The 130,605-nt window shown below is 40.0% G+C and overlaps 5 protein-coding genes across 12 annotated transcripts; 1 reads left to right on the top strand and 4 right to left on the bottom strand.

The window, feature by feature from the left end:
• Positions 1 to 9,012: 9,012 nt before the first annotated feature.
• Positions 9,013 to 24,184, bottom strand: WBP11 (WW domain binding protein 11). 4 transcript variants are annotated; one of them, XM_086401916.1, is made up of 13 exons: positions 24,041 to 24,184; positions 23,285 to 23,431; positions 21,985 to 22,099; positions 21,441 to 21,472; positions 20,683 to 20,776; positions 17,353 to 17,549; positions 16,327 to 16,460; positions 15,915 to 16,114; positions 15,125 to 15,316; positions 12,975 to 13,079; positions 12,282 to 12,569; positions 11,176 to 11,358; positions 9,013 to 10,031 (listed from the first exon to the last, which is right to left on the bottom strand). In XM_086401916.1, the coding sequence occupies exons 3-13, from the start codon at positions 22,046 to 22,048 to the stop codon at positions 9,598 to 9,600; spliced, it is 1,923 nt and encodes a 640-aa protein (XP_086258042.1). In that variant the 5' UTR covers positions 22,049 to 22,099; positions 23,285 to 23,431; positions 24,041 to 24,184; the 3' UTR covers positions 9,013 to 9,597. The 4 variants fall into 4 exon arrangements, with proteins under 4 accessions (XP_086258042.1, XP_086258041.1, XP_086258044.1 ...); XM_086401915.1 differs by having other exon boundaries at positions 24,047 to 24,184; XM_086401918.1 differs by lacking the exon at positions 23,285 to 23,431.
• A 2,866-nt stretch (positions 24,185 to 27,050) lies between these two features.
• On the bottom strand, positions 27,051 to 28,376 carry SMCO3 (single-pass membrane protein with coiled-coil domains 3). The gene has a single exon (XM_086401923.1). The coding sequence runs from the start codon at positions 28,374 to 28,376 to the stop codon at positions 27,699 to 27,701; it is 678 nt and encodes a 225-aa protein (XP_086258049.1). The 3' UTR covers positions 27,051 to 27,698.
• Positions 27,051 to 59,150, bottom strand: ART4 (ADP-ribosyltransferase 4 (inactive) (Dombrock blood group)). 5 transcript variants are annotated; one of them, XR_015164224.1, is made up of 4 exons: positions 58,591 to 59,104; positions 53,936 to 54,644; positions 45,270 to 45,499; positions 27,051 to 28,391 (listed from the first exon to the last, which is right to left on the bottom strand). XR_015164224.1 is itself a non-coding variant. In XM_086401919.1 (3 exons), exons 1-3 carry the CDS (start codon positions 58,759 to 58,761, stop codon positions 45,408 to 45,410), a joined length of 972 nt encoding a protein of 323 aa, XP_086258045.1. In that variant the 5' UTR covers positions 58,762 to 59,104; the 3' UTR covers positions 44,573 to 45,407. The 5 variants fall into 5 exon arrangements, 3 of the variants coding, with proteins under 3 accessions (XP_086258045.1, XP_086258046.1, XP_086258047.1); XR_015164225.1 differs by lacking the exon at positions 27,051 to 28,391 and adding an exon at positions 47,275 to 47,627 and having other exon boundaries at positions 44,911 to 45,499; XM_086401919.1 differs by lacking the exon at positions 27,051 to 28,391 and having other exon boundaries at positions 44,573 to 45,499.
• C5H12orf60 (chromosome 5 C12orf60 homolog) lies at positions 40,739 to 41,806 on the top strand. The gene has a single exon (XM_086401922.1). It carries the CDS (start codon positions 40,905 to 40,907, stop codon positions 41,619 to 41,621), a length of 717 nt encoding a protein of 238 aa, XP_086258048.1. The 5' UTR covers positions 40,739 to 40,904; the 3' UTR covers positions 41,622 to 41,806.
• A 39,737-nt stretch (positions 59,151 to 98,887) lies between the features above and the next one.
• MGP (matrix Gla protein) lies at positions 98,888 to 102,439 on the bottom strand. Its single transcript, XM_086401910.1, has 4 exons — positions 102,317 to 102,439; positions 100,806 to 100,838; positions 99,871 to 99,946; positions 98,888 to 99,266 (listed from the first exon to the last, which is right to left on the bottom strand). Exons 1-4 carry the CDS (start codon positions 102,375 to 102,377, stop codon positions 99,125 to 99,127), a joined length of 312 nt encoding a protein of 103 aa, XP_086258036.1. The 5' UTR covers positions 102,378 to 102,439; the 3' UTR covers positions 98,888 to 99,124.
• Between the last annotated feature and the right edge of the window lie 28,166 nt (positions 102,440 to 130,605).

Below are 130,605 nucleotides of genomic sequence, written 5' to 3'. Positions count from 1 at the left end.
GTGGGTCCAGGCAGACAAAACTAAATAGAACAGTTCTCAGACACACAAAAACAAGAATGAAGAAGTCTTCATCCGATTTAGAAATGCTGACCCGAAGCAAAATTGGTCCGAAGGTCATGATCTGAGGAGAACTTCTGAACTCAGCCAGCCCTCAGAGGTTCAGCTCCAAAACAGACTTATTAAGCCTCTAACCCTATGGACTGTGCCTCTTACACACAACACTGATTATTAAGCAAGCTAACAATAATGAAAACAGGAAATAGAAGACTAAAAACAATTTTACTAAAGAACACTAATCAGTCAAATTCTAAGAGCTCTTATTCCCCGGTAAATAAAACAGACTCAACACTGCAGTGTTTCAGCAAACTATAGGAACTCACTTGCACATGAACTTATCAGCCCTGGCATCTCCTACAGAGGGAATCACAAGGTGTCCCAGATGTTCACAATATTGCTGAATTGAGGGTCCTGGTCCAACTATGAGCCCTTTAGCTGAGTCTGTATTTTTGTCTTTACCCTCCAGCCAAAGCCCACCAAGAACAAACCTGTATTTTAACAAGTTGGGTTTATTGCTCTTTGTAGCAGGGAGCACACATACTGGGAAGGTGTGAGGTGTTTCGTTAAAATATTGGAAAGAGTTATAGGGCTGGAGTTTGTGTATAGGTTATAGGGCTGGGACTTTGCCCAGGATTCCATACGGTCAGGAACAGAGGAGATAAGTCTTAGATTTGGTGTCTTAAAACAGCTAATCAGGTACAAGGAAGGAAATGAGGCTAAAGGTGTAATAGGTGAAGATGCTAATGCATATGGGCCTGCCAGGAGTCTCTGGTCATTTTGGGGGTTTGGACAATGCTCATGTTTTTGTGATTTGGACAATGCTCATGTTTTTGTGTGTGTGTGTGTGTGTGTGTGTATGTATGTATTCAGCTATGATACAGAGGGACTTCCCTGATGGCTCAGATGGTAAAGAATCCACCTGCAATGCAAGTGACCCAGGTTTGATCCCTGGGTGGGAAAGATCCCCTGGAGAAGGGAATGGCAACCCACTCCAGTATTCTTGCCTGGAGAATCCCATGAACACAGGAGCCTGGAGGGCTACAGTTTGTGGGGTCGCAGAGTCAGACACGACTGAATAACTAACACAAACATGATACAGAGAGAGGGCTTCCCTGATGGGCTTAGCAGTGAAGAGTCTGCCTGCAGGAGACGTAGGAAACTTGGGTTCTATCCCTGAGTCAGGAGGATCCCCTGGAGGAGGAGCTGGCAGCCCACTCCAGTATTCTTGCCTGGAGAATCTCATGGACAGAGGAGCCTGGCGGGCCACAGTCCATGGAGTCGCAGAGTCAGACACAACTGAGCGACAAAGCAACAGTGTGAATCAGAGAACTCTTGTTGTCATTTGAGTTTTTCATGGCAGAATGGCCATGTGTGGTGTTGGTGTGGTGTAAAATGGTTCTGTTCCACAGAATACCATGGCGCAGCTATGTCAGGCCAACTCCTAGCAACACCAAGATCTAGCCGATGGTCCAGGCCAGTTTCGAGCTGTGATGGGCTGCTTGCCCCTCTCTCAAAGCTGAAGAGGAAAAAAAACTGTGACCCAGAGAAGAGGGCTTGCCGACCAGTGGAAGCAGACAGAGACATCCAGGGTAGATGTTGGCAGTGTCCAAGCACCACTCAAAAGAGGGAACTACTGACTGCGTGTGTTTCAGTCCCATGTTTAAGTACTTTAAACTTTAAAAGTCCCGCTTTATGTACTTCAGATCCTCTGACACCATCCCCCTGTTTGTCAAGGAACTTTTTTCTTGAATTTATCTTTTTGTGTGTTCATATAGGGGACACAAGGTCCTGCTGTTTTTCACATGGTGATCCATGTACTTCTAACAATAAATTGTTTTCAATTTAAATTACATTTATATATACTTTATATACATAAAATTGTGCATAATTTTTCTGTATTGGGTTGGCCAAAAAATTCGTTCGGATTTTTCCATCAGATGGTACGAAAAACCTGAACAAACTTTCTTTGGCCAACCCAACGTTTAAATAAACATATAAAGTAAATACCATAACCGCTCACTTTTCTCCCCTCTTCCAATATCCTTCTTCCCATTTTCCAGCCCAAATAGAAACCAGTAAGTTATTTTCATTTGAACTCATGCCAGCAAAAAAAAAAAAAAAAAAAAAGCATTCACACCAGTAGAAATATAGGCATTTATTTATAAGCTTGCTAAGTCTTGGTTTTCTCATGTATAAAAGTGGAGTAAAACTCTGTCTTCCTTATCATAAGGCTTTTAGTGTCTAGTATGGTAAGAGCTCAATAAGTTATTGCTGTTGTTGTGTTAGCTTAGATTTTTCTCCTTCAATTTTTCCCTTCCCTTTTGTATTTATGGTGTATAACCCCCACCTGCCTCCTGAGCATCGCACTTCACCTGCCTACTTAAGATCACCACAGGTTATCTCCCTGGGGTTTCGTCCCCAGCTCTTCCACCCTAGACCAATTCCCGTCATTCCACACCGCCCTCCCCAGCCCACTGCTGAGGTCTGAGCTTCTGCTCCCTTAGTTGTGTAACCCCGAACAAGTTATCAAATCATTCTTTACCTCAGTGGGCACATCTGTAAAATGACAGTAGCTGCCTCACGGGGCTGTTGTAAGGATTAAATAAATGAATACAAGTAAAGCAGTTCCGAGCTTCCCAGGTGGCACTAGTGGTAAAGAGCCCACCTGCCAACGCAGGAGACAAGAGAGCCAGGTTTTATTTCTGGGCCAGGAAAATGCCCTGGAGGAAGGCATGCAACTCACTCCAGTATTCTTGCCTGGAAAATCTCATGGACAGAGGAGTCCGGCAGGCTACAGCCCATGGGGTCACAACGCATTGGATACGATTGAGCAACTAAGCACAGCAAACACTATTCTGAGAGTTTTATAACATTAGCACATTTGTTATCTGTATTCAATGACTTCTCTCTCTTGTATATTATTATTCAATACATCCTATATTTATTCAGATGCTAAGTCAGCCAGGATCCTGCCAGGAAACAGATGGCATGCCCAAATGTGGTGATTTGAGGACAATGTAATAAAAGGACTGCATACAGTGATATAAGCAGCATGCAAGGAAAGCACATGGAAGGAATGGTGACAGCTGGGCTCCGCTCTCACCCCGTGGCTGATGGAGTGAAGGGAATGGCCGACAGACCTGGCAGGAGTAGGTAGGAGTAGGTAGTGTGAGGGGCCTGAGTGACAGGGAGACTCAGGAAAAGTTAACCCATGGCAGCCATGCGGGGAGGGGCCAGGGGATTATCAATTCCATGACCTCATATTCCTCCCTCCCTCCCATACCCTGTTTATCCCCCAGCCTAAAAGGATGCCAAAAGCTAAGAAAACCCGTTGAGGCAGTCTCTACAGTTCAGCCTCCTGGGGACATAGAACACGGTGGAATTATGTAGACAGGGAATCTGGAGTGGCAGACCCTTATTTGTTCAAGTATAACGTGAGCCGGCACCCTCTGCCATGGGCAATGTCACCCGAGCTTTCAGGAGACAAAGGTTACCCGAAAGTTTAAACAAAACCCTTGATACACAGTGTTCTAGTAAGAGCAAACAGGATAGATTGAATTCCCGTGTTCCTGAAGTTTCCAGCATAAGTAGCCCTTAAATGAAGTCGATAACATTTATAGATGGCAGCCTGTTCTTCTGTTTTCATAGATATGCCAGTTGCCAGCCCTGCAGCAGTCCTTCCTGTCTCTTCCACCAGCACCGGGTTGGAGTACAGGGAACTCACACCCACCCTACTTTGCTTCAGCAAAGAACTAGTTCATGCTTAATCTCACCGCAAAGAAACCTGGAAAATGCAGAAGAGCACAGGAATTTTTTTAGTGCGTACCACTGTCTCTGTCAGAGTTTCTGAGTATTTATATTTTTTGCTTATTTCTCAGTTTTTAGCTTTGTTCTGTTTAACAACCCCCTAACAGAGTCGGCCAGTCAACTGCAGTTCTCTTGAGATTTTTTGAGAACAAAAATCACACACACACACACAGATTCTATCATTAGCTAATACCTGTAAGCTAATATGATTGCCAAGGGGTAAAGAGGGGGAGGGATAAATTTGGAGACTGGAATTGATGTATACACACTACTATATACATATAACAGATAAGTAATAAGGACCTGCTGTATAGCACAGGGAACTCTACTCAATACTCGGTAATGACCTATATGAGAAAAGAATCTAAAAAAGAATGGATATATGTATACCTATAACTGAAGCACTTTGCTGTACACCTGAAACTAACACAACATTGTAAATCAACTATACTCCAATAAATTTCTTTTAAAAAAGAACAAAAGTGACACACATAAATCTTATCATCAGCTAATACACCTACACTAGTGGCTAACTACCTGATAGAAAGAGCTGGAGCAATATTATATATATTTTCACGAAAGGAGGTTTGTGCTGACAATTTTATAACTAGGTTGTGATAGTGGAAGTAAAAAGATTGAGTTTTCTTTATGCTCTCCGTGCCAGTTTTATTTATTTATTTTTTTTTTTTCCGTGCCAGTTTTAAATGTATTGCCTCTGAGCCCCAAATTCCAATGTCAGTGTGGGCTCAGTAATAATAGTTGGTGTTCTTCTGGGCCAGTCTTCCTAACAGAAGCGCGATGCTAGGCTCTGTTGGAAGAGGGCACCGAGGGCCTTTGCAGGCGGGAAGGGTGACTCTCACTGGCTCAGGCTGCTGTGTGGTGCTGGTGGGTAAGCACTGAGGGGGAGAGGATATCCAATGGCCTCTGCTCCAGCCATGCGCCCAGAATGTACACTGTCTCCACAACCTGCAGCCCTGACTCGCCCTGGGGACCACCTTTCAAGACCCTGCCAACAGGAAAACTGAGCATGCTTGGCCTCCAGCCATCAGAGGTCCCCTGACTCCCTTGCAAGTCAACTTGCTCACGTTTCTCTCCTGGGTCCCTTTGTACGTGGCCATGGAGTACAACTGGTCACCTGCCTGTACTACAGGTTTCACACTGCAAAGGCAGGTTCGTGGCAGCAACTCTGTAGCTCCCGGAGCCCCAAATATCTATGGAAATTTTGCTGATCCCTGTTCTGCTTTATTGGTGGAAACAAAAATAAGAAGTAATAAACATAAAGCATCTTTTTAAACAACTCCTGTTGCTCTATTTGGTTTTTCTCTCCATAAAAGTGATATTTTCATGTCATACTTTACTTTCATATGTTACCCCTCAAGTTTTTTAAATGAACATGTATTTTATCAGTAAACTCAGTACAAATAAGGATTTAAAAGGACCTCCTTCTGTGATCTGGGTTACTCTGCAAGAAAAGTGGTCCTAGAAACAGATGTTGGGTTTGTTCTCTATACCTATATTTTAATTCCCTCCTCACATAAGGAAGTCAGTAGATATTATTTGAAGGTATGGGTTTGCTTTATAGTAAGTTCTTAAATATGGCAACCTTTATCAACTCATTGTAAAAAGCCAGGCCTTTGTGAAAATAATAAGCCCTTTTCATTTGTCGGTGGTATATTTCATGAAACCAGGCAAGATTTCAGAAATAAACTAAAATTCTTTTTTTCCCCTCAACCTGCCGTAACTTTGGCTGTCACCTTCCTTGTTCCTTTACCTCACTCCCCAGTTTATTGGGGCACGGTTGCCGGGTGCAGTGATAATGAATAGTGTAGTTAACTCTTCTTTTTTGGACTGTAATTTTTCCTGAGATTCAGTGAAGATAAACACTATACCATTCTATTTTTCCTTGCAAAATATTGTTACAAAAGATTCTTAAATCATTTTTTGCGTCTCACAGTATTTTTTTTTTTAATTAAAAACATTTTTTTTGGTCCGTTGAGATCTTAGGTTCCCCAACCAGGGATCAAACCAGCATCCTCAGCAGTGAATGTTTGGATCCTAACTACTGGAACTCCAGGGAATTCCCTCACAGCACTTTTATAGCGTTAACTCTCCTACATATCAGTTACTTATCTCCTGCACATGTGGTATGATTCTGTGGATTCATTATGGTAACAATAGAAAACACCTTATTTTTAGGCTTCAGATGGTTAACAAGGGAAAATACTCTGTATAAGATAACAGGTCAAAGAAAAACATGTATTTGGGGATCCATGGCTTTTTCTTTGAAAACTTTTAAGAAAAATGTTTTCTCTATTTGGTTGTAGCACCATGAAGGTAATCAGTTGATATTTAGTATTTTTAAACATTCAGAGAAACATTTTCAATAGCTTCTCTATAAAAAGGTAACATAAAAATCTTAAAGTTCTGATGAATATGTCTTTACCAGCACACAGCACACAGCCCTCAGATTATTTTTTTTCCAGATTGTTTATTAATGCAGGTTAAAAAAATAATTTTTTTAAAAAAATTGGCACTGGTAAATACCATATGGTATTTACTGTTTCATACTGTAGGCGTGACTCAGAAGCAGTATAGACATTTATCTCCTGAAATTTCTTGAAGGCCCATGATAGTAGAGACATTATCTGATTTTCTTACTACTTCTTTCCCAGCAAGTGCCTAGCTCCCAGCAGGTTCTCAGTAACAATATGGAACAGTTTGTACTCCTACGTGCCTCCCCAGACTCTTAGGTACCTCAAACTATCAATTATCCTCTCATTCGCCAACCTCTCTCTCTACTGGTTATTCATCCTTAGTAAAATGAACAGGTTGATTAAGGAAAACCCCTCTGCTCACCCAGGCCTGGCCACTTGTCCTGTCCTGACTTTTCCTTCACAGCCAAGTATAAGCCTGTGCATGCGTGTATTTTGTTAAGTCACTTGTCATGTCCAACTCTTTGTGACCCTATGGACTGAAGCCCGCCAGGCTCCTCTGTCCATGGGATTCTCCAGGCAAGAATACTGGATCAAACCTGTCTCCTGCAGCTCATGAACTGCAGGCAGATTATTTATCGCTGAGCCACCCGGGAAGCCAACTACAGGCCTTCTTGGAGATAAAAGACCTGGAGTAGGTAGTTACTTTGGTTTCACAGAAGTCCCAATTCCCATCTTCGCCAAAAGTCCTTATTATCCAGGAACATAAAGCTTCCCCACCTCACCCAGGACCTGGGAATGAAGTTATCCATAGCTCTGCTCAGGAACAGCTTTGAGCTCCACAAGTCCTGCCATCAGGTCTCTCCTCCAAACTGGTTCTGGCTGAGGAATACTGCCAGGTGATAGACCTGCTCATTTTAAGTTCAGGACAAAACAGAAACGTGCAGTTATCCATGGAGTGGTGACTGGGTATCTTCTGTGTCTGAAGAATTGCTTGAATGCAGCAAAAAATAGTTTAATAAAAGTCTCCCTGCTAAATAGGGAGATATTTTAATAAAGAGCACAAACTAGAATATACAAAATGAGAATTCAAAGAGAAACTTAGATGTCAACTCAGGCTTTATGCTGATTCCATGCCATGTGGTGATCCTTAATTCACACCTTACAGTACCTTAAAGGAACTTCAAAATGGTGTTAAGGAGCAATTAATGTGTAATAAAGTGACACTTTATGATAAAGAATCAATATTTATCCATATACCCGACTGAAAACTTGTATCAGACTTATGTTTCATAGCAGTGATTTAACTAGAGCAAACATTTTTAAAAAACCAGCAAAGTTGAGTCTTGCTCAGTTATGTCTGAGTGACCCCATGGACTGTAGCCCACCAGGCTCCTCTGTCCATGGCATTCTCCAGGCAAGAATACTGGAATGGGTAGCCATTCCCTTCTCCAGGGGATCTTCGTGACCCAGGGATCAAACCTGGGTCTCCATGATGTCAGTGACAAAAACCTACCCAGAATCGACCGATTTCTCCTTTCCTGCAGATGCAGCTAACATATGAAACGTGCCAGATTTCACCAACTGAAAGAATTTTCAGAAGGTAAAACTAGCATATTAGAAAATGACTTTTAAGATAAACCATATAGCTTCCTTAATGTGAAACAGAAATCTCACCCAGAAAAAATAGGAACTTCAAGCCAGGACAATAAAAATGTTGCAAACCAAATACAATTATTTACACTTAAAATATTGATCTGAGGATGTAACTGTGTTCTACCTTTGTACCTATACAAAGATTCACCTGTGGACCCACAATGATTATACTAAAAAATAATAATCCCAAAGTGCTTCTGTAGACTGCTCTGGCAGGATCTGCTTTAATTTGAAATAACAACTTCTCAGTCACATACAGAAAAGATCTCAGGACAAATATTTTAAATCTATCAAAGAACTCAGTTGTAAAAAGTCTTATTATTATTCTACCTTTTTTAGGATACAACCAATTTTTGATGAGATACACATGAAAGACATTTACGATACTATGCAAAGAATCAGGTATGCCTCGCCTAAACACAATGCGTACATTGTCTCACATGTGTATATATATGGCGTGTGTCTCCTTGTGTATAAGACACACTTCGAGTCTCTGGACATGAGTCCTTTAACACCAATACCTTCACCAGTAAAATGGGGAAAATATCCGTGGAAGTCATTTCCCAGTATTACTGGATAGATATTAGCACTTTGTAAAGAAAATACCAATGCAAATTAAAAGCATTAAGCATTCTTATTCATTTTCTGTGCTTTTAATAACAAAAGCTCACAGAAGTGACAAATTCAAAAACAGCAATAGCAGTAGCCTTTTCTAGCTATCTAATAGCTTAGAAATGATTTAAGAGAACTTTTTGCTATTCAAAAGATATCCATCCATTCACAGAGCTCTGGAAAAGTAAGTAATCTTTGAGAATAAGACTCCTCTTCTTAGCAATAAAACCTCTCAACTTCCTAAGCCAATATATAATAATCCTAAAGGAAAATAATTATCTCTTCTTTATCCTTTAAAGTTAAAGCTTAGTTCTAACCATTTTCAATAAAATTCTCTTTCCATATTCCATACCAGAAATGGCAGTTCCTTAAAACCCAAGTTTTAAACACTTGCTTTTCTGTCCATAAAAGTTATTATGTTTATACATTGTCAGTAAGACAGAAGATATCCTGGTGTGGAACATTTATTTATTTATTCCATGGAACACTCAAAGTTTAGATCAGTGGGAATTTTAATCAAAGAATTGTACATTTTCTTCCCACATATATCGCTTTGTATTAGGAAATGACATTGTGATCCATTTCACTACAATATTACAAAATATTTACAAGAAAATATTAAAAATAACTCAAACATGAAAGGCAAGATGGGGGTGAAATAAACTGGTTTTTCAAGAAATCTCTACTCCAGTGCCCACAGCACACAATAAGAGAGCCAAAACAAATAACAAGGTTCCCCTTGATCACAAGTTTCAAAGAATTGGAGTGGGGGAAGAAATCTGATGAAAATGATGGTATGAAAGGGGATGGATGTTATTAGCAGCACTGATTCAATAACCAATTTATTTTGCATGAAATACCCTCTCTTTTATATGCAGTAAATTCTGAACAAGGCTAAACTTTAAGATATTCCTTGAAATGAAATTAAAAATACCCTGACAGTGAAAGCAACTCTTCCACCTAAGCTGAGTAAGAGCCTCTTTCTCCATGAACCACTGATGTGAACAGAAGCCTGATCTAGCATCCAAAGCTGTCACAGCAGCCCTTCCATCTCTTTCATGAAAGCCTCATAGACATCGTCCTTAGTCTGCACCGACACAGGAACAGATGGGCCAGATTTGGGTGCTGTTTTGGCAAGAGGCACAGCAGAATCATCCTCCGACTTCCTCTGCGGAGCAGCAGCAGCCCCTTTATTCTCCCGACGCACCCGCAGTGCGGTCGGCACAAATCGTGTGATCTCTGCCTTGGGATTAGTGATCTGTGGCTTGGCACTGATGGTTGCCGTGGCTTTCTTCTCGATGGTGGCTGCGCTTGTGTCATCCGCCTTGGGTCTCTGGATCAAGTTGGGGGGAGCACTTAGAACACCAGGGTTGGGTAAGGGAGCTGGTGGGAAGAGCCCTGGTGGGGCAGGTCCAAGAGGAGGCACCAGAGGTGGGCGCATCATGCCAGGACGGGGTGGAGGGATACCTAGACAAAGGAGAACACAATAATAAAATTTAACTACTATTAAGGACTTTACAAACACAGGCTGACAATTTCTTGAAATGGACAATTTGTAGAAAATAAATCATACTGCCTGCTATCTGAAACTCAGGAATATATTTTGATAGTAAAGACTATTTTTTTGTAAAATAGTATTCACCTTCCATCTGTATCCCAATTCTTATGTTTTCCTCCTCTCTTAATAATGTACTACTTTAAACTATAAAGTAAAAGTAACAATACCAACTGTTTTCAAATATGATCTTAAGATGGCTGAATCTGTAATTTGACAACCTAAGATTCTATTCCATCTGTACAGTGCAGATGCTATCAAACCAAGGTTGGGATTTGATTCCCATGCGTTATTTACTGATTTACACAATACTCCTCCCCCTTAAAATGTAGCTGAATGGGCAGGAAATACAATTTTAATGCTGGAATGAGAAAATCCGACTAATCATAAAATGTCACCATTACTGGAAAAGAATTCATGTCTTACTAATGGTTTGGACATACCATTATTATTCACCAGGAAGTGCAGGTTAATTTTCTCCAAGTACCCCCTTTCAGACTGAGAATAAAATACCAAATTTCCTCAACCTAGGACACTATTGCTTATACACACTTGTAATTATTCCATATACCACTGAGAGAGAAAAAAATGTCCAAGAACAAGCTGAGGAGCTTAAAAGGAGACCTTTACATTAAATTAAGACAATCAATGTAGTAAACCAGAAATATACCTGCCACATATAAGATCAAAGGAAATTTGCCTATCTAACTTTGACACTGGGTAGAGAGAATGGAAGAAAAAAAACTTCCCCTTGTGACTGTAAACTTGATACCCATGCAGATGTATAGAATGACTTTACAACTCTAAGTGTAGTCCTAAAAAACTCTGAAATGAACAATTTAATCCAAAGTGTTCTCTGGCAAGGAAAAGTCCCCTCTGTGACAGCATCCAATTCAAATACCACTGGGAAGAACTCAACTTCTACCTAGGCCAAAAGCAGTTTAAAAACACCATTTTAAGATACCGCTTGATTTCAGGATACTGAAATGTGAAAATGTCTTAGGACAAATGAAATACATAGTAGACAGATTTTTGTCACAGAAAGCAAAGCTTCACCTGGAGGTGCCGGGGGAGGTAGCCGTGGTGGGGGTCCCCGAGGAGGAGGGCCAGGAGGCAGACCTGGGGGTGGGCCAGGAGGAGGGCCAGGGGGTCGACCGGGTGGTGGGCCTGGAGGTAAAAGGCGGGGCAGAGGCCCTCGGAGTCCTGGCATTCCAGGTGGTCTCAGGAACGGAGGAGCTCCTGAAACGAGAAAAGTGCGTAGTTAACATCAAACAAATATATCTGAAGTAGTAATTGTGGCGTAAGATAACTGAGATGTGATTTCACTTTAACTTAACATCAGATAACTTCAAAATTTATTATGGTCCATTTCTCTTTATTTCCCAGTCCTAACACAAAACATTTTAAACCACAGCTCTGCTGGGCTAGAGATACACAAAGATGACATGTCTTAAATGGCTCCAACATAAGCTGAAAATGCAGTATGAAAAGCATGGTGCTTTAAGGATCCTCTGAAACTCATTAAGATATACAAAGACCACTGAGAATGTCATAGGATATGTAATTTTGCTTTGCACTAGTCAGAGAATGAACTCAACTGAAGACTTAACTGGCAGATTATTGGACTAAAAGTCATAATTGGCCAGTAAGTTTTTTATATGTTGTTTCAAACTGTAAATTAACTTATTATACTTTTAAGCTGAAGACCTCATTAATACTGATGACTTCAGTCTCTAACTATACAGATTACACTAACATCCAATAACTCCCAACCAAAGAAGGACATGCAGTAGCATCTACTGTGCCCTAGTCATGTTCATAACCAACTAAGAACTGGGTCAACTCAGCATACTAAAGAGTAATTCTAAACAAACCCTCAGTTACATATTCCAGTTTCTGCTTGCTAAACTGTTAATATCAGAACTGATAAACTCTGAAAAAGAAGAGCTCTGAAGAAAGAGACAGCTGTCACAAGTTCTATGACTTACAAACAGTGTTGTTATGAATGAGCAAGTTGTGAATATCCTTGGAGAATCTTGATTTCTTAGAAAATTACACTAGCAGGAAACCAGAAATCATTACTACTAATGATGTCTACTTTCTGGAATAACTTCACTGTAACCACATTTAGGCTTATTTATTTACAGGATGTAAGTACTTGCCTGGAGGTGGTCCAGGAGGAAGGCCTGTAGGTGGTCCAGGTGGCCGTAAAGGTGGAGCAGGTGGCGGTCCAAGCGGAGGTGGTCCTGGCATGGGGGGTGCTTGTATCTGAGATGGAGGAACAGACTGTGGAGGGGCTTGCTGCTGGGAAGCTGCAGACGTGCCATCAGAGAGAGATTCCTCCTTATGCTGTTTCTGTGATTGCTTTTCTGCTTCAGAATCATCCGAATCTTCATCATCTTCCTCTGAAAATTCCTCCACTTCTCGTCCCTCCTCAGGGATTTCCTGACCTGAAAGAAATTTGAAACCAGACAAATGGAGCAGATTCATATTTTACAGCCTGTGAAAGAGCGATGCCTACAACACATAATCAATAAATGCTTTCTTAAAACTAACAACCAGTCTCCTTCAACAGAATATTCAGATATGCCAAGAATATAGTAGCATTCTTCTCATTCATACTAAGGCAGCAGAGTGCAAAGAGTCCAAGTTTTAGAACAAGACAGACCTGGACTTAAATGCCAGTCCAACTACTTACTGGCTGGCTAACTTTAGGCAGCTTACCTCAGTGTCGCCAAATCTTGACTTTTGAAAAACAAGAATTTAATACTTGATTGCTGAGATATTGAATAGAAAAATGTGTGTAAAGCAACTGGCAGGAGGAAATACCAATCACTGTTCTTTCCATGACTCACCTGCCATTCGAAGCATCATGGCTTGGAGAGGAGTCAGCTCCTTCATGTTCTTCTTCTTCTTCTTCCTAGATTTTCCAGGCATATCTGCAAACCGTACACTCAGACCTAAAGGATCAGAGAAGGGAAAGGATCAACAAAATTCAGTATTTGTTTACTATAAACAAATACACTAAACACTAGCTATAACTGCTTCCCACTACTTGGCAAAAAGACAAGAGCTATATTAAAGATAGTAAATCAAATGCCCACTGGTGGTAAATACATGCTACAGTGATTTTAAAGTTGAAAGTGAAAGTGTTAAGTCATTCAGTCGTGTCCAACTCTTTGAGACCCCATGGACTGTAGCCCACCAGGCTCCTCCGTCCATGGAATTCTCCAGACAAGAATACTGGAGTGGGTTGCCATTTCCTTCTCCAGGGGATCTTCCCAACCCTGGGACTGAACCCAGGTCTCCTGCATTGCAGGATTCTTTACCGACTGAGCCACTACTACTAAAAACTTTATGCCAATAAAACTGAACATGCAGATTAAAGTAATTGATAATTTTCTAGAAAAATGTTATTTACAACTGGCCAAAGGGGTGACAAGATCAGAACATAGAAATTAAAATGGTAGTCAAAGATCAAGTTCCTCAAAGGCACCTGGCCCAATAACTTTACAAGGAAATTCAGCCAAATGTTAAGTTACAGGAATTTCCTATAAAAGGGCACAGGAAAAGATGGAGTGCTATCCAGAACTTGAAGCTAGCATAACCCACATACCAAAACAAACCTGCTGGCCAACATAAAACATAAGCAAATTGAATTTGACAGTGTTTTAAAAGAAAATAACTTCATTAACATGTAGGGTTGGTCCCAGAAATGCAAAAATGATTTAACATTAGAAAAGCCATGAATGTAATTCATTACAATAAACAGCTTAAAGAAAGAAAAATCATTTACAATATCCCAAGAGATGATTAAAAAGTATTTATAATAAAACCTCTTAGCAAACTTAGACTAGAAGGGAACTCCTTAACCTGACAAAGGCTCTCTACCAGACACCTAAAGATGCTAAATGGTGTAGTATTAGGAACGTTCTTATTCTTAGATGGTAAACATTTACAGCAGGATAGAAGTTCTACGTAGGCAGGCTTTAGTTTTGTTTACTCCGCATTCTTAGTGTCTAGAAAAATACTTTGTACATAGTAAAAACTCAATTATTAGCTGAATGTCAAGTCATAGTTAGGATAACCATTTCCAACACATGTGCATCAGTGAATATATTAATATCCGTATTCATTATCATTCAATATATAAAGAAACCAGTTGGTCCAAAAAGAGGAAATTGAGGCAAATGACCACAGTCTAGAGAAAAAGGGAACTGGTGTGGCTCTAGCGACTTTCTGCTTTTCAGTACCACTTCTTACCTAAGTGTCTACCATTTTTCACTACCAGTTCTATCTACCTCTTTAAACTAGCTTTCTGGTTTGCAACCATGATTTAAGGAATATCTGGAAAAATTTTATCCTTATCAATACTGCAATATCAGTAATATATATAAATACTGTTTTGAAGACTTCAAATCAATTACAAAAGAAGCTCCAAGGCTACTGGAATATGACAGATGGTACATTTTATAAAATTTCCTTAATGAATGACATAGCAAAGTACATGTAGCTCAGTCTGAACTTAAACAGATAACATACATTTTAAGTATGACGTTTCCATTAAATCATGACTCCACTCACAGGTGTATCTTTAACTATGGTTCTTGTTCACTTAGGATTGCATGAACATAGAATAATATAAAGGACTCAAACATAGATATGTAAACAGACTCATTAGAAAACAATCAGGTGAATATGGTTTTCTTCCTACACATAATCACGTTAGGCCATCTTTTTGCTTTTTCCCCAAAAGTGGACTTTACTATGTAGACTTTTTTTTAAATCACATACACAGCTCAGCTTTTTTTTCCTCTCACAAATATCCACCAGGTACTTACTGTGTGTCAACAACGTTGAGACTTTGGAGCTACAAAGATGAATAGAGCACTGATCCTCCTTTCAAGGCACTCACAATTACTTTCATGGATCCACTAATATATCAAGACCTTTAGCTTGTGTGCTTTTTATTGCTTAATCCCATGAAACTTTCCTCTTCACATACCTGACTTTTTTTCTTCATTGTTTTCTCTCTCAGTGTCATCACGGTGCACAAATTCATCCCCTTCACTTTCTCCATCTGATCTGTCACTGTCGCTGTCATCAGTACTGTCGTCATGCTTATCCTGGTCCATGTCTTCAGGATAGCCATCATCTTCACTGGTGCTAGAAACATCATCGTCATGACCCCGCTGGGCTGGAAAGGGAGGAGGGAGCCAGGATCAAGTTACATAGCTGGATCCTATACGGCACCCCCAAATACAGAAAGCCAGGCTATTTGACTCAGAATAACCTGATTAAATTTTTTTCTGTATGAACTTAGCTATTCATATAGTCTAACAATATTTCCACTTGACAATAGTTTTAAATTTTCCTTTTTTATAATGTAAGATTTTTTTAAAGCTTCAAAATTGAAAACAAATTCCACTCAGAAAGCTCTATAAAGACATGCACATACACAATCAATTTAACTGTATATAAGGATGTTCTAGTCGAATGAAAATAAAGCTAAATGGGAAACAAGTATACAAGTTACCCAATTTTTAAGGTACTGATGTAAGAGTGGTATCTTCAAGGAAAGTCTAATTTAAAATACAACAGACATCTCTGTATTTCCTTATGCATGCTGTTTTCCTGAGTAGATCTATGATTTATTTATCCATCTGTTGGTATGTACAGGGTAGCCTCATTTATTTCCCAAGTTCTGAGGGTGGTGAACAAGATGCTATACAGCTAAATTAAAAGTGACAGTGGAAAGGTTCTAAGAGCAAAAGGAATAGTCAGTCACTCCTTACCAAGTTCAGGACTATATAACATGTCTTCATCTCGCCTACGAGTCGGAAGATCTAGGGCAAAGCCCACTTTGCGGCCATACATTTGTAAGACTTGAGGAGGAGGTGGGCCTGGGGGAGGACCTGGAGGTTTCCTGCCAGGGGGCAAACGTGGAACGCCATGTCCAAGAAGAGGAAGTATAGAAACTGCCCGAGTTGGAGGTCTGTAAAGAAAATTTACAGCGATCACATTACCAGTAATGAGATATACACTTCCTCTTCTAAACAGTTTTTAAAGGAGCTCTCAGGTCCTATCTAACCAAAGGAGAACTGCTTATATCCCCACTGTCCTTTACTTTCCACTGCAATAATCTGGCACGGACAGTCAAAAGGTGCTTTTACTATACTCTATTTGGTTCTGTTACCACTTCCTTACCCATAGGCTGAGGTCTTCTTAAGGATGGAGGGTGGCTGGGCCCCAGGAAGTGGAATGTCCTGGATCAAGATGTTGGAAGGAGCATGCGGCATATCTGGCAGAGGAATACTCTCCACTTCCACATGCTGGGCATTCTGAAAGAGAGAATCTTCCAGTCGGTAAGAGTAATCCCCCAACTCAACACCACAAACTCTACATCAGCTGTTTCATTACCTGGATTTGCTTTCCACCTAACATTAAGTATCTTAAGAAACAAAGATAGAAAGCCAAGTCAACATTTTTAAGATTGTCAGTAAGTTGAAACTTCAAGATAGTATGTATTCAGTGGTAGTACTTGGACTCTAAAATTAGCCTGCTGCTGTTGAATTTCTGTCACAAACAAGCTGTATGACAAAGTAAGTAACCTTAGCTTCCTTATCTGTAAAATGGGACCCATGCTACCTACTTTACCAAATTAAATCATTTTTTAAAAACATTTTTATCTTGAGGCAAAATTTACAATGAAATGTATAAATTCAGTGAATTTTGACAAATGCATATAATCTCATACTCCTTCCCAATCAATCCTTAACACTATCCCAAGGCTGCTGCTGATACAAATTTTTCCTCCATAAATTAGCTTTGCCTGGTATAGAATTTCAAATAAACGGAATCACAATCATGAAGAAAGGATAGTATGTTTTTGAGATTTAGCCATTAAAATTTTTACCTCATGTTTTTTGGATTATTAGCTGATCATTCCTTTTTATTACTGAGTAGCATTTAATTTTATGAAAATGTAACAGTTTATCTGTTATCTTATTAATGGGTAGCTGGGCTGTTTCCACTCCAGCTATTGCTGTAGTGGCAGGTAGATCAAGTTCTCTTGTATAAACACATAGGTTTAGATTTGCTGGCCAATGGGATAGATATATGTTTAGTCTGACAAGAGGAGGAGGTTCAACATCATCAAGTCTCCCATTATCAACTTTAAGAGTAAGTCTAACTATAAAATTTTAGTTTAGCTCTCAAAAGAAACGTGATTACCTTGACAGCATCAAAATACTGGCTAAGTTGAGCCCTCTTCTGTTCATATTCTACCTCTAACTTTCTCAATTCTTTGTAAATATCTGGATTCTCTTTCTCATAGAGTCGTAGAATACGTTCAAATGTTTCACGTAGCTTTTTACGCTTGTCTTTCAGCACTTTCTCATTTAACTGTGGCTGCTGCACTGGGTTAAACTCTGAGAGGAAAAAAAGCAGATTATGGCATTAAACACAAAAAAGTAACTTCAACAGATGACATCATTTATTAAAAATACACTTATATGTTAAAATTTTTCAAAAAGAGATTTAGACGCCAGATATATTCTTGTCAAAAAAGAACAGAACAGTTTATTGAAATTTCATCCCTTTAAAATGGCTATTAATTTTACTTCCTTTCCTAAGAAGTGTCACCTAATTGACTTTATTATCACTGTAATAAAAATCAATTTTCATTCCTTTATGCTAACAACCTGATACAGCTGTTAGTATATCAACAACTATAGGCCTGGGCTTACACACTACACTGGGTCTGTATTTAATTCTGAGATCCTGCGCACTTAAACTCTCTGATCTTCAGCTTCTTCATCTGGAAAATGGGGACATCAACTACTTCACAATCAAGCAAACATAAACTAGTATCTGGCTCACCACTCAACTATTATATGAGTTAGTGTTCCTTGTTGAGCTACTTAAACCTTTCTCTTCTGGTGTGTTCAACATGGAGCTTACTTTCACGTCTCCAAGAGGGACCAAAAGGGACTGGATTAGCACAGGACTCCCAGGTCTGCCTGGTCAACCATACCTGCCTCCCTCCATCTCCCTTGCCAGTGACTGACTCAGAGATCAACTGGCACATAAGCCATATTGGGACCAGATCCTTTTCTGAGACTTTAAATACGGGAGAGAAGCTCTCACAAGTAGAAATAAAATAAACCTACAGCTGTTTATGGCTTCATCTCTCAACCATCACTAATTCCACCACATATTCCACCTTCTATCTAAGAAATTCACTAGGTCAGACAGATGGACAGTCTTGCTCAAAATATTTGGGTTTTTGAGGCCCACTTCCCTCCAGGATTTCCCAATTATGGGAGTCAAGGAACACTTTTTTCTGTTTAAATTAGTTTATATTGAATTTTATAAATTATAATAGAGTTCTGATGACTAGTGTTCCTTCCTCCTTTTTCTTAAAGATTCACAAGCTTACTTATTGTCTTTCTTAAATCTTATTAACACTTTGATGATATATTCAAAATCAGAAGTGTGGTCTCAAACCACACTATTCCTAGTGTGATTCATGAAAGTGCTGTGTTTAACTTTAAATCCCAGCTGTGCCCCTTCCGAACAGTGTAACCTTGAGAAAGGTAATGTCTCTGTGCCTAAGCTTCCTCACCTGTAAAGGAGGGACAATACACCCACTCAAAAGAGCTGTCGGGAAAGTGAAGATTAAATGAAAATGTGGGAAAAAAAAAAAAAAAGAACCAACCCTGGCATGTAACAAGATAAGAGCTAAATAAACCTAAGTTATTAATACACAATTTGGGGTCATTTAATAGGTAAATATCCTGACATGCCAGGGAAAGCAACTGTCCCTACCAGTATTTAGACTAGAGGCAACAAGTGGAATCAGTTATAACTGAACTGGGAGAGATGTGAGATGATGCAGTCTGACCCAGAACTCTTGCCCAGGCTGGCTTCAGTATCTGCCACATTATTTGAGAAAGCTTTTAATACCACAACCCCACATAACTGGATTTTTTTGGAACCCCAGTTAATTCATCACTCAGAAGTTTCACTGCAGCTCTTTCACTCGCTATCTGTTTTCTGGGGCAAATCACGAAACCTGTATGGAAACCTTTGTAAACAAAACTTGTAAAGATTCTTTCAACATGCAATTAAAAAAAAAAATGCAGGGACAGAAGGCAGAATTGGCAAAAACTTGACAGCTGAAAACTATGGAGTTAATTAGACTATTTTTGGATGTTTGAAAACTACTAAAAAAAAGGAAAATTAAAAACCCCACTTGTTCTCAAGTTAACAGAATGGGTTGAATATGGAATCCATTTTGTGACTCGTCCTCTGTATTATTTATAACTACCTAGTCACTTTCCTGCATTGGAGAAGGAAATGGCAACCCACTCCAGTGCTCTTGCCTGGAGAATCCCAGGGACGGGGGAGCCTGATGGGCTGCCGTGTACGGGGTCGCACAGAGTCGGACACGACTGAAACGACTTAGCAGCAGCAGCAAAGTCACTCTATGCCATTCTGGACTCCTACTTTTAATTAATTGTAATCTGTTAAAAATACTTTCGAAAACTTTTTTCCTTTCATACCTGTAAGTATAAAGTATATAAATAAGGAAATAAGGGTTAAATAAATATGTTATACAATCTTTGGGACTTGGTAAAACTGCATTCTATTTTGAAGAGGTTTTTTAAACTAAAGGAACTTCTCTGTGAGTTAGAATAGAACTTCCAGTGGCAGCATCACAGATGATTCTCAAGCAACTCAGATACAAGAAAAGACAACATGCAGCTATTTCATATGGATTCCAGTAATGACAAAGCAGTGATACTGAAGATGCACGTGATGAGACTAGATAAAATTATCCTATATAAGGAATGATACTAAAGCTGAAATGGATTGAGGGCAGGAGGAAAAGGGGACGACAGAGGATGAGATGGCTGGATGGCATCATCAACTTGATGGACCCGAGTTTGAGTGAACTCCGGGAGATGGTTCACTCAGGGACGCCTGGCGTGCTGATTCATGGGGTCGCAGAGTCAGACACGACTGAGTGACTGAACTGAACTAAACGCAACAAAGGAAGAAATTCTAATAGGATATTTTTTTAAATGTGATTTTAAGTATTTTATTTCTTCTATATCCTTACTAAGTAGTCATTTATCTTTGGATCATCTATTGGAAAAGAGGGGCAACAGACACATTTATGGTGGCCCAATATTGAGATTTACATGGTAGCTGCCAACACTGAAACCCAAAACAAAAAAGCCCAAGGTGATTTCAAAAAGCAGACTTAGTCTTCTCTTAAAAAAATGAACTGGCCAAACTGGGCTTTTGTTATCTTATAAAGAACAATTAGCTAAAGCTAAATAATGGCTTCCCTCTTATTCTAGATGAGATTTCAAGTTGGTAACAGCCCTTCACTCCATTTTGTTTTTCTAACACTAAAACTAAATCCAAGCATCATGTGCTATCATGCTTTTTTCTGTAATTCTTGTATCTGTTCTGCTTCACTCATTAACTGCCTATCTCTATGTATCAGACTATTATCTCTGCTATAAAATCCATCCCTTTACAAAATCTTACCCATTTCATCCAATTTTTCCATGTCCCGGATAATTTGTTTGGGATCCTTCATCTTTAAAACTGCAGCTCGTACCATCATGCGCTGTTTTTTGTTCTTCAAAAAAAAGAAAAAAGAGCACAATTTGCAGAAGCTGAATACCCCTGAGTTTTCATGTCAATGTGTCTCAAAAATCCATTTAAACTGAAGTTGAACTTCTTCGTTTCTGATCACTTGTTTCAACCACCAGAAACAGGAGTAATATCATTTTTTTATTCCCCCAGATATTTCCAATTTAGACAAAAAGATATGTTTTGCAAAATTTAATGCCAGCAATAGAAACAAGAATGAACAGTTGAAAACTACTGAAAAGCTAGGTTCTCTCAGTGTGTTAAGGCATGATACTAAAATATAAATCCTTTTTTATTCTGGGGACACCTTTCCACAAATTTAACAAATCATCATCAGGAAAATTTAGTGTCACATTTACTTCCATTCACTAATTTAGTAGCTTCCAACAAAGCAGTTAAATGGCAAGAGAAGCATTTTTTAAAAGTATTTAAGTCACTGGGAATGGTAATCAAATAAAAAATGTTACAATAACTCATCATGAGCCTATCTACAAACTTAGTTCAGTCTCCCAGTACTGTGGCTTAGTAAATCTTATGAAAAGCATAAATCTTTTTCTGGCAAATAATTGGAAATGTTTCTAAATCCACTCATCTCAAATAAGAGGTGTCAAATTACACTTATGTCTAACAGGATGCTTCTGGAATCATACCTTCTTTAATTCTCTTTTCCGAGCTTCTTTTCCTTAAGAGAGGGAGAGAATATAAAACTTAAAGCCTTGAACATTAGCATTTTCTCCAATTTAATACAGGTAATTTTTTACTGTCAGAGGTTGCTCTGTGTGCTGTAGGATATTTAACACTATTCCTTGCCTCCACTAGATACCAATAGTAACCTTTTAATTATGGCAACCAAAACTGCCTCAAAACATTTTTAAGTTCCTTAAAAAAATAGCTATGAATCTGAAAAAAATGCCATTAAGTACTAAAAAAGCACGTACAAAGCAATTTGTTAAAAATGTCACATACAAAAAAGAAGGCTTTAAGCTAATTCTATTTTGCAAGTCAATCAAATTAGAAATATGGATACTATCTTTTGTTACATGTTTAAAGTTTTAATCATGTGCCCACTAGAACACTAGATAACTTTAATTACAAATACTACAGATCTTGCAATTAAGAAAATAATAAAATAGACTCCCTGAAGCAATTTTTACCACCCCTCTTCTTCATCATTCCACATTAATGGACACTTACTGGCTTGGTCTGTAGGGTTCATAAATTTTCCACTTTTGGTGGATGACGTGGATCTCCGCCCCATGTTGACAAGTTGTTTGATTTACTTGCTTCTTTAAAAAATAAAACCTAAAACCTGCGAAGACAAAAAGGCTTATTTTTCCTTAATTTACAAAATTTCTTCCTTTTTATATTTATAAAATTTTCTTCCTGACCATCTCTGAAAAGAAACTTCTTTTATTAAGGCCTTGTTCTTTCCTAGTTTTAACTTAATGCCCAGGAAAAACAGCTTCAACTTCTCCAACCACAAAAAATTAGATTCCTATTATTTATAAAGGTAATGAGTATGAAGATTACTACAAGATTACTACTATCATTAACTCATCAATTAACTTTCTTTTATGGATCACAGCATTGACCCATCAATTGGAAAAAATCATTGGAAAAAATCAATCATCAAAGAATGTTTCAGCAACACGACACACACTATGTACATGAGAGGGTCACTTGTTATTTTCTTATATTCTCCCTTTATTTATATGCAGGGTGAAAAAGGAGTAAACGGGAAATGGGGGTAATGATCTGGGCTCAAGGACAAATAGCTCACCCTTGTCTTTCTCCATGGTTTCTTGGCATGTATTCTCATCACCTCTAAGACAGTAAAAACTCCAATTTAAGCCTATTTATTAATTTAGATTTAGTTCCAATTCAGATATAATTCTTGACTGTTAAGCAGAAACTTAAAAACATAAAACCACAAATAGTCAAAATATTATATGAGCTTGTATAAACATCAAGATACAAATTTTTCTTACTAATGTCTACTTGACTCCCGACTTGTATTTTTTAAGGTAACTGAAAGAGGTAATTGTATATGAGGGAAAATATTTTGTAAGTCAAAACTTTAATTGACCTAAGAAATTATTATGGGTTCCCCAGGAGGCGCAGTGGTAAAGAAAGAGCCTGCCAGTGCAGGAGATGCAAGAGACTTGGGTTGATCCGTGGGTAAGGCAGATCCCCAGAAGAGGAAATGGCAACCCACCCCAGTACTATTGCCTGAAAAATCACCAGGACAGAGGAGCCTGGTGGGCTACAGTCCATTGGGTCGCCAAGAGTTGGACAAGACTGAGCACACACGCAGGAAGACACTATCATAATCATCTCTTCTAGTTACTCCCAATGGATGACAACTTTCTGATACTTTGCTCTTTCCAATAAGAAAGAGTAATACATATCCTTCCCTTTGAAAGCAGACACTTTTAAAGGGAGGGAAAGGGAAGATCATGAGGTAGATTTTTTTAAGCAGACCATAGAATTATACCTTCCCTTCACGAAGGTTTTGTCAGGCAAGTTTATTAGTTAATGCGTCTTCCAGAAAGTATCCAATTGCCTTGATTTCTGCTAAACGCTTCAAAGCTGTTCCAGTCGCAACTAATTTACCCTGTCAAGGGTTTGCTTCTCAGAAAAACTGGAATTGGGGAAGAAAGGAAGCGGAAACAAGCAAAATTAGCACAAATACAAGCACTCACATCTTTGATGGCCTGTATCTTTTTCGCTTCCCTCTCTCAATTACCCTCAGGCTCATTTTTTTTTTTTTAACTCTCTTCTCCCACAAATGAAACCTAGGATAGTTACAGAGGACACTGGAGCCTTAGTCTGCACTACTTGTCTTGTCTAAAACCTGATGAGATGGGTAAATCGGGTCACGAATCGCTTAGGGTAACTCTCAACAGTCAAAGAGGCTCCCAAGGGACGGAGCCCATGTCCAGCAAAGAAGCCAACAGCATTTGCAACTGCCGAAACCATAGCGACGGTTGACCCCCCGACTCGAGGTAGCAGCAAGCCTAAGGCAACCAACCGGTCAGCGTCAGGAGGCGGCGCTGACCGACCCAGGCGAAGACAGCCGCTTAACCGCTGGACGCAGCGCCGCCCCAAGAGACCCCCTAGTCCGCGATCGGGGAGACCCCAACGGCGGAGAAGAAGAGCGGGACTGATGAGCCTGGCGTTCCCGAGGCAACCGCGCGGGCCCCGGGAAGGGACGGGAAAGGTGAAGTAACGGAGTGGAACGATCCCGCACACTCACGCTTCTGCTGGGCTCCTGGGGCTGTGAGAAGTGGGGAGGGGACGATTCTCGGCCCGTTTGACTTCGTAAGGGCCTTCACCTCGGCCTTTCGGTCAACCACCCGACCACCGCCATCTTGAAACCTCGCGCCCCTCCGCCACCCCTACGTCACTTCCGAGCCGAAGATCTCCGCGTTTCTTCGCCCTGGAACCATAGAGAATAACAGAGAGCTGCAGGACCAGAGTCTCTTCCGCCCAATACAGTACCGAATTGGTCGGTTATCGGCTAAGAGCCCGCCTCCACCGCTCAGAACAACGGCTTCGTGCTGATTGACACTTGTCTAGCCCAATAAGAGTGTGAAAATGAAGCGGGTGGGCTGTATATTTGGCTGAGGCGCCTTCTGTTCTACTTCTTCGGCCACAGGCGTTCTGACTTAACATCGGAGGGTGTCTTTTAGTACAGGCCGATTCCAGATAGGGGACTATTTAGCGCTATTTGTGTCACCTGGAATTGTGTTTCTGCAGGTTTTTTTCTCGTTTATGACGTAAGCGGATGAGATCTTTCGGGAGTTTCTGTTTGAAAAGGAATCCCGAAGTAAGGCTTGCTGCCCTGCTTCATCGGAGAAGGCAATGGCACCCGACTCCAGTACTCTTGCCTGGAAAATCCCATGGGCGGAGGAGCCTGGTAGGCTGCAGTCCATGGGATCGCTAAGAGTCGGACACGACTGAACGACTTACCTTTCACTTTTCACTTTCATGCATTGGAGAAGGAAATGGCATCCCACTCCAGTGTTCTTGCCTGGAGAATCCCAGGGACGGGGGAGCCTGGTGGGCTGCCGTCTGTGGGGTCGCACAGAGTCGGACACGACTGAAGTGACTTAGCAGCAGCAGCAGCCGTGCTTCATACATTTAGCTAGCTTGGTTTGCCCCTGGAAGTTAAGTTGATATTTTCCCACAGAACATTTGTAGACCTGAGGAAATCAGTGTAAATGTTAGAGTCCCAGATTGCTAATCTACAGGATTCATTTTTTGAAGAGGAAATGTGAGGACACACGTATAGTCAATTTTAAATTTACGAGAGGAAGTTGGTTTATATTGTATCTTTTACCTACCAGTCTTTTCACTCACAAAATATCCTTTATGACGTCACCGTACAAAGGGGTTTGTTCCCTTAGGTCTAATCTTCGTCCTTTCCTTCTCTTTTGTCTGCTCTTTATCTAAGACTCCTCCCATATCTTTTCCCCTCAAAGGTGAGTTTAAACTTTCAAAAATAGTATCTCTTACAGGAAAGTATGTTAGATATGGGCTTCCCTCATAGCTCAGTTGGTAAAGAATCTGCCTGCAATGCAGGAGACCCCGGTTGGATTCCTGGGTGGGAAAGATCCTCTGGAGAAGGAAATGCAACCCACTCCAGTATTCTTGCCTGGAGAATCCCATGGACAGAGGAGTAGCTTGGCAGGCTACAGTCCATGGAGTCGCAAGAGTCGGATACAAATTAGCAACTAGAGAGAGAGATGTTAGATGTAGGTCAGTTCTTACTATCAGTTATAAATATTCCAAGATCTTGATGGAGATACATACTAATTTTTTAGAGAATATTTAAATGTGCGCTTAACCTGTAAGATTGGTCCCTTACCTGAAGCTTTGTTTTACAAGATTATTGATTCGGTTTTTGGCTGAATTCTGAGTCTCACAAGAGCAGTACGTTTTTAAGTTTTGGAATCATAATGCAGAATAAAAATTTTGAAGGTGAACTAAATTGTGATGTTTTGCAACTAATTTATAGAAGCAGTGTCAGAGGGAAAGAAAATGAAGACTAATTTTGAAAAGCTACAGTGTTTCCTCTAAATTTTTGAGATACGTTGTGCTTTTAAAATGTCAAGACGTTTCTTTTAATTGGATGCAAGAATCAGCTGTAACGAACATTCTTGCAGGAATTACTTTTAAAATAATTTTGTATGTACAACCCACAAGTCTCAATGGGGAGTTACTGGTCGTTGAAGGATTTAGAAAATAAACACTTGCTTCAGAAATTCAGCTGAACCGCTTGGCCTCTATAGCCTTGGGATTTTTCTGAAATTAGATAATTAATGTAATGGATCACCTGAGATTTTTTGTATAGCAGGGAAAGCTTCCTCCTTTTCGCTAGTATTGAAAATGAAATTTAGTTTTTCTTAAAACTCATAAAGCAATAAATTACAACTTTCCTTTAAACAACAAATTCTTAAAAGAGTAGTGTCTCTCCTACATGGCATCCGGTCCCACCACTTCATGGGAAATAGATGGGGAAACAGTGGAAACAGTGTCAGACTTTATTTTTCTGGGCTCCAAAATCACTACAAATGGTGGCTGCAGCCATGAAATTAAAAGACGCTTACTCCTTGGAAGGAAAGTTATGACCAACCTAGATAGCATATTCAAAAGCAGAGACATTACTTTGCCAACAAAGGTTCATCTAGTCAAGGCTGTGGTTTTTCCTGTGGTCATGTATGGATGTGAGAGTTGGACTGTGAAGAAGGCTGAGCGCTGAAGAATTGATGCTTTTGAACTGTGGTGTTGGAGAAGACTCTTGAGAGTCCCTTGGACTGCAAGGAGATCCAACCAGTCCATTCTGAAGGAGATCAGCCCTGGGATTTCTTTGGAAGGAACGATGCTAAAGCTGAAACTCCAATACTTTGGCTACCTTATGTGAAGAGTTGACTCATTGGAAAAGACTCTGATGCTGGGAGGGATTGGGGGCAGGAGGAGAAGGGGACAACAGAGGATGAGATGGCTGGATGGCATCACTGACTTGATGGATGTGAGTCTGGGTGAACTCCGGGAGTTGGTGATGGACAGGGAGGCCTGGCGTGCTGCGATTCATGGGGTCGCAAAGAGTCGGACACGACTGAGCGACTGATCTGATCTCCTACATTTAAATGCATTGTATATATATATGTGTGTGTGTGAGATCTGCTTATTTTAAAAATGTTCCAAAGTGTTTAGACATTCACTTGAGGAAAATTTAATCATCACACCACAGTTGGTCAGGATTGATTGCAATTACAGCAACAGTTTTTATTTTTTATATTTTAACTTTTATCTCTTAACAGTCAATCTGAATTACAGAGTAGTAATTAGTAGAAGTTTCCAGAACAGTTGCCTCCTTTGAAGTAAATTGTTACAAACCAGATTTCAGTCTCTTCCAGTTTAGGGCAAATTGCATTTAAACTGATGGTCACAATTACCGTAGTCTTTCTGTTCCATTCGAAGGCTCAGCTTTTATGTGGGTGCAGAAGCTACTATGTCCCTTAGAACTAAATGATGTCTGAAGCTAGTGATAGTCTCTTCATTCAATGCAAATTTTGAAGATTTTGACTGGGAATTAGAAAAGGAAAAGGTCACCCCTACATGCTGCTCTGCAGTAGCATTCACCCTAATGTTGATCTGTAGAGCACAGTGAGAGGACATCCCCGGATGCAGTCTTTCACTCAGGTCTAGCACCAACTGATCCAGACATTCATTGTTGACGGAAAACTCTAGAGTCATCTAGTTGTAGCATTTCTGAGTCCTTGGAGTTGTTTACTGTATTTCTATCTTGTTGGAAGCTTATGGAGAATGAACCTAATCAGAGAAGCAAAACACCATTATGGAGAGAGAAGCAGAAAAATATTCCGGTGGCACATAAAGTAATTTTATTTCACTTGATGTTTCACTGTGTTGGTGACCTCAGTAATGGCATGATGATATTTTTCTGAAGCTGACTTGAATTCCACCAGGTGCTTCTCGTAACTTTTGATGGCTGCTTGAAGCTGTGTTTTCTCCACTGCTCCCAGGATGGCCCGGATGATCATATCTATCCCAAGGCCAAGAACAGCGACTCCTATGCTACCAAGGAGAGACGCACCAATCTGAGCTAGCACAGTGACCAACTTGTTAATTATGCCAGTTGTGACATTTGAGCCCACAAGTTTAACAGCCACTGCACTGGCGGCAGAAGTGGCTTCTCCTAGAATGACTGAAATAACCTTCTGTACTATCGCAATTTTCTCGGTTTCTCTTTCCTTAATATCCTGAAGTTTTCTATAAAGAGTTGGCTCTAGTTTATCTTTTAGTGCTTCATCCACCTTTTGCAATTCTTTTTGGATGTTCATCATGGCTTGGATGATGATATCACAGTTTTCTTTGATGGTCCCGTCTCTTTTCATTTCAATGGAAGGTAACGTACACCCTAAGTGCGTGTTTAAAACCCCAATCAGCTTATTGGTGGCATGGAAGCTGTCAGATAAGCAGTCAAGGAGCTCCTGGTGAAGACGGTTTACTTCTTGTCGCCTTTTTGGGTTCTCTGGATAGAGGAAGTCACTTTGAGCCATATTTCAATATGGTCTCTGAAAAATACAATAGGAAGTCTTTACTAAAAATCTTGAAAAATATCTGCTGGTTGCATAGATTTGACCAGGAACTCTTTTACTATGTGGATAAAAAAGTAGTATGCTACCTAAGGAATTTCTCAGAAAACTCAGCATGTTCTTCAAAACCATTTTTTGAAATGTGAAGTCACTGTATGAAAATACGGGTAACGTAGTGCAACCCATGGATGCATTAATTATGGCATTAGATCTTGTGATGGGGAGATTCCTAGATAGTACAGATTTGTGTTGGTCTAACATCTGATTACGGAGAAGACAATGGCACCCCACTCCAGTGTTCTTGCCTGGAGAATCCCAGGGACGGGGGAGCCTAGTGGGCTGCCATCTATGGGGGTCACACAGAGTCAGACACAATTGAAGCGACTTAGCAGCAGCAGCAGCAATATCTGATTATTAATAGATGTGATTATTTCCAAGTAATATTTAATAATGTATTTGAAATGGTTAGCTCTTGATTACCAGTGCTTCTTAATTTCTTCAACCTATAGTCACCACTTTGAATAGACCTACCAAATTGATTTTCTAATATTTGAAATTAGTAGGGTTAGAAGAATATTAAGATCTCTGAGTTTGCAGGGCAATAGCTAATTTTATTTATGCACTCATCTTATTATTTGAGTGGTTATTCTATTCACATGGTTTAAAAAGTATACAGCATATATAGTATATGTAGTTTAAAGTATAACATATGCTCTGTTATTTTAAAATATTAAAAAAGAAATCAAAACACTTTATATCTTTACAGGCAAATATTTGCACTCCAAAACCTAAGCATCCAGAGGCAACACATATAACAATAGAATGTTTACAAAAAGATCCTCATGATAAAAGTATATTTGCAAGATTGCTTAAAGTCTCACTTGCAGAGGCAGTCATGCTGGTGGAAGGGACAGGGCAGTTATGAATATCTCTCTGGTTCTCTATTTGCAAAGCTTTTAAGTTAAATTCTTTAGAATTGTCTTTACTGCACTTGGCCATCATTCAGATAAGCTAGAGTTGGCCTCAGAAAGAAGATAATACCATACCAGAAAGGTATTAAGGAATAAGTAGCAAGAATCCACCATAGGGGGGAAAAAAGAGTACACCATAGAATGAATAAGCCTGATGTTTATATCCTGCTTGTGTTTGTACTTTTGGCTCAGAGAAAGGAGGAACAAGTGACACTCTTCTGAGTGAACGTGGGAGAAAGTTTGGACCCAGTGAGAACAATGTTCCTCGGTATGCGCACTTTGAGTAGTCTTTCTACCTACCTGACATTGATTTTTTTGTTTGAACTCGGGAGAGAAGAATAAGAAAATGGAGTCCTTTTTACCTGTGTAGGATCTGGCATATTCTCATTGAGAAAACAACATCCTGATTAATTGGGGCCCTATCTTTCTGTGACCATGGTTTTGGATATTTATAGTGTATTTCCAGTGCTCTTGCCTGGAAAGTCCCATGGACGGAGGAGCCTGGAGGGCTGCAGTCCATGGGGTCGCTACGAGTCGGACACAACTGAGCGACTTCACTTTCACTTTTTAGTTTCATGCACTGGAGGAGGAAATGGCAACCCGCTCCAGTGTTCTTGCCTGGAGAATCCCAGGGATAGGGGAGCCTGGTGGGCTGCCATCTATGGGGTCGCACAGAGTTGGACACGACTGAAGTGACTTAGCAGCAGCAGCATGGTATTTCTAAGCCTGGATATTGGGAACCTTGGAAGCATGGGATAAAGGAATGAAGATATTTTCTCTCAGGAAAGTAAACATGAATATAACCTATCCTCCATGTTAGAAAGATACAATATGGAAACGGAAACGGGAAATTTTTGAAAAACAGATTAGGAACATTATTATTTTTGCTCTTAGTTTTAGAAAAATGCACTAGTACCCCAGATGGAGTAAATTGTATCATGGCCAGAAATTAATTTTTATCTTTGATTTAGATATAGTACACACACACACACACACACCAGACACAAATGTCCACAAATCAGTAAATAGAAAACATCTCAATTCTGTTTAAAGAAATTGTTGAGTGAGTGAAGTGAGTGAAAGTCATTCAGTTGTGTTCGACTCTTTGCCACCCCATGAACTATACAGTCCATGAAGTTCTCCAAGCCAGAATACTGGAGTGGGTAGCCATTCCTTCTCCAGGAGACTGTCCCAACCCAGGGATTGAACCCAAGTCTCCCACATTGCAGGTAGATTCTTTACCAGCTGAACCACAAGAGCTATTAAATATTCCCCAAACTCACTATTGGGTTGCAAACTGTAGTTTGCTAACCACAAACTATTACTTTGCTTTTGCTTTTTTTCTCCTAGAAATTTTACATTAAACCTTTTTGTTGTTGTTCCTAGTATTCAGATCTTATCATAAAGTGAAAACTCTAGTTTCTGGCTTTGAGCTCTAAAGATCACAGACTATATCCCCATTCAGAAATTTAGGTGAGAAGAGTCTTTCATACCCTGAACAAGTGAAAAATTTCTCTAAAAACTATCATGTGCCATTATTTGAAGGCATAACTTTTAGAAAAGGTATGTGGTTCTATTTACCTGAAGATAAATACTTGGAGAGATAACTTTCCCCCTTGATAAGAGGTTAAATGCTTCCAAGTAGTCAGTTGCTTTTCAATTAATTCATTGTTTTAACACAGCTTGACAAATTAATCATAAAGTACATTTGAAAGACTAGACTTTTCCTTTCCTAGACATTGAAGCAGTATGAACCAGTGTTGTACCAGGTGCAAGAGTAGATGGAATTATGGAGCAAAATAGTCCCCAAAGGAGACCCTGATATATGTTTGATTTAATATATATGTAGATACTCAAATCAGTAATAATTGAAATTAGTATTCCATAAATGATTCTGGAGTATTAAAAATTTTTAATGTTATCAGTGTAAAATTTTAAATGTTATCAGTATAGTATATGTAAAAAAAAAACAAGTGATACAATAGCTAGAAGAAAATAGATAATTTTTAAATGTCTGTATGGAGAGCTTCATAGGCTTAAAACCAGTGAGAATAAGTCACACAAACTTTAACAATGATTACCATGTAAAAAGAACTAAAACTGGTTAAAATGGAGGAAAAATGAAAAAATATTGATTTCTGAAGTTTAGTTGTTAATAAGGGAAGCAGTAATAATCTCATAGCTAAACACACTTTGAACAGACAGTAAAAGAAGAAATAGTAATAACTCATTGATGAAAGGTTCAGTCTTACCATAAATCAGACACAGTGTTTTTTCATCTACAAAAGTAATATTCTCTTTCCTTTACATACTAAAAACCCTTGGGCATTCATTTTTATACTCTTTTTCCTGGGTTCCAGATATCCATAATTTTGTGCCAATAACAAGTCTGAGTAAGAAACATCATGATGTGCTCAGGATTATTTTTTACATTTAATGAAGACAGACTTTTATTGTCTTGAGTCAGGCTTACCTTCCTTTTTTCACTTGGGGAAGGGGACTTGACAGTTTCTTTCTGCAGAGAGATCTTCAGCAGGCATGCCACTATACTTACCCCAGTACTGAATACAGTTTAAAACTATTTCTATCCCAACAGTGAGATAAACACTAGAGAACTAGGTGGAGGAGAGGTGGCGTTTGAAGGTGAAATCAAGGATTATGTTTTGGACAGGTGAAACTTGAAGAGCCCAGTGAAGGAAGTAATTTAATAATGCAGTAGCAATTTATCTAATGGATAGTAGTACTTTACTATTATAAGGTAGCATGCTAGGCTCTGTAGAGCCTACAGAAATGAAGTAGATATGGTCCCTGCTTTTATAGAATCCTAATGTAGGTAGGAAGTTAAAGACATTTAAGACTGCAATGTCAAGTTGAAGGCAGTATGTCATACCAAATTATAGATAGAGGTGGTGCATGCCTTCGGCAAACTCATTTAAAAGAACTCACACTTTGAAGTAAGATACATCATATGGTGTCACTTATAAATGGGAATCTAACAAAATGGTTTATGTGACCTTATTTACAAAACAGAGACAGAGTCACAGATGCAGAAGATAATCTTATAGTTACCTGGGGTAAAGGGAGGGGAGGGATAAACTGGGAGATTGGGATTGACATAGATATACTACTATATTTAAAATAGATAAGTAATAAGCATATGCTGTATCTCACAGGGAACTCTACCCCATATTATGTAATGACCTATGTGGGAAAAGAATCTAAAAAAAAGTGGAGGTATTTATATAACCAATTCACTTTTCTGTACAGCAGAAACTAACACAACATTGTAAAGAAAGAAAAGAAGAAAGTGAAGTCACTTAGTCGTGTCTGACTCTTCGCGGCCCCATGGACTGTAGCCTACCAGGCTCCTCAGTGGGTGGAATTTTCCAGGCAAGAGTACTGGAGTGGGTTGCCATTTCCTTTTCCAACATTGTGGATTAGCTTTATTCCAATAAAAGTTGAAAAAACAAAAAAAAAACCTCACGCTTTAATAATATTGACCTTGGGGCCATGTGGAGACATCCAATTATCTAGGGAAATGATTTGTACCCTTTCAAACTGATGCTCTTAGATACATGCTTGATATTTAAAGGACAGGTTATACACCATTTGGAGAGGGAAATGGCAACCCACTCCAGTACTCTTGCATGGAAAATCCCATGGACGGAGAAGCCTGGTAGACTACAGTCCATGGAATTGCAAAGAGTCGGACACGACTGAGCGACTTCACTTTTTATACACCATTTGGAAAATCTTAGTTGGCAATGGGAAGCATTTGCACTACTGCCCATGACAATTTAGCTCTGACACTTGAATTGCTCCCTTCCCTCAGCAAAACGAAAAAGATCTGCCATCAGATGGAGTCACCTTTCTTAAAGATCACAGTTGTTACTCAGGCATGCCTCAAGTGATCTCTTACCAACAATATGTAGTACTGTACCCAAGAGGAATTCTGGGCCGTATACTTTCCTCTATCTTATTGCATTTCAGGTTTGACCTTTTAAATACTGACTTTAAAATTCAATCTTTTAAAATAATTTTAAAGTTTTTAAAAAATGATTTTTAAAGTTCAGCATCAGCAGGCAACTAAGTGGTGTATTTAATCCAGCTCCGATCAGCAGCATCTTCTGTATGGCAGATGTCAACTTTACACTATTTTTTATCACATGATAGTGCTTCTTATTAGCAATGGGCAGTTACCATTCACTTCTGTACAGCCTACTTTGAGCTGCTATTTGAGCATTTTACTGTAGTGGTTCATGAAATAGAAAGAGCCCTGTGCAGCCTGATGGGGAATTGCTAACCAGTAGGTGGAGCGCTTGGCTTCTGGCACGTTAATTTCACCCCAGCCTTTACTAAAGTAGCTGTGCCTTCTCTGCTGCTGTATTTGGGCTGTGGGTGGGTAAAATTTTGTGTGATAAGAGAGTTCTGTTGCTAAAACAGTTTGGAAATCACATGTGTTTTGGCTTATTTTATTTAAAAAAAGGAAGTAGACAAATCTTGAAGCTACAGCTCGTATTAGGGACTTGGAATGAAAACAAAGACTAGCTTCAGATGGATTCTTATTGAACTTAACTCATCAATTTTGTTGAAATTACAAGTAAACATTCATAATTAAAGAACATGTAAGAAATGGTAGAAATATACTGATGATTTTATCTAAAAGTTAATTTTGTGATACTGCGCTTCCCTGGTGACTCAGATGCAATGCAGGAGACCGGGGTTCGATCCCTGGATCAGGAAGATCCCATGGAGAAGGGAATGGCTACTGATGAGTGTATCTAAAAGTTAATTTAGTGATGTGACAGTTGTTTTAGTTTTTCAGGAAAGGAACCACCTTAAAAATAAAAGTATATTGATTATCAAATATGTAGATAAATAATTCTCAGGATACTTTTGTGAATTACGTAGTGCGTTGACTGTCCAGTGCTATAGGAATTTAAACAGAAATTTTAGGACCAAGATTATTAGAGGAAGATTCATGGAGAAAGTGACAGGTGATTGTGCTTTGATAGGTGGTAAAATTATAACACAAAGAAATTAAAAGATTTGATAAAACTATTTTAAAAAGTTTATAGCAATAATATATAAACACTTTAATATCCATAAGGAAAAACATCTATAAACCTACCATCTTGTTTTTTTGAATTATTCCTTTCCAAAGTTTATTTAAAGGCATAAGTCCTTTTACAAAGTTGTGATAATAGTATAAATAAAATTTCATCTTATATTAATTTAAATACTTCCCCCTATTTCTAGTTTTATAATTATTTTATTGGTTATATAAAATATACATATTTATATTTTATAAACTATATCATATATATTTACCATAATTTACTAAATCCTTAATTGTTTCACTATCTTAATATAAGTATTTTAATACACATGATCCTTTTTTCCTCAATTATCTGGATTATTTCCTCAGGGTAAATTTCCAGAGGAAGTTCGAATCATATAAACATATAATTTATATAATTAATAGGAATAAAAATTTATATTAACTTTGATATGTACTACAAGTGCCTTGCAAAAACTTTTCCACCTACATCAAAAGTTAATTTTTACAGCAGGACACTGGGTATGTTTCAGTCAAAGACAATTCTGTTAAATATTACTGCTTTGAGAAGCATAAGGTCAAATTTCAGAGAGTTCTTGCTTTTGTGGAAATGTGTCCTGAAAAAGTGATGAAATGACACTGAAATTTGCTTACAAATGATCTAGAAGGGAGATTGGAGTAGGTTCATAGAGGTAATAAGATCAACCTTATACTGATAATTTTTGAAGCTGGATTATGGGTATACAGGAGTTTATCATTGTCTTCACTTTTGTGTATGTTTGGACTTTCCCCATAATAACAATTAAAAATAGGAAGAAAGAAGAAAGCAAAGACCCTTTCTTAGCTTCTGATGTCTGGTCATTAGTGCTCTCTAAGCTTCTGCCTTTCTCCATGCTGTCTCTGTTCCTCACTATCCATATTGGGTCTAGCTGTACTGCGAGGTTCACTTATCTGGGAGTGTGGGTTTAGGGTATGGGTGAAATCAGAAGCTTTTCAGGAGAAAATAACAGCTACTAACTAGTTCTGAGCCTCCTTTAAATCAAAACCATGGCCTTTAATTTTAAAAAAAGTTGATCATGCTGTGATGATACTCTGATATAAAAATTGTTTAAAATAATATTTCTGGCCAGAAAGCAGAATATTGAGGTCGTTCACCAGCATTTATCAGATGCTCACTTGAGAACCTCTGCCATTTGCCTTGAGTAAACAAAGTTCCTTGCCCTCAAGAAGATATCAGTCTATTTGGAGACACATAGCAAATGCCCAGTGGTATTTAAATGTAATAGAACTTATGAAGGAACATAAGCACTAGACATTAACTAGAATTAGATCACACATTCATTCTTCTAAAGGTACTGAATCATAAATGAATGTTAAAGACATAAAAGATGTTACAACCCATATAAACAGCACACTTTCACACACAGGTGTCCTTTCATCCTTATTCTTTTCTAAAATTGATGTCTTTACCTACTTTATCTTCCCTGCTGGCTTAATTATATAAGCTGTTAATTTTCTTCTTTCTTGGTATTTTCAGAGACATAAATGATCACCAGGAACATGTCATGGGATCCACTTAAAGTTGTTTTGTTGCTTTATTATATTTATAGCTAGGATTCAAGTCTAGCATATTACTGTAGATACCTTTTAATGTGGAGAAGCAGAGTATTATATCAATACTAACAGAAATACCCATATTGCTTACCTTGCTGTGTTTCTGAGGCCAGTGGTCCCAGCAGTTGTTTAGGAGTAGTTGTTGTGCTTTTTCATCTGGTTTCATCTGGATGTTTCTAATGGAATGTGATGACTTACAGGCTTTGTTAGTCTCTGCTGGGTCCCTCTGCCTGTCTGGTTTATTGACTGTTTCTACATGGTTTAGTTCTCAGAATTCTTTTACCTTCTTTATGAGTATAAAATTGGTATGTGTTAAGTAATATTGGACTGCAAGGAGATCCAACCAGTCCATCCTAAAGGAAATTAGTTCTGAATATTCACTGGAAAGACTGATGCTGAAGCTGAAACTCCAGTGCTTTGGCCACCTGATGCAAAGAACTGACTCATTGTAAAAGACCCTGATGCTGGGAAAGATTGAAGGCAGGGGGAGAAGGGGACGACAGAAGGTTAGATGGTTGGATGGCATCACCGACTCAATGGACATGGGTTTGGATGGACTCTGGGAGTTGGTAATGGACAGGGAGGCCAGGCGTGCTGCAGTCCATGGGGTCACAAAGAGTCGGACATGACTTAATGACTGAACTGAACTGAATATAATTTGAAAGACTAATACAAAGATAAAACATTAAATTTTTTATTCTTTAATGGACTTTTAATTTGAAAAATGCTGTCCAACTGAGCTAATTTGATTCAGTAGAGAAGATGCCTCTTTGATTGAAACTCTCAGAATTTTGAGGTCCCATCATGTCAGCTATTTATTTACTTTATTAAATTTATTTTGGCTTCTGTTGCCTTTTGTACCTCCTGTTGCTGATTGCTCTCAGTTCTCAAGACATATGGATAGAGATATTTTCAGCCAAATGTGTTTTGTGTGTGTGTGTGTGTGTGCGTGTGTGTGCTCTTCTTTCCTGGCTGGAAGTTCTACTCTTTGTTACTATCTTCTGTGTTATCTCGGTTAATCATCTTGACTCCTTTCCCTTAAAGCTTAGATCAGAGTCTCCCATGCTTCTTCCTCTAGATTCTGTCCTAATCTCTATTGATTCCTCTACAGTAGAGATACATCAGAAACAGGAAAATCACTCAACCTCAATAATTTAGTGGAAACACCATGGGCTTTAGAGTTGGACAGTCCCTATTTTGTGTATAGGGGCTTCCCTGGTGGCTCAGATGGTAAAGAATCTGCAGTGCAGGAGACCTGGGTTAAGTTCCTGGGTTGGGAAGATCCCCTGGAGAAGGGAATGACAACCTACTTCACTATTCTTGCCTGGAGAATCCCATGGACAGAGAAATCTGGCAGGTTATAGTCCATGGGTTGCCAGAATCGGACATGACTTAGCGACTAAATCACTAAGACAATAGGGTATAGAGGTTGAATGTCTAGTCTGAAGGGGACACCTTAGTTCTAGGAAATTTGTCCACCCAGAAAAAGGACTTACTACTACCAGTTCATTTCATTTTTTCAATAATCAATAGAAATCTAGATTTCTATGTTTCAATTTAAAATTTGCAACTGATAACGAATTGTGGTAAGTCAAACAAAGCATATCTGGTTAGATTTTTCCTGTGAATTGTCAGTTTGTGACTCTTTGACAAAAATATTGACATCAAATATGAAACCATTAAAATTGTCTAGATGAGAGTTCACCGGAATAGTAGTTACGAGAATGGAAGGGAGGGGGTGGATTGAAATAAGTTCAAAGAGAGTTAACAAGTTTTAGGGACTGATTCAGTATGGTGAAGAGAAAAGGAAAATAGATTTTGAGCCTCAACAATGAGGCAAGGATTAAGAGGAGAATGTTTTTGGAGTAGATGAGTGCAGTTTGGGATAATTATATGACATATACTGGTATAGTTACTATATGATGACCAGTAGGTAATTGGAAATTTAGATCTGGAGATCAGGAGAATGTCCAAGGCTACGCTGGGAGATTTAGGAGTCATCTGCACATGGATGATATTTATAATTAATGGGGACAGGTGAGATCTTTTTTAAAGAAATAATTTAGCCTTTATTTATTAATATTTAGGCTTCACTGGGTCTTTGTTGCTGTGCACAGGCTTTCTCTAGTTGCAGCGAGTAGGGGCTACTTTCTAGTTGCAGTACACAGACTTCTCACTGCAGTGGCTTCTCTTGTGGCTCCCGGGCTCGAGAGCACAGGCTCAGTAGTTTTGGCACTTGGACTTAGCTGCTCCATGGCATGCTCCATAGCATCCCCAGATCAGGGATTGAACTTGTGTCCCCTACACTGGCAGGCAGATTCTTTACCACTGGACCATGAGGGAAATCCCCAGGTGAGGTCTTGAAGCGAAAAAGTACAGAATATGAGGGAGGCCAAAGACAGCCTTGCTGAGCTTAGGAGACTGGAAAGAACTTGCTGGTATAAGGAAGAAAAGCCTTTAAAATGAGCAAATTCTTGGAGAGGATGTAGAAGGACCAGGTTTGTACAGCATTGTGGAGGCCTCTGAAGGAGAAAAACTTGAAGTAGGAAGAGGTATTCAGCAATTTTAAATAAGGCAGAGAATTCAAGATGTTTGTGTGTGTTAGTCACTTAGTCACGTCAACTCTTTGCGACCCCGTGGGCTACAGCCTGCCAGGCTCCTCTGGCCATGGAATTTCCCAGGCAAGAATACTGGAGTGGTTGCCAGTTCCTTCTCCAGGGTATCTTCCTGACCCAGGGATTGAACTCAGGTCTCTTGCAGGCAGATTCTTTACCATCTGAGCTGTAAATAGGCCAAGAAAATTTATGGTTAGAAGTTATTGGTGCCCTGTAAGAAAATAATGAGGGATATAAACAAATTATTGTTGTTGTTCAGTCACTAAGTCATGTCTGACTCTTTGTGACCCCAGGGAGTGTAACCTGCCAGGTAACTCTCCATGGAATTCCCCGGCAAGAGTACTGGGAAATGCTGGAGTGCGTTGCTTTTTCCTCCAACAGAGAATCTTCCCAGACCAGGGATGGAACCCACATCTCCTACATTGGCAGGTGGATTTTTTTTTTTTTAACCACTGAGCCACCAGGGAAGGCTAGAAATAAATGACAATAATGTGAAGAATTTCTCTCTTGGGAAATTTGAGAATTAAAGGAAGGAACGAGATGGGATCATTACTTAAAGGGAAATTCAGTTCAGTTCAGTTCAGTCGCTCAGTCGTGTCCGACTCTTTGTGACCCCATGATTTTGGGGTCAAACATTTTTCTTTTTTAAACTGAGTAGGGGGAATTCCTTGGTTGTCCAGTGATTAGGTCTCCATGATTCCACTGCAGGGGGTACAGATTTGATCCCTGCTGCTGCTGCTGCTGCTAAGTCGCTTCAGTCGTGTCCGACTCTGTGCAACCCTTGGTTGGGAACTAAGATCCTGCATGCCATGCAGCATGATCAAAATAGAAAATAAAATATAAACTAAGTAGGGCAGTTTTTGGCTGCACTGTGTAGCTTGTGGGATCTCAGTTCTGTGACCAGGGATTGAACCCAGGCCACAGTGGTAGTGAAAGCCTGGAATCTTAACCAACTGAATAGGAAAATGAGTATATTCATAGTCAAAGGAGAAGGACAAATGAAGAGGGAGAGATGGAGGATACAAGATGTGTTAGTCAACTTGGGCTGCCATAACAAAATACCATAGCCTTGCAGCTTAATCAACAGGAATTATTTTCTCATAGCTCTGGAGGCTGAGAAATCTCAAATCGAAGTATGGGTCTGTTCAGTTTTTGGTGAGGGCTCTCTTCCTGATTTGCAGTCAGTCACATTCTTGCTGCAGTCTGACAAGGTGGAGAGAGTGAGGGAGGGTGCTCTCTGATGTCTCTCTTACAAGGATACTAATCCTGCCATATCAGGGCCTTATAACTTCATTTAACCTTAATTACCTCCTAATAGGCCCTGTTTCCAAATACAATCATACTGGAAATTAGAGTGTCAACCTACTGGATTTCAGAAGGACATATTCATAGCATAGTTCAGTTCATAGCACAAAAGGAAGAGAGGGGGTGGTCGATAGAGCATAATTCTAGAGAAAATATCAAAAGAGGACTGTGAACATTGGTTATAGATATTAATATTCCTCTCTATTGCAGAAGAGGACAATTTGTGATGAAAGGACATTTTTAGACAAGATAGACATTTTGGGAGTTTGGATTAGATAGCCTTGATCCTCTTTGGAATACTGCCATCTCTACCTCCCCTGTCTGCTGCTGTCTACCTTTCAGAGTTGTTTAATAGTTACTTGAGATATTCTGTTCAGGATTTTTAGCTGTAATTAATAGGAAAGACTGGATGGAGTGTGAGTGAGTATTGGTTGTTCAGTTGTATCTGACTCTTTGCAACCCCATGGACTGTAGCCCACCAGGCTCCTCTGTCCATGGGATTCTCCAGGCAAGAATATTAGAGTGGGTTGCCATGCCCTTCTCCAGTGGATCGAGAGTACTTGCTCTGTTTTAAGTGGAACTAGAGTCCCTCTATGTAATCTTTAATGCTTTATCCAATCTTTCCCACTAGACTGGATGATTACTGAGGGTAATGCCTGAGTATCCATAGGTCAGCATATCCAATATGGGATCTAGCATGCAATATTTAATATGTGATTTAAAGTTTATGAAAATCCCTATTCTACTCTGCTTTAATTATTTTTGTTGCTATTTTTATTAAAGTACAAGATCATTTATGCTTGTATAGCCTTCCAACCTTTGACAGGAGTTATCCTCATGTTTATACTTTCAGTCTCTTTATGGTTGACACATGCATTTATTTGGATTCCTCCTTGTTTTACAGTGCTGAAACCTTTCTGCTGGAGAAATGTCTTCAGAATCAGAAAAGGATAAAGAGAGGTTCATTCAAGCCGCCAAAACATTCTTCTTTCACATGCAAGATCTTGCTTCCTTCACAAATGCACTCACCAAATTGTTCAACAGCAGTATGAGCACTCAGATCCTCTTGATGACTGTGAAAGAAGATGGTAATGTGAAGAATGTCTTTGAACAAATGCTCAGAATTTTTAAGGAGATGCAGTCTGTGGTGGCGGCCAAGCAGGACCCAATGCAAAGTGAACCTCTAAGTTCCAAGATTGCAACAGCTATGTTCTCTATGGTTGAGAAGAGTAACAATATAAGGGAGTTGCAACAGTCAACCAAAGAAATGTTCAAAAATGTCCAGTCACCTATCATTGCCTCTGTGCTGAATAGTGGTAACATTCTTGAGAGTTTGGAATCTTCTCTTTTACTCTTGATGAAATATCCCATCATGAATCTCCAATTAAGTGACTTCTACAGGAAAGAACAATCAGATGCCACCACATCTGAGAAAAGTCCAGGTCCATCCAAAGCCACTACAATAGATGCCTTGAAAAAGTTGCAGGATGTACTCAACATTGAGAATGCTAAGTATACTATTAAGTCAGCTGCAGATCAAATGGAACAAATTGTCAAAACTATGGGACCAATCTTAGAGGTCCTCCAAAAAGCCATAAAAGCTATGGAAACCAAGTTTTCTGTGTTTAAGAAACCCAGGAACTAGTATGAGTGCAACAGAAGTGTTCGTGCTGGTCAGAAAACCAATTCAAAGCATGCAAGTTTCATAGTACTCCCTAAGACCCTCAGTGCCAAATATGTGGTCTACTGGGACACGAATTCAAAGAGTCACCGGCAAACCATGTACCTCAAGTTTTGCTTTATTCAAATAAAAATAAATAACCAAAGAAATCCTGCTTAAAATGGTGGTTCCAGAAAAGAATATATTGTTCAAAAAAATCAAGTATGGTATTACATTTGAGGATATTTCTAAACATTGTATTTCATCTTAAAGCATAATTGAAATAACCTTCAATTAATTTCTACTCTTAGTAATTCTATTTCTGGTTTCTACAGTGCAAAGTCTAGGTAAATATATATGTTATAACTAAATAATATTGTTCAGACCCTAGGAAACAACTTCTCTATTTTTGTCACCCATCTACCAATTTCTGTACACTTCAGTGGCTTGTCTATCATTGTGAAAGTGAAAGTGAAGTCGCTCAGTCGTGTCCAACTCTGTGACCTCATGGACTGTAGCCTACCATGCTCCTCCATCCATGGGATTTTCCAGGCAAGAGTATTGGAGTGGGTTGCCGTTTCCTTCTCCAGAGCATCTTCCCGACCCAGGGATTGAACCTGCATCTCCCGCATTGTAGGCAGACGCTTTACCAGCTGAGCCACCCAGGAAATCCCCTATCATAAGCCATCACTAAATACCTTTGATATGATTTATCCAGAAGTAAAAAAGAATACTGAATGAGGAGTAATGGAATTTTCTTGCCTATGTGAATAAGACCAAAGCAGATGAGTCAGTCTTTGTTTCCTACTAAAGTCTTATGATGAGGAGATAGTAGAGGTTGAAAAATGAAAGTAACATTTTATACGGACATACAGACACACACAGACACACAGACTAACACATACACACAAAGACCTACAACTTGTTACTTGACCAAAACAGAAATAAGGTTTCTGAGATGTGCTTGATTGAATTGGGGGAAAAAAGACAGATCCATTTGCCTGCCATAAAGTCTTGGGTTCTCATGAACTGCAAATGAGTGTATGCTCTCAAGATTGCCATATTTCCCTTTATATCTAATAGGAACTTTGTGAAGCACAAGAAAGGCAATTAAGGGCGCTAATATATTTTTTTCTTTTTAAGAAGTATGGAATTAGCTATTTTAAAAGCAGTTAACTCTAGTTCTCTTTTGGAATTTTACTTTCTGAGAATACCAGATCTTTCCTCATTTAAATATTTTCTTGTTTAAAAATCTTAAATCCCATTTTCTCTTTCAAAAATATAAATGCTTGCTTTTCATCTATATCTCAGAGGAACTAAGCAGCCTGGACTTTCAGAATTCATGGGTATGGAGCTAGCTTTCATCTTCACCCCATTTAGCTCAATTAGTAGCCTCTTTAGAGACCTAGAGATTCCCCATCAACCCACTTATCTTGTCTACTCTCCGAAAGAAGAGTCGGAGAACATTCTTAGCTGGGAAGTTTGATTTGCACTTTTTTAAAACCTAATTGTTTGCACATAATGGGGATTCAATATATCTTTGATATTTGCTGGGTAATTAGATGTTTTACTTTATCTTCACACACATATACTTGCATTCTTAGCATATGTGCTTAAATTTGCAATGAAGGCTTAAAATCCAATTTGCCACAAAGTCTTCTGTAAATTAACATATGAGTTTAAATTCTAACTTTTGTAATAGTTTAGAAGAAATGTGTGTGCAACACCCCATTACAGGCAGTGAGTACGATTCCACTGCCATATTTCATTAACTTTCCCTTTTATTTCTCGGGTTTCTGTGTTTTCTCCCATCTGAGACTGAGACAGGCTGGGACCTGAGATCCTTTGCTACAGTCCTGCAGTACTTGGACCTGGACACACCTCTCTTCGACCAACAAAATGCAAAGAAACTCTATGGGACTACAAATAACTGTGTGCATGTGTAGGTGGTATAAATTCTGGACCCAAAAGATACAGAGAGACCAAAAACCCAACTGCCGCATCTGAAGAGCCCTGAGCAAAAACGGTACTGCACAAGCCCCCTGCACACACCACCACCTACGGAGTGGACAAAACACCTAAGCCACCCCTCTGGCCTGACGGGTGGACACACCCCTACCCTCACCCCACACAAGAAACAGGCTTGCCCTTCCCCTCCCTCAGGGAGCAAGCAATCAAGGGAGCCTGTTGTTTGCTCCCAGGTTCCTTCTGCTGCTTCCCCGGGTGGTTCAGAGGTTAAAGCATCTGCCTGCAATGCGGGAGACCCAGGCCCAGGTTCGATCCCTCGGTGAGGAAGATCCCCAGGAGAAGGAAATGGCAACCCACTCCCTGGCCTGGAGAATCCCATGGACTGAGGAGCCTGATGGGCTACAGTCCACGGGGTCGCAGAGAGTTGGACACAACTGAGCAACTTCACTTTCTTTCACTTTCCTCCTGCTGCAGCCTGGGTCCCAATAAAGTGAAAGTAAAGTCCTGTCCGACTCTTTGTGACCCCATGGACTGTAGCCCACCAGGCTCCTCTGTCCTTGGAATTTTCTAGGCAAGAGTACTGGAGTGGATTGCCATTTCCTTCTTCAGGTGATCTTCGTGACCCAGGGATCAAATCCGGGTTTCCTGCATTGCTGCTACTGCTGCTGTTGCTAAATTGCTTCAGTCGTGTCCTACTCTGTGCGACCCCATAGACTGCAGCCCACCAGGCTGCCCCGTCAGACGCTTTACTGTCTGAGCCACCAGGGAAGCCCAGTAAAGCCTTGCCTGAATTTCTTGTCTGGTCTCTAGACAATTTCTGTTGATTGGGGATGGCCAAGAACCCTGGTTGATAACAAGACTACACTAGTTTGGTCTTGAATGCTGATAAAATTCTCTAAAAAATAATAAAATTGCTTGAGAGCGGGGGAAAAAAATCTTTAAAGAAAATTCACACATTTAATATGTCCTTGGGGCTCATCAAATTCTTTAATGAAGAATTTGTCCTTTGCTAACTCAGGTATCTCTGATGTTTTCCTAATATTTGGGCTTTCCTGGTGGCTCAAACAGTAAAGAATCTGCCTGCAATGCAGGAGACCCAGATTCAATCCCTGGGTTGGCAAGATCCCCTGGAGAAGAGAATGGCAACCCACTCTAGTATTTTTACCTGGAGAATTCCGTGGACAGAGGAGCTCAAGTATTTCTGATGTTATCCTAATATTTAGTATTGCTAAATAAAAAATTAGGGAAAGTCTTTGTATTTATCATAAAATTCCTTCAACTGAGACAGAAAGTTTAACTCAAATTATTAAGGCAGAAATATAATTTATCGATTTACGTGATGAAAAACTCAGGGTATCCAGTTTCAGACAGTTGGATCTAGGTGCACATGGACTGTCATCAGGATTCACTTTCTTTTCATTCTGCCGCTCCTCTTTCATTGTGTTAGCTTGGAAGGTAGACTCTCTCTTTTCGTTTGCAAGAGAGCTGCTAGGGGCTCTAGGTTCATATTCTGCTTTCACTAATCTCCGCTGAAATAAAAAAGGCCACTACCCCATTCCCAGCCCAAATTCCAATAAAGTACACTAATTGTATCTCACAGGCTCCAAATGAGTCATCTTCTATCCAACATGACTCCTTGTATCCATGGAGAAGAAATATACTTACAGGCCTACTCATAGGCAGTGGACTGAGCCAGTTCTATATCAGTTGATAGCTCGGCAGATTGATTCTCTATGGGTATTCAGGGTGCTTTGACGGGAATAAAGCAAAACAGGACAGGAGAGGCAAAACCGCAAGCTTCCTTTATGCTCCACTTTTGGAAAAGATGATGACACTGGTCAAAAAGGAGAGAGAAGCAACAACCAGAGGAGTAGGGATGCACTTTCTGCTGGAAGCTGTGAAAACAAACCGAAAAAGAATTAGCGATGTTTTAGGTAACAGAGTTTTTGTTTTGTTTTGTTTTTCCTAAAAAATCTACTTCATTTCTCCTTTGGTTCGCGTCTTAAACTTAGAAAATTTGTAACAAAAAAATTTGAAACTACTGTTTTTTAAAGGTGTGTAGTCTTTTTTAATAAGATGACTTTTATTTTTTTTTCTGGCCACATCACGTGGCATGTAGGATCTTAGCTCCCTGATGAAGGATCAGACTTGCATCCCCGGCACTGGAAGAGCAGTGTCGTAACCACTGGACCACCAGGGAAGGACTGAAGCTAGCTACTTTTAAAAAATGTATTCTCTCTTAGATTTTTAAATGACAACACAAGTCACTTATTTTGTAGACCATAAATTGGGTCCCAAGAGGATAAAAGGTGTACCTCAGGGTTGATGATAAAAGTTGATGGTAGAGATCTCCCGATTTTACGTCTTTATTATCATCATCAGCAGAATTATCACCATTGCCATTATCCTTATCTTCATCACCGTTATGAAAGCTAACATTGTTTAAAGACTTATTCTGTTCTGGAATCTTTTTAAGCACTTGCTGTAAATTAACTCATTTAATCCACACAACAAAACTATGAGGTATTTATCCTCATTATCTTCATTTTTTATTTGATAAAGCTGTGACAGAGATGTGAAGAAACTTGTCAAATGTCATGCATCTAGTATGCAGTGGAGGCAGCCATCAAATTTAGGCAGTCAGGATTGAGCTATATATATTTAAAAACTTTTATTTATGTAGTTATTTATGGCTGTGCTGGGTCTTCATTGCTGCATCCGGGCTTTCTCTGATTGCAGCAAGCAGGAGCTATTCCTCATTGTGGTGGGCAAACTTCTGATTGCAGGGTCTTCTCTTGTGGAGCACTGGCTCTAGAGCACAGGTACTGCAGTAGTTGTGCACGGGCTTAGTTGCTTGGCTGCCTGTGGGGTCTTCCCGGACCAGGGGTCAAGCTGGTATCCTTTGCACCACAAGGCAGACTCTCAACTCTGTATTTTTAACCACTGTATGGTCTCTACATATATTGTATGTCCAGTCATTTTTTTTTTTAATTACAAGGTGAGCAAAAAGTATTCATAGAATCCTGCTTGAGGTGTGTGTGTGTGTGTGTGGGTGTGTGTGTGTGTACTGCCTACATGGACACACACTTCACGGGAAAGGTTAGCAGACAGTAAGGTGTGGCTGATGAAAGTGATATTTATTATACTAATTGGGAATACAATGGGATGAAAATATTGGATGAGATGGAGGATGGAAACCTTTAAAATATGCTCTAAAGAAAGAATGGAATCTCCTGTTCAACCAGTCTTTACTGATTATTAGTGTAGAAAAGATATTGAGATAGAAAGCCATTCAACTCTGTGATCGCCTCAGTATTTGACCATATTGTTTGATAGGATGACCAGACAATGGAGAAATATTTTTCCACCACTTTCTTGTAACATATAAGATCCCTAGAGTTTCTAGGGATTTCTATTTGGAATTCTACATATACTTACAGTAAATTTCAAAACCCTAATTTTCTTAGACAAACAAATTAAGAATTCAAGCATATTTCTAAGCTTTTGTCAAAGTTTATGTTAAAATTGTACTATCTGAATTCTCAAAGGGACTAGGAGCCATTAATAGCACTTTAGCAGGTCATTAGAATGATTCTTATGTGTCTTCTGTTTTGTTTTCTCTTCACTGAGACTAGAGATCACAGGGACCTCTAACCCCACCCTTTCTCACCTTTCTCATTTTTTCATGGACTAAGATTCTACTGAAGAGTTTTCAGAAAATATTGATCCACAAGAAAACAATATAACAGTGAAAGATCATGATTTGGTGCTGATTAGCTTTGGTAATCAAAGAGCCTCTTGATGAGGGTGAAGGGGGAGAGTGAAAGAGCCGGCTTAAGACTAAATATTTTTAAAAAACCTAAGATCATAGCATCTGGTCCCATTAATGTATGGCAAATAGAAGAGGAAAAAGTGGAAGTAGTGACAGATTTCTTCTTCTTGAGCTCCAAAATCACTGTGGATGGTGACTGCAGCCATGAAATCAGGAGATGGTTGCTTCTTGGCAGGAAAGCGATGAAAAACCTAGACAGTGTGTTGAAAAGCAGAGACATTATTCTGCTGACAAAGGTCTGTATAGTCAAGGCTATCTATGGTCTTCCCAGTGGTCATGTACTGTTGTGAGAGCTGGACCATAAAGAAGGCAGAATGCCAAAGAATTTATGCTTTTGAACTGTGGTGCTGGAGAAGACTACTGAAAGTCCCTTGCAGAGCAAGGAGATCAAACCAGTTAATCTTCAGGGAGATGAACCCTGAATATTCACTGGAAGGACTAATGCTGACCCTGAAGCTCTAGTATTTTGGTCATCTGATGAGAGCAGATGACTGACAACTCATTGGAAAAGTCCCTGATGCTGGAAAAGATCAAGGGCAGAAGGAGAAGAGGGCGTCAGAGGATGAGATGGCTGGATGGCATCATCAGTGCAATGAACATGAACTTGGGCAAACTCTGGTAGATAGTGAGGGACAGGGAGGCCTGGCATGCTACTGTCCATGGGGTTGCAGAGTCAGACATGACTAGGCAACTGAAAAACAACAACAAAGCTTTGGTATTGAAGCTTAACCCTTAGATGCTTGACTTTGATCATTTTTGTTACTTTCATTGGGACTCAGTTTTCTCATCTGTAAAATGAGTTTTTTACATCCCTGGGTCAGGAAGATCCCCTGGAGGAAGGCATGGCAACTCTCTCCAGTATTCTTGCCTGGAGAATTCCAAGGACAGAGGAGCCTGGTGAGCTGCAGTCTATAGGGTTGCAAAGAGTCAGACACGACTGAGGTGACGTAGCACCCTGGCACAGAGCCATTAACAAATGCCCAGCTTTCACTGGCTCCATCATCTGTTCTTCCCATCATGCTTTGTGGTCCATCTCCCAGATTCATTCCATTACTTATTCTTCCATCCATTCATTTCAGATGGACACCGTACTTCAAGAAAAGCATGATGTCACAAATTGGGTAAACTACTTTGGGATAATTGAAGCCCAGAGTAAAAGAAAATAGGAAGCAGTAAGTTAATAAAATAAAGATGAAAGTCACTTAGTTGTATGACTCCAGGCCAGAATACTGGAGTGGGTAGCCTTTTCCTTCTCCAGGGGATCTCCCCAACCCAGGGATCAAACTCAGGTCTGCCACATTGCAGCATATTCTTTACCTGCTGATCCACAAGGGAAGCCCAAGAATACTGGAGTGGGTAGCTTATCCCTCTCCAGCAGATCTTCCTGACCCAGGAATCAAACCTGGGTCTCCTGCATTGCAGGCGAATTCTTTACCAACTGAGCTAACAGGGAAGCCATGGTAATGGTAATAGTAACTAATGGTTCTAAGAGCTTTTGCATGCACTCATTCATTTTCTCTTTACCAGAATCTTATAAGGTAAGTTTTATTTATTTATTTTTAATTATTCCTATCTTACATATGAAGGAAATGAGGCACAGAGAGAATAAGCCATTTGCCTGTATTCTCACTGCTAGTAACTGGCAAGATTAACATGTAAACCCACGCTGACTGCAAACAATTGACTATATTTTTTCTAGAAGCATACTTAAGAATTTTAATTATGTGAAAGATTTTAACAAACCACACTTCTTTGTGAATCCAATAATACAGAACAGAGCATGTATTTGTGTGTCTACAGATTTTTGGCACCGATTATTTTGCTGAAAGAAGCAACATTTAAGGACAAATACCTAACATAATGTATTTTGAGTCTTCTAATGTGCATGAAGACATCTGTTTCTATGGTAACAAGTGTAGGTCACATGAGGGGTGGGAGAAGAATTAGAGGGAAAAGCTGTTCATTTATACTGTCTTTTAACAATTTTTCTTTTGCAAATTTACTTCCTTCAGTGTAGTATGCTACCAATTTGACCTCATGACTCTCTGAAGGCAACAGATTCTTGGGAACTCTTTGAACCTGAGAACTTCAGTTACAAGTTAATGGAAGCAATTTTGAAATACCTTGAAGGACTGAGGAAGCTCTACTCTTTAATCTACTGTCTCATCGTTGGGAGAAACGCAGTGTCCCAGGCTGACCCATTTTAAAAGCCTTCATGTTGTTTTTTGCATATTGCATCTGGCAGATTAAGAGGGAACTGGGAAAGAAACGTAAGTCACTGGCTCAAATGGGACATTTTAGGATATAAAATAATGGGACTTCTCTGGTGGTCCAGTGGTTAAGACTCTGAGCTTCCAGTGCAGGGGATCTGGGTTTGGTCCCTCGGTGGGGAACTAGGATCCCACATGCCGCAGGGCACAGCCAAAAGAATAAATAAATACAAATAATATATAGACTAGTTTATGACTTCTGCTGGTGAAAAAATTGGAAGAATAGAAAACAATCTCTTGCAAGGATTCCAGTTTCATGAGGAATTAGATATTGTGAATTCCCCAGGCTGAGGTTAGTGATTATCCAGGTGATTGGCCAGTAGTGATCTGGACAACAGCCATCTAGAAAAACAGGGCTTGAGAGTCCACTGACCTTCCTCCCTCTTCCCAGTGAAGGACTCCCAGATAAGAAAAACACGCCTTCTCCCTCCTCCCACTGTTCATGTTTGCATCAATCTAATACTGCTCCAGGATGTTGGGATAAGCAGAGTGTCACTTATCAGTTAATAGAAATGACTTCAGAAATTTGAGTACTTCCCTAGTGGCTCAGATGGTAAAGAATCTGCCTGCAATGCAGAAGATCTGGGTTTGATCACCGAGTTGGGAAGATCCCTTGGAAAAGGGAATGGCTAGGCTGAATGCCCGAGAATTGATGCTTTCACATTGTGGTGCTGGAGAAGACTGTTTAGAGTCCCTTGGGCAGCAAAGAGATCAAACCAGTCAATCCTAAAGGAAATCAACCCTGAATATTCACTGAAGTTCCAATACTTTGGCCACCTGATGTAAAAGGCCAACTCATTGGAAAGATATAAGGCAGGAGGAGAAGGGGGTGACAGAGGATGAGATGGTTTGATGACATCACCAACCCAATGGACATGAGTTTGAGCAAACTCCTGGAGATAGTGAAGGACAGGGAAGCCTGGCATGCTGCTATCCTTAGGGTTTCAAAGAGTCAGACACTGCTTAGGGACTGAACAGAGAACAACAAGAAATTCTGGGCTTCCCAGGTGGTGCTAGTGGTAAAGAAGCACCTGCCAATGCAGGAGACACAAGGGACACAGGTTCGAGCCTGAAGTTGGGAAGGTCCCCTGGAGAAGAAAAGGCAACTCACTCCAGTATTCTTGCCTGAAGAATTTCATGGACGGAGAAGCCTGGCGGGCTATAGCCCATGAAGAGTCAGACATGACTGTGTGACTGAGCACACAGCACAGGAAAGATTTCAGAAAGCGCTTTTCCACTAAGGAATAAAAACCTCAAGAAACAAGAACAAAATAGAAAACACTGCAGTGAATAGCTGAAAATATTCTGGAGTCTTGCAAAAAAAATTTTTTTTATGTATAACCTATAGAGATAGGTGAATAGTAGCAAAACTGCACTTAGTCCCTCAGTCGTGTTTGACTCTTTGTGATCCCATGGACTGTAGCCCACCAGGTTCCTCTCTCTGGGATTCTCCAGGCAAAAATACTGGAGTGAGTTGCCATGCCCTCCTCCAGGGGTTCTCCCCAACCCAGGGATTGAACCCAGGTCTCCTGCATTGCAGGCTGTTTCTTTACCAGTGGAGCTACTAGGGAAGCCCAGTAGCAAAGCTACCTATCTCAAATGATGAGAACGAAACCACAGTATTCCAGGCAGATGCAATTCTGGAGAATCCTGGAACCTGGCTATGGATATTCTTATCAAAATATCTTATGATATATTCTTATCAAAAATAGTGAGCTTTTGATATTTTATTTTATTTTAAAATATCACTATTTTATTCACATTCTACCCTAGTTTTTCATTCTTCTCTATAAACATTAATCTCTTGGGTCTGTGGAGCAGAAACACATGCCATTCATTATTGGTATCTTCCCTGCTGGCAAGGAGAGAAGGGTGTGGATGAGAGTCCTGGTAGAGCACCTCTCCCTTGGTCTGTGTTTACAAATAGGCCAGAGTGAGCAGGATCTTGACCTCAGCGGGGATGCCAGTTTGAAGACGGTTGCAATGCTGCAGCCTTAATATGTTGAGAAATGCTGATGGGCTGAATTATTCACAGTAGCCATGATGATGGAGTAGAGGAAGAGCAGGGGATATTTCAAAGTTAGACACTGTAGCTGAGTTACAGTTGACTTTGTAAACGAACACACATGTGGATAAGGATGGTCTTCCTCTTTCTTAATCAAACAGGGGACAGCCTTTGCTATAGAATTTTCACTGTGTTTGCTCCATCAAATGACTGTGGCTGGCAACATACAAGGATAAAATGGAATCAGTCACATGTGTTTCTATAAAAGAGCTTAACACATGTTTATATTGTGGTAACTAATTACTCTTACTTCAGTTCATTTTTCATGGTATCATCAGTTGTTCTGTTATTTAGTTGCCAAGTTGTGTCTGACTCCTTGCGATCCCATGACTGCAGCACACCAGGCCTCCCTGTCCCTCCCCATCTCCCGGAGTTTGCCCAAGTTCATGTCCATTGAGTCAGTGATGCCATCCAACCATCTCATCCTCTATCTCCCTCTCCTCCTTCTGCCTTCAATCTTTCCCAGCATCAGGGCTCTTGCTAAAATACTGATCTGATTGATACTCCACTTCTTACAGACTCTAATGATTTCTCACTGCTTATGGCATGAAGTTTGAAAATCCTTGGCATGAAATACAAGAATTTTTACAAACTGGCCCTGTCAGATCTCTCCAGCCCAAATCCATTTCCTACTCTCTCTGTACTCCTGGCTTCTTCCTACATCTTACACTCTGGTTGTCCAAAATCTTGAAATTTACCTGAAGATACCAGATTGTTTGAAATCTCTGAAATTTAGTATGTTTTTTCTGCTTGAAATGACTTTTTGTCTTGTCCTTACTAAAAGCCAATATACATATTTTTGGCCTTTCCCCCACAAGCCCACTCGAAAAATAAATTTTATAAAAGAATAGTGATGCAGAAAACAAATTTATGGTTACCAGGGGGGAAATTGGGGGAGAGATAAATTGGAAGATTTGGATTGACTAGCATATTCAAAAGCAGAGACATTACTTTGCCAACAAAGGTTCGTCTACTCAAGTCTATGGTTTTTCCTGTGGTCCTGTATGGATGTGAGAGTTGGACTGTGGAGAAGGCTGAGTGCCGAAGAATTGATACTTTTGAACTGTAGTGTTGGAGAAGACTCTTGAGAGTCCCTTGGACTGCAAGGAGATCCAACCAGTCCATTCTGAAGGAGATCAGCCCTGGGATTTCTTTGGAAGGAATGATGCTAAAGCTGAAACTCCAATACTTTGGCCACCTCATGTGAAGAGTTGACTCATTGGAAAAGACTCTGATGTTGGGAGGGATTGGGGGCAAGAGGAGAAGGGGACGACAGAGGATGAGATGGCTGGATGGCATCACTGACTCGATGGACGTGAGTGTGAGTGAACTCCTGGACTTGGTGATGGACAGGGAGGCCTGGTGCGCTGCAATTCATGGGGTCGCAAAGAGTCGGACACGACTGAGCGACTGATCTGATCTGATATACAGTGTGTGTGTGAGTCGAATCAGGCGTGTCCAACTCTTTTCGACCCTACAGACTGTAGCCCGCCAGGCTCTTCTGTCCACAGGGATTCTCCAGGCAAAAATACTGGAGTGGGTTGCCGTGCCCTCCTCCAGGGGATCTTTCCAATCCAGGGATTGAACCCAGGTCTCTCATATTGCAGGCGGATTCTTAACTAACTGAGCTACTAGGGAAGCCCCCACATACACATTACTATATATAAAACGGTAACTGATAAGGACCTATTGTTCAGCACAGGGAACTCTACTTAGTACTCTGTAATAACCTTTATGGGAAAAGAATCTGAAAAAGAGTAGATATATGTGTATGTATAACCGATTCACTTTACTGTTCACCTGAAACTAACACAACATAATAAATCAACTAGACTCCAATAAAACTTTTTTAAAAAAGAAAAAAAATTAAAATTACTTTTTTGACAAGATTAAAAAAAATAGTGGGCTGTGATCCTAGTAATGTATGTGGTTTAGTTGCTCAGTCATGTTCAACTCTTTGTAACCCGATGGATTGTAGCCCGCCAGGCTCCTCTGTCCATGGGGATTTTCCGGGCAAGAATACTGGAGTGGGTTGCCATGCCCCTCTCCAGGGGATCTTCCCAGTCTGGGTCTCCTGCATTGCAGGTGTTCTCTTTACCAACTAAGCCACTAGGGAAATCCCGATCCTGGTTACAGTGAATTGAAATTGGATCAATAACAATACCTTTTAGCAGCTGACAGTTGTACGTGCTTTGGGTCCCATTTGACAGCAATTGCAACCAATTTCCTCTTGGATGGTAGCTCACATTGACAACTTTAAACAGCTCATAGGGAGGGACCAAGACCTCCTTCTTGAGAGAGAAGTCTTGTACTGGTGCCCCCAGGCAGGTCAACATGGTAAACAGAGTTTGGTTCCCAAACCTCTGTGCCTGTTCTCTTGCTGGGGAGGTGGAGAGGAATTGGCCAAAGCGAACGATCGCACCCACGGGGGCTCGCAAGTAAACGCCCTTCAACTCATGCTGCACCTCGTAACACAGAGAGTCTTTCCTCGAGACAATCTCTTTCCTCAGCAGCTGGATTGCTGAGGTCAGGAAGTAGTGTAGATATTTGAAACGGAATGAATGTTTATACTGCTGCGGAGACCCAGCAGCACTGGCCATGGCTCTGGAGAAGTCTAAGTGAACTCTGTCGTCTGATAAATAAACCGAGACAGCCAGAGCATGTGTAACAGTCATGTTCCCGGGGAGAGGTTTTTCTTGGTTCAACCAGTTTAAGTGTGTTTGGTGCCAGACCTTGCGGTAATGCTTACTGGATTCTAGTTCTTCCATGAAATAATCCCCTTGAAGCAGCATCTCCATGACTTGTTGGCTGCAGCCTCGGTACTGATCATCAAAGGAATTTGGTGTCAAGTCAAAGTCGATTTTAACTGCAATCTATAAGGAAAGAATTTCACATGCTAGCAAGGTAATTCTCAAAATCTTTCAGGCTAGGTTTCAACAATACATGAACCAAGAACTTCCAGATGTACAAACTGAATTTGGCAAAGGCAAAGGAATCAGAGATCAAATTGCCAACATCTGCTGGATCATAGAAAAGCAAGAGAATTCCAGAAAAACATCTGCTTCACTGACTATGCTAAAGCCTTTGTCTGTGTGGATCACAACAAACTGGAAAATTCTTAAAGAGATGGGAATACCAGACCACCTTACCTGCCTCCTGAGAAACCTGTATGCAGGTTAAGAAGCAACAGTTAAAACTGGACAAGATTGAGTGACTGAACAACAATAAGGAAAGAAGAATCTTGATTATAACTTTTCAAATCAGATGGTGAGTGTTTTTGACCTGAAATAAATAGACTGCCAGGTATTTCGCTAGCAAAGATAGGTTTATTCAGGGTCAGCAAAGAGCTGCAATTCAGGGTTTGTAACCATGGTGCAACATGTACAGGTCCTCACAGGGCAAGGGAAGTAAAACACTTTCCTAGAGAAGAAACGGAAGATGGGAGGATATAGTAAACAGAGTTCATGGCTTTTCATTGGCCCAGTCCTTACCAGGAAAGGGGCTTCCCTGATGCTCACTTGCTAAAGAATCCACCTGTAATGCAGGAAACCCTGGTTTGATTCCTGGGTTGGGAAGATCCCCTAGAGAAAGGATAGGCTACCCACTCCAGTATTCTTGGGCTTCCCTTGTGGCTCAGTTGGTAAAGAATCTGCCTGCAATGTGGAGACCTGGGTTCAATCCCTGGGTTGGGAAGATCCCCTGAAGAAGGGAAAGTCTACCTACTCAAGTATTTTAGCCTGGAGAATTCCATGGAGAAGTCCATGGGATCACAAGAGTCTGACACGAATGAATGACTTTCACACTCACTTTGCCAGGAAAGAAGAGATGCTTCTCTTCTTCCTGTTGGGCTCTACTATCCCGGGAGCAGGGCTTCCTCAAAAGAATCCATCTGCAATGCAGGAGACAATGGAGATGCCGCTTTGATCCCAGGGAAGATACCCTGGAAAAGGAAATGGCAACCCACTCCAGTATTCTTGCCTGGGAAATCCCACAGATGGAGGTGCCTGGTGGGCTACAGTCCAAAGGGTCGCAAAGAATTGGACAGGACTAAGTGACTAAGCGCATAAACACACCCACAAACACACACACATCCTGGGAGTAAGAGCTCCCCCTTCTGGTCTTCTGACTCTATTTAATTGATGTTTCTGGTTGTTTTTTTTTTTTTTTTTTTTTTAATTTTGCAGTGTGGTAGCTGATTTGCTTTATTTGCTATACTCTTTAAGACCAAGTCGTCTCCTCAAAATCAGTATCTGCTGAAATAAGTTTCACTCATAGTCATTACACTGCTCCAGCTTTTCCTGTGTCTGTGACTCATGTTAGATATTGAATTTAGTTTGACAAATATTACTAAAACACCAACATCCTCATCCCCCACAGAGAAAGTGCCTCTTCTGTATCACTGCAAAGTCTTTTTGCACAGTGAGTATTTTGAAGAAAAAATAAATAATCCTAAAGTTTAATCATACTTTCTGTTTCTTCTCCTACCCCTTCACATTCTCACACTGATGTTACAGGGAATATTTCTTTACACTTAAAGAACACTTAAAGGCTGTATTAGAAGTCTTTGGGACTTCCCTGGTGGTCCAGTGGTTAAGACTCTGCATCTTCACTGCAGGAAGCACAGTTTGGATCCCTGGTCATGGAACAAAGATCCCTCATGCCATTCACTGCAGCCAAAACAAAAGCAAAACCAAACCAAACCAAAACGACAAAAAATTACTTCAGTGATGAGTGATGTTGAGTTCTGTACGGGGGCTATGACAACCCTTTCCTCTGCCCAGGACTTGAAATATGAAGGCTAACATACAATTTTTGCTATTGAATGAGAACCTGTTGGAACATCCATCTTTAGGTCTGATGGCTGGTGGGCTTGCTAAGGGTAAACCCCAGAATGAGTTGACTTGCCCCCTTAGTTGCAGGCAGTATTGGACTGCAGCCTGTCCAGGTGGGATTCTTGTCGTGGAGGAACACATAACTCATGTTATGTATGTGCCATGGGGCTACCTCCCAGAAGGAAGAGGAGCAGAGTCAAATGCAGTATACCCAGTTATTGTTCCTGACACTACCAGTCAAGTAAATCTGCCCACTTCCAGGGGAGCAGAGTGAGGAAAGAGCTGGACAGAGGTCAGTAAGGTTCCTTGGAAAGTCCCTCCTCTTATTAATAGAAACCAGGAGTGGGAAAAAGGCATTCTCTTATAGGGAGCCAAAGGAATATTACTTATTGATATCTAGTGCATATTAAGTTTGCCACAATAAAGTTAGTGACTTCAAAATACCTGGGCTTCCCTGATGGCTCAGATAGTGAAGAGTCTGCCTGCAACTCGGGAGACCCAGGTTCAATCCCTGGATCAGGAAGATCCTGAGGAAAAGGAAATGGCAGCCCACTCCAGTATTCTTGCCTGGAAAATTTCATGGGCAAAGGAGGTTTGTGGGCTATAGTCCCTGAGGTCACAGAGACTCAGACATGACTGAGCGACTACTAACACTTTTTCACGTTCAAAATAAATGAATAAATAAATAGGAGTTAGAGATTTGAAGACAAGTCATCAAGTATCATCCACCCATAACTGAAAGCCATATTTTTCAGTTATCTGAATTCCAAAATGTTTCCTTCTTGGCAAAGAAATGATGCTTTATTAATAAACAGTACTTATTAAGGAACATATTAAGAGATAAAATTTCATCCAGTGAGTGTCAACAGTGCAGCAGCTGCAACTAAAAAACATACCATTGGGTATTTTTGCTATATTATTTATGGCAAGAAGTCAACTAGTTTGTGTAAACTGGAACAAAATTTTAAGACTGCTTAGCTGATTTTAACCAATGACTCTTCACAGCAGGTTTACAAATAGTTCTACAGAATATATCTAAGCCAAAAACAAAAGAAAAATACCTCTGTCAAACCTCATACACTCCAAAGCTTTAATCTATTACTAGATATCAAATGGGTATTCTGTTTTCTCTTAACATGAGGTCATATAGAACTTTATAATGCTTCTTTTGAGTTGATCTATATGAGATGGCTAGTGTCAGATAGTGAAAGTGAAAGTATTAGTCGTTCAGTTGTGTCTGATGCTTTGCAACCCCATGGACTGTAGCTCACCAGGCTCCTCTGTCCATGGCATTCTCCAAGCAAGAATACTGGAGTATGTAGCCATTCCCTTCTCCAGGGGGTCTTCCCAACCTAGGGATCAAACCCAGGTCTCTGGCATTGCTGGCGGGATTCTTTACTGTCTGAGCCACCAGGGAAGCCAAAGCCAGAAAGACTTAGTTTATTTTGCATTATTTGTCCTATAGATGCAGTCTTTTATGCAAATTTTATGGACAGTAAAAATTAATCTGAGACTTCCCTGGTGGTTCAGTGCTTAAGACTCCACATTTTCACTGCAGGGGGCACAGGTTCAAACCCTGGTCAAGGAACTAAGATCTTGCATGCCACCTGGCACAGACAAAAAAAAAAAAACACCAAAAAATCCAAAACAAAAAATAATGCTACGTCTCTAGCTTGCATGTGTGTATGCTAAGTTGCTTTACATGTCCAACTTTTTGTGAACCGATGGACTGTAGCCCACCAGGCTTCTCTGTCCATGGGATTTTCCAGCAAGAATACTGGAGTGGGTTGCCATTCCCTTCTCCAGGGGATCTTCCCGACCCAGGGATCGAACCTGGGTCTCCTGCATTGCAGGCAGATTCTTTACGGTCTGAGCCACTAGGAAGCCCCTATCCCAAGGAATTAAAGGTCATTTAAAGGCTATCACCAGGAGGATGCTCCAACAGAGCCCTGATCATAAAGAGATCACCTGCTCCACCATAACTCACCGTGGGTCTCTGCAGACCAGAGCACAACAGCAGGAGAAGAAGCTGCCCCCTCAGGAGCCAGATTCTCACCGCAGAGGCTGCAGTATTTGCCAGAAGAATCCTTCTGCAATGATTGGTCAGGGGACAGCATTTGTCTGTGTGCAGAGCGTTTCTTTGCCCTCGCAGCTCCATCCTAAAATCAGCTTTCAGGATGCTCCTTTGAGGTTTTTCTCCTGGAATAAGTCTCAACAAGAACTCTCCTCTCCCACGTGTATCTCGAGACTTCTGTTGACCACCACCAACTAGCAGTTTTTCCGAGGGAAGAATTCAACTCACTCGTAAAGCTGGAACCACTGCTGAACAGCCAGATTTGTGAACCAAATAAGGGATTCTAAAGTGAACTCAAGTTAGTTCCCAATTTAAAAAAAAGATCCTGGTCTTGTTTGTATGTGGGGAAATTCCAAAGGCTTATTAAGGGTCAGGCTCACCAGCTCAACCTTTAACTTCCTTAGCAAAGCAGGACAAGGCATGCCCTGTATGATGTTTAGGGTCAAACAGTATTATCTTGAGCTGCAGCCTCCCACTGTGAGTGATATGATTGGCCGGTGCAGGTCCCTGGAAACACGCCCCCACAAGGTGGGGTTCATCTGGCACTGCTGATAGACCCCACCCAGAAGGGGCTGCCACAAAGCAGAACAGTAGGGATACTGTCAAAACAAAGCCTCTCTTTGACTCACAAACTTAAGAGAACAAACTTACAGTTGCCAGGAGTGGGGGATATAGGGGAAGTTAGGGGGTTTGGGATGGACATGTCCACACAGCTACATTTAAAATGGATAACCAACAAGAGCCTACTGTATAGCATAGGGAACTCTGCTCAATGTTAATGGCAGCCTGGATGGGAGGGGAATTTGGGGGAGAATGGATACATGTATGTGTATGATTGAGTCCCTTTGCTATTCACCTGAAACTGTCACAACATTGTTAAGTGGCTATACTCCAATACAAAATAAAAAGTTTAAAAAAACACAGTATCTGCAAAGTGCAAAAAAAAAGAAAAAAAGAGGCTTCTCTTTGCTGCTTTTCCACTGCGCACTTGAAATCGGCCACTCTAGAAATTATACCGGTTGGGGTCGTAGATCGTCTGTGTTTTTCTCTTCTAAAGGCGTCAGATCCTCAATCCACGCTATTTCAGTGTGTAGTGAAGCCAAATGACTACTCTTAGAAAAGGAGCTGACAGTATTCAATGACATGATCAAGAAGAGGTTGCAGGGTGCTAAGTTCATTCAGCACAAGTGTCCTATGAAACTCTCTTTTAGTCACTTCCTTTTCTAGTCTGAACACCCTTCCTCTGTTCTCAGTCCTTGGGATAATTGTTTTTCTTGTGAATCTTCCTCAAATGTACACTTTCTGATTCATATTTAACTGTGAAGGGAAATGAAATCTTGTTCTTGGAAATTCTGATTTTTTTCAAAAACTTAAAAATATTTTTAAGTTGAAACTTCTGATAATATCACAGCAGTTATGCCTCATCACCAAAGTTCAGAGTATCTAGAAAAGTATGTCTGGTTGGTTTATTTCTCTCTCAGTTCTTGTCTCAACACATCAGAAGTTTGGAACAACAAACTAAACAGTTTAAAACAACAGACAAGTTATAGCTCAGTTACAGCCCAAGCAGACAAATCTTTTATTAAACAGACATTCCCAAGACGTAGGAAAAGGTTAACCCCAAAGGCGCCATGGTAATAATCCCTCTTGGCTTCCCTCTTTTTATGCTTCTTGTCTTCTCCCTTTGGTTGTGACCTGTGCAAAATATGGCTTGTACCCACCACCAGTCAAGAAAGGGGATGCAAATGGGCATATGCTCAAGGCTGATTGACAACTGCAAGTTCTATAATAACAGGCTCCTATATGTTTTCCCATAGTTCAGTCTGTTAGAATCAGATGTACTTATATGTAGAATATTTATGAACACTTAATGGGCTCCTAGCTCCACTTTTCACTTTCATGCATTGGAGAAGGAAATGGCAACCCACTCCAGTATTCTTGCCTGGAGAATCCCAGGGACGGGGGAGCCTGGTGGGCTGCTGTCTATGGGGTCACACAGAGTCAGACATGACTGAAGCGACTTAGCAGCAGCAGCAGCTCCCTAAGATTACCTGAGGAAACAGCTGAACAGCAAGGTCACCTGTGCCAGAGCTGGAGAAGTCCATACAGTTAGTTTGTATCCACTGTGTGCCTAGGGAGCATATGCAGAAACTGGAAAATTCTCTGTGGTTATTTTTGTAGCATATCTGTGAGCTCTCCTGGCTGTTTCTGGGATGGCATTTAGAGATCCACTTGCATCCTGACTGAGCAACTTCACTTTCACTTTTCACTTTCAAGCGTTGGAGAAGGAAATGGCAACCCACTCCAGTGTTCTTGCCTGGAGAATCCCAGGGACGGGGGAGCCTGGTGGGCTGCCGTCTATGGGGTCACACAGAGTCGGACACGACTGAAGCGACTTAGCACAGCATAGCATAGCATTGCACCCTTTCCAGCTAGGCCACCCCTTGTTGCAAATGCCTAATTTCCTACCCAACAAGTATAAAGGAGGAAACAAAATTACCCATAAGCCATCATCTGAAAAAAGGTATTATTTTGATTTAGATTTTAGTTTTACACACACACACACACATTCTAGGACTGAAATAATGTGTGCAATTTTGCATGCTGATTTTTTCCCTTAATTTTTGTCTTCTACATCTTAGGTTATTTTTTTTAATTGAAGTATAATTGATTTACCTTAATGTTTTAATCTCAGCATGCCCTCATATAATTTAATACCTATTGAAAGCATGATTTTTTTTTCACAGCTATATAATATTCTACTATCTGTGCTACCATGCAGTGAAATATGGGGTGGATCCATGGACCATACTGTCACAAAAGCAGATTGGTGAATAAGACGTGGACTCTTGAGAAAGACATGTCAGTTCAATTCCTGGCTCGCCTATTCAACCTTTGACATCATGCAATGTACTTAACTTCTTTGTTCCTCAGTTTCTTCAGTTGTTAAGTGGAGAAAAGGATAGTACTTACAGGGACTTCGCTGGGTGTCTGGTAGTTCTGACTCTCGCTTCCCCTGTAGGAGGTGCAGGTTCGATCCCTGGCCAGGGAAGTAAAATCCCTCATGTCACGAAGTGCAGCCAAAAAACAAACAAAAACAAGTAATAATAGTACTTACCTCTCTGAATGCTTTGATACGTTCGTAACCCTTTAACAGCAGTTGACACTGAGAAATTGTTCAATAACATTATCATTTGTACCCAACACATCTTTATTTGTACCAAAATTTGTTGGATAAATGTATTAAACTTAGCCCATTTTCAACTTTGAATTATTATAAACAATGACTTGTGAAAATGTTTTGGACACAAATCTTTGTGTGCTTTTTGTCTTGCAATTTTTGAGACACAATTTAGAGATGTGCATAGTTTTGGACTTCATTGGAAACATGAGTAGTGCATGAAAATATCCCTTTAAGATTTTAATTTTAATTCTTAAGATTCTTATTATAAACTGTTAACTTGAGATACTGAAGTTTCATGAAGAGAACTAAAATTAGAGTCTTAAAACGTGGGTTATGGGTCTGGTTCTGTAGCTTGGTAGCTGAGTTAACTTTAAAAAACCCTGTAAACTGTGCTGAGCTTCAGTTTCCTTAACCTTACAGTTGTTCAGTCGCTCAGTCATGTCTGACTCTTCGAGACCCCGTGGACTGCTGCACGCCAGGCTTCCCTGTCCATCACCAACTCCCAGAGTTTGCTCAAACTCATGTCCATTGAGTCGATGATGCTATCCAACCATCTCATCCTCTGTCTCCCCCTTCTTCTCCTGTCTTCAATCTTTCCCAGCATCAGGGTCTTTTCCAATGAGTCAGCTCTTCTCCTCAGGTGGCCAAAGTATTGGAACTTCAGCATCAGTCCTTCCAATGAATATTCAAGGTTAATTCCCTTTAGGATTGACTGGTTTGATCTCTTTGCTGTCTAAGGGACTCTCAAGAGTCTTCTCCAGCACCACAGTTAGAAAGCATCAGTTATCTGGTATTCAGCCTTCTTTATGGTCCAACTCTCACATCCGTACATGACTACTAAAAACCCATAACTTTGACTAGGTGAAAATTTGTCAGTAAAGTGATGTGTTTGCTTTTTAATATGTTGTCTAGGTTTGTTATACCTTTTCTTCTAAGGAGAAAGTGTGTTTTAATTTCAAGCTTCAGTCACCAAGCGTGGTGATTACCAAGTGGATGAAAACAAATAATATGATAATAATTACCATTCTGGAGAGTGAACCGTGCTCCAGTAACTTTGTTATCTCAACCCACAGTAAGACTATTAGGGAGAGATATTTTAGCCTCCACTTTCTCGGTGCATTTGATGAAACTCTGAGGGTAAATACCTTGTCAGTGATCCCATGGCCCACTGCCTCCAAGAATTCTAACAGACTGTGTCATTTTTTTGGTGATGCCGTGCAGCTTGTGGGATTTTAGTTCCCTGACCAGGGATTGAACCCAGACCACGGCAGTGAAAGCGCAGCGTCCTAACCACAGGACGGCCTGGGAGCTCCCCCGTGTCATTTTACTATTGCCTATAAAGGTCTTGCCGATTTTCCTAATGGGACTGTCACTTCCCAGATAAGACCACTAGGCGGCAGCAGAAACCTGTGTAACCTATTCAGTTTAGTCGTTCAGTCATGTCTGACTCTGCAACCCCGTGGACTACAGCACGTCAGGCGTCCCTGTCCGTCACCAATTCCCGGAGCTTGCTCAAACTTAATGTCCATCGAGTTGGTGGTGCCATCCCACCAACTCATGCTCTATTGTCCCCTTCCTTCTCTTCCAGTCTTCAATCTTTCCCAGCATCAGGGTCTTTTCCAGTGAGTCAGTTCTTCACATCAGGTGGCCAAAGTGTTGTAGCTTCAGCATCAGTCCTTCCAACAAATATTCAGGACTGATTTTCCTTTAGGATTGACTAGTTTGATCTCTTTGCAATCCAAGGATTAAAATGTAACCTTTTAATACAACTGAAATTTAAAGCTGAGGGAGAGGAAGAAGGGGGCGGGGGAGGAAGGAGAAACTGGAGACAGAAACAGAAAGAGACTGAGACAGGCGAAAGGAAAGAGAGAAGGAAGCAAGAGAACATCTGGGGTAAGACCGCAGATCTGGAGTGTGTGTGTGTATGTGCGTGTGTGTGTTAAAAGAAAGTATTTGTTTGCCTGCACACAGTCATAATTGTGGCCTACAGGATCTAGTTCCTTGACCAGGGATTGAACCCTGGTCCCCCTGCATTGGGAGTTTGGAGTCTTAACCACTAAACTGTAAGGGATGGATGTTCCGAGTGTGTGTACATTTTATTAAAATAAAAAGTTTTCTGATGCTATTTAGAATCATTGAAAAAAGTAATCTTTTGCTCGAGAGTTATTTTATTAAATTTCCCATGAGATAATTTAATTTGAGTTAATTAGAGCTTGAGTTTCACTAGTTACCTTTCTTTTTTTAATAACACTCAATTCTTCAAAATACAATCTGCTGTCTTGATGGCTAAGGGATATGGGTTTTGAAGTTGCACAGAACTATGTTGCTGTTTTGTCTTCATGATTTCTTAGCTTTTGTGAATTGAGATAATTAATGTTAGTTCTCCATTTCAGTTTCTTTATATACCAAAGCAGAGATGACAACTCCATTCCTGCAGGGTCGTGTTGGCAATGAAACTGATACACTCTTGTAAAATATCATGACACGAATCCATGAACTACACTGTCTCAGGAGCAGATTGAGAAGTAGAACACGGGCTCTGGAGAAAGACAGTGCTTGTGCTTAGTTGCTAAGTCGTAGTTCGCGTCTGACTCTTTTGAGACCCCGTGGACTGTATCCCTCCAGGCTCCTCTGTCCATGGGATTTTCCAGCAAGAATACTGGAGTGGGTTGCCATTTCCTACTCCAGGGGATCTTCCCGACCCATGGATTGAACCCATGTCTCTTGAGTCTCCTGAATTGGTAGATGGATTCTTTACCACTGAGCCACCAGGGAAACCCCTTGAGAAATACACCTTAGCTCAATTCCGTGTTCTATCACTTCCTTAACCTTTGACCCGGACAAGTATTTTATGTCTGTGCTGTGCAGTTTCTTTATTTTTCTGATGCCCCTGACACTCAGCAGGTGCTCAGAGCATGTTGCCTACTCAGATATTTGAAGACCAGCAACTCACAGGGGGTTCAACACAGTGAAAGTTAATTTCTATTAAATATTTAATAAACAGCGGCATAAGAAAATATTTTGCTAATTTTCTAGAACATTTAGACTAGTTTTCTAAAACTACTTTCGAAGCATGGGTTAAAGTCGTCTCTAGAGGGACTTTGAGGGGTGAAGGAGGGAGTGTATCTTTTGCCACTGGCCCCAAGGTTGGAAAATGGCTCTTGGCATTTCCTGTTTGAGTCTTGCTAAACTCCTTTGGACCTGTGTTAATTTCATGCAGGTTCTACCGGAAATCCTTAAGATCCAAAGGAAAGTGGTTTGTTAGCTATCCCCAAAGTAGATAGTCAGGATGGCTTTAACATTTTAACTTGCCTGTTCTCTTTTACCGTCAAATCCTTATAAAAGTGAACAAAACTCCTTCAATTATTTCATATTTTTTAATAACTTTTATCCAGATAAAATTTTTTATTTTTATTTTTTTTTATATCTTATAGATATGTAAGAGGTTGTGAGCATGCCTGCATGCTCAGTTGCTTCAGTCATGTCTGACTCTTTGTAACCCTATGGACTGTAGCCCTCCAGGCTTCTCTGTCTATCAGATTTTTCAGGCAAAAATACTGGAGTGGGTTGCCATGCTCTCCTCCAGGGAATCATCCTGACCCAATGATTGAACCCACATCTCCACATTGCAGGCAGATTCTTTACCACTGAGACACTGGGGGAAGTCCTCCAAATTTTTTATTTTTTAATTAATTAATTATTTTTGGCTGCACTGGATCGTTGATGTTTACCTCGGGCTTTGTCTAGTTGCAGCAAGCGGGGGCTCCTCTTTGATGAGGTGTGAGGGCTTTCCAGTGGTCATGTATGGATGTGAGAGTTGGACTGTGAAGAAGGCTGAGTGCTGAAGAATTGATGCTTTTGAACTGTGGTATTGGAGAAGACTCTTGAGAGTCCCTTGGACTGCAAGGAGATCCAACCAGTCCATTCTGAAGGAGATCAGCCCTGGGATTTCTTTGGAGGGAATGATGCTAAAGCTGAAACTCCAGTACTTTGGCCACCTCATGCAAAGAGTTGACTCATTGGAAAAGACTGTGATGCTGGGAGGGATTGGGGGCAGGAGGAGAAGGGGACGACAGAGGATGAGATGGCTGGATGGCATCACTGACTCGATGGACATGAGTCTGGGTGAACTCCAGGAGTTGGTGATGGACAGGGAGGCCTGGCGTGCTGCGATTCGTGGGGTTGCAAAGAGTCAGACACGACTGAGCGACTGAACTGAACTGAACTGAACTGAGGGCTTCTGATTGTGATGGCTTCTCTTGCTGTGGCTCCCATGCCCTAGAGTGAAGGCTTCAGTAGTTGTGATGCACGGGCTTAGCTGCTCCTCCGCATGTGGAATCTTCCCAGACCAGGAATTAAACCCGTGTTCCCTGCATTGGCAGATGGATTCTTATCCACTGCACCACCAGGGAAGTCCTAGATAAAATTTTAAACATACAGAAACATGATAAGTTTCTGCTGTTGTTTAGTTGCTAAGTCATGTCCAATTCTTTTGAGACCCCATGGACCGTGGCCCACCAGGCTCCTCTGTCCATGGGTTTTCCCAGGCAAGAATACTGAACTGGGTTGCCATGCTCACCTCCAGGGGATCTTCCCAAACCAGGGATCGAACCCTCGTCTTCTGCATTGGCAGGAGGATTCTTTACCACTAAGCCACCAGGGAAGCCCTAAGTTTCTGTATAAGGAACATATGCATGTTCAAGGAAATCCCAGGCCCTATTATATCTGAGCAGGACACTATGGGGGAGAGGGGGAACTTCCTGGGACAGACCCCTCCCCCATATTTTCTGCTATAGCTCCTCTCTGAGGTACCCAGGTAACAGTAACTCATGCATGCTTCTGCTAAGTCGCTTCAGTCGTGTCTGACTCTGTGCGACTCCATAGATGGCAGTCCACCAAGCTCCCCTGTCCTTGGGATTCTCCAGGCAAGAACACTGGAGTGGGTTGCCATTTCCTTCTCCAATGCGTGAAAGTGAAAGGGAAGTCACTCAGTCATGTCCGACTCTTAGCGACCCCGTGGACTGCAGCCTACCAGGCTCCTCCGTCCATGGGATTTTCCAAGCAAGAGTACTGGAGTGGGTTGCCATTGCCTTGCCATTGCCAACTCATGCATATTTTCTGAGTTTTTTTCAGATGCTAAAGTGAAGTGAAAGTCACTTTATAGTATCCATGGGACCCCATGGGCTATACATTTGTGATTCCACGGACTATACAGCCCGTGGAATTCTCCAAGCCAGAATACTGGAGTGGGTGGACATTCCCTTCTCCAGGGAATCTTCCCAACCCAGGGATCAAACCCAGGTCTCCCACATTGCAGGCAGATTATTTACCAGCTGAGACACAAGAGAAGCCCAAGAATACTGAAGGGTAGCCTATCCCTTCTCCAGTGGATCTTCCTGACCTAGGAATCGAACTGGGGTCTCCAGCATTGCAGGCGGATTCTTTACCAACTGAGCTATCAGTGAAGCCCTCAGATGCTAAAAACCACCATCACATGGAACAAATTAAGAACATGACCCCAGACCTACAGGCGCCTAAGGATTGATAATGTTAACTGCCCTGTTACCTCACCATCAACCAATCAGAAAACTGTACATGGGCCCATCACATACCCCGGGGTGCCTTCCTTATCTGGGCTTCAAAAAGGCTTTGCTGGAGCCCTTTAGGGAGTTCGGAGTTTGTGGGGCATAAACCATTCTCTCCTCACATGGCCCACAATAACCCTCTCTCTGTTCCAAACTCCAGCGTTTTGGTTTGTCTGGTCTCACTGTGCATCTGTCACTTGAACTGTGTTCACACGATCCACATTCATCTATTGCTTATATTTTGCCCCACGTGCTCTCTCTCTCTCTTTTTCCTAAACCATTTGAGAGTAAATTGCAAACATCATGCCCTTTGAGGCATATTAAAAATTTTTAAGGGTTTGAGCAAAAATCAGTTCATATTGAGCAGTTGCCACACTGAAATGGTTAGGAATGCTCTACTGATAAGAGCTGGGGAGAGACTTACACAGAGAAAAGGAGGAAGAAAAGCAAGGAAATCGATTGGCTGTAGTTTAAGCATTTGTCTTATTTGGAAAAGCTTCATTGGCTGTTTGTGATGGCTGCCCTTGGATTTCAAAGTCTCCACCTTGAGGCCAGTGCACACTTAGGTTTTGGTTTGCTTGTGTAGGCTGCAAAAGTATTACCATCACCTCAGTCTCATGGCCTCCTTGTTTAGTTAATTTAACACCTGTAGGGACATAAATATTCTCTCTTCTGCCCTTCTAGGGTCTTTGGCTGGTGTGAAAATTAGATTAATGTAAGAAAAAGTAACAGGAGAAAAACAAATTTTGTATGTATGGGATTACCATAAAAAATGTGAACACTCCCCTCTGCCCCAATGTGAAACCCAAAGGCAGTCAGGTAATTGAGAGTTGTATGGCATTCTGATAAAGGAATGTATGGCCCTGAGGCTTCAAAGGGGAGGAGGGCAGATCACAGGAAGATGAGAAGAGCAGATATGTGCCCTGCCATGTAGGTGAGTCTTTCAGCTAAAAAGTTATCTCTGCTGATAGCTCTCTTTCTAGCAGCCCCCGATTTAAATTCTTTTAGGCAGTGAAGAGAGGTAAAAAGTTTCCTTGAGTCTGTTGGGTCTTGATTGCCTTCAGTTCAAAATAATCCACATGGGACTTCCCTGGTGAAACTGTGGATAAGAATCTGCCTGCCCCTGCAGGGCACAGGGGTTTGATCCCTGGTCCAGGAAGATTCCACATGCCACGAAACAACTAAGCCCAGGAACCCACGTGCTTCAGCTACTGAAGCCCTCAAGCCTAGAGCCTGTGCTCTGCAACAAGAGAAGCCACCGCAATGAAAAGTCCGCATATTGCAACATAAAGTGGCCCCTGCTTACTACAACTAGAGAAAACCCATGCAGCAATAAAGACCCACTGCAGCCAAAAATAAATAAATAAATAAATTTATGAGAAAAAAAACCCCACATGACATAGTGGGAGACCTATTTTGCTCCCCTTCACACCCTTTACCCTTAAATACCTCTCAATGTATTTCCTAAAGATAAAGACAGTCTCATACACAACCATAGTATAATTACCAATATCAAGAAATTTAACATTTGTAGAAGACTATTGTGTAATCCATACTCCATATGCAAGTTTCATCAACTGTTCCTGCAATGTTCTTTGTAGGTATTTTCCAGGATCACAGTGTGCATTGACTTGTCAAGTCTTTTTGGTTTCTATAAAACTGGAATGCTTCCTCAGTTTTTATTTTGCTTTTTGATGTTGACTTTTTTGAAACGGTCAGTTGTTTTGTAGAATGTCTCCCTCAATTGAGGCTTGTCTGTTATTTCCTGATGATTAGATTCAGGTTCTGTGGTTTTGGCAGGGAAATCACAGAAGTGATGTACTGTTCTCAGGAGGCACTAGCATCCATTGTTTCAGTACATTTTATTATAACAATTGTTGTTAGATCCACTGCTTCATTATGAAGGAAGTTATCTAACCTTTCTCATTTCCACTGCCCCTTTTTCATAGTGAAACCATTTAGGTGTCATTTCTGGGACTCTGAAGAGCTCCAGTACCATAGTCCTTTATATCTCAATGCAGAAAGGAGTTCAGTGAGATGACAAGTGATAGGAAGTGATTTATTAGAATAGGATGCTTGTAAAGTTCACAAGAGGGCAAGCAGGCAAGCATCATGTTGCCCTGAATACTCAAGGGCTCACAGTTTTATAATCAAAGGAAGAGAGGCGAGGGGGAGAAGATCCTCTTTGTCTTTCTTTTCTTTGTCTTTCTTGAGTAGACATCATACTTTCATCACTAGCTCCTCCCCCAGGTAGGGCAGGGAAGTTTTCTTGTCCCTGTATAGTCAGGCCAGGACTGCCATAGCACTTTGGAAAAATTATTACAGGTCTCAGTACAACGAAGATCTTTTATTTTGAGAAGTCACCTTTCCCTAAATGATCGTGTGTGTGTGTGTGTGTGTGTGTGTGTGTGTGCACAGAGCATACCCTGGGAGTCATAAACTTGATGACATTGCTGGGCAGATTTTAGGCCTTATTTGCTATGATCATTTTATTGTTTGGGGGGCATTGTGCAAAGAACATGTCTTAAAGGCCAAAGAGCATGTTTTGGGGGTCATTAACTCACTGAGCTCATTGGGCAGAATATAGTTTTCAATCACCATCATTTTATTGTTTGTGGGCATGTCTTGCTTCTGTTGCATAGTTTTGTTGTGAAGCAAGTTAGCTTGATCGTATTGTTAAACAAGCCAATCTAGCTTTGATGCTAAGGGACTTGCTCTGCTTTATGAGTCAAGCAAGCTCACACTGTTTCAGAATTTTCCCATTACTTTCTTGGGTGATCATTAACCTTACTGTGGTCTTCTGAAGCCCCCTAAAGTTCCCTCTCTAATTTCCTAATCAGGTTTCTAAGCTATTTGATTATCCTGCTGCTGCTGCTAAGTCACTTCAGTTGTGTCCGACTCTGTGTGACCCCATAGAGAGCAGCCCACCAGGCTCCCCCATCCCTCGGATTCTCCAGGCAAGAACACTGGAGTGGGTTGCCGTTTCCTTCTCCAATGTATGAAAGTGAAAAGTGAAAGGAAAGCCACTCAGTCGTGTCCAACTCTTCGTGACCCCATGGACTGCAGCCTACCAGGCTCCTCCATCCATGGGATTTTCCAGGTGAGAGTACTGGAGTGGGGTGCCATTGCCTTCTCCGATTTGCTTATCCTACTTTGTCCCTATTAATAGGATCTTAATGTTGGGAAAGAACATTGTAATCCTCTTCCATCCAGTGTGAATCTCCTTCTCAACATTTTGACAGAGGAACTTCTGCCATGTGTGTTACTGTGATGTTGTGGTTTTCAGTATATATTCAGTCTTTTCCATAGTTCCTCGCACATTGCTCCTAAAACCTTTGTAATTTACTAAGTGATAAGAGCTATGGAGCATCTTTTGCTTCAGGTTCTTGAAATAGCTCCAGAGGCATAAAAGTGAAATGGATATCTTTTTTTTTTTCTAATTGAGGTATAGTTGATGTACAATATTATATACATTTCAGGGGTACAACATAGTGACTCATAATTTTAAAGGTTATATTCCATTTATATTATAAAATATTGGCTATATTCCCCATGTTTTACAATAGTCAATATATACTTGTAGTGTATTCAGTTTACACAAAGCAGTTTGTATCTCTTAATCCCTTACCTCTATCTTGCCCGTTTCCTCTCCCCACTGGTAATCACTAGTTTGCTCTCTTAATTTGTGAGTCTGTTTCTTTTTTGCTATATTCACTAGTTTTTTAAAAAAGTGATTAATTAATAATTAAATGTAAAGCAGGAGGAGAAGGCACAGGGACCTGGGGCTGGACAGTTAGAACAGGATTCCCTGTGGCCCAGAAGAGGGTCTGAGGCAAGGCTAACAGGCAAGGCAGAGGTCCCAGGACTATAGCTGGGTCTGTCCACAACTCTGGGCACACAACGGGCAGCAGAAGATCCAGCATAACTCTGGGAGCATCTCAACACTTGGGTGGAACAGAGTCATTGAAAACACCAGGAAGGGAGTAACCATCCAGACAGGTAGTTGTTTATGGCACATTTAATTGAGCTTTCTGTGTGGTTCTGGGGACTCAGTAGTGACCAACCAGATATGATCCTGGCTGCCAAGGAACCTAGATTTATGCAGTTTTGAAGGTCGGCTCGTAGGTAACAGGGGTTTAGCAGTTAACGGGGGACCCATGAGGTTGCAAAGAATCAGACTAACTGAATCATAATCACAATATTAATTTTTCTATAAAATTCATATCTCTGTCCTTCAGCTAACAGAACTGTTGCTCTCCCTCAGCTCTGGGACATATTACAAACCTTACATTAACTAACAATGAAAGGCACAAACATGCATCACATTTATTTAATTATTAGTTTTTTGTTTGATCAGAGGGGAAATGTTTGTCTACCTTACCCCAGTATAATAACATATCAAATAATGCATAAAAAGTTTCTATTCCCAATTTACTACTCCTAATATTGTTTTAAATAATTTCTGATCTCTGGGGCCAAATCCTGCCGCCACCCCCCACCCCCCGCCAAATCCGCCTCTTTTCTTTTCTAGTATTTGAAGATGATGTTCTGTTCTTCCAAGTTTCCCTTTGCAGACTTAATATTCTGACTCCACTCTTCCTCAGACTATCATCCTGGCCATCTTCCTCTTTTTAAATTCCAGTAAGTCAGTGACTCTTGTGAAATATCGCAACAGGACACCACACATGTATCTCATCAATGGGACTAAAGGCTTCTTTTGTTCTGAATGCTTTCTTTCACTGATGTAACCTAAGGTGAAGCAGGTTTTCTGGGTATCTATGTCATTCTTTTGACTTGCTGAATTTTCATCTATTAAAAGTCATGAAGTCATTTGGGCATAAACTTCTATTATTAAGTCAGATATCACCAATCCTAAAGCACCTGTAAATTTTTTAAAGAGATTTTTTGATGTAGATCATTTTTTAAAGTCTTTATTAAATCTGTTACAATGTTGCTTCTGTTTTATGTTTTGGTTTTTTGATCCTGAGGCATGTGGGATCTTAGCTCCCCGACTAGGGATTGAACCACACCCCCTGCATTGGAAGGCAAGGTCTTCACCATTGGACCATCAGGGAAATCCTAGTGAAGTGAGTGCAAGTCGTTCAGCTGTGTCCGACTCTTTGTGACCCCATGGACTATACAGTCCATGGAATTCTCCAAGCAGAGTGGGTAGCCTTTCCCTTCTCCAGGGAATCTTCCCAACCCAGGGATTGAATCCAGGTCTCCCTCACTGCAGGTGGATTCTTTACCAGCTGAGCCACAAGGGAAGCCCAGGGAAGTCCTAATGCACCTGTAAATTTGAAGTAGATTTAGCAGGTTCACTTTTAGGATCTTACATGTATACATCCTTAACTCCTTTATTTTAACCTTAGCTCTTTTATTTTAACCTGACTTCACAAATCCTGATTCTGATACAAAGTGTTATAGCAATAACTCCTGGTTAGTTTTATACAAAAATTAGAATACCATTCTTCTTATATCTTCACCAAAACAGTAATTAAAATATGAAAAATAGCACAGAGTTAAGTAGACATTTCTGGGCATGATAATAGGAATTTCCTTTTAGGTTGAAAATGATACATGCTGACGTTCTCTTTAATGATGCATCAGCTAGTTTCTCAACCAGACATGAACGCACCTAATTCTTCCCATGTCTTAACCAGGGATTGCAACTCGTCAGTTGAATTAAAAAGATATATTTCATTTAAATAATTTAAAAATATTTAAATACTCTTAGGTAGGTCATACATTCTTCATTTAGCCATAATTCATACCTGTCACTCTTAGACTAGTTTAATCATAGATATTATCTATCTATCTAGATCTTCAGACATTTGCAGTCCTATCTGAATTATTCCACTTGCAGTAAAGAAACCTTAGGCTTCCCAACTGGTGCTAGTGGTAAAGAATCCATCTGCCAATGCAGGAGACATAAGAGATATGGGTTTGATCCCTGGGTTGGGAAGATCCCCTGGAGAAGGGGATGGCCACCCACCCCAGTATTCTTGCCTGGAAAATCCCATGGACAGAGGAAACTGGCAGGCTACATTTCATAGGGTCGCAAAGATTTGGACACCACGGAGTGACCGAGCATGCTCTCAAAGAAACCTAAAGAGATGTCACCACATGCTAAACATGAGAAAAACCCAAGAAATCTTCAAAATCCTAAATTTTCTGTAATCCATGAAATACCCAAGGTCACAAGACAGCCAGGTCAACTGAGTTTCAAACTGTGAGAGCTCCTCTGAGGAGAGAGGGGGGCCCACAAGTTGCTTCATCTTTGTTAAAGTAGAGCAGAAAGAGGCAGCTGCCATGAAAGTGTGTAAAAAATAAACAGCCAACATTTAAATAAATCTTTAAAGGTTAAGAGTGGGCTGGCAAGACAGTTGAAGAATTTTCTGGGGCTCCAGACTCGAGGGGAAGAGGCACTGACTCAAGCTCTTTTCTAAGCCTCTACTGGGTGTTCATGAAAAAGACTGGGGACAGGACAAGAAAAATTTCTCCCCTTGGCAATGAAAACAGGTACAAAGTTTCTCTCTCTTTTTAAAAATTTTGCCTTGTTTTTAATTGGAGGATAATTACTTTACAATATTGTGTTGATTTCTGCCATGCATCAACACGAATCAGCCATAGGTATGCATATGTCCCCTCCCTCTTGAACCTCTTTCCCACCTCCTTCCCCATTCCCCTCCTCTAGGTTGTCACAAGGCACCAGGTTTGGGTTCCACGTGTCATAGAGCTAATTCCTACTGGCTATGTATTTTACATATGATAATATATATGTTTCAGGCTTCCCTGGTGATGGCTAGTGGTCAAGAATCTGCCTGCAGTGCAGAGCCACAGGAGATGCAGTTTCCATCCCTGGGTCCGGAAGAGCCCCTGCAGAAAGGCATAGCAACCCACTCCAGTATTCTTGCCTGGAGAATCCCATGGACAGAGGAGCCTGGTGGGCTACAGTCCATAGGGCTGCAGAGTTGAACATAACTGAAACGACTTAGTACATATGCATCAGATCAGATCAGATCAGATCAGTAGCTCAGTCGTGTCCGACTCTTTGCGACCCCATGAATCGCAGCACATCAGGCCTCCCTGTCCATCACCAACTCCTGGAGTTCACTGAGACTCACATCCATCGAGTCAGTGATGCCATCCAGCCATCTCATCCTCTGTCGTCCCCTTCTCCTCTTGCCCCCAATCCCTCCCAGCATCACAGTCTTTTCCAATGAGTCAACTCTTCACATGAGGTGGCCAAAGTACTGGAGTTTCAGCTTTAGCATCATTCCTTCCAAAGAAATCCCAGGGCTGATCTCCTTCAGAATGGACTGATTGGATCTCCTTGCAGTCCAAGGGACTATCAAGAGCCTTCTCCAACACCACAGTTCAAAAGCATCAATTTTTTGGCGCTCAGCTTTCTTCACAGTCCAACTCTTACATCCATACATGACCACAGGAAAAACCATAGCCTTGACTTGACGAACCTTTGTTGGCAAAGTAATGTCTCTGCTTTTGAATATGCTATCTAGGTTGGTCATAACTTTTATTCCAAGGAGTAAGCATCTTTTAATTTCATGGCTGCAGTCACCATCTGCAGTGATTTTGGAGCCCAGAAAAATAAAGTCTGACACTGTTTCCACTGTTTCCCCATCTATTTCCCATGAAGTGATGGGACCGGATGCCATGATCGTTTTCTGAATGTTGAGCTTTAAGCCAACTTTTTCACTCTCCACTTTCACTTTCATCAAGAGGCTTTTGAGTTCCTCTTCACTTTCTGTCATAAGGGTGGTGTCATCTGCATATCTGAGGTTATTGATATTTCTCCCGGCAGTCTTGATTCCAGCTTGTGTTTCTTCCAGTCCAGCGTTTCTCATGATGTACTCTGCATAGAAGTTAAATAAGCAGGGTGACAATATACAGCCTGGACGAACTCCTTTTCCTATTTGGAACCAGTCTGTTGTTCCATGTCCAGTTCTAACTGTTGCTTCCTGACCTGCATACAAATTTCTCAAGAGGCAGATCAGGTGGTCTGGTATTCCCATCTCTTTCAGAATTTTCCACAGTTTATTGTGATCCACACAGTCAAAGGCTTTGGCATAGTCAATAAAGCAGAAATAGATGTTTTTCTGGAACTCTCTTGCTTTTTCCATGATCCAGCAGATGTTGGCAATTTGATCTCTGGTTCCTCTGCCTTTTCTAAAACCAGCTTGAACATCAGGAAGTTCACAATTCACATATGCTGAAGCCTGGCTTGGAGAATTTTGAGCATTACTTTACTAGTGTGTGAGATGAGTGCAATTGTGTGGTAGTTTGAGCATTCTTTGGCATTGCCTTTCTTTGGGATTGGAATGAAAACTGACCTTTTCCAGTCCTGTGGCCACTGCTGAGTTTTCCAAATTTGCTGGCATAGTAAGTTTATTTAAATGTATATGCTTTGGAGGAAAAGGACAGTGTTTTAAGAGTTTGCTGTCTTTGTCTTCTTTTCTCAATAATTGACTTTTATGCAATATGTTGTTATTATTGCTCTTAAAGGCTTTTTTTTTTTTTCTACTTGGAAATGTGATTCTGCTGATTTGCCACCTACTGATAAGTTGTGTGCTTTGTGTTTTTAATACTTGGATGACTCTGTGCTGATTCTTCTTTGTTCTGAACAATTTTGTTTTGTCCTCTTTAGTGCTATTTTTAGTTTGGTCCACCCACTAGTTTTTATTAATACTAATAAGTCATCTGTAGGTCTATCATTCTTAGAAAATCATATTATCACCCTGATTTAAGATGCAGTTCAGATCAAACAAATACTTCAGAAGCATTTTCAGAGTGTAAGCTTCATGAGGGCAGAAATCATATCTTTTTTTCACTGCTCTGTCATTTATGCTTGTGATAGTGCCTGTCACTGGATAGGCCCTCAATGAATTACATTTTTAAAAAATTTTAACATATTTTTAATTCTGAAAATGAATTTTTCACAGTAATACAATTAGTTCCCCGAAATGAACTCATTTATCTGGCTTTTCTACAAAGGACAATTAAAACATTTAAGGCAAGACTCACTTATTCATCTCCATTTTAAGATGAAAAGAAAATAGCAGACCTCAGATATTGGTTAAAGTTAATAAAATATGGAAAAGCTCCTTTTTCTTATTTCTTTTTTGGTGGTTTCCTGTATAAGAGCTTTGTATTACTATGGATATTTTATAGTAAGACACTTTTGTTTCTAACTTTATATATTGAAAGCAACTTTTTGTATGTGTAAATGAATCAACTTATGCTTGCCAAATAGGCTAAGCATTTTCTAATATATTCTCACTTAATCCTCCTGATGATTTGGTGAGTAGTATTATAGTCCCTTTGCTTTTTTACAGATGAACACATGGAGACTCAGATAGGTAGTATAACTTGCCCAGCATAGCTTAGCTAGAGCAAAGCAAACAAGATTCAAACCAGGTCTTCTGACTCTCAGCCAACGAGTGCACTAAACTGCACTATATAAGAAAGCTGAAGGTGGCTTTTTAAAATGAAAAAACATCACCAATGATTAGTGAATACTTTCTATAAGCCAAATATTATGCCAAGTACTCTATATGCTTAATCTCATTCCCCCAGTTGCCCTTTTTGGTAATAACATTATTAGTCCAAGTTTACTGAGGATTTGAGGTTTGAAGTAACTAAAGGAACTTTCAGCCTTATTCCTAGTTTCTGTTATATCTTGTTCTCCAGATCCTTTGTTGGGGTGAGGGCAGTGGAGAGACGTTTTGTCCTCACTCCCTTGACTTGAATTTATGACCTTTTGCACTCTAAATCTTATTTTCCTGAAGTGGGGATACAAGCCTGTTTTTTTCCTAACTAGCAGATTTTTCTGTTTGATTTGTGTCCATATGAAAAATGGTGCGTGGTGGCACTTCTCTGAACTTCATAGGGTTTGTCAAGTTCCCAAACCCTGCTGGGCAGAATTTGGAATTCTCTGACCTAGTCTTGATGAATTCTGGACATGGTTTTAACACCTCTTGGCCAGCCCTGTAATTTTGATGTTTAAGTTCATTTTCTCCTTCAAGTCTTGCATGATCAAAGGACACAGTATTTAAGAGACAGGCAGATGTGGGCTTAACCCTGATTCTGCTTTTATTTTTATGTGGGCAATTTTTTTAAGTATTTATTGAATTTGTTACAATACTGCTGCTGTTTTGGGTTTTTGGCCACAAAGCATATGTTATATTAGCTCCCTGACCAGGGATCGAATCAGCACCCTTTGCATTGGAAGGCTCAGTCTTAACTACTGAACCACCAGAGAAGTCCCCCTGATTCTACTTTTTCTGATCTGATGGCACTGAGCAAATTACTTTCCCTCTCTGAGTCTTAGCTTACACTTTTGTAAAATTAAGTTAATACTATCTACCTGAATGGTCACTCTTAGGACTGAATGAGCAAAGTTTGTAAAGTGTTTTAGGACAATGTCTATTATATAGGGAGTGCACAGTGAATGGCAGTTATTATTCTAGCTTATATTGTTATGATAACTATTGTTTACAGGGAGATTGTCTAAACCCAAATTGATATCTGTGTTGTTCTTAGCACTACGGGTTACTTGTCAGGTCAAACCAGTCAAAATTGTCCATCTACACAGTAGTTTTCTGAAGAATGGACCTTGCTTTTCATATATACCCATGTTTCCAGTTGTATTTAATCAACTGACTGCTTAGCGAAGACCTTGGGGAGATAGCCTTTGGGTTCTTTTAAATTAAAAAAAAATTATTTATTTGACTGCTCTAGGTCTTAGCTGTGGCATGTGGGATCTTTGATCTTTCTTGTGGCATATGGAATTGAACCCAGGCCCCCTGCACTGGGAGTGTGGAATCGTAGCCCCTGGACCACCAGGGAAGCCCCATAAATTTTAAATTACATAGTTTCTCTAAATTGCAACAGTTCATTTTATTATTGTTCACTTTTCCTTTTTTTTTTTTTTTAGCAGCCATGAATGTTTTCAGTATTATTATTATTTTCTTACAGGGAAAAGTATATGTGCAATTTGCAAATAGATGCTTCATCATGTCAATAAATATTTACTATATTTAATTGTAAAACTGCCAATTGATAGACATCATATCATTGTCCCCACATAGGGAATACTAAGAACATTTCAACTGAGGTGTAACATAGGTTTTCTGTACCTGGTGTACAGATTCATTTTTTTTATTAATTAATAAATAGTTAATAGTTTTTTAAAACTAATTAATAGTTTTTTTCTTTCCCTTAATTTTAAAAATATGCTTTTAGATGTTGTTTCAGGAGGGAAGATCTTTGGGTAAAACCTTAATTGCTGTCAAGGAAAACATAATTTTCCGGCCAACTTAATATAACCACACAGTTCAACATTCATGTAAGGTGTATACAAAAGCAGAATTGTACTGTAATGTTGAGAAGGAGTGTTTTGGTTAAGCTGGTGCCTCTGGATTTTGACTGTAGTTACGTAAACATTGACATTTTGTGACTAATGGCTGGGAAAACAGCTACTCACACCAAAAGTTCAGGGTTGGAGTATTCACTCACTGGCCTAGCAGGACAGCTTACTATAATTCTCTCAGTGATTTGAATTGTGGGGCAGAGTATTTCGGCAACTAAGTACATGATCTTCTCCACCAGCTCACTTCTACCTGATCTTCCCTAATTTACAGCCAGGATTTCAGACTATAACTAAGGATACATCTCAGAAGACAACTGTGGATGGAAAAAATGATACATGGACTTTCATGTGTCAAGGTACACAAGACCGCAGATTATTTCCCAAAGGGAGATTTTTGACTAGGGTGTGGTTAAAGGGGTTGACATAGGGTCACACTTTACCAAGATGTAAAGGGTGGGGGAGTAAGGAAGTGCAAACAAAAGGGAAATGAGAGGCACTAAAGAAAGCACCCCACTCCAGTACTCTTGCCTGGAAAATCCCATGGATGGCGGAGCCTGGTAGGCTGCAGTCCATGGGGTCGCTAAGAGTTGGGCATGACTGAGCGACTTCCCTTTCACTTTTCGCTTTCATTTATTGGAGAAGGAAATAGCAACCCACTCCAGTACTCTTGCCTGGAGAATCCCAGGGTTGGGGGAGCCTGGTGGGCTTCCATCTATGGGGTCGCATAGAGTCGGACACGACTGAAACGACTTAGCAAAGAAAACAAAACTATTTTAGGATTTTACTTCTCTCATTTTAAAAAAAATTTCTTGGTCGTGCAACACGTGGGATCTTAGTTCCCTGACCAGGGATCAAACCCATGCCCTTTGCTTTGGAAGTGCAGAGTCTTAACCACTGGACCACCAGGAAAGTCCCTGGGAGTTTACCTTGAGTGGCCCTTTGTGTGCTGAAGAGTCTTTTGTTCTCAGATTTAGAAGTATGGAAATGATTAGAATCAGTATATTTTCATAATTTTGTGTATGGCATAAAGAAAACTCCCATTTTAAAGAGTAGAGCTAGAAATTTTTTTAAAAAAGAAGTAATTTAAATCTCCTAAAAAGTAGCTGACTATATTTTTACAATTCTATATAGAGAAGTATGCAACAGTGTACATAAAAATATCTAACCTGGGTCAAGAATTCTTTTTATGCATGCTTTCCCACTCATACACTAAATTTTCAGTCAGAGGTTTAAATTTTTCATTATCCAATGTGATCCTAATAATAGGACATAAAGTAGGTAGAATAGACATTGGTTTTTCTGGGTGTGGGTCAAACAGAAAGGGTCAAGCTAGCTAGTAGCTTGGGTCAAGCTACCTAGTTAAGTTACACATGACTAGTATAGGTGAGGACTAGGCATAAGAACCACATCTACTATGTATAAGCCCAGATTCATTTCTACTAAATGGCATGAACCATAGCAAAATATAATGTGCAATACATGCTTTTATTAGTTTAATTACCTTTAAGATTATGAGACATGAGATGCTTAGAGAATAATAGAAATTCTTTCCTTCCTTGTCAAACTCTGTCAAACTGTCACCTGCGTTTGATCACATTTAATTCACAGCCCAGGGTAAGGTTATAATGAGACCTAAAGAATTAAATCAGTCATCTGAAAAATAAAATGCAAGCTCCTCACAGTTATGTTTATCTGTGCATATTAATAAAGTCAAGAGGTCAATGCCAAATTAAGATACAGTGCCAGTTACTTAATTTTATTTCTCTGATTATTTACCAATCTAACAGCTCAATTATAATCATCTTATCTGCCTAACTTATCTGCCTGCTCATTCTGTCTGTCCTGGAGTTTCTTACTTAAAAATCATGAAATATTAAGGTTTGAAACTTCCTCTGGCCTACGTAACAATCCACCCCCCAAATCTCCTTTTGTTTGTCCCTGTCAAGCACTGTTAATGAGGAATGAAGAGTCTATGTGCTCAGTTATGTCCAACTTTCTCCTGTCCATGAGATTTCTCAGGCAAGAATACTGGAGTGGGTTTCCATTTCCTCCTCCAGGGGATCTTCCCAGCCCAGGAATTGAACCTGTGTCTCTTGTATCTCCTGCACTGACAGGTGGATTCTTTACCACTGAGTCACCTGGGAAGCCCCATATTTAAATATCTCCCATGATGAGAAGCTCACACTTACAGCCCTTTCCAAATTTGAACTTGCTCCTTAGATTTGCATTTTTTGAAAAAAAATTTTCTAAAAACACTGGTCATATAGCTTAAAGTTTCTTTTTCTTCATGTTTATTCTCCTCTAGACACAGTGTTCCTAATTTCCAGAGCTTATCTCTGGGTTGTAAAATAGAACCATATAAAAGCCAGGATAAAGACAATCATTGGGAATGGTTGTTTTTTTTTTTTTTTGATAGCTCAACTTGGTCTCAGTTTTGAGACTATTCTTTTTTTTTTTTTTTAATTTTTACTGGCGTATAGTTGCCTTACAATGTTGTATTAGGGTCTCCTGCACAGCAAAATGAATCAGCTATATGTATATGCATATCCCCTCATTTTTGGATTTCCTTCCTTTTTAGGTCGCTACAGAGCCTTGAGTAGAGTTCCCTGTGCTTTACAGCAAGTTCTTATTAGTTATCTATTTTATACCAGTATCAATAGTGTATATATGTCAATCCCAAGTTCCTAATTCATCCCACCCACCCCTCTGTCCTCTTAGTATTTATACGTTTATTCTCTCTGTGTCTCTATTTCTGCTTTGTAAATAAGATCATAAGATCGTCCATACCAATTTAAGGGGAATATGTATCTGAGTTTTCTAAAGGGGTGTGATGGGCTACTTGAGATTATGATGTGAGGAGAGGTCAAACAAAGGAGGGGATCTTCTAATTTAGGCAGTCTTTGGTTCTAATGACTAGGATAGAAGAAGGCACGAAGAGGGATACTGAAAATAAATCCCAGCTAAGCTTAAAGAGGTACAGAGAGGTACAAAATTTCTTGGAAACCTAGAGGCTTATAAATATGGACACTGGAAAAACTGTACTGTATGTAAGGGCTAATCCTAGAGCTTGAGTATTTAAATACCTAGTTATCCATTAAGATCTTATTTAGCCTCTGCAAGTAATACCTGCTTGTCTTTAATATGAAAGTGATAAATCATGTGATTGTTTAAAATTCTAAGGTATGTGTACACCATTTGGGCACAAACCTGAATGGTGACTTTGAAGGTTTCTAATGGCAGCATTTAGAACCCCAGTTCAGCTTGTGGAAAACCGTGGATATATTTTGGTTTGGCTCCAAGCCTTCTTTTCATCCTCTAGGTTACTGAGTGCAAAAGAAGAAAAAAAAATGAACACTGTATATATTTTTGAGGCACAGGTTTATTTTCCCCTCTTGCAAAACTGACATTGAATTATTTGATTTTTGTCCAAGGGATTTAGCTTGTTCTATGACAGGAGACTGATTATCCTGAAAAATGCCTTTTACACTGACTTTAAACATGTGACTCTGTGATTCTCAAGGAAGTCTTATCAGAAACCGAGAGATGACTTCAAAGGAGATTTTCCTTCTCGACACTTTTTCTAGTGTTAGGGCTGGGCCTTCTCTCTCTTTTTAAAATTATGTTAATTTATTTATTAGGCTGTGCTGGGTCTTAGTTGAGGCGTATAGGATCTAGTTCCTAGATCCTAGACCAGGAATTGAACCTGGGCTTTGTACATTGAGAGCTTGGAGTCTTAGCCATTGGACCACCAGGGAAGTCCCTGGGCCTTCTCTTCTCTGTGCTGTTGCAAATTTGGTCAGTTTACACATATTGCCTAACCCTAGTTTTGCTTTTGCAAAGACCCCCAAAGCTTCTTACCAGTAGTAGATAAGGGGATATCTAGATATTGAAAACTGAAGTTCAGTGCTGGTTTTGCTTTATGCTACAGGAGACTTTGTAAGTAAGTGTATGTGTTAGTTGCTCAGTCATGTCTGACTCTTTGCGACCCGATGGACTATAGCCCGCCAGGCTCCTTTGTCTGTGGAATTCTCCAGGCAAGAATACTGGAGTGGGTAGCCATTCCCTTCTCCAATGGATCTTCCCAACTCGAGGATTGAACCCCGGTCTCCTGCATTGCAGGCAGACTCTTTACTGTCTGAGCCATCAACTTTAACCTACCAGATTTTTAGTTTTCATACCTCTTGATTATGAATTATAATTCCTGCTTTGCCTGCAACTCATAGACACTGTTAGTAGCAGTGAAAATAATGTATGTATGTGAAAGCATTTAAAATAAATGCATTTATAAAAATGGAAAATTAGTATCATACAACCAAGACTCCTAGGGCAGAAGTAAGGGCAGAGCTTGTATGGAGAAGATCTTGAATTTGGCTTGCACTGAGATTGCTTCTCCTTTTTCTTTCATTACATGTACACTTACACTCACACTCACACACAGATGTGCATGTGTGCAAATACAATCTTGATTCTAGGTCTGCATTCATAGCTCACATTCTAGATGTGAGCCCTAGTATGCTTCTCCTTCAAATCAATCCTGACTTCCTTATAGATACTGGGGAAATGCAGGGGATCCAGAAACTAGTAGTTCCCAGGAGTCCAAAAAATTTTCAGCTTCCCCTTTATGTAGAGAATCCCTCAGAGACCCAGTTGGGCTGGGCCTTGTTTTCCTTTACTCTTAGTTTACAGCGTAAGAAATTGCCTTGCTGTTCAGCTGGCAAAGCAGAGCTTTTACTTGTCAATACACTAGGTTGTTACTCAATCGTATGATTTAAGAGGTGCTCTGGGAGTCATACCCCAAAGCACCTTGTTCAGGAGCTTGTATTTCTGCCTTTAAGAACACTGTTTGAGACTAATTTTTGTCTCTGTGTCAACATAGTCCTCTCCAAATCCTATTTTTAAAATGCAGACATCTCTTTGGAGGGACAAAGGTTAACTTGTTTTGGCCAGTAGTGAGGAGGGAGTAGATAGAAAAAGAAAAGCTGGAAAGGAAAAGTGTGGATGCCTGAGACAATATTTTCCTTCTTTGTCACAATTCTGTCTCAGGTGACCTGATCTCAGGTCATCCTATGCAAAACACATGTTAGTAAACACTAAACAGGGACTTAAAGCTCTGGGGTGGAGGAGTGAGGAAGGCCTGGCTTGGAAAATCTTCTAAATTACCCTTCATTCAGAAAACTTCATTTGACTCATTGTGAACTGTTAACAGACTTTGTTTTCTGTTTTCTTGGCTCAGGTAACTGTGTTTACACTGGATTGTATATCAGCTAATTATGTGGCACCTGATGACTCAGTTAGGCATTTTGAATGACAAGAGAACAAAACAGACAGTTCAAATGACCGAACACAGAGAGCCTGTGTAATGAGCTTATTGGCTCCCTAAATCTTCGCTGGGATCTCTAAAATCACGAGTTAGCTTAATGGGAATACGTATGCTACAATGAGGGCTTCCCAGATAGCACAGTTGTAAGGAATCTGCCTGCCAATGCAGGAGACAGGAGTTTGATCCCTGGGTCAGGAAGATCCCTTGGTGGAGGAAATGTCAACCCACTCCAGTATTCTTGCCTGGGAAATCCCATGGATGGAGGAACTTGGTGGGCTACAAGTCCATGGGGGTCACAGAGTCATACACAACTGAGTGACTGAGCACACACCCACACACATGCCACAATGAGGGATACAATTAACTTTGAAGTGAATTTTAATGCCTAGCACTGTTTTCTCATGTTACCTTCCCAGACCTTTCCTCACCCTAACTCCTTTGGTTCTTTCCTCCTAATGAATCTGTTGCTAATCCCCATTGATCAACACATTTTATTCAAAAGCCTGGAGGAAGACATACTCATCAAATGTTCAGATCTCCAAGAAAAAGCTAAAAAAACAAATAACAAAAGTATCTCCATTATTGAATGAACAAGATGATATTTTATTTTTATTTTTTAAAATATTATTTCTATGTTTATTTGGCTGTGCTGGGTCTTAGTTGTAGTACTCAGGATCTTCTTTGAGATATGCAGGATCTGTAGTTGCAGTGTGTGGAGTCTAGTTCCCTAACCAAGCATTGAACTCAGGCCCCCTGCAATGAGAGCATGGAGTTTTAGCCACTGGACCACCAGGGAAGTCCCAAGATAACATTTTAAAAGGGATAAAATATACTTTGCATTTAGATTATAAAATGTGCTGGGAGAGACAGGATGAGGGAAGGTGTGACTTGCTAGGAATTTATGTTAAAAAAAAAACACAAAAAACCTGAAGGGCTTCACTAGTGACTCAGTGGTAAAGAATACACCTGCCAGTGCAGGAGACACAGGTTTGATCCCTGATCCAGGAAGATCCCACATACTTTGGAGCAACTAAGCCTGTGTGCCACAACTATTGAACCTGTGCTCTAGAGCCCATGTGCCGCAACACGAGAAGCCACCGCAATGAGAAGGCTGCACACCACAATTAGAGAGTTGCGCCTGCTCACAGCAACTAGAGAAAAGCCCAAGCAGCAGTGAAAACCCAGCACAGCCAAAAATAAATAAAGATTAAAAATAATACCTGAAGGTTTTAACAGGCCATGAGAAGCAGCCTTGAGAGAAGCAACGGCAGGCTTAGACACCCCAGAGATGAACAAGGTCTGGGTTATGAGCAGTCATAATTAGTTGCACCCTGAGACCATCAGACAACTTGCTGTGCTTCCCATTGGGTCTTATAGAACTGATACCCATAAACTAGAATCTATTTGGGAAAAGAGGCATTGATGGAGGAGGTGGTGACATAGCAAATTAGTGAAGTAGAAGGTCCTGGACCCTACTTCTTCCTACAAAAACACCAATTCAGAGACAAATTATCTTTGTGAGAAACCCAGAATTTCTGAATTTTTCTACTCAGAAGGCTCCTACACTCTGAGCAAGCACAAAACTAGGCTCACTGAAATTTATATGAAGGCTTGGGACACTCTCATACCAGGGTCCCTGTCCCCAGCCCAGCCATAAAATTTAGAAGAAACTTTTGAGCTCCCAGCTCCTCCCAGGAGAGGGAAGTCATTGTCCTGTACATTCAGCACCCCAGCTTTTCTAAGAGCAATTACCCAGAAGACTGGCTTCTTCTGCCTGGTTAGACTTGGAACTCTGACAGGTCTCTCACGGTCTAGCCACATAAGGGAGATAAAAATGGCAGCCTGAGCTGGTAGAGCTGATGGAGCTGGTAGAGATGGTGGAGCACTAGAACCTCCTCTCTGCTCAACATGGAGTGAATAGGATGAAAAAAATCTGGGCTCTCAGCTATACCCTGAGGAGGGAAAAAGTTGATCCATGTGTCTAGTATTCCAACTTTTCTAGCGCTTCCCAAGGAACTAGCTTGCATCAGTCTTGTCAGTCTTGGAGGACTAATGGGTTTGGCATAATCTAGTTGTCTAGGGGAGAATGGAGATGGTGGTTTGGGCACATAGATGCCATAGATCCTCTCCCTGGCTTAGCACAGAATAAACAGATGAAAAATTTCTCAACTCTCAGCTTCCCCTAGGGGAGGACAAGAATGGATACTTGCACCCAGATGCCCAACTTCTCTGGGACTACCCAGGGAACTGGCATGTATCAGCTCTCCCACCCAAGGCACATGTTGTCTGTGTAGGGACACTTCCACATAAGAAGCCCCCTTCAAGATCTCAATAGGTAACTGTTTCACCTAAATTCATAGAAGCAGAGAAAGTTAAGAACAATGGAAAGGCAGAAGCATTTCTCTCAATTGAAAGTGCAAGAGAAAACACTTGAAATGGAAATAAACGGTTTACCAGATAAAGCATTTAAAGCATTGGTAATAGGAATGTTAATTAACTTAAAAAAGAATTGATGAAAACAGTGGACATCTTAACAAGGAACTAGAAAATATAAAAAAGATCCAATCAGAAACAAAGAGTTCAATATGCGAAATAAAAAAACACGAGGAAAAAAATGAATAGCAGTGCTACAGAAGAATGCATAGTGATCTGGAAGAGAGAATAGAAATCACTCAATCGAAACAGCAGAGAGAAAAATCAGCTTAAAAAGTGGAAACATTTTAAGAAGTCTCTGAGATAACATTTAACATTCACAATATAGGGACACCAGAAGGAAGAGAGAGAGAGGATCAAAAATCTATTTGAGGGCGTTGTGGCTGAAAACTTTCCAAACCTGAGAAAGGAAACAGAAATTCAAATATAGGAAGCACAAAGGGGCCCAAACATGATGAACCCAAACAGACCCACACTAACACATATCGTAATTAAAATGTCAAAACTTAAATATAAAGAGAGAATTATAAAGGCAAACAGAGGAAAAGAAAGAGTCATATAAAACAGAATCCTCATAAGGCTATCAGCTGATTTTTCCGCAGAAACTTTGAGACCAAAAAAGAGTGGCATGATCTATTCAAAATGCTGAAGGGAAAAAACAACACCTAGGATAATCTACGCAGCAAGGGAATGCTTATACTCTGTTGCACGTGTGCAGTCACTTCAGTCATGTCGGAGTCTTTGTGACCCTATGGACAGTAGCCCGCCAGCAGGCTCCTCTGTCCTTGGGATTCTCCAGGAAAGAATACTGGAGTGGGTTACCATTTCCTACTCCAGGGGATTCTTCCCAGCCCAGGGATCGAACCCCAGTCTCTTACATCTCCTGTATTGACAGACAGGTTCTTTACCACTGCTGCTGCTAAGTCACTTTAGTCGTGTCTGACTCTGTGCGACCCCATAGACGGCAGCCCACCAGGCTCCCTTATCCCTGGGATTCTCCAGGCAAGAACACTGGAGTGGGCTGCCATTTCCTTCTCCAATGCATGAAAGTGAAAAGTGAAAGTGAAGTCAGTCGTGTCCGACACTCAGCGACCCCATGGACTGCAGCCCACCAGGCTTCTCTATCCATGAGATTTTCAAGACAAGAGTACTGGAGTGGGGTACCATTGCTTCTTTACCACTAGCGCCACCCTAATGGAAATGTAAATTGGTGGAGCCACTATGGAAAATAGTAAGGAGATTCCTTTAAAAACTAAAAATAGAAATACCATATGATCCAACAGTTCCACTCTTGGGTATATATCCAAAGAAAGCAAAAATATTAACTCAAAAAGGTACATGCACCCCAGTGCTCACAGCAACATTATTTACAATAGCCAAGACACTGAAGCAAACCATGTGTCCATCAACAGATGAATGGAAAGAAGATACACACACACACACGCTGAAATACTATTCAACCTTAAAAAGAATGAAATTCTGCCATTTGCAAAAACATGGATGGATATAGAGAAAATTATGGTTAGTGAAATAAGTCAGACAGAGAATGACAGTGTGTGATGTCACTTATATGTGGAGTCTAAAACAAACGTATATAGCCAAACAGAAACAGAAAACAAGATGGTGGTTACCAATGGGAAGACAGAAGAGAGGGCAAGACAGGGATATGGGATTAAGAGATTTGAACTACCATGCATAAAATAGGTAGGCAACGAAGATATATTGTATAACAGTTAGACATATAGCCATTATTTTGTAATCATTTTAATAGAGTACAATTTGCAAAAACATTGAGTTACTATGTTGTATACATGGGTGAGTGAGCACTTAGTCACTCTGTTGTGTCTGACTCTTTGCAACCTCTACTGTAGCACATAAGGCTCCTCTGTCCTTGAGATTTCCTGGCAAGAATACTGTAAGTGGGCTGCCATTTCCTTTTTCAGGGGAACTTCCTGACCCAGGGATCGACCCCACATCTTCAGTGTGTACTGCATTGCAGGAGATGTTTTACTGCTGAGCCATGAGGGAAGCCCTTTTACACCTGAAACTAATATAATATTGTAAATGAACTATGCTTCAAAAATCACATAATCATATCAATAGATGTAGAAAAGTATTTTGCAAAATCCAACACCTTTCCATGATAAAAACTTTGAACAAATAAGGAATAGAAGGAATATACCTCAACATAATAAAGGCCATATATGACATTCCCAAAACTAATTTTAAGTTCAATGGTGAAAAGCTGAAATCTTTTCCTCCAACATCAGAAACAAGATAAGAATCCTCAGTCCCACCACTTCTATTCAATATATTACTGGACATCCTAAGCAGAGCAATTAGGTTGAACAAAGAAATAAAAGGAAGGTAATTCCACTTACAATAGCACTAAAAAGAATGAAATACTTAAGAATAAACTTAAAGTAAAAGACTTGTACACTGAAAACTACAAAACACTAATGAAAGAAATTAAGAAGACACAAATGGAAAGTCATCCTATGTTCATGGTGAAAAATTAGTATTATTCAAAAGTCCATAGTAGCCAAAGCAATCTATAGGTTCAAGGCAATACTTATCAAATTATAAGTGGCATTTTGTACAGAAACAGAAAAAACTACTCTAAAATTCATGAGGAACCACAAATGACCATGAATAGCTAAATTAACCCCATGAAGTAAAACAAAATTGGAATCATCACATGTCTTGATTTCAAAATATACTGCATAGTTACAGAAAACAAAATAGTATGGTAATGGTAAAAAGATGGATATGTAGATCAGTGGAACAGACTAGAGAGCCCAGAAATACACCTGTAAATATGTGGTCAAGCAATATTTAATAAGGGTGCCAAAGATGCACAATGGAAAAAAGAATCGTCTCTGCAACAAATGGTGTTTGGGGAACTAGATATGCATATAGAAAAGAATGAAATTGGACTCATATGCTATACTATACACAAAAATCAATTCAAAATGGGTTAAAGACTTAAATGACTTAAAATCATAAAACTCTCAGGAGAAAACTCTTTATGATATTGGTCTTGGCAATGATTACATGGATAAGACATTGAAACATAGGTATGTGAAACAAAAAATAGACAATTATGACCACACCAAGCTAAAAAGTTTCTGTACAATAAAAGAAAAATCAACACAGTGAAAGGTTACCTAGTGAATGGGAGAAAATATTCATAAATCATGTGTCTGATGAGAGGTCAGTTTTCACAATATATAAGGAATACATAGAACTCAGTAGCAAATAAATAAATAACCTGATATTTTTTTTTAAAAATGGGCAAAGGTCTTAAATAGATATTTCTCCAAAGAAGACATACATATGACCAACAGATAAATGAAAAGATACTGACACTAATCATCCAGGAAATGCAAATTAAAAGCACACAGAGCTATCACCTCACATCTGCTAGGATGGTAATGATCAGAAAGATAAGAGGTAAGTGTTGGTGAGGTTGAGGAGAAACTGAAATTCTACTGCTGGTAGAATGCAAAATAGTGCAGCCATTATAAAAAACAACATGCCAGATCCTTAAAAAATTAAGTATAGAACTATCATATGATCTAGCAATCCCACCTCTAGATCCAAAAGAATGAAATCAGAATATTGAAGAGATAACTGTATTCCCATGTTCATTGAGGTGCTATTCACTATAGCCAGGATGAAAAAATAAGCAAGATATCCACTGACAGGTGAATGGATGAAGAAAATGTGCACAATGGAATATTATTTAACCTTAAAAAAGAAGGAAATTCTACAGTGCTCAGCAACAGGGATGAATCTTTCAACATTATGCTTAGTGAAATAAGCCAGTCCCAGAAAGAAAAATACTGCATTATTCCACTTATATGTGGTATCTGAGATAATCAAATTTGTAGAGTTGAAGAGTTGTTGGTGATTGTCAGAGGTCTGGTGGTGAGATGAAGAGTTACAATCAAGCGGCATAAAGTTGCAGTTACACAAGATAAATCAGCTCTAGAGATCTGCTGTACAACACTGTACATATAGTCAACAATGCTATTGTATTGAACACTTAAACAGTTAAGATGGTAGATACAGTATTTAATTGCTTACCATGATAAAATAACATAATATGGAAGAAATTATATAGCTTTGCTGTCTTAGAATCATGGCAAATGGAACATGTAACATTGGGTCATTTTTTTGCATTGACGTGAAAAGAAAACTTTGCTTGGTAAATGAAATAGACCCTTATTCCTAAGCTCCTGGTTGTGATGCCCTTCTCAGGCCATAGCTGACATACAAGGTTAGCATGCTTATGAAAAAAATGCATTTGTTTTACCCATAAGTGAAGCATTGTTTCTGTTTGCTAAAAAGTTTTTAAAAAGAAGAAAGGAAAAAAAAAAAAAGATTCAGGAGAGTGTGAAGGTGTCTGAGCAAGGTATCAAATGTAGAAGTTTCAAAAAAAGAGAGAAATGAAGCAGTGGACTATATTCCTTCTGTTTTATTCTAGAGAGAAGCATTAATGCCAAAAAGTTTAAAGTGATTCAGAAAAATTTCTATCCTAACATTTAGTTATCCAAAAGTGAGCTAATGCATCATATGACCTAGAGAATTTCATAACACTAGAGTTTTAAGTGCAAACTGTACTTACTCTTACTGTATGGCATATTGAATGGCATAGAGCAGTACATGGTAACTATTTAAATGTTAAATTCATACTAGCCACACTATTGAGGGAAAGAGAGAGAGGTTGGGCCTAACTAATTCTAAAATTGGTTGTGCAGGATGTTGATCAATGCCCTTTGAAAAGAATGGTCTGTTGTCAAATTATCTTGTGAAGCCCTGTGTTTAACGGACTCAGGTTCCTTTATTGATGGACCACAGAGAAGGCTTCATACATTAAAAGCTCTCTCTCTCCATGTATGTACACATATGTTTCAGAAATGGGATATATAAAAACAGTAGAACATATTTGAACATAAAACAACTTTTGGCAGGATTTTGATGGCAACATTGTTCCTTAGAACAGATGCTTGGGAAACTGGTCTAAATTTGCTCTATTTTTTAATTCGAATTCCCAATTCCACTTTTTTTTCAAAGAGATGGGTGCTGTTTGTTAATATGTTTCAACTAAACTTCTAGTTTTAGCCACCTTTTCCTGTGGCTATAAAATACTGTGGCTATTTTATAGAATTGTGCTTGTCAGTTTAGTGAAAAATTTATCTCCCCTTTCTCAGTTCTAAATATCTTCTTTGGTGTAGTCTCAAGTTTGAGGACTAACTCACTGATATGACTGAGCACTTTTGATTTTCTTTGAGTACTTATATAATACAGAATTATTATCCTTTAGAAACATTTCCAAGACTCTTTGTAAGAAAGAAAGTTCTCTCAGGATGTTTAAACACATGCATCCAAATGTATGCAGTTAATTTTCCTACTTTATTACAGGTTTGTTGTCAGAAGGAGTGGTCAAGTGGTCATTATCCTTAGACGAGATGGGTAGGGACAAATTTTGTATATTGCTTTATCCAAAGGAAAGGAATCAGAGTGTTTCTAGGCAAACACCATAAAAATCTCCTGTATTAAACAGAGAAAAGGGCGCATTTCTTGAACAGTATTTTCAAAGCTTAACCTCATGTTTTAACAACCCCAGATGACTTATGTTTCTGGCTTTCATGTTTGTTGGTTAGCTTTCAATGCCTGAATTCACAGAAATGAGAGATGGAAAAAACCCCCAACAGGTCACCCAGTTTATTTCTCTAAAGAAATTAACAGATGAATCTCAATGTAGTCTCACAATGTGATGGGTGGTGGGGAGCTACATTTTAAATTCAGAAAAATTGGGGTCAATTTCAATCCTAGGATGAATTTAGATCCCATCAAAAGCTTTCCATGTCCTACCTCTGCTTTATATATGTGTGTGTGTGTGTACATGTATTCATAAACTGACCAGCTGAGCCATGACACATTCTGACTCTTTTAACACTGAAGCAGCAGGAGAAGGGGAGATAAGAAAGAAGTGAGACTACCCTGGTGGTGCAATGGATAAGAATCCACCTGCCAATGCAGGACACACAGGTTCTTTTTTCTTTTAACGGTGATGGTTATTTAGTTGCTAAGTCATGTCTGACTCTTTGCGACCCCCTGGACTGTAGTCCACCAGGATCCTCTGTCCATGGGATTTCCCAGGCAAGAATACTGGAGTGGGTTGCCATTTCCATCTCCAAGGGATTTTCCTGACGTCATGTATTTTTTGTTTTTGGCTGTGCTGGGTCTTCGTTGCTGCACAGGCTTTTCTCTAGTTGCAGAGAGGGGGCTACTATCAGGCTGTGATGCTCAGGCTTTTCATCGCGGCGGCTGCTCTTGTTGTGGAGCAGGGGCTCTCGTAGTTGTGGCTCCTGGGATCTGGAGCACAGGCTCAATAGTTATGGCTGTGGCGCAGGTGCTTAATTGCTCCATGGCCTGTGGGATCTTCCTGAGTCAGGGATGGAACCCATGTCTCCTGAGTTGGCAGGTGGATTCTTTGCCACTGAGCCACCAGGGAAACCCCAGGGACACAAGTTTGATCCCTGGTCTGGGAAGAGTCCACGTGGCACAACTACTGAGCTCACAGGCTGCAGCTACCGAAGCTCGCCCACTCTAAGGCCTGCTCTAGGACTAGCCAGAGCTTAAGTAGGACTCTTCCAACATCCATGGTGGAATTGTTCTCTCCATATGAACCAGGATCTCCAGGCTCACAGATATTAGAATTTTAAGGATAGAAAACAAATTCCTCATGTGGATTAAAAAATATAATAGAGCCACTTTTGCTTTTAGACCTCAGTTCTCAGATCCATGTATTCTTCCTATTGAAGACCCACCAGTATAAAATGCTTGTTGGTTTACGGTGTTTAACACTTTCCCAATACAGGTTTCCCATTCTTTTAGAAAAAGCAGAGTAGATTAATATATTCATTCTGAATTAATTTCAATTGTCAGGGATTTTTACTGGGGGAGGGGGCATGGAAGATGGTGATGGTCAGAGAGATAACAATGTCTGGGTTTCAGAGAAGGACCGTCTAGGATGAAATTGGACCCTACTTCACAAATGAAAACTCAGAGGCAATCTAGGCAATGTTTCAGAATTTCAAATCAAAATGAACTTGAGGTAAAATTTACTCTCATTTGAACTTCCTTGGTGCCCCCAGTGATAAAGAATCCACCTGCCAATGCAGGGGACATGGTTTGACCCCTGGTCTAGGGAGATCCCACATGCTACAGGGTAAGTAAGCCTGTGGGCCACAACTACTGAGCCTGAGCAAGACTGTGAACCACAGCAAAGAGTAGCCCCTGCTCTCCACAAGTAGAGAAAGACCGTGTGCTACATCCAATGACAACCCAGCGCTGCCAAAAATAAGTAATAAATAAATTAACAACAACAACAACAAAGAATTTATTCTCATTAGAGTTCTGTAAGGGCTTCCCTGGTGGCTCAGACAGTAAAGAATCTGTAATATTGTTACCGAAATCACAAGCCTGTGTGTTCAAAGGCACAGTGAGGCCCATCAATACTAAACATTAGAGTTTGGAACAGAGAGGTGTATTTCAGATTCATACAAGGAGATGGTTGGCTCATGCCCTAAGAACCCCAAAGTTACTGAAAGCTTTCAGCAAGTCCCTTTAAAGGCAAAGGTGAGGGATGGGCATGGTTAGTTGTTGCAGACTTCTCGGTGTCAGGTCCTTTTTTCTTGAGGTCTGGTCATGGTCAAGTGACGATGTTCCTGTAAATCTCTACCAGATGAATGTTATTCTCTGTCCTGACCTAAAGTGCAAAGCCCCAAGGCACAACTCTCACACTCCAAGGTCCCAGTCCTGGTTAAGAGGCAGATCTTAGCTGGCAGCTCCTTCAGGGCCAGGTTCCCACATCCTGCCCAGCTGTCATCTTTGAGGGAGCCAGGCATCCAACTGCCCCTCAGTCTCCTCAAGCTGCACAAATGGGGAGACCAGGTCTCAAAAACTGCGACCCAGACAGACGGCCATTGCTAGAAGGTCACAGAGACAGGGATGGGGGAGAGGTTCACCACTCCTCAAGGCTAGTGGAGGGCCTTAGTCAGGGCTCTGGAGCCCCCAGGATGTAGTCCCCAGTCTGTTCCCCAGGCCCCCCGGCTCACCCACTGGCCCAAGGCTGGGTGAGCTGGAAGGCCTCCAGGAGAAGGCCTGAATTTGCCTCTTAACTTACTTTCCACCTGATGACCACCACACCACTGACGCTTGACTGAGTCGTTTCCCCAGTTGTTCCTCATTGACCGTTACCAGTGGGCAGGCCCCACTGCAATACTGACCAAAACCTGAGCAGGACAGCTAATGGCCACTCATTACAGTTGGTTGCTTGTGGGAGGGTCCCACTGAGGCACCTGAACAATGGCTGAGCAAGACCTATTGCCTAGTGACAGGGAGCAGAGTAATGAGGCACAGCAATGGCCACCTCCTAAGGGCTGAGCTCATCCTGATCTGTTACAATGTGACAAAAAACTAAGCCAGAAGCAGTAAGATGGAGAAGTTGAAGGAAAGTCTACTAATGATGGATAATCATGGTGCTCAAAAATTCAGAGTAGAACAACAATATTACTTGCAGATTTCTATTATTGTAAAGGTAGATGTATGAATGAAAATTAAAAGATGCTTACTCTTTGGAAGAAAAGTTATGACCAACCTAGACAGCATATTAAAAAGCAGAGACATTACTTTGCCAACAAAGGCCTGTCTAGTCAAGGCTATGATTTTTCTAGTAGTCATGTATGGATGTGAGAGTTGGACTATAAAGAAAGCTGAGTGCCGAAGAATTGATGCTTTTGAACTCTGGTGTTGGAGAAGACTGTTGAGAGTCCCTTGGACTGCAAGGAGATCCAACCAGTCCATCCTAAAGGAAATCAGTCCTGAATATTCATTGGAAGGACTGATGTTGAAACTGAAACTCCAATACTTTGGCCACCTGATGCGAAGAGCTGACTCATTTGAAAAGACCCTGATGCTGGGAAAGATTGAAGGAGTGAGGAGAAGGGGACAACAGAGGATGAGATGGTTGGATGGCATCACAGACTCAATGGACATGAGTTTGAGTAAACTCCTAGAGTTGGTGATGGACAGGGAGGCCTGGTGTGCTGCAGTCTGTGGGGTCAGAGTTGGACACAACTGAGCGACTGAACTGAACTGATGAATGAAAATAATGTTGAACATACTGCTACTATGTAAGTATTTACGTTTAACTCCATTCTATTGTGGATATTTTATTATTTTATTATGATGCAAAAGTGTGGCTATAAGAATCCCAAGCCTAGTTGAGCATGAAAGCTAAGATCATACGTTTTCCTTAAATCCTATCTTGATCTTCTGAAACTGCATGTTTTGTCAGCATAGGTAGAAGAGAGGGAGAATGGTGTGGGTACAAGCTGGCCAGTGCTACCAATGGTCTTTTGTTATAACTGCCTTCAAGATATAAATGAGACTCTCCAAAGACGAATTGTCTTATCATTTCTTAAGATCCAGAGTATGGTGCTTTATAGTAATAGCAATAGTACAATAAAAAATAACAGAAGAAATGCTTACCACTTATTAGGACTTACTCTATGCTAGGCAGTATTTCAGGCATTTTACATATATTTGTTTATTTAATATTTACAACTCTAAGGTGGGAACTAGAATCATCTTATTTGACATAAGGAAACTGAAGTACAGCAAGATGAATTAAAGGAGAATTTCACATTTCCAAGTGGTGGAAGTGGAAGACCCAGTTCTGTAGTTTTTATAATTCTCAAATGCTATGCTAAAATGCTAAATTGCTTTTATGGGATGGGAGCAGAATATCTTGTCTGTGTTTAAACACTCTTTGGTTCCCAGGATTTACTACTCCCATGAAAGGACTTACCAAGATCATGAAAGGGAAATAGTAAAACCTGTGAGCTATCACTTTATCTGTCTTAGCTCTGGAATATACCAAAATATACCAGAATATACCAAAAAAGAAATGGAACTGAGAACATAGAATTCTGACTGAGGTGGAAATTACATTAAAAATAGCTTTATCAGATGGGGAAGTGTGACCAATTGGAGATTGATACAAATATATAGACCATTTGTTTATAACCCTTTAAAAATTGACTTAAGGGCTTAGATTTTTATGAGGTCAATACAAGCAAATTTCTTAAGAGGATAGAATTACCTGTCCTTGGAATAGTCATTTAGTCTCTTAGCTCTCAAATTACTCAGTTAAAAGGAAGGAGTTGAATTAGGTTATTGCTGAGCTCCTTGCCAGCTCAAAAACTATTAATTTAATGTTGTATAATATATAAGAGGTCTGGCACTTAAGGACCTTGGGTCCCCACTTTATTATCTGAATGATGGTTATAGATCTGGTTCCTGGAACTTTAAGACTTGGAAGTTAGTGTGTGCATGCTAAGTCACTTCAGTTGTGTCTGACTCTTTGTGACCCAATGGACTGTAGCCCACCAGGCTCCTCTATCCATGGGATTCTCCAGGCAAGAACAATGGAGTGGGCTGCCATTTCCTTCTCCAGGAGATCTTCCCAACCCAAGGATTGAACCCTCGTCTCTTGCATTGGCTGGTGGATTCTTTACCACTGAGTCATCAGGGAAGCAAATAGTCACCAAAACTGTATCCAATATGTGAAAAAAAGTTGAGACATGGAGAATATTAAAACACCTATACCAAACTTCTAGAGATGAAAACTATAATGACTGAGATGAAAAATACATTCAATTGGATTAACAGTAAATTATACATTGCTGAAGAAAAAGTTGGTAAGGTTATAGATACATTAAAAGAAACCATAAAAATGAAACAGTAAAGAAAAAACAACTTATAAAAATGAAAATGATTTGTTGGAGCTATGGAAAAACTGCCAGTGATTAATGTGCTTATCACTGCAATCTCCAAAGGAGGAGTGAAGGAGTGAAAATATTTGAAGAAATAATGGCTGAAAATTTTCTAAATCCAATGCATTTCAAGAATTCAATAAACCCCAGAACAAGAAAAACAGACCAGACCACACCAACATGCATTTACTACAGTATCTTCAGAAAGTTACCCCTTTGAGTTTCAATTTTACCATCTAATATTACTTATTTTCTGTTTTGTTCTAAGATCTAATGAATTAGAGCTTGCAAAAAAGGTTAGAAAATTGTAAAACACCCATCACTATATTAATATGATGATAGTTGAAATTATACAACACATTATTGTGATGAATCAGTTTCAGAATTGGCTGATCACTCCCCATGACTGTCAGTCTGTTTTTTTCTGCTTTCATTGAATTACCCTTTACAGCCAGAACATAGCAACAAGGTTATAGAGAGAAAAGAAATTGCAGTTACAGTGCCTACCCTCCAAGAATTTACCATAATGTTAGACAAATATACATAAAAAGAAATTTAATCAAAACACGAATTGAACAATACCATTATACTTGAATCTTTATATACATGCATTCTCAACATGAAATACAGTTGATTTACAATGTTGTGCCAATCACTGCTCTACAGCAAAGTGACTCTACATGAATCTTGGGGGGCTGGATGCTGGCTTGAGTACTGTGATGGGAACTGGGTGGATTTAACCATTATAGATTTCATAAAGTGCTTTAATCTTAAGCTGGGTTTTGAAGGCTTAGAAAGATACTGCACTAAAGCTATGAAGGCAGTGGGCCTATCGGAAGGAATGGATGTAGAGATGGACATGAACTAGTTCTCAGGGCAGAGAAGAACAAGGTCTGAATGGGGATTGAGAAATCCTGGATTTTGTCCCTAATTACCAAGCAGGAGACTCTGCAGCCTCCTCATTGGCAAATGAGATTGAAGGGAGCTCTAGTATTTTGTATGGCTCCAAAATCCGGGTTCAAATCCTCTAAAAATGTTGAGTTGTTTTGGAAGCACACATATTTTTTTGGTTCCAGTAAGAGTCAAAACCATAGCCTCTTAGGATATGATAATATTAAGATAAGGGTGATGAGCCAGGGTACAGAATCTAGAAACCACACAGAAGGAATTTAGGAGCCATTTAAATCTTGGGAGCAGGAAAATCATATGGTCGATCATCTATGATATTTGAAAATCCTGGAAAACACATAATAAGAAGCAGCCATTCACTGATCCCGAGGTAGAGAGAATCTAGACAAACTACAGCCGGGCAAGTGTCTTCTAAGGTTAGTTTTCCTGTGCACTGATCAGCATTAGAACACGGTTAACAGAGTCTCCTGTTCTGGGCTAGGTGGGCCTTGATTGAAATATCTCAGTATTTTCCCAGAAGAAATCAGACTCAAAATGTAAGTATCCAACCAGAAGTTTATTATGGAAGAATCACACGTCTTAATTCCCCCTTGACCTTCACTTCGTTTCATATTCATTACTTTTCAACCTGTGGGCAGGAAAGAGGGATGCAGCCAGACAAGAACGTTTAAGGAACAATTAAGCGATTTGTATGTTTCTATATAGTTCAGTAATGCTACTGCAAGGGAATACAAAACCAGGCACCAGGCTCTGGAAAGAGACTTTTGTCCAGTCTCATTTGGCCCCTCGGCGCTGCCGGAAATAACGGTCGTAGGCAGCGTTGTATCCGTACACCATGGCATAGCGTTCGCAAAGTTTGAAGTCATCACAAGCTTCCCGGTTGAGCTCGTATTGAGGCTTGTTGAGTTCTCGGATTCTAGAAAGTGAGGAAAAAAAAAAAAAAAAAAGCCCAAATTGAGAGGCGTAAAGGAAGTGGAGAAGTAAGAAAAAAAGAATGCGAAAATACCGTAGAGAGATCCCATAGTGTTAGTGGATCGGGTGTGTCTCTTTGTGACCCCATGCACTGTAGCCAGCCAGGTTCCTCTGTCCATGGAATTTTCCAGGCAAGAATACTGGAGTGGGTAGCCATTCCCTTCTCCAGGGGATCTTCCTGACTCAGGAATCGAACCCAGGTCTCCTTCACTGCAGGTGGATTCTTTACAGTCTGAGCCACCAGGGATTCCCCCAAGATGAAGAGATATTTACAGAACAAGGAGGAAAGGTGAAAGAGGGGGAATTTTCTTTTTCAATAAAAACAGAAATTTTCTGTCTTTCCTCCTTTACCTCCTCCCTCCCTTTCCTTTCTGGGCCTTTCACAGAATAGTCTTCTAGAAATTCACTTGGTTTTCTACATTGTTTTTAAATTCTTTGATTTTGGAATATGCTTAGAAATAATACATATTATCGAAAAAAAAAAATCCATTTCTCCCTCCATTCAGATCTGGGAATAATGATCTCCCCCATCGCGTGTCATCACCTACCTCTCTTGGGCTTTCGCTCTCCATCTCTGTTGTGGTGATATAAAGCTGTTAGCGTTTCTCCTGTTAATGAAGGGATCTTAAAACAGAAAATAGGTGGAGTTTTAGGCAATCGGTCATTGATAATATTTCTGTGAGTATTCTCTGACACAAATATATTTGAAAACTCACTCATTCATTTGTGTATTTCATGTAACTATGAAAATTAGTTTCATAGTTTCATAACTATGAAGAGTAAAGGGGGAGATAAAGCAAATTTCATAAACTGCCTGATCCAAAGAAATTAATAACCTACATGTGGGTTACTAGAGACTTGGCACACAGGCTACTGTAGACCTTGCTTGTTTATTTTGCTTTGGGTCGTCATTTTGCCTTTCTCGATTTTGGTATTTCTACTCGAGTGTATTTTTCATTCCTATAAGGAGAAATCCTCTTTGTCCTGAGGCCTTAAAACATAATTTTAGATTTTCAGTAAATGAACAGTTTAAACATCATAAAACCATAAACACATTAAAGATAAGCATGTTATTTATTTCTCTACTCAGTCTTTATAAGTATTTATATTTATATTCAATAGTGTCCAGCAGAATGCTGATGTGTGTGGTCTCCCAGCTGACTTGGCCGCCAAGCCTGTACTTTGTCATTTGTCACTAGTCCTCATTTTCCATCTGTGTGGTTGTTGTGGTGCCAACTTGAAATTTCCAAATGAGATTTTATGGTTCGTAAGTATGTCGAAAGCATACTTGCCATCTTACAAATTTAAAAATTGCTCATCTGGTGATTTTTTTTATAGTCATTGACTTTTAAAATTTACTTTACTTTTCCAAAAGATATCCTCTTTTTCCTCTCTGTTATGGGTATTATCATTTTGTCTTTTTAAGAATTAGGAGATTCTTCAATACCTGAGATTCCAATAAGGAATTCAAATATTTACTTACTGATTTCATAGGATTCCAGGCTTTCGTGAGATTCTGGAATAAAAAAAAAAAAAGATTCATTTTATTGTTACTTTTTACAGACCACAGGAGTTTAAATATAGGGAAGGAAGGGAAGGGAAGAGTCAAAAAGATGGGAGGAGTATATTTGGCAGTGTGGTTATTACAAATTTCAGGCATTTAGGATTTATGAGCTGTTTCTCTAGCTCTGTTCTTGCTGGGATACGTCTATTCTTTAGTTTTTCTGGTGTTAAAGGAGCCAGTGGCCCTGGTTTAAGCTAAAATTTTCTAAGAGCTATGAAGTCTTTAGGCTGGTAAAATAATTTAAGTGCTGCATGTAAGTCTCCAGGGAGCCTTCCTTGATTTAATTTGGGACCTGAAATCAAGGAAGGGACATAACATTGAGGAGACAGGCAAGACTCTCCAGGCAGGCTGGGCAGATGGCTTGGCCGGGCTTCTCCACGACAGGTTCCTAAGAGGTTCTGAAAGCCTCTTAAGAACCTGTGTTAAACTGACAGCCACAGAAACCACTGGCTTCAGCTGACATCTCACATTGGGCACGATGCCAGGTCAGAGAAAGAACTGAGACGATGCCGAAGGAAAAGATTTCTTCTTTCTCCCATTCTCCTAGGCAAAGCAGGTAAATTTGGCAATAAGAAACTCATAGTTATAAGCATATGAGTGTGCTTGAAAAGTTAAAAAGAAAGTGAAAAACCAAATACTCTGATACAGAAAACTGGCAAATAATTTCAAGACTAAGGAGTAAACTACAGATAGCTGTTAATATAATTGAGGCTCAAGGAAACCTAGAATATCCACATAATTGAACCATAAGACTGAATGACCTAAATCATGTTGCCTGAGATTTCTTTTCATTAGCTTTGAACAGACACACATATATTTAACAACACAGAGAACCAGGCAAAATTGGTCTTTTAACAATAGAAACTAAGAAGGTGATTTTTCTCTGAGATTCTTTAAATGTAAAACTTTTTTTTTAAATTCATTCACTAAAAAAAATGTTAACTTCATGAGATTGTTCTTCTCCTAAAGAAGGCCATACATATCACTTCGAGTGAAAACTGGTTTTCTTAAAGGTAAGTGATTCAACCAGTACCCTTAACCAATTGTAACCAAAGTCAAAATAAACATCCTTATTTGTTTAAATGAGAGCTTAGGGGCTGGAGAGTTGATATCTTTTTTTTTTTTTCCCTGAAATAGCAAAGTTTCCAGGTATAGAGCAACTTACCATAGAAAGAACTTGTCTGTTAAGTTACATACAAGAGTCTGGATATTGAAGAGGTAAAAAATATGATGAAAAAAAAAAAAAAAAGACTTGATGGAGCAGATCAGTGCTCAAAGGACTTGGGAAATGTCAAATTCATGGTCCTCTAAGATTATAAGAGCAAAAAGGAAAGAAGAGAAGGAGGGAGAGGAAAAAATCCATGAAAACTGAAGTCAGAGGCAGAAAAGAAAAAAACAAAAACAGAGAGAGAGCAGGAGAAAGTTCTCACCATAACACAGAGCTGCCACGGCCAAGGCAGCCAGGATGGAGAGAAGGAGCAGGCTCTTCATGGTGTCTCCGGGTCACTTGCACCGTCTCCTGAAGCAGCAGTGGGGAGAGACAACTACAGGCTGTTGGTGAAAGGCTGTGGGGTTTTTATAAGAATCAGAGCAGCTGAAAGGGGTGGAACCAGTGGGAGGGGGCCGGAGAAGGTGGAGACTGGTTGGCATTCAATGAGCACTGGGACTTTTCCCAAATACTCATTCCTTCCAGATATTATCTACTCCGGGTGGGCAGTTTTCCCTCACTCCTGGACCTGACTTGTATGGCAGGATACTGCCCTGGTACACAAGTTGTGGCTGCCCTATGTTTGGGTCAGACCTGGGCTCAGGTCCACAGAGAAGGGAGTTGCCACAAACACGTGTTTGCCTTTCTAATTCCTTCTCTGGTCTGCCCTCCCTGGCCTTGACTTTGGGTCTTTCAGGTTTGGTCCATACACAAAGCCATAGTGTTCTCTTCACTCCCCTGATGGATGGATGCGAGGTTCTGGGGGAGAAAGGACTTCACTTTCTGTGCTGGTTCTAATTTAGAATTATTTTCCTAGTAGGGCTGAACTGTTAATCCTAACCACTTGGGTGTTCGCCTGGTGATATACCCCTTTCGCAGTTTTTCCAAGTGCTCAGCAGGACGGGGATGGCCAAGGACCCCCTGGCTTCTGTTTCCTCCATTGGCTCAGCAGCAACTTGCCCATCCAGTTTTGTGACTTGAGTGCAGACCTGCACACTGATGCCCTCTTAGGCTGGCTATCACTCATCTAAAGTGCAGCAAGGATACCCACCTCACATTGTCTGAAGGCATTGTCTTGATAATGAAATAATTCAATACGCTTTTAGTGAGTGGCAGATGAGATGCAAGGTACCTGCTAGGTGATGTGGGGACCTAGAGACAAACAAGACAGTCCCTAAGGAGGTAAGAACCTCCTTATTATTCACTTTGCTCTTGAGCTGTCCTGTATCCTCCAAGACAGATTTTCACAAACACACACCTTCACAAACACACACCTCCATAAACACACACCTCCATCAGAATCAGAAGCTCTATTTCTCTATTTCTTATTGCAATCCTTCGATTGCAATTTGGTGTCTCTGGTTGTCTTGTAGACAAAGATCTTTTATTTTTTTATCCTCTTGGACAATCAGAAAACCTTTTCTATCAGATGTGTCCCTGTTGCCTGGGTACCCAAGAGTCTTCTCAACAGAAAAATAGACTTGTGTCACAGAACAGCAGATGTGGAAGAGCTAAAGTTGCAGAACCTCTAACTTGGGCTGGAAGAGCAAAAGGGGCTGCAATGGGGTGAGTGGGTATACTTTTCAATGAAGATTAATTTCTAGGAGCAATGATGAACAGCTAGACAGAGCCTTTTACCTCACTGTTTTTGCCTTATTGGGGTGGACTTCCCTGGTAGCTCAGACGGTAAAGAATCTGCCTACAATGCAGGAATCCTGGGTTTGATCCCTGGGTCAAGAAGACCCCCTGGAGAAGGGAATGGCTACCTACTCCAGGGCCTGGAGAATCCCAAGGACAGAGGAGCCTGGTGGGCTACTGTCCATGGGGTCGCAAAAAGTCAGACATGACTGAGGGACTAACACTTTCACTTTTACAGATTCTCTCTTCTCCAGCTACAAACATGCTTTATGATGTACACTAGCTCCATCTTTTTCCAGTTGATTCTAACAATCCCCTCTACTCCCAAATGCAGAGAGCAGTTATGCTCTGTCAGCTTTCTGATCTCATAATTATTTATTTTTCCATTCTCTAAATCCAAACTTGAAAATCTTATATTTCTCTTTCCAATTTAAAGTGAAGTGAAGTCGCTCAGTCATGTCCAACTCTTTGTGACCCTGTGGACTGTAGCCCACCAGGCTCCTCCATCCATGGGATTCTCCAGGCAAGAACACTAGAGTGGGTTGTCATTTCCTTCTCCAGGGGATCTTCCCGACCCAGGGATCGTACCCAGATCTCCCGCATTGCAGGCAGACACTTTAACCTCTGAGCCACCAGGGAAGCCCAATTTAAGCTTCACCTTTTTTTCACAAGTCATTTTAAACACAGCCTCCACTGGGTTTCCTAAACGTTTATGCATCTCTTTTTATTGTCCTTTTTTTTTTTTTTTTTAAATAAAGGATTTATTATTTTCTTCTCAGGAAAAACAGGAAGTTAGGGAAAAACATTACATTTTACAGCCCATATTAGTTTGCAGTTGATCCTAACTCTTCCTGGCACAACTGTCAACATCTTTAGCTGTTTTAACCAGAACCAAGGTGTTCATTCTCAATAGAACATACACAGATGACGCTGAAAGACTGCAAGTTTTCCTCTGAGAGTAGCATCAGACTTGTTTTGGGTTTTGTAAGGCTAACACTTCCTTTTGGAAACTGTCCCTCATAAGTCTCTCATCTTTCCTTTCACTGTTTCCATCTCTGCCTGAGTTCTCCTATGCTCAATTCCATTTATGTAGGATTCGTAAATGATTAGCATTCATGCATGTGTGAGAATTCAGAGCCCTTCTATTTCTTTCCTCCCGTATCACTTGGTCTTTTCTAGTGCCAACTGGCTATCTAAATTGTCTCAAAGACAATTCTGTATGTGTCAACTCCAGTCATGTATCCTTATAAAGAGGATTTGGACTAACTCGATGGAGCTTTTGTATGGGAAAAGGCCAAGATTGACTTATGAGAGAGAGAAAAAAATAGGGGTAGAAAAAAGTGGAGGCGGAGAAACGAGGAAGAGCTTTGTAGGCTTGGTTTGCTGGATGGGGGAGTTTAAGGAAGAGATTGAATTATAGAGAGAAAAGCTTTGAGACAGCTGTAGGATGTGAGACATATTGAAAATAAGACATGAAAACAGACAAATCAGAATGGCTTTGGTTATGAATAGTATTGTTTAAGGTTGTAAAGGATTGAGAACTGGCAAAAAATATTAAAATTGTATTTAATTAATGTTGGCTGCTAGTTTGCATTTTTAAAATTTGGATGTCTTGTAAAGACCAGACCACATGAAGTTTTAACTTACATTTGGATTTTTGAAATCCAAATTAAAAACATTTATATAGTTATTTCCCCCTAATTACTCAAGAGAAATATTTTTCAGTGAAGAGAATATTTGAGGACACTCCCAGAAGTGAAAACCAAGCTCTGAGAAAGGCAGTGATAGGATTACCAGTTTTTATTTAGATTGTGTGGGAATTTTCTCATGTGAAATTGGCAGTGTGGTATAATCCAGGCAACAGAAATACAAGATCTCCTATTCTACCTGTCTCAGGAGGAGAAGACAAGGAAGGCCACACCTTTCAGAACCAGAAGTAGCCTCAAGGTTTTAGTCATCCATCCATCAATCCATCTCACAAATTTATTGAGCATTTATTTCGGAGAAGGCAATGGCACCCCACTCCAGTACTGTTGCTTGGAAAATCCCATGGACGGAGGAGCCTGGTAGGCTGCAGTCCATTCGGTCACTAAGAGTCGGGCACGACTGAGCGACTTCCCTTTCACTTTTCACTTTCATGCATTGGAGAAGAAATGGCAACCCACTCCAGTATTCTTGCCTGGAGAATCCCAGGGACAGAGGACCCTAGTGGGCTGCCGTCTATGGGGTCGCACAGAGTCGGACATGACTGAAGTGACTTAGCAGCAGCAGTAGCAGCAACTCTAAGCTGGAAATACAGGGACAAAAAATGGAGATATAATCTCTGCTGTCATGAATAAAGTGTGTTTTTAGATCACAAATTTAATCAGTGGCTCTTCTTATATGGACATTTGTTTAGATAGCCGATTGGCACTAGAGAAGACCAAGTGATATGCTTTCTCATTGGACTGACTTTTTTATGGACACTCAGGAGTGCCTTTGTTTGCAGAGCCTCGTGAAAAACACTGAGGACAAGCTCAGAATTCAAGGAGAGAATTTGACTCGGGGAAGGTTGGCAAAGCTGCCAGGAATTACTAGGGGAGAAGTTCCTCAGAAAAACTTGTGCTGGGACATATGCCAAAAGAGTTATTGCTTTTCTGCAGCATTTCTGTGACTAAAATAATGGTACAGTATTAAGGACTGATGCTAAAGCTTCAATACTTTGGTCACCTAATGCAAAGAGCTGACTCATTGGAAAAGACCCTGATGTTGGGGAAGATTGAAGGCAAAAGGAGAAGGGGGTGGCAGAGAATGAATTGGTTGGACAGTATCACATACTCAATGGACATGAATTTGAGCAAACTCTGGGAGATAGTGAAGGACAGGGAACCCTGGTATGTGCAATCCACAGGGTCACAGAGAGTCGGACACGACTTAGCATCTGAACAACAACAAATAAAGTGAATGTATTTCTCCACCAATCCTACATCTTCCTCTTTCTCTTCTTTCTTGCCCTTTCTCTGGGGTAGAGACTGCTACCTTTATTTCAGACTGCTAGGCATTTTGTCTTTTTTAGGAATTTTCCTGGCTCCCATCAAGCTTTTTTTTTTTTTTTTTTCTGTCCCATGAAATTCAGCTTTATTTACACAATGTTGGTTTTATGAGTTCATATTATTATTTTACTGGCAGCACTAAAACCTCACTCTTGCCAGTAAAGCGGAAAAGGCAAAGAAGAGAAGAGGAGGAAGCAACAGCCCTGAAAATAAAAACAGGAATCACTTTCTAGGACGCCAAAAGGCAATGAATTGAAAAACATCTAACCAATTTTATGAGACAATGCCCACCTCTTTGTTCTATTCCTTTAAGGGAAGCTCCTTGAATGGATTCTTCATCTCATATTCATGAATCCACATAGCTTTCTGTGAATCAAATTCCTCAGTCTTTTTCTTAATTTGTCTTGTAGCTGAACTAAGTGGAAAATCAATCTTTGTCAAAATCAAGTATGGGAGGAGCATCTTGGAAACTTATGCACAAAATTCTGGGGAAATGTGAAGAAAGCTGGATAAACTGAACTCCTGGCTAGGAATGGCTGTAATTTTTCTCTTCTTACTATATAGATGATTTCCTATACCCTTTTCTTTTCTATTAAACCTTCATTTAAAAAAATGTAATAGCAGATATAAAAAATACAACTATCAAAGTAATATATCATACATCAAGTCTCTGCTATATACTAAGTACTGTGATAATCACTTTTTAGTCATTGTGTTTTTTACTTCTCATAATAATCCTACATACCAAACATAATTATTTACATATTGTATATGAGAAAATTAAGCTCAAAGAAGTTGCATATTTAAACCAAGGCCATATAGCAATTAAGTGGCAAAGATGAGATTCAAACACAGGGTTGTTTGACTTAAAAGAGTATGATTTTAACCACTGATACAATCACACATTATTTCCTAATGTTCTGATTTCTACTTAAATAATTCTGTGATTGTGTCTGCAGGGAACATTGAATTCCCAGTTTCAGAGCTAAAGATAAAATCAAACAAGGATATACATATTTAATATAATAATTTATTCAATGTCCTCTAAATTTTGACAATAGAAATCACGATTTTCATAATGCCATTTCATCTTAGATAGTTTAATGACATAAAATCAAAGAAAAGGGATGCATTTGGTATTGGAACCCAAGTCCCTCATTTCTCTATCCAGCACTCTGCATGCAAAATTGCCTGTCCAAACAAGCTCCAACTCAAAAAGTTCCTTGCCCAAACCTTTCAGCTTGCTTCAGAAATCACCAAGTCATCTGGTTTCGTATAAGAATATAGGCTCCACGGTGTCTACAAAGCCAATTTCTACAGTTACTTATACCAAACCAGATGACAGTCAGCAAACGTGAGTGTTCATAGTTTGGGATGAGACTTGGTGATTCCTGAAGCAAGCTGAAAGGTTTGGGGAAGCAACCTATTTGGCATAAGAATACAGGCTCCACGGTGTCTACAAAGCCAATTTCTACAGTTACTTAGACCCCAAGAAAAGCTGGAAATCTAGACTCAATTTACAAAATGCTCCTTCAACTCAAAGCAAAACAGAGAACAGGTTCTGTGTCTCGAATCTTGGCTAGACATGAAGTTGGGGAAGGCTGGCTGCTTACTCATCAGACTCTGACTGCTTCCTGTGGGAAAGGTGTGAAGTTGAAGTCTGGGGAACTTTTCTCATGGCACCACGACCTTAGCTGGAAGGGAAGGGGCCCCATTAGATCTGTTCTCCTCCCATCCCACCCTTTGCCACACCCTGTGTTCTCCTTTCATTATTCCAGCTCACCAACATAAAAATAGTTCTTCCTATATTCAGGAAATTTACAATGGTAAGAAATAGAGTCAAGTAACTTGCAGGAACTGAAGAAGGTATTGGTGACTGGCAGAAACAGGAGGTTTGGAGATGGGGCTGGTAAAACGTGATATGAGAAGGGTGAAATGGTGTCTCTATGGGTAAGACGAAAGCAGTGCTCGGTTGTGTTCAACTCTTGGAGACACCATGGACTACCGCCCACAAAGCTCCTCTGCCCATGGAGTTTTCCAGGCAAGAATACTGGAGTGGGTTGTCATTTTCTTCTTCCAGGGGATCTTCCAGAACTAGGGATTGAACCTGCATCTCTGAGGTTGGCAGGTGGATTTCTTTATCACTGCACCACCTGGGAAGCCCAAGGTGAATGCAGAGCAGGACTGTTTTAAACATTTGTAAAAATCTAAAGGGAAGGGAAAGGATGATACCTTCGTTCACCAAATCACAACACACAAGAACTTGAGAGTACAGTTTTAAATTACAAAAAGTAGTTTCAGGGAAGATAAAACAATAGCTTTAAACAATAGTGAATGATTCAAGAGAAATTTAAGTAAGCATAATAATGGTATCATTATTAATAAGACGTTAAAGATAGTTAACCACTTTTAAAGTTGACCTGAAGAAATGATAATATGTTCTTTGAACTCCCAGCTGGATGGACCTTGAGTATAATCCAAAAGTACATCATTTAAGTGGAAATTTAACTAATTCTTAAGGTGATTTTAGCTTTAGGTAGTAAACCGAGTAGGCTTCCCTGGTGGATCGGTAGTAGAGAATCCATCTGCCAATGCAGGAGACCGCGAGTTCAATCCCTGGAAGGAGTGATGATCCCTTGGTTTTACTCCACCTTGGTATTCCTTCTGTATGTTTGCTACTTCCTCAGAGAAACAATCTTCATATAAGCTAGACTGGGTTCTGAAGAAAGGTCCTGTAATAGGTAAATAATCCTACTGTTTGAGGGATGTTATTTTTGGAAATGACCTAAGTGTCCACCCACAGATGACTGGATAAAGAGAAAGTGGTACCTAGACAATGGAAAGTTATTGTGTGACATTTGACAAGTCATTTAAGTTCCTGAGCCTCATATTTCTCAGTGACACAGTTAGGGGATATAAAACTTGACTGATGGGACTGTTGATTGGATTAAATAAAACAACACATGCAGAGTTTTCTCCACTAATGATTGGATGTAATGCCATCAAGTACACACACACCCACACCCACACACACACAATGTTATTTCAAAAAAGATTGGCTTAACTCCATTGGTTTAGTGTTAAACCATATTTTTGGTTTGGTTTGGACATATATTTTGATTTTCCCCCAATAGTCAAGGAATAGATCAAAACAGAGGAGAGAAGGCGAAAAGTGGGAGCAATTGAATCAGCAAGGTTTCATCCAGTGGGAACCAAATTGGAAGCCGGAAGGGCTCAGTTTAGTTCCAACACTGCTGCAAAATGCCTGTGTGACTTTTGAACAAAACATTTAATTCTCTTTCTAAACATGAGTTGTAATAGACTGCTATAATTGTGTGCTTCTAAATTATTTAATCCTTGGAATAGGTAAACAAGATAGAGAAATAATTTTATAATCCAGGGTTTGAAGGAACACTGTGTTCTTAGTGCTGTTTTGCAAGTGTTTCTTCCAGGGCTGATGGGTATTTGGGTGTCCACTCTGGGCTTGAAAACCACTAGCAAGATGCTTTGCAAAAACTTCATCCAAATCACTGCTTCTCAGTCAGCCCTCTCATTTCCCAGTGTTGTCAGATAATTTCATTCATTCAAGCTAGACTTTGATGTGCTTTGAAATCCTTGGGACACACACACACACACACACACACAAAAGGCAATCTTTTTAGCCAGGGTTTGGTCACTAGAAAAAAGTCTCATGGCAGAGATCTAAAACTCTGCAATTCCTCTCCTTTGTCTCATCATCTAGTCACTGCAAACCCTGGAAATCGGATGAGATTCAGAAAAAGTTGAAAGAGGACAGGAAGGAAAAATCTCCAGGTTAACAGTAGAGAGAGCATAATGCAGAGCATGTATTTGCTAATCAAGCTAAAAAGTGAACAGGCTGTGAATAAGAGATTGTTTTCACATCTGACTGCTCCCTGATAGAACTATGATGGAAAATACTGTTGTGAAGTGTGGGTTGGTATGACCTGTGGAAATTTAATTTGGCCTGCTTGTTGCTGTTCTCTTAAACAGCCTATAGCCAGTGTTTGTCAGAATCTTGGAGTCATCATCCTCGACTGTGATTTTTCCAATTTATCATTCTCCATGCTTCCTGTCTTTCTTGTAATCCTAGATTATTTCATTTCTTTCCACCTTGAAATTTTAAAATACATTTTTATTCTATTGAGGAGAATGAAAGGATTTTTTCACTTGAATGCTTTCTTTGGCTTTTGGTAGGAGATAAATGAGTTGGAGTAAGGATGGGATCAAAAGGAAGAGGAGAGAAACTACAGGGAACAAGATGTAATGTAAATTTTGGTTTTGTTTTGCTTTGAGAGAGCAACAGAAGGGCAGGTGAAATAGATATGGGCTGTGGTGTAGGATGTGTAAGGAGGACAGTCCAGCGTGAACTCTTATTTGTCTTGCTCTCCCATCAAACTGTGAGGTTTTTGAGGTTGGCCACCGGAAATATGTGTGTGTGTGTGTGTATATATATATATATATATTTCTTTCTTTTTGTTTGTTTGTGCTTTGCAGCATGCAGGATCTTAGTTCCCATACCAGGGTTCGAACCTGTGCCCTCTGCAATGGAAGTGTGCAGTCTTAATCTCTGGACCACCCGGGAATTTCCTAGCCAGTTGGATATTATTCATCTTTCAAACCTCCAACAACTGTCTGGTGTTTGAATTGAGCCAATATCCTTCTTATCTAGGTCTGGTGACCTAGTAGATAGTGGAAGAGAGCATGTGTTTGGAGTTAGCAAGATTGAATTTGAATTCTGTTCTCTCACTGAGTGATCTGCTGTTTGTTTAATTCTCATTTTCTTTATCTAAAGAATGGGGATGCTGATGAAGAATAGCTTATAGAGTTGGGTGTGCAGGTGTGTCCTTAGTTGCTCAGTCGTGTCTGATTCTTCTGTGATCCCCTGGATTGTAGCCCACCAGGCTCCTCTGTCCATGGAATTCTCCAGGCAAGAATACTGGAGTGGGTTCCCATTTCCTTTTCATGGGATCTTCCCAACCTGGGGATCGAACTCGTATCTCCTGCCTCTCCTGCATTTGCAGGCAGATTCTTTACCACTGAGCCACCTGGGAAGCCCCTAACGGACTTGTAATGATGACTAAGGCACAGTGCTGACATATAGTAAATGTTCCATGAAAGTAGCTCTTATTTTTACTTTTGCTGTGTGACCCTGGATAAGTCATTTCCTCACTGTAGCATGTGAAGGATGATAATCATTACATAAATTGCAAAGATTTAATCAGATAATCCTTGTAGAATACCTAGTGTCTGAAATACAGTAGCTGCTCATTAAATACTGGTTTCGGTCCTTATATCCCAGTTGTCTGTTTCACTCTTTTCCTTCACTTTTTCACCTGCATGTGACCAGTCCTTCAGCCAAACTGAGTAACTTATTCAAAGATGGTGCAGTGTTTGCCATCACATCTTTTGCTCATTGCATCATCTTTTTTTCTGCATTCCTGCCTCTGTCTATAGCAACCCTGGGCATATTTTAAGGCCTAATCTCAAATACCACTTGCTTCGTGATGTATTACATAAGTAAGCTTCCCAACTGGGTTATTTCTCCTTCCTTCAAACACTCCCTTAGCATTCTGTTTTCTTTCTTTTTGAAACAGAGAAAGGCCATGCAAGGAAATGTGTGGTTCATGCCTTACAAAACCCTAAACTCTTATTTTATTTCTTTACCAGTGCATACCTTCTTCCTTTTTCAAATTATAGGTCTTCTGTTCTCTGTATGTGTCATAAACCCACTCCCCAAATATTGATAGTACAGTCAGCAGTCTCCTACTTATCCACCAATCCAGACACATTTATCCACCAGACTCTAACTGATTATCTAGGAAACCTTCATCTCTAGAAAGACTGGATTCTTTCTTGTGGAAAGAAGAAAAAAAATTATTTTGTTGAATTCACATATTGAGTTAACTGCCTTTGGTGTGTCCTCATAGTAACCCTAGGACTCCCTTTCATAAATCACACCTGATTTCATTGCAAAATATTGGAACTGTTTACATGAGTGAATCCTACACTGAATTTTAAGCTCCTCAAAGGGAAATCAGAACTTGTATTCTATTCGTCTTTGTAGCCCTAGTCCCATATACATTGCCTTATCTGCTAACCATGTGCGGTGTTTGAAAATCATAAGAACTAGGTGAAGATACCCTTAACAATCCACTCTAGCAGTCTCATAACACACACAGAATATTCCTGTCCATTTGTTGAAGCACAAATTTAATTCCTTGTGAAAACAGAAAATTGCTGTACTTTGAAAAACTGAATATGTATGCTCAAAAAAGGGGAAAATACTATTTCTCTCATATTTTTTCTACATTTGGCTCATATGGCTACCCAACTATTAAATTAGCTAATTATCCGCTTTATGAAATGGAAATATTCCTGAAAAACTTCCAGATGATAACATTGTAAAATTAAGTTATGGTTTAAATACATGAAAAAAGTATCCCCTCTCTTTAAAGAAAATCACTTGAATAGCAAGAATGCTTCTGGAAGAGCAAAACAAGAAATGCTCCCTTTATCATGTGTGGGATGTAAATTTTTCCCTTATGTACTTTTCTTTACATCTAGACTTTTACATATTGATGAAACCTGTACATATCAGTTGAGGTCATGTAAAGAAACTGACTCCATGTATAGCAGCCAACATTGCAGATAATAGATAAAAGAATTTCAATGGACCAAAAATAAGAACATATGAAAGATGGCCATATCATGTTTTTCATTAAGTTGATTAATTTTTATTTATTAAATAATATTATTTCACTTCTTTCTTTTCTCTTCATTTTTCTGGTTCACCCAAGCAAGCCTTTCATCTATACCAACTATCTTAAAAAAAAAAAAGCACAGTTTTTTTCAAAAGGAAAAATATGAATGTCTTATCTATAATATAAACAAAGTTAATTCTTGAAAAAGAGACTGCAAGGCTATTCAAAAAGCTTCTTGCGGCTCGCTCTCTACATGCAATTTTTTTTTTTTTTTTTTTTGCATTCACTGAACATTTGCTGAATAGCTGAAGGGAAGAAAATTTTGTTCCATTTTCCTTTTCCCAGAAGTTGTGCTGTATTTCTTGGAATGAATTTCAGTCCTTTCTTTCCATCTTCAGATAACGATGACATATGAACTTTCTCACAAGGTCAGCAGCCAGAGCTAGAGGATTTGTGGGGATATATGTTTTGAAGCCAAAAAATCTTGGGAATGAGAAAGAACTTGAATACAGATATTGGCTGTTCTCTATACTGTGGACTCTCCAGAAAAGATGGGCTTAAATATTTAGTATTTTGGTGCTGGAAATGAATCAAATGGACAATGGTGCAAAAGTAAAAATGTGGAGGTCAATTTTGACCTTGGCTAGTGTGGCAACTTGAACTTGGATTTCTCAGCTGAACATTTGGTCTTCATATTATGCTTTGTACCTAAACTCACCCCTTCAAGAGCCAGGCACAGTTCCTCTGGTTGGCTGAGGTTTTTCCTGTGTGTTCTCAGAGATAAATAAAACAACCAACTCACTGCTCCTCTTGCCAATGTGTCTTTCCATTGCACAAAAAGAAAACAACCATATGGGCTGCCATGAATAGAATTGGCAAGGCTGGCTTGTAGGGATAACTTCCATACGGTGTAAGATTAGAATTAATCATTCAAACAAAGACAGTTAAAGACCCTTCAGGCATTTTAAGTGTTCTGAAAGAAAAAAAAAAAGATCAAGAAAGGAAAAGATACTGAAACATTTCAGAGTCTCTCTAAATAAATTTATACAGGCCCTGGCATATAGCATATTATTTAAACTATCTAGGACTTAAATAATACTTTAAGGAAAAAATGTTCACTATTGGCATACACCAAAATTGATTAAAAAATAGAATAAATACATACAAAAGAGGCAATTCTTAGTACTCTTCAAAGAGGATCAGTAAATAAAAGGTATGCAAACAACCAAGCAAATCGACAATAAAAATTCACACATGCATATGAACACAAGAGTCTAAAATATTATCTTGATAAAGAGAATATAATTTATCCTTATAAAGTTCTTATGGAGAAGGTGACACTCGGAGTTGTCAATTGACTTGCCCAAAAAGATATCATAGGATCATAGGCTTGGATGCCTTGGATTTCACCTGACTTCAAACAGTTCTCTGTCTGCATGTTTGTATATGAGTGTATGTATCATTTGTATTGGATTGGATATCATTTTTATATTAGATTATAGGTATCTAATGAGTGAAGATCATGTATTCTAATATTCATAATATCTGTGTTCTAATGTAATACATAAATCATTGCCTGGTAAATGATAAACACTTAAAAATTATTTGCTGAATAAAATTTATAAAAACAAGTCAACATATTACTGACAAGGCAATTTCTAAGCACAATAATGATAATACATTCATTTGCTAATTTTCTACAATCACTTTTAAACTACTTACTGTATTTTCAGTTCAGTTCAGTCGCTCAGTCGTGTCTGACTCTTTGCGACCCCATGAATTGCGGCACGCCAGGCCTCCCTGTCTATCACTCAAACTCATGTCCATCGAGTCGGTGATGCCATCCAGCCATCTCATCATCTGTCGTCCCCTTCTCCTCCTGCCCCCAATCCCTCCCAGCATCAGAGTCTTTTCCAATGAGTCAACTCTTCGCATGAGGTGGCCAAAGTACTGGAGTTTCAGCTTCAGCATCATTCCTTCCAAAGAACACCCAGGACTGATCTCTTTTAGAATGGACTTGTTGGATCTCCTTACAGTCCAAGGGACTCTCAAGAGTCTTCTCCAACACCACAGTTCAAAAGCATCAGTTCTTCAGTGCTCAGCTTTCTTCACAGTCCAACTCTCACATCCATACATGACCACTGGAAAAGCCATAGCTTTGACTAGACAGAGCTTTGTGGGCAAAGTAATGTCTCTGCTTTTGAATATGCTATCTAGGTTGGTCATAACTTTCCTTCCAAGAAATAAGCATCTTTTAATTTCATGGCTGCAATCACCATCTGCAGTGATTTTGGAGCCCAGAAAAACAAAGTCTGACACTGTTTCCACTGTTTCCCCATCTATTTGCCATGAAGTGATGGGACCAGATGCCATGATCTTAGTTTTCTGAATGTTGAGCTTTAAGCCAACTTTTTCACTCTCTACTTTCACTTTCATCAAGAGGCTCTTTAGTTCCTCTTCACTTTGTGCCATAAGGGTGATGTCATCTGCATATCTGAGGTTATTGATATTTCTTCCGGCAATCTTGATTCCAGCTTGCGCTTCCTCCAGCCCAGCGTTTCTCATGATGTACTCTGCATATAAGTTAAATAAGCAGAGTGACAATATACAGGCTTGACATACTCCTTTAGAGATTTGGAACCAGTCTGTTGTTCCATGTTCAGTTCTAACTGTTGCTTCTTGACATGCATATAGGTTTCTCAAGAGGCACTGTATTCTAGATACTGTATTAATTAGAATTCGTATCAGTCTCAAGAATTTTATAGTATATAGATGGCTAGGAGGATATATAAATAAATAATTGTAAGTACCATGATAAATCTTTCATCAGTTATATAAAAAAAACATAGTACTGTAGTCTAGTCTTAATAAGTGGTAATTCTAGTTAATGTAAATGGGCCAAACTCACCAATTAACATACAGACTATGGCTTCCCTGGTGGCTCAGATAGTAAAGAACCTGCCTGCAGGTGCAGGAGATGTGGGTTCAACTCCTGGGCCAGGAAGATCCCCTGGAGAAAGGAAGGGCAACCCACTCTGGTATTCTTGCCTGGAGAATCCTATGGATAGAGGAGCCTGGTAGGCTATGGTCAATAGAGTTGCAAAGAGTTGGACTTGACTGAAGTGACTTAGCATGCATGCATGAGTTAAATGTATAAAGGAGGTAATAAGAACAGGAAGAGAAAGAGTCTTACAGGCTCAAGGAATGATAACTATATAAATTGTAAAGTGGTGCAAAAATCCTTAACAAAATTCTAGCAATCAGAATCCAACAACATATTAAAAGATCATACATCATGACCAAGTGGGCTTTATCCCAGGGATACAAGGATTCTTCAATATCTGCAAATCAATCAATGTAATACACCACATTAACAAATTGAAAAATAAAAGCCATATGATTATCTCAATAGATGCAGAGAAAGCCTTTGACAAAATTCAACATCCATTTATGATAAAAACCCTCCAGAAAGCAGGAATAGAAGGAACATACCTCAACATAATAAAAGCTATATATGACAAACCCACAGCAAACATTATCCTCAGTGGTGAAAAATTGAAAGCATTTCCCCAAAAGTCAGGAACAAGACAAGGGTGCCCACTTTCACCACTACTATTCAACATAATTTTGGAAGTTTTGGCCACAGCAATCAGAGCAGAAAAAGAAATAAAAGGAATCCAAATTGGAAAAGAAGAAGTAAAACTTTCACTGTTTGCAGATGACATGATCCTCTACATAGAAAACCCTAAAGACTCCACCAGAAAATTACTAGAGCTAATCAATGAATATAGTAAAGTTGCAGAATATAAAATCAACACACAGAAATCCCTGCATTCCTATACACTAATAATGAGAAAATAAAGAAATTAAGGAAACAATTCCATTCACCATTGCAACGAAAATAATAAAATACTTAGGAATATATCTACCTAAAGAAACAAAAGACTTATATATAGAAAACTATAAAACACTGATGAAAGAAATCAAAGAGGACACGAGTAGATGGAGAAATACACCATGTTCACGGATCAGAAGAATCAATACAGTGAAAATGAGTATACTACCCAAAGCAATCCATAGATTCAATGCAATCCCTATCAAGCTACCAACGGTATTTTTCACAGAGCTAGAACAAATAATTTCACAATTTGTATGGAAATACAAAAAACCTCGAATAGCCAAAGCAATCTTGAGAAAGAAGAATGAAACTGGTGGAATCACCCTGCCTGACTGCAGGCTCTACTACAAAGCCATAGTCATCAAGACAGTATGGTACTGGCACAAAGACAGAAATATAGATCAGTGGAACAAAATAGAAATCCCAGAAATAAATCCACGCACCTATGGACACTTTATTTTTGGCAAAGGAGGCAAGAATATACAATGGAGAAAAGACAATCTCTTTAACAAGTGGTGCTGGGAAAACTGGTCAACCACTTGTAAAAGAATGAAACTAGAGCACTTTCTAACACCATACACAAAAATAAACTCAAAATGGATTAAAGATCTAAACATAAGACCAGAAACTATAAAACTCCTAGAGGAGAATATAGGCAAAACACTCTCCGACATAAATCACAGCAGGATCCTCTATGACCCACCTCCCAGAATATTGGGAATAAAAGCAAAAATAAACAAATGGGACCTAATTAAAATTAAAAGCTTCTGCACAACAGAGGAAACTATAAGCAAGGTGAAAAGACAGCCTTCAGAATGGGAGAAAATAATAGCAAATGAAGCAACTGACAAAGAATTGATCTGAAAAATATACAAGCAATTCCTGCAGCTCAATTCCAGAAAAATAAACGATCCAATCAAAAAATGGGCCAAAGAACTAAACAGACATTTCTCCAAAGAAGACATACAGATGGCTAACAAACACATGAAAAGATGCTCAACATCACTCATTATCAGAGAAATGCAAATCAAAACCACAATGAAGTACCATTTCACACCAGTTGGAATGGCTGTGATACAAAAGTCTACAAGCAATAAATGCTGGAGAGGGTGTGGAGAAAAGGGAACCCTCTTACACTGTTGGTGGGAAGGCAAACTAGTTCAGCCACTATGGAGAACAGTGTGGAGATTCCTTTAAAAACTGGAAATAGAACTGCCATACGACCCAGCAATCCCACTGCTGGGCATACACATCGAGGAAGCCAGAATTGAAAGAGACACACGTACCCCAATGTTCATCGCAGCATTGTTTATAATAGCCAGGACATGGAAGCAACCTAGATGTCCATTGGCAGACAAATGGATAAGAAAGCTGTGGTACATATACACAATGGAGTATTACTCAGCCATTAAAAAGAATACATTTGAATCAGTTCTAATGAGGTGGATGAAACTGGAGCCAATTATACAGAGTGAAGTAAGCCAGAAAGAAAAACACCAATACAGTATACTAATGCATATATATGGAATTTAGAAAGATAGTAACGATAACCCTGTATGCGAGACAGCAGAAGAGACTCAGTTGTCTACAACAGTCTTATGGACTCTGTGGGAAAGGGCAAGGGTGGGATGATTTGGGAGAATGGCATTGAAACATGTATAATATCATATGTGAAACGAATCGCCAGTCCAGGTTTGATGCATGATACAGGATGCTCAGGGCTGATGCACTGGGATGACCCAGAGGGATGGTATGGGGAGGGAGGTGGGAGGGGAGTTCAGGATGGTGAACACGTATACACCCGTGGCAGATTCATGTTGATGTACCGCAAAACCAATATAATATTGTAAGGTAATTAGCCTCCAATTAAAATAAATAAATTTATATTTAAAAAGTTGTAAAGTGGAATTAGGCATTGTGTTTTTTAAAAGCACAAGATCTTAAGTGTACTAACCATACACATACATACATACATACCATACACACACACACACATATGTACAAGGTAGCTATGTGAGGTGATAAATGAGTTAACCTGACTATAGTAATTGTTTCACACATTGCTCAAAAAATCACACTGTACAACCTAAATAGATACAATTTTTGTCAATTTTACCTCAATAAAACCAAAACACAGAAGATAAGTCTGGGGAATTAGGCAGGACCATGTGAAAATGCCAAAGGTCAAACTTTTGAAAATCCTTTTAAAAAAAAAACTTTAAAAACTTATTTCTTTATTTGGCTGCACTGGGTCTTAGTTGCAACATGCATGTCTTTAGTTGCAGCATGTGAGATCTAGTTCTCTGACCAGGGAATGAACCCAGGTTCCCTTCATTGGGAACATAGACTCTTCGCCACTGAACCACCAGGGAAGTCCCATAACTTCTTTGAACCTTAAAGGTATTTGAAAACCATTGAAAAACTTTAAGAAAGAAAAGAGTGATATAATTAAATTGTGTTTTTAAAAATGAGTCTGGCTGCAGTGAAGATAATAGATTAGAAAGAGGTAAGAGTTTATGCATGGAGATCAGTTTAGGAGGTCAGTGTAGTAGCTCATGTACAGAGTGATGGGAGCTTAAACCAAGAAAATGTTGAAATGGAACAAAGGAAGAGGGATATGAAAGTTATTTAGAAGGTAACATTGAACAAATCAATGTAGAGATAAAGGTGTGTTGTCAAAGATGGAGGCCCTTGTTTTTGGTATGCACAAATTGGTGCTAATTGAGATTAGTTCATAGCTTGTGGGAGAAATGAAAATGGATATATATAGTGAGTTGAAATGCTTTCATGATATCTAGTTAGAAATATAGCGTAGGTGGTTGGGGTTCAGTGTCTCATCTGAAGTGGAAATACAAATTTGAGTGTCATCAGCTCATGCAAATAAAGTGGCTACATTTATTTTTTAAAATAAATGGAAATACACCTTTTCCTAAATGGTTTCCCATCTGTCTTCCTCCACAGAATAGATGGCTTTGTATTCAGGGATGAGGAAGGGGATGAATGAGTCCTTAGGAGTAAGTGACTGTCATTTCCTTTTGCTTACTATTTTTCAACTCTTTCACCAATAACTATAATAAACCAAATTATAATAGTAGTAATAATAAAATCAAACAATATATTGCACAATCTCAACAAAATTAAGCTATATATAGTGAATTTAAACCACTTAAGTCCACTGGAATGATTTGTTCAGAGTAGGCGATCAATACATATTTGCTGCTTGACCAAGTCACACGAAAAGTATTACTAAATCACTTTATAATGATGGCTTATAATTGAGTTTGTTGTAAGAACCATAACGATGGCCATAAATACTTTTATGTATTTGAGAAGACAAGAGAAAGCCCTTCCAAACATGGAGAAGCTGACATTGGCTACCATAGTTCAGCGACCTGGCTTAACCTCAGACCCAAAGTTTCAGGCTGTCACTTAGCCTTTGGTGGGCTGTGGGCCTTCACACCTAATATAATTTGGCAAACACAAAGTGTTTTATAAGACAGGTGATGTGGAAAATACTCGGTAATTTTGCCAGTGTTTTTAACCACTCACCGTCCCAAATGCTGCCTAAGTCAAATTAATTTACAAAGGTCTTGTATTTTCCATGTCCTTTTCCATTCCCTCTCTAGGGACCAAGGACTTGGCATGAACCCTAGCTCTAGTAGCCCCATGGGATCAGGCTGAATAGTTAGTTGTCTGGAAAGACCATAAAAAGACACTATTTAAGAGGCAAGTTCAAGGAAAGTAAGTCAAGGGTAAAGCCAGAGGGACAATATATTATACACTGGTGCCTAGGGTAGAGTTTGGGGCAATAGACAGGAAATGTGGTAAGAAATCAAGAGATCAGTGATAGGTGTCCTACCCAAATGCTAGGATACAAGAATATGGAAGAAGATCTGAATGTAGTTGTGAAGACCTTTGCAAATTAATAAATAATTAATAAAATAAAAAATAAAACAAAGGTGTCAGGAGTTTCTTTTATTGGGGTTGGGCAATGGGGGCATTTAAAAGTTCAGGATCGTCTCAGACACCTGAGTTCTTTTGCAGTACAATCCTCCTTTCTTTTGGAATGTTTCCCTTTCCCTTTGCTAACTTAAATCCTTTCTGTTTTCTGCACACCAATTCAAGTCCTATATCTTGTGTAAATGTTGATATAATATTTAATAGGCCTGAGACTAGTGTGGGAAAATCCATTTCCTAATGAAAATGCCAAGTCACTATAGCATGTTTGTTTTAGGAAGTAAATTTTGCCATCTTTGGTGTGTCTTAAAGTATTGTGTCCTCTTTTCTCCAGAACTTTCAGCAAATTCTTCTCTTTTCTTTTTTTACCATTAAAATTTTATTTATTTATATATTTATTTCTTTATTTTTGACTGTGCTGGGTCTTTGTTGCTGTGTGCAGGCTTTCTCTCATTGAGGTGAATGGAGGCTACTCTCTAGGTGTGGTATGTGGGCTTCTCCTTGGGGTGGCTTCTCTGTTGCAAAGCAGAGAACTCAAGTGGCGTGGGCTCAATAGTTGTGATGCACTGGCTTAATTGCCCTGTGGCACGTGGGATCTTCCCTGGGCAAACAATCAAACTTGTGTTCCCTGCATTGGCAGGTGAATTCTTACCACTGGATCACCAGGGAAACCCCTCTCTTCTTTTGCTTTGGAAAAGTTGTCTATTTTCAGGGAATAATTACTGAGGATGTCTTAGCACATTAAATTTAATGTGTCATATACTTCATGAGGGTTTCCTAGGTGGCGCTCAGTTCAGTTCAGTCACTCAGTCATGTCCGACTCTTTGCAACCCCATGAACCACAGCACACCAGGCCTCCCTGTCCATCACCCACTCCTGGAGTCTACCCAAACTCATGTTGATTGAGTCGGTGATGCCATCCAACCAGCTCATCCTCTGTTGTCCCCTTCTCCTCCTGCCTTCAATCTTTCCCAGCATCAGGGTCTTTTCAAATGAGTCAGCTCTTCGCATCAGGTGGCCAAAGTATTGGACTTTCAGCTTCAACGTCAGTCCTTCCAATGAACATTCAGGACTTATATCCTTTAGGATGGACTGGTTGGATCTCCTTGCAGTCCAAGGGACTCTCAACAGTCTTCTCCAACAAAAGCATCAATTCTTTAGTGCTCACCTTTCTTTATAGTCCAACTGCCACATCCATGCATGACTACTGGAAAAACCATAGCCTTGACTAGATGGGCCTTTGTTGGCAAAGTAATGTCTCTGCTTTTTAATATGCTGTCTAGGTTGGTCATAACTTTCCTTCCAAGGAGTAAGTGTCTTTTAATTTCATGGCTGCAGTCACCATCTGCAGTGATTTTGAAGTCCAAAAAAAATAAAGTCAGCCACTGTTTCCACTGTTTCTACATCTATTTGCCATGAAGTGATGGGACTGGATGCCATTATCTTTGTTTTCTGAATGTTGAGCTTTAGCCCAACTTTTTCACTCTCTTTCACTTTCATCAAGAGGCTCTTTAGTTCTTCTTCACTTTCTGCCATAAGCGTGGTGTCATCTGCATATCTGAGGTTATTGATATTTCTTCCAGCAATCTTGATTCCAGCTTGTGCTTTCTCCAGCCCAGCATTTCTTTTATGTACTCTGCATATAAGTTAAATAAGCAGGGTGACAATATACAGCCTTGACGTACTCCTTTTCCTATTTGGAACCAGTCTGTTGTTCCAGACTGGTTCCTGACTGTTGCTTCCTGACCTGCATACAGGTTTCTCAAGAGGCATGTCAGGTGGTCTGGTATTCCCATCTCTTCCAGAATTTTCCACAGTTTATTATGATCCACAGAGTCAAAGGCTTTGGCATAGTCAATAAAACAGAAATAGATGTTTTTCTGGAACTCTCTTGCTTTTTCGATGATCCAGCGGATGTTGGCAATTTGACCTCTGGTTCCTCTGCCTTTTCTAAAACCAGCTTGAACATCTGGAAGTTCACAGTTCATGTATTGCTGAAGCCTGGCTTGGAGAATTTTGAGCATTACTTTACTAGCATGTGAGACGCTAGTGGTAAAGAAATTGCTGCCAATGTAGGAAATATGGTTTTGATTCCTGGGTTGGGAAGATCCCCTGGAGGAGGGTGTGGCAACCCACCCCAGTATACTTGCCTGGAGAATTCCATGGACAGAAGAGCTGGCGGGCTACAGTTTATGGGGTCACATGGAGTCTGACATGAGTGAAGCAACTTAGCCCACAGCACATAATACTTCTTGCAGGTTACGAATCATGTTTTACTTATATTGCTTTATATACTTTTGAATAATAAGGATATCTATCATTCATGAAGTCCCACATATATTCCAGGTATTTCACCTTTATTATTTTTATTTTCATAAAAACTGTTCCAGATATGGATATTATTCCCATTTTGGGTTTAGCAAGGTTGTGCTTAGTCACTCAATCATGTCCAACTCTTTGCTACCCTATGGACTGTATGTAGCCCATCAGACTACTCTGTCCTTGGAATTCTCCAGAAAAGAGCACTGGAGTGGGTTGCCATACCCTCCCCCAGGGGATCTTCCCAACCCAGGGATCGAATCCAGGTCTCCTGCATTGCAGGTGGATTCTTTACCACCTGAGCCACCAGTGAAGCCCTTAGAAAGTTTAACTTGCTCAAAGATTGAACCAGTAGATGCTGGGGTTGAGATCAGAACTCAGGTTTGATCTCTCTTCTCTACACTAGGCTGTCCTGGAACATTTGTTGACTTAATTGATTTGAATTGATTAAAATTGTTGATAATTTATGTTCCCCATCTCCTAGAGTTTCTGTGATATCTCCAGAGCCAGTCTAAACAGGAGCTGATGAGAGAGAGAGAAGGAGAAAAAGAGAGAGATCCGCATTTTGTGCCTTCTGTTTCAAGTGAGAAAAGCTTCCATTTCTTCTCTTTTGGTTTTTGTCTTTCTTCTTTTATGTCTTTTCTACTTTTTGTACTTTTACTTGCTCATAAACACACTCATTTATTTTAAGAAAATTAATTTTCTTGCATATCGATCCTTCTTACCACCTCCCTGATACAATTTTCCATCAGTAAATGGCTGGTCTAATCTAAAAATTTTGCAAAAGCTCTTTAGATAATGAGTTAAATTTTAAAAAGTTAATTTATTTAACAGGGGTTGCTAATTTCTATGGCCTTCCAAAGGGGAGGGAAATATACATACAGTTTCTTAGAGGAGAAAACCAATAGATTCCAGCAAAGATATTCTTGGAGGCAGCGAAGCTAATTTTCTAAACCAAATAGATAAACTCTGTAGAGTCTCTTGATTTGTTCAGATCTGGTCCTGAGGTTTGCGGCTCTACTTACTCTGCTCCAGCCTTGTGTTCAAGAGCCTTCTATAGGCTCAGATAGCTCTGAGTCTTTTGATGGTCATGGTCATGGGCTCATACATTATCAGAGCATCATAGATGTGATGGTGGAAAGAAACTATTTAAAACAGGTTTGGAGATGTTTCCCAGAGATCAAAGCTATGTATTGTGCTCTCAGTGTGTGCTATATGCTTTGTAAATATAGATATATATATCATGATATATAATATATCATTTAAATATATAATATATAATAAATTAATAATGGGAATAAGAGGAATGAGACCCAAGGAAAGTTCCAGAGAGACCCATTTGAGTGGGGCCCTTGATGATTGATGAGGGGCTGCCAACAAGGAAAGGTGGGGGTGGGCATTTCTAGGTAAAATGAACAGTTAATACCTTAGTACAAACCAGGCAAAGGAAAAACAAAGAAAGCTTGTGAAGTGTGTGACAACTGCCCATTTTTAAATATTTCTCAAGTAGGATAACAGATACGTGCTCTGTGCTAAGTTGTTTACTTGTGCTATTTCACTTAATCTTCACCTAGGAAGTTAGTATCAAAGAACTGATGCTTTTGAACTGTGATGTTGGAGAAGACTCTTGAGAGTCCCTTGGACTTCAAGGAGATCCAGCCAGTCCATCCTAAAGGAAGTCAGTCCTGAATATTCATTAGAAGGACTGATGCTGAAGCTGATGTTCCAATGCTTTGGCCACCTGATGCGAAGAACTGACTCATTAGAAAAGACCCTGATGCTGGGAATGATTGAAGGCAGGAGGAGAAGGGGATGACAGAGGATGAGATGGTTGGATGGCATCACTGACTCAATGGACATGAGTTTGAGTAATCTCCAGGAGTTGGTGATAGACAGGGAAGCCTGGTATGCCGCAGTTCATGGGGTTGCAAAGAATCGAACATGACTGAACGACTGAGCTGAATTGAACTGAACTGAGGAAATTAGTTCTGTTATGATTCCCATTTTACATGGTAGAAACTGAGGCACAGAGAAACCAGTAATGTTTTGAGAGTCCGTACTTTTATTACACTATTGGTAAGTAGTAGAATCAGACTGTCTGCCCCCAGAGTCTGTGTGCTAAATGCTATGTTATATTTCCTTCCACATGTTTTTTGAACTAGAAATAAATAGTAGTGTTAGTTCCTTCTGTGGGGCACTTGTGTCTTTCACTAATTGTAAACCCCTATGTATTTTTAATTAATTTTTATTGTAGTATAGTTGCTTCCCTAGTGACTCAGTGGTTAAGAATCCTCCAGCGATGTGGGAAGATCTTCCCTAGGCTGGGAAGATCCCCTGGAGAAGGGCATGGCAGCCCACTCCAATATTCTTGCCTGGGGAATCCCCATGGACAGAGGAACCTGGTGGGCTACAGTCCATGGGGTCACAAAGAGTTGGACATGACTGAGTGACTAGGTACATAGTTGTTTTACAATGTTGTATTAGTTTCTGCTGCACAGCAAAGTGAATCAGTTACATGCATATTTCCTCCTTTTTAGATTTCCTTCCCATTCAGGTCACCATAGAGCACTGAATAGAAGTCCCTGTGCTGAACAGTAGGTTCTCATTAGTTGTCTGCTTTATACATAGTGTCAATAGTGTGTATATATATCAATACCAATCTCCTAAGTTATCTCACTCCTGCTTCCCTTGGTAACCTTAAATTTGTTTTCTACATCTGTGACTCTATTTCTGCTTTGCAAATAAGTTCATCTGTATCATTTTTCTAGATTTCACATATAAGTGATATTTTAAGATATTTGTCTTTTTCTTTCTGACTTACTTCATTCTGTATGACAATCTCTAGGCTCACCACCTATGTCATTGTAAATGGCACTATTTTGTTCCTTTTTTATCACTGAGTAATATTCCATTGTATAATATACTGCATCTTTTTTTATCCATTCCTCTGTTGATGGACATCCATGTCCTGGCTGTTGTAAATAGGGCTGCAATAGCCTATAAATCCTTAAATTTTAATAGCCCTTCATAACATCTCCTGAGGAGAGAGGGAAAAAAAAGCAGATCTAAAGGAAAAGAAAACCCTTAAAAGTAGAAGGGAGAGGGCCAAAAATAAACTCAATCCTGGGTTTAGTTATAGGTCTGAATATCATGTTGAGACAGGAAGTGATAAAGACCACCATCCTTGGTTAACACTAGAAGGGCAGTGAGAGCCCCCAAAACATGGAAGGCAAGATTCAGACAAAAATGTGTCTCATTCACTGGGATGAATGTGCCAACTTTCATCAAAGGAAGATAAAGGCTCCTGCTAGGGTTTAGGTAATTCACGTTACTGCCAGTTGCCTTTAGGAATTTCTTGTATTCTGGGCTCTATTTTTCACTGAGGTGCTTTACACAGATCTGAGGGAATAAGCACATGTTGGAGCCCTGGATTCTGAAGGCTTTGGGGGAGCAGATTTGTGAGAAAAGAGTGGGAAGGAAGCAAGGAGGAGGATGTTTATTTTTAATAAAGAGACCCTGCCCTCCCTTCCTGAACTCAAATCTGTCTAGACTTGTTTTTTCCATTTTGCACAATGTTCACAACAACAGAATAAATGTATTAAAGTCAAACAAGCTGGGGGCTGAGTTTTGGCATGGAGAGTCGGACAGGAATAGAATCAGCTGCTTTTGAGTTGAGTCGAATAATTGATTTACAAACCAGTGGTAGATTAAGGCTGTGCTGGCCTGAACTGAACCAAAGTTATTTTCATTCTGAGGAGACAATAAGGAAGCGATGTGTCTGGCCTGGCGCCCAGGACAGGAACTATCAGTCCGTTCTGCACTCTTTGTCCTTCAGTTTTCCAAAACTGACAATGTTAGTTCAAGGAGTCTTTGCAGTCACGTTTCGCATCACCTATTTTGTGTGGTGGGAACTAGGTTGCAGAGAAGTAAGATGTCTCCCTTGTTAGTGCTGGATCAAACCTTGTCTCAAACAGTACCTACAAAGGGGCAGGGGGTGGCGGGGGGGTGTGGCTTCTCTGGTGGCTCAGACAGTAAAGAATCCACCTGCAATGCAGGAGACCTGGGTTTGATCCCTGGGTTGGGATGATCCCCTGGAGGTGGGCATGGCAACCCACTCCAGTATTCTTTCCGGGAGAATCTCCATGGACAGAGGAGCCTGGTGGGCTATAGTCCATGGGGTCTCAAAAAAGTCGGACATGACTAAGCACAGCATAGCGCCTACAAAGGGGGAGTTTCAGTTTTGGCTCTTCTGGGTTGAGAAATTAATGTGGAAACAATTTGGCTTGAAATACAGCTGATCATACATTCTGAGTTAACTCTTTATGAATTGATAGACTCCATGTTTGAGGATTCTGCTGTTTTGTCCCTTCTCCTTCTTAGCCATTCAAGACTGCCTTTTATAGTACATCTGGACAAGGGTGTGTGTGTGTGTGTGTGAGTCCAGGCCAAAGTCAATGTGTATTTTTACATCTCAGAATGTTTTACATTCCTCAACTCATTTAATCTTGACTATATAAATGTGAGGAGTTAAGAAAGTTATGACAACCCTATTTTATATGCTGGGAAAATGAGACCTACGATATTCCCAAGATGACATGCTGAATTTAATGGGCAAGTCCAGATTCAAACCCAAATGTCCCCTCTCTTCATGATGAAGAGGGACTTCATCATGTCCCCCTTCTACTGTTCCCTCCTATTAATGTGAATTAGAGAAGTTGTCTACCTCCTATTAATGTGAATTAGAGAAGTTGGAAGGTATGTGTGCTCCTAGGTTTAGTTTCACAAGAGATACTTCTGTTTCTTCAATATGTTGGGCTAATTTTGAAAAGCGTTTGGATTCTTAAGAGTTACTTCTTTTTTGGACTCTATTATTTTAAATTTTAATTCTCCATGTCTAGTCTAAAGAGACAGATCCTTTCATATACCTCTTTGTGGACTATCCACACCCAACACTTCTAGTGGCCAATCATATTATTATGACAAATTATTAGCGGTAAGATGTCTTAATCAAACAAAACCTGTGACAGTCTCTTAAAAAGTGTTTGTTTATTTGTTCATTTGGCTGCATTGGGTCTTAGTTGCAGCATGCGAAATCTTCATTGTGTTATACAGGATCTTTCGTTGTGTCTCACAGAGTCTCTAGTTGTGGCACGTGGGCTCGGTAGATGCACTACATGGGCTTAGTTGCTCCAGGGCAAAGATCCCTGATGAGGGACTGAGCCCATGTACTCTGCATTGCAAGGTGGAGTTTTAACCACTAGACTACTGGGGAAGTCCCCATGACCATCTTTTAAGTGCTGAACAGAGGAGTAACTCTGATGGAAGGGACAGTTGCCAGGAGAGGTGATTTTTTCCTTAAGAGATTTCCTACTCCCTTGACTTTTCTTCCTTTTCATACAACTGTGACCACTTTGCTCAGATTCTAAGGGGTCAATCCCTCATAGGAAAAAATTAAAATCTTTTATCTCGATGGATTATTGAGTATCTGTTTTTTTAAGGATAAACTGAAACATGGTCAAGAATTTGTAGAGGTGCGTGAGAAATCACCGTTGGCTTCCCAAATGAAAAAGCCTTTGCTGTGGTTTGGATTCTATTCTGTTTTTGGTGACTAAGAGTTGTATCTATTATGTGGTTTGTTCCAAATACATCCCTTTTAAGATCCCGCTTGATGGTTATCACAGTCTTTCTCATTCATTCCTTCCTTATATCGCAATAAAGTCCTTTTAAAATTTATTCTTAAAATTTCTATCTCTTCTTGGAAGTTGAGAACATTGTGGTTAAAACCAGATATTTTGAAAACTATGCGAAAAATGTGTTTTGTGACTTTTCAGACATGGCTTGTGCTAATAAGATGCTAAAATGTAATTAAAATCATGCAATTAGAAAATGGTGACTTTCTCCCTGAAGAAGTCCTGATGAACTTGAATATGCTGTAATTTAGCAAATTGGAAAATGAGACGGTGGAAGGAGAAAGAGAGGGTCATAAGTTGATGGCAATTCTAAAACTGTCACCTTTGGTAAATTGCCATTTTAACACTTGGTCTAGCTTCCATAATTATACCCAGGCTTAACCTCACTGACTACCATTCTTTTCCAAACACTGGTTGGCCCCAGCCTTGCAATAGTTCTCTGACCCGTTAGCCTGTTGCCTTACAAATCAACATCCCATCATTGGCTGCTACCATTCTTGCATTGCACCATCGTGTAAATATCTTACCACAAAACCACCTGCCTGCCCACAAACACCTCACATTTCCACTTGTTGACTGACTTAGCCTCTTCCCCTCTCCAGCCCTGGCATATTATTAGTGGTGTGAAGGGAAACGAGCAGGTGGAGTGAGCAGAATGAGTCAATGCAAGTAATTATTCCCCATTTTCATTCAGTGGCACGTCTGCCCAAGTGCAGTGGAGTGCCCATTGAGACCAGTAAGAGTCTCATGGTCACGGTGATAAAAGTGGATGGTGTGGGACAGGGCCAGGACTTTCAATATACTGTTCAACATGTACCTGCTTCCTTCCGGATACTTCTTTCCCTGAATATGACCCTTTGTGCTCAGCGCTCATATTATAACTCAACTTGTCTCAACCTCTCCCCCACGTAGTCACCTGGAGCAATATCCTAGGATAGGTAAAGATGGAGGAAGAAGTGGAGACAGAGACCATGCATTAGTGGGAAAGTAATAAAGGATGGAACTCAGGGTTGGCAATTATTAGCAAGAAAGTGAACATACAAGAAGGAATGAGGAACAGGAAGTGGAGACAGGAAGGTAAGGCACTGTTGATATTGTTAAATATCTTTTCCCACGTAAAGGGAAAAGATATTTAACAAGCAATGTGCATGCGTGTGTGCTCAGTCATGTCCAACTCTTTGAGACTCCATGGATTATAGCCCACCAGGCTCCTATGTTCATGGGATTTTCCAAGCAAGAATATTGGAGTGGGTTGC

Source organism: Bos grunniens, chromosome 5, assembly GCF_055505025.1.
Source record: "Bos grunniens cultivar Pamir isolate PY7600 chromosome 5, Bosgru_T2T1.0, whole genome shotgun sequence".
Lineage (NCBI taxonomy): Eukaryota > Metazoa > Chordata > Mammalia > Artiodactyla > Bovidae > Bos > Bos grunniens.
Note: the sequence above shows the minus strand (reverse complement) of the source record. Positions and strands in the feature narration are given on the sequence as shown.

Bases quoted from the DNA above. Each gene is read 5' to 3' on its own strand.
- MGP (XM_086401910.1), bottom strand. From the start codon at position 102,377: ATGAAGAGCCTGCTCCTTCTCTCCATCCTGGCTGCCTTGGCCGTGGCA. The intron at 99,947-100,805 runs GTAAGTAAATAT...TTCTGTTTTAAG, and splicing joins CCTGGAATCCTATGAAATCA to ATCCCTTCATTAACAGGAGA. The intron at 99,267-99,870 runs GTAGGTGATGAC...CTCACTTTCTAG, and splicing joins AGAGCGAAAGCCCAAGAGAG to AATCCGAGAACTCAACAAGC.
- SMCO3 (XM_086401923.1), bottom strand. From the start codon at position 28,376: ATGGCTCAAAGTGACTTCCTCTATCCAGAGAACCCAAAAAGGCGACAA.
- C5H12orf60 (XM_086401922.1), top strand. From the start codon at position 40,905: ATGTCTTCAGAATCAGAAAAGGATAAAGAGAGGTTCATTCAAGCCGCC.
- WBP11 (XM_086401916.1), bottom strand. From the start codon at position 22,048: ATGGGGCGGAGATCCACGTCATCCACCAAAAGTGGAAAATTTATGAAC. The intron at 17,550-20,682 runs GTAAGATTTTGT...TTTTCCTCTCAG, and splicing joins GGAAAAATTGGATGAAATGG to AGTTTAACCCAGTGCAGCAG. The intron at 13,080-15,124 runs GTATGTGAAGAG...CTGATCCTTTAG, and splicing joins CAATGAAGAAAAAAAGTCAG to GTCTGAGTGTACGGTTTGCA.
- ART4 (XM_086401919.1), bottom strand. From the start codon at position 58,761: ATGGAGCTGCGAGGGCAAAGAAACGCTCTGCACACAGACAAATGCTGT. The intron at 54,645-58,590 runs GTGAGTTATGGT...CTTTCCTTATAG, and splicing joins CTGGTCTGCAGAGACCCACG to ATTGCAGTTAAAATCGACTT. The intron at 45,500-53,935 runs GTATTGTTATTG...TTGTTTTCACAG, and splicing joins CAACTGTCAGCTGCTAAAAG to CTTCCAGCAGAAAGTGCATC.